The sequence below is a fragment of the Paroedura picta genome, chromosome 4 (assembly GCF_049243985.1).
Source record: "Paroedura picta isolate Pp20150507F chromosome 4, Ppicta_v3.0, whole genome shotgun sequence".
NCBI lineage: Eukaryota > Metazoa > Chordata > Lepidosauria > Squamata > Gekkonidae > Paroedura > Paroedura picta.
The window spans coordinates 142626403-142737862 of NC_135372.1; the positions used below are offsets into that span (position 1 = coordinate 142626403).

The 111460-nt window shown below is 50.7% G+C and overlaps 2 protein-coding genes across 3 annotated transcripts; one reads left to right on the forward strand and one right to left on the reverse strand.

Moving 5' to 3' along the window:
* Window positions 1-523: 523 nt before the first annotated feature.
* LOC143836550 (signal-regulatory protein beta-1-like) lies at window positions 524-25091 on the forward strand. Of its 2 annotated transcripts, none has more exons than XM_077335975.1 (5): window positions 524-676; window positions 3699-4040; window positions 6686-7000; window positions 9463-9804; window positions 24176-25091. In XM_077335975.1, exons 1-5 carry the CDS (start codon window positions 601-603, stop codon window positions 24337-24339), a joined length of 1239 nt encoding a protein of 412 aa, XP_077192090.1. In that variant the 5' UTR covers window positions 524-600; the 3' UTR covers window positions 24340-25091. The 2 variants fall into 2 exon arrangements, with proteins under 2 accessions (XP_077192090.1, XP_077192091.1); XM_077335976.1 differs by lacking the exon at window positions 24176-25091 and adding an exon at window positions 18529-19193.
* A 26790-nt stretch (window positions 25092-51881) lies between these two features.
* On the reverse strand, window positions 51882-89137 carry CSNK2A1 (casein kinase 2 alpha 1). Its single transcript, XM_077335977.1, is given in 14 exon segments — window positions 51882-53375; window positions 54431-54517; window positions 55812-55960; window positions 57138-57238; window positions 58424-58525; window positions 59347-59457; window positions 60034-60117; window positions 60742-60801; window positions 61714-61764; window positions 62793-62831; window positions 62833-62895; window positions 67028-67139; window positions 71298-71513; window positions 88989-89137. Coding segments are annotated over 13 exon segments (1176 nt in total). The 5' UTR covers window positions 71399-71513; window positions 88989-89137; the 3' UTR covers window positions 51882-53259.
* Between the last annotated feature and the right edge of the window lie 22323 nt (window positions 89138-111460).

Here is a 111460-nt window from a genome sequence, read left to right on the forward strand (position 1 = left end):
TGGTCTCCAAACCCCTCACCAGCTTTGCTGCCCTCCTCTGGACATGCTCCAGTTTGTCTGCATCCCTCTTCAACTGGGGTGGACTTCAGGGTCCAATCCTGATCTTTCTGCCCTGTGAAAAGAAAATGCAATTTTGACTTTTGGCTTTCCCAGATTGTCTTCTTTAGTTGTGACATTCTAGCAATGGACCAGAGGGTGAATTTTTTGTTCCACGCAGGCCACGTCCGTGTGCCTAACCAAACACTGACGTTCTCTGTGCTTGGGGTTCGATGTCTCATGCCCTCAAAATCCTTCCTTTTGGCCTGCAATGAATTGACAGGCCTCTAGGACACATACAGAGTGCAGTCCCAAATTTTGGGATACTTGTACGCTTGCTCCACCATCCCCAGGGATTTTGCATCCCACGGTAACCGGCCTCCTAAGGCTACCCCGGAATCTCCTTCTGCTCAGGGAAGAAGCAGAGGAAACCTCAAAGCAGACCACTTCTGCATAGTCACAGCCGGAAGACACAACCGTCTCAAGATAATCGCTTCTTCCTTCAGGAACCCGAAAAGTGATGTTGCAAGAAACAGCACAGAAGGTCTCTTGCCAGCCTCCCGGATGCCTCCCTCAAGTCTCTCCTCCGAGCTGCCGCTTTCGTTCTCTCTGCTGCTGCTCCTGCTCTTACAAATTCTCGGTGAGTGTTTGAAATTATCCCTTTCCCAGGGCTCAGATTTCCAGCCGCAGTAAAGTCCAGGGCGGAATAAATATCAGGATAGAAATAGATTTGCACTGCCCGGCTTATTTAAGCATGAAAACCAGGAGGTGTAGATAGTGCCCAACTGTTTTATTCTGTCTAGGTCTCCCCACCCCAGGTGCCCCAGACTTCTCCCACCTGCTCTGGGGGATACTGCCCCACCCGAACCTGCACACGGGGCACAGAAGCACCCCAATTCACCTCTGGCAGATGAAGGGCCCTGGAGGGCCACTGATGGTGTTGAGGGTGGTCCAACCAAGATCCATCCCCAAGTGATCAGAGAGGGAGTTCCTGGAAGATGCATCCATCTGAGGAAGAGGGGCAAAAGGTCTCTAGAGCAGGGGTAGTCAACCTGTGGTCCTCCAGATGTTCATGGACTACAATTCCCATGAGCCCCTGCCAGGGGCTCATGGGAATTGTAGTCCATGAACATCTGGAGGACCACAGGTTGACAACCCCTGCTCTAGAGGACAAAAACAACCCCTCAATGGAGCTGGCAGGGAGAGCAGGATGGCGGAAGTGCCTTATATCATGCACTTAGTTATAGCTGTAACTTGCTTCTCTGCGTTCCTGGGCTGATTCTGCACTTACTTTGCAGAATTCACAAAAACCACGAAGTTGCACAGTTACTGATGGTGATTTTTCAAATATCAACGTTTATATCTACTGCTGGATATTGCAGGGGAAAGATAGGGTCACTATGAATCAATCATGCATGTCGCAGAGGGAAAATTTAAAGCTCCCCAAATCAAAATGGAAATCGAATTCAGTGTAGATGGCAGGGATTTAGTCGATCTGGGAGTGGAGAAAAAGCCCTGTGCAGACTACACCCTGCTGGCTCTTTTTGGTCTGCCCTGACATCATCCCCCCATTTTGGTGAGAGCCAGTTTGGTGTAGTGGATAGGAGTGGGGACTTCTAATCTGGCATGCCAAGTTCGATTCTGCGCTCCCCCACATGCATCCAGCTGGGTGACCTTGGGCTCAACACAGCACTGTTAAAACTGTTCTGACTGGGCAGTGATATCAGGGCTCTCTCAACCTCACCACCTCACAGGGTGTCTGTTGTGGGGAGAGGAAAGAGAAGGTGAATGGAAGCGTCTTGGAGATTCCTTCGGGTAGAGAAAAGCAGCATATAACCAACTCTTCTTCTTCTTCTTCATTTGTCTTGCAAATGCTATTTGTCCTTGATTAGGCCCCTGTTTACTTTCACAGCAAATTGTTTCGTCTTTCATATCCCCAGGACAACCCCACTAAAAAATGGATCTCGGGGGGGTGGGCATGGGGCGGGTGGAGGCTGATATAAGCCTGGTCTTGTCTTTGTGTGCCAGTCTTGGCAATGCATTGATCTGGTTTGCTTGCATTTATCCATGAAATCAAATTTTGCACCAAGTCATGTTACGCTATCGTGGCCATCTGCAGAAATCTCACACGGACCCCAAGCTCCCATGACCATCCCAGGCCCCAACAACCTCAGAGCCAGGGAGGATGAGGCCATGGATATATGGCAGGTGACCAGAAGACCTGTTTGGTGCCATCACAACATCCCCTTTAAGAGGGAGTGGGAGCATGAGGGTGGAAGCATGGGTGTCAGCTGGGTATAAAAGGACAGATAGAGGGAGTGCTCAGGGCTGGATGCAAGGAAACCAGATGACTGACGGAGGAGAGACAGAGACAGACAGAGACAGAGAGAGACAGAGATAGAGGAGGATGAGGAGGAGCAGTAAGTGGAGGAGAAGGAGAAGAAGAAGAAGAAGAGTCGGTTCTTGTTGTTGTTGTTATGTGCGAAGTCGTGTCTGACCCATAGCGACCCCATGGACAATGATCCTCCAGGCCTTCCTGTCCTCTACCACAGAGGACAGTGGGTTGGGGACCGGCTGGGGACTGGCAGGGCATTGGGCCGCGCCCGCAGGGACCGCGTGGGCCACGCCCACGAGCCGCGCCCGGCTGGGCCTGCGGATCGGGCCGCGCCCGCGGGCAAGCTTGCGGCCTGGGAAGTTTTTTACTACGGGGGGGGGGCGGGGAGAGGGAGCCGCGGCCCGGCGCCATGGCCTTTGCGGCCCGGCACCGGGCCGCAGCCCGCAGGTTGGGGACCACTGCTCTACCATTCCCCGGAGTCCATTTAAGTTTGCACCTACTGCTTCAGTGACTCCATCCAGCCACCTCATTCTCTGTCATCCCCTTCTTCTTTTGACCTCGATCGCTCCCAGCATTAGGCTCTTCTCCAGGGAGTCCTTCCTTCTCATGAGGTGGCCAAAGTATTTGAGTTTCATCTTCAGGATCTGGCCTTCTAAAGAACAGTCAGGGCTGATCTCCTCTAGGACTGACCGGTTTGTTCGCCTTGCAGTCCAAGGGACTCGCAAGAGTCTTCTCCAGCACCAGAGTTCAAAAGCCTCAATTCTTTGACGTTCGGCCTTCCTTATGGTCCAACTCTCTCAGCCATACATTGCAACTGGGAATACCATAGCCTTGACTAAACACACTTTTGTTGGCAGGGTGATGTCTCTGCTTTTTAGGATGCTGTCTAGATTTGCCACAGCTTTCCTCCCCAGGAGCAAGCGTCTTTTCATTTCTTTGCTGCAGTCCCCATCTGCAGTGATCTTGGAGCCCAGGAAAATAAAATCTGTCACTATCTCCATTTCTTCCCCATCTATTTGCCATATAAGGTCGGTTCTTATATGCCGCTTTTCCATACCTGAAGGAGACTCAAAGCAGCTTACAGTGAATGGCTGTGAATGGCATTGAAAAGCTGGAGGCCCTGGGTAGCCTGCTGAAGGGGCAGGGGTGCAGACAGTGGACGCTACACCCTTAAAGGGACCCCATCACTTCCTGATGGTCCCAGAGATGGAAGAGGGACCTTCCACAGCTCTGGAAAATAATGGTCTCTGCTGAGAAAGTCCAGCAGCGGCGAAGAGAAAGCAGAGGAGGAAGAGAACAGAAGCCCATAATATTCCTTGTCTTGCAGGTGCCAGAGCCCAGGAGCTGACAGTGCTACAAACCCGGGGACCCTTGAAGCTGACCGAAGGAGAGACCCTCCATCTCAACTGCACGTTGACCGGTTTCGGCCCACCAGGAAGCGTCAGGTGGTACAAAGGTTCGGACCGAGTCCAGGCTCCTGTTTACAACGATAAAACACCACCTCCGCCCCGAGTGGAGAGGGTCGTTCCTCTTTCAGATACGGACTACAGCATCCGCATCCGCAGTATCCTACCCGAGGACGCCGGGACCTACTACTGTGTGAAGTACAAGGCGGGATCCCCCGAAAGAGAATATAAAGTGGGAAAGGGCACTGAAGTTTTGGTGACTGGTGAGTACAACCCAGACCCCACTTGGGACCAAATGCACACTGGGCAGATAACGGGTGTGCCCCTTCCCTCTTCAAGACTGGCCTTTGAGAAAACTGAACTCTTGACATGCCCCAGGGCCTTTGGGGTGCAGCCCTTTGCTTTAGCACTTAGGGCCTCTCCTCCGCCACATCCAGGGAGGGAGCTGCATCCGGTTTGTCCTGGGTCTGTGCGGGTGAGTTCCACGCTCTGTGCAAAGCTGGGCAGTGAAGGCCAGATGCTGATATGGTGATTAATTTACCGGCCTTGGGAGGGCATGGATCCAAGGGTCAAAGTCAAAGATGGAGAGAATTGTCCCCATGGGAGAATTCGTCCAGCAAGTTGTTTAAAAATGTCATTCATTACCATGAAAAGTTCGTTTCATGGTTCGGAAATGACTTAGCTCGGTTTTTGTTTGTTTGTTTGTTTGCAAGGAGGTCAGGTCTGGGAAGTTTATCTCCCTCCTTCCCCCCCCCTCAACTAATATTAATGTTCTTGACCAATTCCTGACCTTACTTGACCAATCCATTGAGCGAATCAAACAGCCTAGCCAGGCTCTGGCTCCTTTTGTCCCTGTGTGTCGTTCCGTGGAGAAAAGGCTGTTTTTCTGCTTGTGAAAAAGAAGGACGCCGTGCGTCATTGGCTGCCTTCAGGTCACAGAAATCGTCCTGGCCTTCTCCGCACGCTGATTCCAGCCTTGGGGTTGAACCTCTGTGTGGAGGTGACCCTCGCTCATTTGGGGGTGGGGCCGCAAAGGAGGCCAAATAAGAAGGACTCTTCTTTGCTGGATTATATTTCTGTCTGAGTCCACGTCTTCCCTTTCAATCTTTCCCCCCCCCCACAAAGCCCCTCCATCTTCTCCTGTTTCCTTCCTGTCCAGTCACACAAAGGAGGAAAATCCCAACCAATACAGTGAAATAGGCTTCATTAGTCGTCTTGTTGTGGGTGGGCCAGGCCAGGCCGATCTCACCCGATCTTAGAAGCTGAGCAGGGCCAGCCCTGGTTCTTCGTGGGTTGGGGGACCACCAAGGCACTCCAGGGTTGTCGTGCAGAGGCAGGCAATGGAAAACTTCCTCTGCTTGTCTCTTGCCTTGAACATACTGTGGGTGGCCAGAAGTCGCTTTGACCTGCTGACACTCCCCCTCCCCTCCAAATGCCTTGTTGTGGCTGTGCAATGGCTTGCATTGTGGTGTCCGTGGGTCAAGCTCCATAGAATCATAGAATCATAGAGTTGGAAGGGGCCATAGAGGCCATCTAGTCCAACCCCCTGCTCAACGCAGGATCAGCCCTAAGCATCCTAAAGCATCCAAGAAAAGTGTGTATCCAACCTTTGCTTGAAGACTGCAAGTGAGGGGGAGCTCACCACCTCCTTAGGCAGCCTATTCCACTGCTGAACTACTCTTGACTGTAAAAAAATTTTCCCTGATATCTAGCCTATATCGTTGTACTTGTAGTTTAAACCCATTACTGCGTGTCCTCTCCTCTGCAGCCAGCAGAAACAGCATCCTGCCCTCCTCCAAGTGACAACCTTTCAAATACTTAAAGAGGGCTATCATGTCCCCTCTCAACCTCCTTTTCTCCAGGCTGAACATTCCCAAGTCCCTCAACCTATCTTATAAGGGCTTGGTCCCTTGGCCCCAGATCATCTTCGTCGCTCTCCTCTGTACCCTTTCAATTTTATCGACGTCCTTCTTGAAGTGAGGCCTCCAGAACTGCACACAGTACTCCAGGTGTGGTCTGACCAGTGCCGTATACAATGGGACTATGACATCTTGTGATTTTGATGTGATGCCCCTGTTGATACAGCCCAAAATGGCATTTGCCTTTTTTACTGCTGCATCACACTGCCTGCTCATGTTTAGTTTACAATCCACAAGTACCCCAAGGTCTCGTTCACACACAGTGCTACCTAGAAGCATATCCCCCATCCAGTAGGCATGCTTTTCATTTTTCTGACCCAGATGCAGAACTTTACACTTATCCTTATTAAATTGCATCTTGTTCTCATTTGCCCATTTTTCCATTGTGTTCAGATCTCGTTGAACTCTGTCTCTATCTTCTGGAGTATTTGCCAGTCATTCCAATTTGGTGTCATCTGCAAACTTGATGAGTAGTCCCTCCACCCCCTCATCTAGATCATTAATAAATATGTTTAAAAGTACTGGGCCGAGCACTGAGCCCTGAGGTACCCCACTAGTCACCTCCCTCCAGTCTGATGAAACACCATTGACAACAATTCTTAGAGTGCGGTTCTCTAACCAATACCCTATCCACCTATCTGAAAATCCAGATTGCAGTCCTTCAATTTATGCATCAGAACATCATGGGGAACCTTGTCAAAGGCTTTGCTAAAATCCAAGTAAATGACATCAACCAAATTTCCCCGATCCAGCAAACCTGTCACTTGGTCAAAAAAGGAAACCAGGTTGGTCTGGCAGGACCTGTTGGAGACAAATCCATGCTGACTTCCTTGGATCACCAAATTGTCCTCCAGATGTTTGCAGATCGCTCCCTTTAATATCTGCTCCATTATCTTCCCCACAACAGAGGTCAGACTCACTGGTCTGTAGTCATCCTTCCTCCCTTTTTTGAAGCTCCCGTAAAACTCATTTCTCCCTTTCTTCCTCAGCCACCCCATCCCAGCCCTCTATCGGCGGCCCTCCAAGCAGAGTTGATCTGGGGACTTCAGTGACTTTCAACTGCACCTCGGATGGATTCTTCCCCCGAGACATCACGGTCACCTGGTTAAAGGATGGGAGGACCATCCGTGCCTCCCAGACCTTCACTCTGCCCCCAGGGAAGAGCACCTCGTACCAAGTGGTGAGCACCGTGGAGGTATCCCTCACAGAGAAGGATGTGAAGTCTGAGCTCACCTGCAAGATCCACCACAACACCTTGAACAGACCCCTGGAGCAGAGCTTCAAACTCGGGGACGCCCTTCGAGGTACGAGAACCGGCAGGTGGCTCAGCTGAGAATGGTGGAGAGCAGGGGAGGGGTCTCTCTGTCACGCCCTGCTCACCAACCTTGTGGGACATCCCATCTTATTCATTTTATTTATGTGATTTCTCACTGAGTCTACAGGGAGATCGCTGCAGCTTTAGGGAAAAGGATGAGGAGCAGTGGGTTCAAATTGTGGTAAAGGAGGCTCCACTGAAATATTAGAAAGCATATTCTGATGGGGAGGGCTGTTCGTTGCCTTTGAGGGCAGTAGTGTCTCCTTCACTGGAGGGTTTTAGGAGGCGATTGGAGGAACACCTGTCAGGAGGGTTGATTCAAGGAGGTAGCCATGTTGGTCTGAAGTAGCACAACAAAAATTGAGTCCAATAGCCCCTCTGAGAAGGTGGGGGGCTGGACTGGATGGCCGCTTGGGGTCTCTATCCAGCTCTGTATGATTCCAATTCAGTGCAATCAGACTGAAGAAATGAGGACAGGAGCTGTCATTTGAACCTAAGCATTGAATAGTTCAATGGCCAAAGGACCTTCTCCAGGTTTGCTGAGTGCCGAGATTCCTCGGCAAAGGTCTGATTGTGCCGTGTGGCAAAAGCAGGTCACAGCAGACTGGTGGTCCTTTTCTTGGTTGGGGGGGGGGAAGTGCTGTGGGAGGGGGGCCCAGTGTCGAAAGAAGTGGGGGGAGGTGGACTGGCCCCTCCTGGCCCTCCCCTTGCCGTGTCCTACCTATCCAATTCCTGCTCCCAGTCATCCTCTCCAGGAGTCCTTTAAGGATTTGTGGGACTAGCATAGAACAATTGCACTGGGAAAAGCCGGACTGGGGGTGGAAGGACCCCCAACAGTGGAAAGAGGTGTAATTCTGAGTGGCCTTAAGGAGAGAAAATGGCAGAAGGAGAGCGGCTACGGCCCTGATCCATGGGGGGGAAGGCACTATGTAGGGCCAAGGTAGTTGCCCCATGGAGCAGCGTGGCCAGGAAAGGTCCAGATGGCAGATGTCCCCTGCAATGTAAAAACTGAAGATATTGTAGAGGGAAAAATGGAACATGTAGCCCTGCCAGGTCTGTTGCCAGAGCTTTTAGCATGGCCTCAATAATATCAAGACCTACATGCATACTAAAGTCTCCACTGACCAGATGCATTTCAGCATTACCGCCTTTATCAGTGGTCAGGCATCAGATAAAACCAGCATACATAAAATATACAATAAATACAATAGTTGTTATAGCCACTTGGCTGCTTTACATAAAAACATATATTCAGGATGCTCTGGACCGATTCTGTGGACTAGAAAGCCTGATAAAAAAATCTGAGGCCACTAATATTTCAAAAAGAGGTCCTGGTCAAGGAAGGCACTTTTGGGGCCCAGTAAGTGTCTTGTAATCAGGGGCCAACCTTCATCCAGAGGATCTTTCACTTGGTTTTATTTGATGCCTGAACCTTGGTCAAGGCATTGGTACGCATGTATGTGCTGATTTTATTCCAGTGGAATCGGCTGCCTAAGGAGGTGGTAAGCTCCCCCTCACTGGTCGTCTTCAAGCAAAGGTTGGATACACACTTTTCTTGGATGCTTTAGGATGCTTAGGGCTGATCCTGCGTTGAGCAGGGGGTTGGACTAGATGGCCTGTATGGCCCCTTCCAACTCTATGATTCTATGATTTTATTGGGGCTATGCTAAAAGCCTTGGTTTTCAACTTGGTTAACAAATACTGGTACTATATTTTTTAAAATTGTGTTCCACCCTGTACAGGCTTAAGTTCATTCCCATTGCTGACCTTTGTAGGTTCTTGACTTTTGTTTGGGTCAGGGTAGTCTCTCCTTTCTGTTATGGACTGGTGCCAGGACCATGAGGACTTCCCACCACCACGCCCTGTCCCAGAAATGGCATGCAGGACGAAAAATAGCACATGAGAGTAGATTTGCCAACTCCGGGTTGGGAAATTCTTGGCGATTTAGGCATGGAGACCAAGGAGGGTGAGGTTTGGAGAAGGGCATAGACCAGTGTGGCATAGACCAGAACTCCTTAACCTTTATGAGTCTGTAGTAACTAATAAAATTCTGCCACTGGGTAATGGGCCCAACAACAAAATGGCTGCTACCCAAGGCGGAGCCAGTCACAAAATGGCTGCTACAGGAGGAGGAGCCAGCCTCAAAATGGCTGCTGCCAGAGTAACTTTTCTTTTAGGATGATTTAGGATGCTTAGGGCTGATCCTGCATAGAGCAGGGGGTTGGACTAGATGGCCTGTATGGTCCCTTCCAACTCTATGATTCTATGATTCCATGATTCTAACTTACCCCAAGGAAGCCCAAGGGCAGGGGGGGAAAATAAAACATTGATCTAAATTTTGATCCCCATGTTCCTCCATGGAGGTCTCCTCCTAAATGTTATCCTTTGAAGTCTCCCCAAACAGAAGTTTCATTTTCTTGACGCTAGTGTTCTCTGATTCCCTTCCCCCAGTCACCCCCAAGATCTCGATGGAGCCCAGCCACCTTGTCAACGCCCTCGTGAACCAGTTGGTGACGATCACCTGCAGTGCAAAAGGCTTTTATCCCAACAACACCAGTCTGGTGTGGTGGGAGAATGGCAGTGAGACGGGTCCCGGAGCCCCTGAGCCCGTGACTCAGGAATGGGACGGGACATTCTCCCTGAAGAGCACCCTGGAGGTGAATGCGACAGAGCCGAGGAACCACTCCGTGTTTACCTGCTACGCCGTGCACAATTCCCTGACTTCGAATCATGTCTACCTGATACTGAAAGTCTTCAGAGAAGGAAAGGTGGACAACTTCTCACCTAATAAAGGTCAGTTCATCCAATTATTCATCGGCCATCATGCTCCTTCTTCTGTTTCTGGTGGATGTCCTGAAACGATAGACCCTGGGGTTGTGCGATTCAGGCTCGGAAACGGCCAAATCGATCGAATCAATAGCAATTCGATCGATTTGGGCATCAAAACGGTCCGAATCGATGACCGCAGGGTTTCCCGCTGTTCGAGTCTAACCGATTCAGCGTTTCGGAAGCTGACTTGGCAAGCCAGAGGCAGCCTTAGGTCCCCCCAGTCTCCCACTGCCTCCTGCTGCTTCCTTTTTCAAGGGTAAAGGGGGGGGGGAGTGAGTGGCCAATTGCACAAGGCCGGCCTTTTGCTTAACCTCAGGCATTGTGCAATTGCGTTTCCATTTGCATGCAGCAGGAGCAAACAAAATAAAAACAGGAATTGCAAACAGGAAAAAAAGGTAAGCGGAGGGGGGATGGAGAGGCTAGGAAGTAAGTTTACTTCTCGGTAAATTTCTCCTGGCCACTCAGAGAAGTTTTCTAATTTCTTAAGCTCTTGCTTTGTGTGGCCATGAGGCCAGGATGCAGCTGCCTGGATTGTTTGCTCTTGCTGATTTTTTTTTTGGGGGGGGGTTGAGTTTGGGGGGGGGTTGCTAGGTCAGGGCATAGGACCTTGCGGGGCCTGTTTGGTTTGTTGCACTTGCCAGTTGCCACCTTTGGGATTAGGTCAATTCCCTGGGTGAAAAGAGAAAAGGCAAGCTGCTTTGAGACATCTCTGGGTTGTGAAAAGCAAGGGGCTTTACACACACCTTCAAAATCGCACAATGGTTGCCAATTCAAAACGCTATTGATTTGCCGTTATGCACAACGTCGTTGACAATCTGCCACACACCTGAAACCGATCCGCAAAAAGCGCTTCCTTGTAGCGCTTTCAGGGAAATCCCCAAAAGTGGATTCACCCTCCGGAAAGCGCTACACTCCTGCAACCAATCTGCAACACTAGCGAAAAAGACCTGTGCGTTAACATTGTTGCGGTTTCTACAACGTCCCTCCCCCTGGCTCTCTCCTCTGATCTTCCGGCGAAGCGATCGCCATTTTTTTTTCTCCGAGCGAGCGGGGATAAACGCACCAGCGAGCCTCTTTCTGTTTAGAGGCTTCCCCGGCTTCAGTCCCTCCCCTGAGTCACTAAGCACAAACAACAGAAAAGCCCGTTTGCTGATGTATTTTCCCTTCATTTTTTACACTGTTTTCGGCCGAAAATCGGGCCCGTGAGAGGGGGGGGGGTTTCACTCGGAGGGAGCGTGGCAACGATGAAATGACAGCTCAAACACACCGGGCAGCTGGATGGGTCTCTCCGTTGCAACGAATCAACACAGATTCGTTGCAATGGGTCTGTTTTTTTTTTTTTTTAACTTTCTTAAAGGGAAAGGGGCTGTTTGGGAGCATGCTAACGGCTGCCCATTGGCTGCTTGACTGCCAGGGGCGGGACGAGCTTGGCAATAGTGCTTCCTTTCTAGCGATTTTTGCCGAGACCGGAAGCCTGTGGGAAACGCTACAAAACGCAACTGGATTCCACTACAAAGGCAGGTATGCATAACGACGAATTCCACTATTTTAAATGGCGATTTTTCATTCAGCAACCAATTTGCTACAAAGATCCCGGTGCGGAAACCCCCCAAGTCTTCCTCTTATAAGGCAGCTGGATGGGAGAGCCAGTGATGACTACAGCATGGAGCACCCAGGTTACCCTGAGCTCCCCCATTTGCTCTCTGAGGCATCCCTGCACCACTAGTATACCTAGTGGTGCAAGGATCTTCCCCCTCAGACCTTTGCAGGACCCCCCCTCTTCTCTCCAGGTGAGCTCTGAGTGGACCTCAGTGGTTCTCCGGTTCTCACCTGGAGGCTGTCAACCAAGCAGTGATTAGGCTGCCAGCCACAGCTGTCCCCTGCAGCTCTGGCATGCAGTATCCCTTTCCCCCAGGGGAGGTGATGGGAATTGGGGGGGGGGGACGACGACTGCTTTCTGAGTGAAGATGAGCAGCAATTCCTGTCTATTCCCACCATCTCCTGGCTGGAGAGTGGCACCTGCATGCCAGACCTGGGAGAGATAGTCTGTTCCTGCTTCCCTGCATTTCCTAGGGCAGGGGTAGTCAAACTGTGGCCCTCCAGATGTCCATGGAATACAATTCCCAGGAGCCCCTGCCAGCGAATGCTGGCAGGGGCTCTTGGGAATTGTAGTCCATGGACATCTGGAGGGCCGCAGTTTGACTACCCCTGACCTAGGGTCTGGGGGGGGTGGTGCAAGTCACACCCCTCAAACGTCTAGGGGAGCTCAGGGATCCTAGGTCCGATCCTAGGGGCTCCCAAAGAAGGTGCCTAAATTGACTTCAATGATGGTAGGGGGCGGGAAACAATTTCAGGTTAATTAACCAAGAAGTTGGAAATTAACCTGCTGAAATTGTTCTTTCCCCACCACTGAGTTCAATGCTGAATGGTGGCTCGCTCTTTGGGAGCCCCTAGGATCGGACCCCTTGGTCCAATCTTCTTGAAACGTGCAGGGGAGTCAGCGAAGACCCTCCCTGAGCTCCCCTAGAAGTTTGAGGGGTGTGACTTACACCCCCTCCCCACAAGCTCCTGGGAAAGGCAGGGGCAGGGTTTCCAATGCAAGCCAATGGCCCAGAATCGATTCTATCCATCCAAATCGATGCGGGTGAACCAAATCGAATTGAATCGATAGAAACCGAACACAAATCAGTCCGGATCTGGTTCATTTGAACCCGAAATGGTCCAAATCAGGGCCACCTTGCACAACCCTAATAGGGGTCCCCAGCCTTTTTGAGCCTGCAAGCACAGTGGCAATTCTGACAAGTCCTAGAGAGTGCGCCAACAAAATGGCTGCTGCAGGAGACAGAGCCAGCCACAAAATGGCCGCCGCAGCTTCACTTCAGTAATGAAGATCAGATCTTCCTGTCATGAGGTCTGCCTGGCCCATGCCAGCTTGGACGTTTCTCCCGTCCTGGACTTGGACTGACCTTACAGGGGCCTCTTGCAGCAGCCCTCCCTCTTTGCTTGACTCTTCAGAGAGCCTCTGTGGTCTCTTAGCTGGGTTCCCCTTGGGTTTGCATCACCGTCCTGCTGCAGATCTCGCACCCGGGTGTGAGAGAGGCGACCGGTCTCCTATTTTGGCACCCTATTAGATCAAAAAGAGCCTCTTGTGGCGCAGAGTGGTAAGGCAGCATTCATGCAGTCTGAAGCTCTGCCCATGAGGCTGGGAGTTCGATCCCAGCAGCCGGCTCAAGGTTGACTCAGCCTTCCATCCTTCCGAGGTCGGTCAAATGAGTACCCAGCTTGCTTGCTGGGGGGTAAACGGTCATGACTGGGGAAGGCACTGGCAAACCACCTGTCAGGATTGTAGAATCTCTGTCATAAATTAGCCTGAGTTCCTCCATGTCAGTTATACTGCTTGATTGGGCCTGGCGCCTGCTTGCCCTGGCCTTGTAGTTTGTAAGCTATAAAGTAGAGTAGTGATGTTATGTTAACCTTTATCTTGTTGTGGGCTCACAGGGTTGTTGTCACCTCTCTCAAGGCTGGGAGAATGGAATCCTGTTGTTTTAACACACATGTCTTTTCTCTCCTACCCCCCTCCTTGGGAACTGTCAAGTTTTGGGCGGGAGAAATGTATTGATAAGCTGGGGCAAATCTGGCCTCTGGTCAGATTTGACTTTCAGTCCAATGCGTATAGTGCTAATCAATAAAACTCTTTTCTTTTGAATAAGTTTTGTTGTGAGTTTCCTGTGCGTTTGACATCAAGTCAAATCTCACAACTCCTTTCACCTGCAAAAATGCAGGGCGAGGGACATACTTTTTCTGAGCAGGGAGAGGGCCTGGATTGGGACCTTTCCCAGGGCGACGGCGCTGGTGCAGGGCCGTACAGCTCGGGCATGCTGAGGGCAGTCTCGGGGACAACCCCGGGGCCCGAGGAATTTTTGGAACGACACGTCACCCAGCGTAGGCGATTGTCGAAGTACGACCGCCCTACTGGGGACGAATTGTGGCCGGAGCACCTGGCACTGCCTAGCTACGGACTGGAGCCTGTGGGTGAGACGCAGGACTTGCAGTACAAGCTGGACAGGGTGACCAACTGGCTGCAGGACCTTTCGGGTCGGCTGGATCCGGAGGAGAAACGCCGGACACAACGCCTGTTGAAGGAAGTGCTCGGTGGTGGTGCGCACGATACCAGCGGGCGCAGAGCGAGCGGTGGGCTTGCCCTGCGGGAGCACGGCATGGCGGATACGCAAGCAGCAGCGGATGCTGAAGCGGTAGCCAGGGCCAGAGCGCAGCTGGAGATCGAGGCGGAGGCGGCGGCTCGAGCGAGAGCGCAGAGAGAAAGGGAAAACGAAGACGAGGAGCGAGAGGACGCGGGCGGCGCTGGCGGCGACGGAGCCGGAGGCGACGGCGCGGACGGAGACGATGAAGCAGCGGCGGCGGCAGCAGCGGCGGCGGCGGACGTTGCGGGAGCCGAGGCGGCAGCAGCAGCAGCGGCACGAGAAGCAGCGGCGGCGGCCGCGCGGGCAGCAGAGGCGGCGAGGGTGGCAGATCGAGCGAGAGCGGCGGCGGGAAGAGGACGAGGCATCGGCCGTGGTGCAAGACCCCTGGTCCCAGCTCCGGCGCCAGCGGATTGGGGCCCAGGGCGCCTACCTCCCCACCTCCGTGGAGTGGAGATGCGGAGCACCTATAAATTCAAGGCTAAGTTTTCGGGGAACCCCGCAGATTTTCCTACGTTCCTGGTGCATCTCCAGGCCTACATGATGGACATGGGTTTTACTTTCCATGACGACGCCGAGCGGGTGCGCTTTGTGGGGGAAGCCCTAGAAGGCAAGGCTGCCAAATGGTTCGTGGACTTGTACCGTTACCATCCCCAAGCCATCCGTAACTACAACCACTTCCTGCGGGCCATGCGCCAGATGTACGTGGAGCCGTTCGAACGGGAGACGGCAGAGAAGAAACTCAGAGCTCACCGGCAAGGAAAATTGTCAGTGGTTGAGTATGCCAGGGAATTTAAGGAGCTGGCGTCTTCGGTGCCGGACTGGACCGAACCCCAACGCGTACTGGCGTTTGTGGGGGGCCTCAATCCCACTCTGGCTGACAAATGCCTCCTTTTGGAAGACCCGCTTACAGTCGACGGGTGGGTCCAATTGGCTGGAGAGATGGAAAATCGGTTGGAGCGGGCCTCGATGGTTCAGGTCCTGGCGGGTAAAACTGTGGCGAAGACTTCCACCCCGGCGAAAGTCAAGCCCCGAGCGAAGCTGGAGCCGACTGAGCGCACCCGGCGCATGGCGAAAGGGCTGTGCTTGGGCTGCGGCCAAGCGGGGCATTTTCTCGCACAATGCCCGTCAAAAGCGGGATCGACCCCGAGAGCCGCGAGCAGCCCCCCACTGAAAGCTCAGCCCGCCAAGAAAGCCGCTCCGAAGAAGGTTGCCAAGTCTCTTCTGGTGCCAGTGGCTGCCGTACCGGCAGTGGACGACTCGGAGGAAAGTAGCGGGCTGGAGGATGAGGACCAAGCTGAGGCGCAGTCGGGAAACGAGGACGGTCTGCTGTAAAGGCGCCCCGCCAGCAGGCCGCCAACAGGGGCAAACGCGCGGTGAGTGATTCCCCCTTGCTGCTCTTACCTGCCAATCTCTCCAACCCCAAGTCGGGGAAAACAGTGGGTGTCCGATGTATCGTGGACTCGGGGTGCACCCAATCATTAGTGAGCCCGGCGCTGGCCGAGACTTTGGGGGTGGGAAAGGTGCCACTGAGAGAACCCTTGCCAATCACCCAATTAGATGGGAAATGTGCCCCCGGAGGGGAAGCCACGGCAAAAACGCGCCCAATGGACTTGGACATAAAAAAACATTGGGAGCAAATCCAACCTTTGGTAGCCCCTCACTCTGCCTTCCCTTGCGTGTCGGGACTGGATTGGCTGAAGGAACATGACCCCCTAGTGAAATGGAAAGAAGGGACTGTGGAATTCACCTCTCCCGCTTGCGAGCAGCACGCTCGGCCGCGGAGCCCCCCGAGTTCGGGGGTTGTGGCCGCATTGGGATCCGGGGGGGCAGCGTTTCCTCCCGAGTATCGGGACTTTGCTGATGTGTTCGCGGAGGTGGAGTGCAACCAACTTCCCCCCCATCGTAAAACTGACTGTGCAATTGAATTGAAGAAGGGGGAACCCCTCCCCAAAGCCAAGCTTTACTCCATGAGCCCGCGGGAAATGGCGGAGCTCATGGAATTTTTGGATAAAAACTTGGCGAGGGGCTTTATTAGACCGGCCACATCGTCCTTGGCGGCCCCGGTCCTCTTTGTGAAAAAGAAAGACGGTTCACTGCGCTTGTGCACCGACTACCGGGGTTTGAACGCAGTCTCCACATGCAACGCCTACCCGCTCCCCCTGATAAAGGACTTATTGGGCCACTTGGGGAAGGCGCGAATCTTCACGAAACTGGATTTAAGGGAGGCCTATTACCGGGTCCGAATAAAGAAGGGACACGAATATTTGACAGCCTTTAACACTCCCCTGGGGCAGTTTGAGTACACTGTAATGCCGTTCGGCCTCGCCGGCGCTCCGGGCGTGTTCATGAATATGATTAATGAAATTATGCATGATTTATTGTACCAAGGGGTGTTGGTTTATATTGATGATATTCTTGTGTATTCAGAAAATGTTGAGAGTCATGCTAACCTGGTCCGTGAGGTGCTCCGCCGCTTGCGGGAGCACCAGTTGTTTGCCAAACTGTCAAAATGCGAGTTCCACCAAGATGCGGTGGAGTTTCTGGGCTTCCGGGTCTCCCAGGCTGGGATTGAAATGGACCCGGGCAAAGTGCGGGACCTGTTGGCGTGGGAACCCCCCCGTACTAGGAGGCAATTACAAAGTTTCTTGGGGTTCGCTAATTTTTATAGAACCTTTATCCCCAATTTTGCCAAAGTGGCGTTGCCTCTTACTGATTTGTTAAAAACCAAACAAGGGGGAAAGACAGCTAACCGTCCGGGGGCGCCTCTCCATTGGACTCCCCCATGCCAGGACGCGTTTGACAGACTGAAATTGTTGTTTACGTCCGAACCGGTGCTGGCCCATGCTGACCCAACTAGGCAATTCACGGTGCAAGTAGATTCCTCGGACGTGGCAATGGGGGCCGTGATCCTCCAAGAGGGGGAGGATGGGAAATTGCACCCGCTGGCCTATCTTTCAAAGAAATTTTCTGGGGCGGAACGTAACTGGGCCATTTGGGAGAAGGAAGCGGCTGCAGTCAAATTGGCTCTTTCCACTTGGAGGCATTGGTTAGAGGGGTCCGCAGTGCCATTTGTGGTCTGGACGGATCATAAAAACCTCCAGGCGCTCAAGCAGCCCCGCTCGCTTTCGGCAAAACAGATGAGATGGGCGGAGTTTTTTGCTCGTTTTAACTTCTCCCTTAAACATCTACCCGGCAAAATGAACTTTCTGGCAGACGCCCTGTCGCGCCTGCCCCAGTACAACAGCAAACGAGACCCATTGGTGGATACAGTTTTTACCCCCGCCCAACTGGGGATGGCCGCGGTGACGCGCAGCCACACGAAGTCTGTAACGCCCATTCCAGGGGGTTGGGTCCAGAAGGAGTTGCCACAGGACTCGGAATTTTACTCCCTCCGCCCCGATCTGACTGAGAAGGGGGGGCTCTTTTTCAAAGGCGAGAGGCTTTTTGTCCCGGCTGCGGCCAGGGGAGAGGTTTTAAAACTTTGTCACGATGCGAAAACAGCTGGACATTTTGGGTTTGTGAAAACTCTGCACCTGGTCAGGAGACAGTATTGGTGGCCCTCTCTGCGCAAGGATGTGGAGAACTATGTGCAGGGGTGCCCCATTTGTGTCGCCTCAAAACCTGCTGGGGGAAAGAAAAAAGGGCTGTTGCAGCCCCAGCCCACCCCCTCTCGGCCTTGGACGGATGTCACTATGGATTTTATTACGGACTTACCTCCCAGTCAAGGGAAAACCGTCATTTGGGTGGTAGTGGACGCTTTTTCAAAACAGGCTCATTTTATCCCGTGCACGGCCTTGCCTACTGCAGCCAAATTGGCTTCAATGTTTATAAACCACGTGGTACGTCTGCACGGGATCCCGACACGTGTTCTGACGGATCGAGGCCCCCAGTTCGTTGCCAAGTTCTGGCGGGAGCTCCTGAAGTTGTTAGGCATAGAACAAGCCCTCACCTCAGGCTATCACCCCGAGTCTAATGGCCAGACCGAGAGAGTCAACCAGATCTTGGAGCAATACTTACGCTGCTTTATCAATCATCAGCAAGATGACTGGGTTTCCTTATTGCCACTCGCTGAATTTGCCTATAACAATGGGGCCCACGCCTCAACGGGGGTATCCCCCTTCAAGGTGGTGTATGGGACTGATTTAGTGGCAGCACCCACTTGGGAACTTAGCTCCACCGAAGCCCCTGACATTAATAAGTGGGCTGCAACCATCAGTGCAGGGTGGCCGGAGATAGTTGCCAGCCTCAAAGGGGCGAAACAGGCCTATAAAGCCCAGGCAGATAAAAAACGGGTACCTGCACCAGAATGGAAAGTGGGAGATCTGGCCTATTTGTCCACAAAGAATTTGCGGTGTCAACAAAAATCCAAGAAGCTTGGCCCAAAATATGTGGGCCCATTTAAAGTGGTTAAACTAATAAATGCTGTAACTGTGGAACTTGCTTTGCCAAAGACTTATAGGAATGTGCATCCGGTTTTTCATTCCAGCCTGCTGCGGAGAGCTCCCGTCCCGGATGAATGGCACCCTCCTCCAGCTACGCCTGTGCCGATATACATCGACAAAGACACCCACTATGAAGTTAACCAAATTTTAGGCTCTCGTATGCATAAGGGTCGCCTCCAGTATTTGGTCGATTGGAAAGATTTTCCCTCTGGGGACAAGGAGTGGGTTGAGGCTGGGAATGTGAAGGCGCCCCGCCTTCTCCGGGCTTTCCATCGAGCATTCCCTGATTGTCCTCGCCCGGTAGATGCCGGCTAGGTGGGGGAGTGAGTTAGTTTTAATGCGGAGGGATGTCAGGATTGTAGAATCTCTGTCATAAATTAGCCTGAGTTCCTCCATGTCAGTTATACTGCTTGATTGGGCCTGGCGCCTGCTTGCCCTGGCCTTGTAGTTTGTAAGCTATAAAGTAGAGTAGTGATGTTATGTTAACCTTTATCTTGTTGTGGGCTCACAGGGTTGTTGTCACCTCTCTCAAGGCTGGGAGAATGGAATCCTGTTGTTTTAACACACATGTCTTTTCTCTCCTACCCCCCTCCTTGGGAACTGTCAAGTTTTGGGCGGGAGAAATGTATTGATAAGCTGGGGCAAATCTGGCCTCTGGTCAGATTTGACTTTCAGTCCAATGCGTATAGTGCTAATCAATAAAACTCTTTTCTTTTGAATAAGTTTTGTTGTGAGTTTCCTGTGCGTCTGACACCACCCCGTATTGAGTCTGCCATGAAAACGCTGGAGGGCGTCACCCCAAGGGTCAGACAGGACTCGGTGCTTGCACAGGGGATACCTTTACCTTTACCTTTATTAGATCAAATGTTGTTGCTGTGGGAAGGTGGGCTTCCCGCCTGCATTTGGGCTAAGGGGGGTGCAGTGTCCAAAGGTACAGCCAGCCAGGTTCTCCTTTGTCCCTTGTCTTTGACGAGGCCTGTCTGCTGGCGCTGGGTGTTTTTGGAACTGGGCTCCAGGGTCGTGACACCTTGCGGGTGCCAAAGCAACATTAAAAAATAAAAATCTTCACAGCCAACCAAAAGCCTTTCTGGGCACCAGCCCTACCTGGCCACACCTGTTGGGCATCTCATGAGAATCTGGGAAGCCCTCATGAGCCTCTGCAGTCTCACAAGAGAAAGGGGAATGAGGGCTGCTTGCTCCAGCAGAGCCGTGTAAATGGAAAGCCCAGGATTTCGGAAAGGCCAGGGCAGGGGGAGGGGATTGGCCAGGCGTGGCCAAACTTTGGCTCTCCAGACGTCCATGGACTACAATTCCCATGAGCCCCTGCCAGCAGAGGCTCATGGGGATTTTAACCCGTGGCTATCTGGAGAGCCACAGTTTGGCCACGCCTGGCATGAGCAATTTTGTCTTGTCCCTCAAATCGGGTTCCCGGGGCCACTGCCTCCCCGTCCCTCATGACAGAGGCCACTCTGCTTCTGCAGATTTGAAAGCGTGCCTCATTCCTTCGGGCCGTTCTCGGGGATGCCGCGCAGTTCTTTCCCCTGCCCCCTTCTGCAGTGCATTATGGGGATGGATTTCTAGCTCAGGCTCTGATCCCGAAAGGCCCTTGACGGAAAGGGAGGCTGAGCTGAGCCCGTAGAAAAAGACTGGGGCAGGGACCGGCACTCCCGGTGCATGTCGAGAATACCTTTGCTGGGCGAAATTTTGACGGCAGGGCAAGCTGTCGAAATAGACATGTCACCGTTTAACACAATCAGGCCAAAGGCTCCCGCTTTCACCCCTGACGTCTCCAGCTAAAAGATCAGGCAGGAGGGGATGGGAAGGGCCTCTGACTGAGTCCCTGGAGAGCCAAGGAGAGAGGTCGTGTGGCTCAGTGGAAGAGCGTCTGCTTGGGGTGCAGAAAGTCCCTGGCTTAATTCCCGATGTCTCCAGGTAAAAGGACTCGGTGATGGGGAAAATCTCTGACGGAGACCCTCAAAAGCCATGGAGAGAGGCTGTGGCCCAGTGGAAGGGCACTCGCTTAGCATGCAGAAGGTCCCAGGTTCAATCCCCAGCCATCTTGATATCATGTAGTTGTTCTAAATATGTTTTAATGGGTTATTTTAGGGGATTTTATTGTATTTTATCAATTTTGTAAACTGCTGTGAGACATTTGGGAGCGGTGATATATATAAATATAAATAAAAAATTAAAAAATGAATGAATGAATGAATGAATGAATGAATGAATGAATGAATGAATGAATGAATGAATGAATGAATGAATGAATGAAATCTCCAGTTAAGAGGATCGGGTAGGAGGTGATGGGAAAGACCTCCCTCTGACATGCTGGAGAGTCACCGGCAGACAATACTGACCTTGATTGACCTTGGTCTCCTTCAATATGAAGGTCGTTTCATGCCTCCGTGGGTGCATCCTTGAACCTATTCCTTAGAGCATTTCTGGACATTTCATTCCCGGCAAGGAAAGTCATGAAAGATTCCAGAAATCAAATAGGAGATTTGGAAACAGCCAAAGATGCAGCCTTGGTAGATGCTTTGAACGGGCGCTCCTCGTATTCTGGCATCCCACAGAAAGATATTGGAAACTGTTTAGGGAACGTCAAAGAAAAGGCACGATCGTGTGCATTTCTGAGCAGGCTTTGTGCGGCAATTATTTTTCTTTCCGTGTGTTTTCTTGGTAAAGCAGGGAGCGCGCACGCTCTCTCAGGGTGCCAGAAGTAGTAGATTTGTATATCGGGGTCTTCTATAAGATTGTGTTTTTCCTGTAAACAATCCTTATTCACTATCTGCTGCGAAACTGCGGGGGGGTATCGATGGTCCGTTTGTGGCTGGGGAATGTTCACTTCTTTTGTTTGGCTCCTGTACTGAAATCGTGCAATTAAACGCAACTTCCATAAAGGATCTGGATATTAAGTCTATTAAAAAGACACAGACGCATTTCAGACGGTACCATATGGGAAGCCTACAGATTGTTACGTGCCTTTGCTCTTTCAAAAGTCGATATTCTGGCTCCATGAAAGAGAATATCCCTATGAGCCAATTTTTGAGGAATCGTTAAGATCATGCGGAAGTGACAGGTCCAAAAAGAGAAGCAATAAAATTAGGTTGATGGGGGGGGGGCGGGGGGGGGTTGCACAGATCTCTGACTGGTGTCCCTGCCTGCCCCAAGCATATGCGAGAGCCCAGCAGGTTCTTACTCTGAGATTTTCACTTCCAGACACAGATCATAAGTAATAACACAGGAAAGTAATATGTCTTTACAGGTTTGCCATCTGCAGGTATAAAGTTCCATATCCTTTAGTAAAAACCTTGTGACCAACTTTATGAAATTTAAGCATACTGGGAAGATATACCGGTTCATATTTCTTAAACATTTATCAGATCATATATAGTCATGTTGACCCACCCTCCCGTCCCAAAATGGCCAATGATAGGCCTGGAGAGGGTGGGAAGGGGAGGAGCCTTGGGTGGGCGTGGCCACAGCTCTGCTTCCCAACCCTATTCTGCACATTCCCACCACTTCTGTGGTTTCTCGCAGTCTGAAGGACGTTTCAGGGGTTTCCCAAGGGTAGGAAAGCTGGAAAAGGCTGCATTAGATAGGTGACAGATAAATAAGCAGATCAGAGAGAGAGAGAAAGGCTGGCAGGCAGGTGAGTAGTAAGTAGATAAACGGACACAGACAGACGGACGGGCAGACAGGTAAACACATATTTGCACATTCAAGGAGGGGAAAATCCCATTTGTATGGGATGCTCAACATACTATCCATGAAGTGCCTGCAAACCACAAGGGCCTGCCCTGCAACAACCCTGGGGGCTCATACATGGGCCCAACATAGCTAAAGAAGAACCTCCCCAACCACTCAGGGAATATTCGGAGGCCCTCCATTTGGTGCCCCCAGCTTCTGAGATTAGGCAGGAGGCAACCCAGAAGAGGGCCTTCTCAGTGCTGGCCCCAAAACTCTGAAGCCCTCTCTCTTGGGGGATCCGTCTGTCCTCTTCTGCCAGTGAAGGCACAGGCTTTGGTTTCCTCTGGCTTCCCCTCAGTGTTTCCCTCCTTCCTGCCCAAAGTTTTAATTGTTGTTTCCACATCTTCGTATGCATTCCAGCTCTGGTTTTAATGATATGCTCCTGGCTGGTTGGTTTTAATTGTTTAAAAATGTGGTTGTGTTCTGGACGTTCGATTTGGTGGCCTTGAGGCCAGAAAGGCAGGGTAGAAATTTCATACAAATAAATAAACAGATTGTCTCTCCTACTCATACCAACTGTAGCTCTTTGGGGGTCATGAAAAGCTCCAGTTCCCCCCAAGGAGACACCACTCCATCCCAGCTGAGGCTGGGGCATTCTGGGCAATTTTGCCACATTTAGGTTTGCCATCTCCCAGTTGGGGGCCATGGATTCCCCGGTTCAGATCCCCTCTCTCCACCCCTGTTTCAGGGTTACCCAAAACCGGGAGAAATTGTCCCCTCCTAAAAACAGGAAAGAAGCCAGAAATAACGTGATATGTCTATGTTGCCCAGAATATTTATTATTTATGATTAAGGGGAATTGTGGAGCTTTATTGTATTTTATTCTTTTATCCTTATAAACCGCCTTGGCCCAGTCGGGAACGGCGGTATATAAATCCAATAAATAAATAAGTAATATGTGATGTAGGCATGCCAGCGATGGGAGCGGCACTCTGGTTTGGGGCAAAACTCTATGGTAAGGAGCTAATGCTACCATAGAGGTTTTGCCCCCAAACCAGGGCATCGCCCCCGATGTCCCTGATATGCTTACGTCACCTCCTCGCTCATGGTACGTACATCGCCCCTCCACAAAGCCCCTCCATCTTCTCCTGTTTCTCTTCTGTCCAGTCTTTCTCCCACCAAGAAGATCCTTCACTCTTGTCTATCTCTGTGGTATCCAGAGGGGGAGTCATCCGATGGAGTTGTCACTTTAACCGCTCGCAGAAGACTGTGTGACAGGAGCGCATTTCTAAAAAAAAACCCGGGGAAAATGCACTCTTGGATCTCCGGGGGGCGGGGGGAATGGACTGACTCCGCGGGGGAGCCTGAATGTCAGGGAAACGGTGCAGAGGGGGAGAGCGAGGCAAAATGCATCCATCAGATGCAGAATTTTTAAACAACAGTGAAATGGACTTCCAAACCACAGGAAAGCCCAGGGCATAATCAGCCCAGGGGAGTTGATCTCTGTAGTCTGGAAATCTGTTCCACATAATATATTTCTGGTAAGGGCTTGGAGGAGGAGCTGGCCTCAGCCACTCAGCGCTTAATACCCACTCAGGGTGGTTGTCCCACCTCTGAGTGCCTCCTCTTCCAACTGACTTGCCTGTCTACCCGGCGGCCAGCCAATCGCCTTCCGTCCCCCACTCCTGACAATCCCCTCCTCCTTCCACTTCCTTCCGAGGCTCGGAGGCTGCAGGTCCCTGCCACGTGAGAGCTGCCCTTGCCGGTGAGTTCCCTAACAGCCTCCTGCAGCCTTTCCAGGTCCTGGGGGGAGGCTCTCCACAGAGTTCTTCCTCTCCACCCCCGAAATCTAGCGCCCGGTGTATTCCTGAAGCCACTAGGCTTGGCCCCTAGTGAGACTATAATTCCTGGAGATCTGTATCCCCCAGCCAGAGAGGATGGCAAACTTACAGAGACGTATTTCTTGCATCCAATTGCTTATCTTTGTCCTTCTCCTTGCAGGTCAGGGGCTGTTTTCCAAACCAGAGCTGTGGATTATATTTGTCCTGAACAAGACATCGGTTTTCCTTTTCCTTTCAATCGTTTTGTGGAGGAAAATGTCCAGACAGGGAGAATCCAGGAAGCAGGAGAGCCCTATCATGCTGCAGTCTACACATCAAAAATAATATCCCAAATCAGTGCTGTGAGACAGTTGGGTTCTCTTAATTTCGGAGTCCCCAACGTGGCATCCATGGGTAAGATGGCGCCCACCAACCCATTTTCTGGCATCCACTTTAGAAAGCAGATTGTTGTTGTTTTTGTTAGGTGCGAAGTCGTGTCCGACCCATTGCAACCCCATGGACAATGACCCTCCAGGCCTTCCTGTCCTCTACCATTCCCCGGAGTCCATTTAAGTTTGCACCTACTGCTTCAGTGACTCCATCCAGCCACCTCATTCTCTGTTGTCCCCTTCTTCTTTTGCCCTCGATCGCTCCCAGCATTAGGCTCTTCTCCAGGGAGTCCTTCCTTCTCATGAGGTGGCCAAAGTATTTGAGCTTCATCTTCAGGATCTGGCCTTCTAAGGAGCAGAAAGCAGACAGGGCTAGGTAAACAGGGCTTCCAATTGGTTGTACGGATGAAAGGAATCTTTTAACAAAGAATTTCTGCCTGAAATTTTAAAGGGTTACTGCTAGTTATATGTAATCTCAGTCTTTGACGTTTTGTGGCTGGCTCCGCCTCCTCCAGTAGCCATTTTGGGGTAGCGCCCACCATGTAGTATGCAGCAGGGCTTTTTCTGTGGTGGCTCCTTGCTTCTTGAGGGTCACCAGGGACTAGTTTACCCTGCTTTAGGCACCAGGCCAAAGATGCACCTTTTCACGCAGGCTTTTAATCTGGGGCATTTTCTTATGAGCTCTTTAAATGGTCTGCTTTTGTTTTACAAATAAACATCGTGCTCTTCATCTCCAATCGCTTGTTATTAACTATCGCAGTGTGGATGAACTATAAACTTTCAGCAGGACTCAGAAGAGGAAGCAGGGAAATATCCTACATCAGCAAATAAATAAGCAAACACATGTTCACTAAAAGCTCTTTCTTCAGCCCGTTTTTCAATAACTTGGTTGAGGAAAGGTGCTTGTTTGAGTTGATTCCATCAGAAGGAGAGATCATGGGCCATGAACTGTGCTTCTGTGATTTTTGCTTTATTTACAAGTATATCATACTTGTAAGGGGAAGGGGACTGGGCCTGACTGCTTGGTAAACTGAGGCACCAGATATTGAGGATGTTTTTATTTTTACAGTAAGGAAATCTTTCATTCCAGACTTCTCACTCTGGTCTTTATGGCCTGGAACCGTCAGTCATACTTTACTGGGTCAGCCAAGCAGCTGTGGGCTTTACCCTTCCTCTATTCCCCATCTTTAGATGTATAACTGCAGCATAAATGATCTGCTGAAAAGCTTGAATTAAGGACATGACAAGAGCCCTGCTGGATCAGATCAATGGTCCGTGGAGTCCAGCATCTTGTCTCATGCGGTGGTCAACTTGAGAGCCAGCAACAGGGCATAGATGTTGATTTAAAACCTTCCTACGATTAAAAAAAACAACAAACATGCTGGATCATGCCAGTGGTCTATCTAGCCAAGCATTCTGTCTTGCCCAGGGGTCAGCCAGTTCCTATGGAGGGCTAGCACCAGGGCAGAGAGGCCGAGGCCTTCCTAAGAACATCAGGAGAGCCCTGCTGGATCAGACCAGGAGTCCATCTAGTCCAGCCTCCTGTCTCACACAGTGGCCAACTGGTTCCTCTGGAGGGTCAACAACACAGCATAAAGACCAAGACCTTCCTAAGAACTTCAGAAGAACCCTGCTGGATCAGGCAAGTAGTCAAACTTGACCAACCTTCTGTTTCACATGTAGGTCAATCAGTTCCTCTGGAGGGCCAGCAACAGGGCTTAGAAGCCGAGGTCTTCTTAAGAACCTCAGAAGAGCCCTGCTGGATCAAACCAGTGGTCCATCTAGTCCAGCCTCCTGTCTCACACAGGGGCCAGCCGATACCTCTGGAGGGCCAACAACAGGGCAGAGAGGCTGAGGCCTTCCTAAGAACATCAGAAGAGTCCTGCTGGATCAGACCAATGAGGGTCCATCATCTCCAGGGGAACCAGGCCCCACTTGTGCCTTCGGCCCCATCCCCATTGAAAATTGGCTCCCAAAGTGCCCTTTAATCCTTCTGCAGGCCTCCTTTTCATCCATGACAACTCCCACGCCAAGCACACGTCCCAGAAACAAGAAGGCTGACGTGAGCACTGGCATTACCAGAGTGGATGTGATCCAGTCCTTCACATCCAAGCGCAAGAGGAAGAAAAGAGCTGCATTTGACACAAGGCCCCCGCCTGGCCAAGGAAAGCCCTCGTTCCCCACCCTCCGTTTTTGTCTGCCAAAATCCCAAAGTCTTCCCAAGCAGCCGCTGATTTCTTCTGTCACACGGGCCAGCTCTCGTTCGGTATCAGTCCCTGCCATCTCAAATAACTCTGAAGGACCCTCTTGGGGGAGGGGAGATTTCAACTCGCAGTCCTGAGAGTGCTTTGTCAGACTGCAACCTTGCACCAACGGGCGATTAATTTTTCACTTAAAGCCTTTGCTTATCAGTTCGAACCTCTGGCCTCCCATCTGGGATGTGTACCTCCTAATTCCGTTGATTTATTAGGAAGCTCAGCCCTGACTTTTCTACAACATTCCCTCCCTTTCCCTCTTCCCTCTTCCCTCTGAGAGCCAGTTTGGTGTAGTGGTTAGGAGTGCGGACTTCTAATCTGGCATGCCGGGTTCGATTCTGCACTCCCCCACATGCAGCCAGCTGGGTGACCTTGGGCTCGTCATGGCACTGATAAAACTGTTCTGACCGAGCAGTGATATCAGGGCTCTCTCAGCCTCACCCACCCCACAGGGTGTCTGTTGTGGGGAGAGGAATGGGAAGGCGACTGTAAGCCGCTTTGAGCCTCCTTCGGGTAGGGAAAAGCGGCATATAAGAACCAACTCTTCTTCTTCTTCTTCTTCCCCCCATGATGAGATTAACTTTGGAAAGATTTGTGTTGGAATTCACAAGTTCAGGTGGGCTGCTGTGAAGGCCAGAAGCAGCAGAACACCTTGAAGGCCAACAAAGATTTATTTAAGGCAGGTGCGGTCGAACGGCGGCTTTCCAGATGTCCATGGACTACAAGTACCATGAGGTCCTGCCAGCATGGTGCCAGCAGGAGCGCATGGTCTAGAATCATAGAAGCACAGAGTTGGAAGGGACCTCCTGGGTCATTGAGTCATCTGGCACAATGCAGGAACTCACAGCTGCCTGCCAATAGTTGTAGTCCATGAACATCTGGAGAACCACGGTTTGGCCACCCCTGATTTGAGGTGTAAGCTTTCATGTGCAAGCACACTTTGTCCCCAGGTATCTGAAGAAGCGTGCATGCCCACATCTGTGGCGTGCTCACTCATAGCCTGAATAAATCCTTGGGAGTTTCTATAGTCCCCCAGGTGTAATTCCAGGAGATCTCCAGGTCCCACCTGAAATTCATGTTATATTTTTCAAGGTATGTAACCTCTTTCTCTATGTCAGGCTTTCACAACCAGGGTTACATGAAACCCTGGGGTTTCTTGATGGCCCTGGAAGGGTGTTAATTAATTCAGTATGTGTGTGTGTGTGTGTGTGTGTGTGTGTCACACTGCCTGCTCATGTTTAGTTTATGATCCACAAGTACCCCAAGGTCTCGTTCACACACAGTGCTACCTAGAAGCGTATCCCCCATCCAGTAGGCATGCTTTTCATTTTTCTGACCCAGATGCAGAACCATGCATGGTCATGATGACCCACCCACCCCCTCCCAAAATGGCCAAGGATGGGCCTGGAGACGGTGGGAAGGGGAGGGGCCCCAGGTGGGCATGGACACAGCTCTGCTTCTCAGCCATATTCTGCCTGGTCGTGCCACTCCTGGGGTTTCTCGAAGCCTGTCGAATATTTCAGGGGTTTCTCAACGTTAAAAAAGTTGAGAACGGCTGCTCTATGTGTTGACCTTAACCTGCTGAAGTATTTTGTGTAACTGTAATAGAATGATTCTTTAGATGTCAGACCGGCCGTTCTTTCGGGAAAGCTGTTCTAATCAGCGTAAAAGGATTGAAAGTAGATTAATTGGGTTTCCTGTTGGAGAAGACGAGACACATTATAACTTTCAGTAAATTGAGTTTATTTTTCAATTTAGACCTGTCACTGAAGAAAATTATTATGTGGAAGCATGGGGGAACTGGAGAATGCTCTGGCAGGTCTTCCATCTGTATAGAAAGTGGGAAAGGAAAAGATCTTCTTATAGTGCATTCATTCTTTCATTCATTCTTTCATTCATTCTTTCATTCATTCATTCATTCATTCATTCATTCACACCCTGCACTTCTCAGGGTGGCTTACAGAAAGGTTTAACATAACATAACAAAATTAAGAGCCAGCTTGGAGTTATGTTTAAGAGTGGTAGCTTCTAATATGGTGAGCCGGGTTTGATTTCCCGCTCCTCCACATGCAGCCCCCAGGGTGACCTTTGGGCCAGTCACAGTCCTGTTAGAGCTTCTGTCTCAGAGCAGTCCTCACAGGATATCTGTTGACTGGAGAGGGAAGGGAAGGTGATTGTAAGCCGCTTTCAGGCAGTAAAAAGCAGGGCATAAAAGCCAACTGTTCTTCTAAATTTTAATATTGGCTTTAAAATTCTAAAGCTAAGAATTAAACTCAAATAATTAACCCCACTAATTCAAACACCTACAGTTTATGAGGAGGTTATTGGACTGGGGATGGGGGCTATCTATCTATCTATCTATCTATCTATCTATCTATCTATCTATCTATCTATCTATCTATCTATCTATCTATCTATCTATCTATCTATCTATCTATCTATCTATCTATCTATCTATCTATCTATCTATCTATCATGTGATTCATATCTTGCCATGACCAATTGGAATGGGAGTCACAAAGCCCTCAATAAAAACCCAATAACCCCCATTTAATGGACATTCCAAATACAATAAACACGATAAAAAAAAACATAGCAAACGAAGCGATAAAACAAGTCAACCCCCCCCCTCCCCAGCAATCTAATAACCCAGTATAGGGGAGGGCGAGGGAGGCCCTAGCTCAGGGGTAGTCAAACTGCGGCCCTCCAGATATCCATGGACTACAATTCCCAGGAGCCCCTGCCAGCGAACGCTGGCAGGGGCTCCTGGGAATTGTAGTCCATGGACATCTGGAGGGCCGCAGTTTGACTACCCCTGCCCTAGCTGCTAACACTAGCCCTAGGGATGGGGGGGGGGCACGATCTTCCTCACTGCCCTATGGACTTCACGAGTTGCCCTGGACTTTCAAGCAGAGAGGCCAGCATAGTCTTGGTGTTATTTCTACCCCTCGACCTCAGGCCTGGCGGAACAGCTCTGTCTGGCAGGCCCTGCGGAACTGGCTGAGGCTTCCGCCTGGCTGGGGCAATGCCAGGACTGAAAAGGCCCTGACCCTGGTTGAGGCCAACTTCACCTCTTTGCCTGGAGAGCCATTGTCACAACGGGAAATCTCCATTCTCCAGCCACCATCTGGAGGCTGGCAACTGTAGGAATTGCGACCCTATTGAGAAAGTGTGATGCCCCTCTGAGCTTCAATGAACAGCTTGGCATTTAAGATCCCTTTTTGTTTTGCCTGTTAGAAAGCGGGATGGATGGGAAATGGGAATTCATCTGTCTCAGGTTGCTTTGCTGGGGTTTTTTTGTAGCAAACAATTCCCCCCCACCCCCCTCCCCGTTCAAACAGAGACATCATACCTGAACTTGAGGAAGCGTCTCATAGACGGGAGCTCATCTGAAGCGACGAATTGAAAGCCAGACGCCGGGAGAACAGAATCGCTGCATGAATCACGCAGGGCAGGGTCGTGAATTGCAAGCCTGAAATCATATTATCATGTAAATTGCAGAGAGCGACAAACAGAACGGCTTTATAAAAGCAGGCAAATAGAAAAAAACGACAAGGTTTTATTATGAAATAATTTAGCATAACCGAACCCCCCCCCCAAAAAAACCCCCTAAACTCTCCTATTTAGTTGCTTGAGAAGCATCAAACAAAGAAAGTTGAGGAGTTGGAGGAATACACCAAAAGTCCTAAAAGCTTCTTTGCAGTCCTCAAGGAGAACTTTGAATTTCTCGTCTTGGTTGTTCTGGACAGAAAAGACTCACTTTGAACTCTTGTCTCTCCTGGGTACGATTTGGTTTCTTCCCTGCTGCCTTCTATTTCCTTCCTGCCACATTCCTCCTCCGAAAGACACGCATTTGCATAATGGTTTGCGCATCAATTCATCACAAGTATATTTTATGAGCGTACGATCCATTTAAAAAAAAAAACGCAAAAGTTACATCATCCAGCTTCTGAATTACATCTCATACGAAAAAAACTGCCACGGCTGTACGTGAAGAAAGCAAATCTGCAATCCAAGAGTGAAATGCCAAGTTATCACAACTGGGGGCAAAAAAAATTGAAGAGATTAAAGAGGAAATATTTGTTCCTCTCTGGAGAGAAGTCATTTTTTATTTCCAGAGGAGGGCAGAAATTGAATTTGTACACCTGCTTGGAGTTTTCTTGCAAGAGAAGTCCTCGCCTAATTAAAATGCAACGGGGGAACATAACAGAGCTTGCCTTGGTTGGAATCCATGCAAATAAGATTCTATAGCCATACTTTAGAAAAGAACTTATACATACAGGAGGGAACAGATTTTTCAGAGTCTGTTTGTGGGAAATGATATGAGTCATGCTGTTTCCGAAACAGATGACTAGACTCTCGTAACAGGCTTAGAACTATACCATAAAATGGGCCCGAGATATTCTTTTACGGAGGGGGGAATAAATCCAGAAATAGAGTAGCAATTTCCTTCCTAATTTCAGTGAAAACAGTTTAAAGGTAATGCCTGGGTAATATATCAGCCCAAACAATCTGGATTTGTTGTGTGTTTTGAAAGAGCTCCCACCGTGTTTCTGGAAATGTAGAAAACAAAGTGCTGTCTTTGGTTATTACGATTATATATCCCCTTCATATTTAGGGTTAGCTAGGGAATTCCTAGAGTTTTGAGGGGGCAGATTGGGGAGGGAAGGATTTGTGGAAATGAGGAAACTCGATTCTGCGCTCCCCCACATGCAGCCAGCTGGGTGACCTTGGGCTCGCCATGGCACTGATAAAGCTGTTCTGACTGACCAGTGATATCTGGGCTCTCTCAGCCTCACCCACCTCACAGGGTGTCTGTTGTGGGGAGAGGAAAGGGAAGGCGACTGGAAGCCGCTTTAAGCCTCCTTCGGGTAGGGAAAAGCGGCATATAAGAACCAACTCTTCTTCTTCTGGTTCTTTAGATGCCGCTTTTCTCGCCCTGAAGGAGTCTCAAAGCGGCTTCCAGTCGCCTTCCCTTTCCTCTCCCCACAACAGACACCCTGTGAGGTGGGTGAGGCTGAGAGAGCCCTGAGATTACTGAAGAAGAAGAGTTGGTTCTTATCTGCCGCTTTTCTCTACCCGACGGAGTCTCAAAGCGGCTTCCAGTCGCCTTCCCTTTCCTCTCCCCACAACAGACACCCTGTGAGGGAGGAGAGGCTGAGAGAGCGCTGATATCACTGCCTGGTCATAACAGTTTTCTTCAAAGCAGCCATCTTCTCCAGGGCAAGTGATCTTGGTCACCTGGAGAGCAATTATAATTCCGGGAGATTTCCAGGCCCCACCAGGAGGTTAGCAAACCTTTCCTTATTGGCATTCGCGTTTTACCCTTCCGTGCGGAAATGGTCTGACCTTCCCAAACAACTTCTTCCACCGCCATGCAGAAAAACCTTAAACAGAGACAGCATGCCCAGTGCAGCTCAAGACTCGCCTTGGACTGCCTTCCTAACGCCGAAAATCATTTCGGTGTCTTTTCTTAGATTTTGGATTTCTTTTTCCGTCCATGAGGAGAAGCACCAAAACAAAAGAGAAGTGAATGGACAGTGTTAATCTGACGTGTTATTCTTCTGCCAGGTCAGCTGGTGGCAGCAGAGGACACCAAAAAGGTCTCCTGACTGACAGCTGCCCATCAGGGTCCCACAGAGCAGTGGTAGTCAACCTGTGGTCCTCCAGATGTCCATGGACTACAATTCCCATGAGCCCCTGCCAGCACGAGCTGGCAGGGGCTCATGGGAATTGTAGTCCATGGGCATCTGGAGGACCACAGGTTGACTACCACTGCCGCAGGGGATTATTCCAGATTTTTTTTCACAGGGAAGCTGTGCAGGACCTCCCGTCCCCTCCCACCTCTTCTCCACTCAAAGAGGAGCCCCCCCCTTTCTATGCTGTTTAGACTTTAGTTCCCTTCCTGTGTTTATTTTTTTAACAAGCAACGCAAATTCTCAGGAAACTCCGCATGGTTTCAGGTTGCCAGCTCTGGGGAGGAAAATTCCTGGAGATTTGGGGCTAGAGCTTGAGGAGGGCGGAGTCAGGGGAGGGGCGGGACCTCGATAAAGGTATGACACCCCAGGGTCCATCCTCTTCAGCAACCACATTCCCCAGGGGGACAGACCTCTGTCATCTGGAGATCTGTGGCAATTCCATGAAATTGCCAGGTTGCCTTGCTTGTAACAACTTCGTTCCTTTGCCCGGTCTCCTCCCCACAGTCACACATGCCACAAAATTATATTCGCTGCCTGCTACAACAAACGCTGCCCAACTCTTGGGTACAGGGCTCACAGGGAAATTCAAGCAACTTTGGAAATTTGAGCATAGGTCAACGTGGCCCACCAAAGACGTCAATTTGCTTCCAAATGACTTTTTAGAGGCTGAGATGCTTAAAATTCACCGGCAGACGTTGGCCGTTCCTTCTGGCCTCCTCTCCTTTGCAATGGATCTCACAAGTTCCAAAAACCCCCAGAGGGAGGGCTGGCTGGCTGGCTTTGGCATTTCCCATCGGGCAATGAAGCAAAGGCACTTAGATTCATAAAATCATAGAGTGGGAAGGGAGATTCGGTGGGGGTGCAACATGAGGGGGGTACAATTTGTAGATGGGAGGTTTCATTCCACCTTCCAAAGCAGCTATTTTCTCCCAGGGATCTGATCACCATCAGCCAGAGATCCATTATAATCCCAGGAGATCTCCAGTCAGCACCTGGAGTTTGGCAACCCCAGCTGCTGCACCTGTGAAGCTTTCCAATGAGTTTTGTTTGGGAGCTAGATGGAATCCACTTGCTGGATGTAGCACACAAGCGCATTTGCATGCCCGACACAACCGAATCCTTCCAGATGGCCCTTGGTCAACCGCGTAATCCCGTCTTTGTTTGGGTTCACCCCCCCTCCAAACAATGCCAATTAAGACGGAGACGTCCCAAATCTGGCGCAGCTTCTCTCTAAAGGAGCTTGGAACAAAAAGAAGCAAAGGATTTGGGAACCGGAAGGCCTGCGTGAAAGCAGACAGCGTGCGGGTCCAAAGCGTGAAACCCGCCTGTCACGCGAATCACAGACAACGGCTCCCAGAAGGGAGATCTGACGTCGAGGCGACTGGCAGAATAGAAAAATTGTCATCCCTGTAATGGAGCAATTTAGGACGATACAAAAGGAGCCGACGGAAAAATCGTCGAACCAGAATTCTTTTGAGGATTGGAGACACTCAGCAAGAATAGTCCAGGTAGATTTCCACTAGTGCTGGTTTCAAACTACCCCCGACCCCACCCCCAAATAAAAGACCCTGTTAGAGCCGGCTTGCTGACATGGTTAAGAGCATCGGCCTCTAACCTGGAGAGCCAAGTTTGATTCCCCCCGCTCCTCCACATGCAGCCAGCTGGATGACCTTGGGCTAGTCATGGTCATGTTAGAAGCTGTTCTCAAAGAGCAGTTCTGTCAGAGCTCTCTCAGCCCCTTCTACCTCGCAAGATGTCTCGTGTGGGGAGAGGAAGGGAAAGGGATCGCAAGCCGCTTGGAGACGCTTTCGGGTAGAGAAACGCAGGGTACGAAAACCCAACTCTTCTTTTAGATGAGAACCTTGCGAAACGTTGCAAATTAAGAACGCTCCCAGTTTGCAGACCTTCCACAAACTGATTCACGAAGGCTTTCCTACATGCGGAATAGGCCTGCACTGTACACAAGGGATTCAGGGGTGCAGCCGTGTTGCTCTGAAGCAACAGGACAAAGTCTGAGTCCAGGGGCACCTTGAAGACCAACCAATTGTGGCCGCACAAGTCTTCCAGAAACATTGACCCAGTCTTTGCCAGCCAGCCAGCCAGCCTGGAGAAAAGGAGGTTGAGAGGGGACATGATAGCCCTCTTTAAGTATTTGAAAGGGTGTCACTTGGAGGAGGGCAGGATGCTGTTTCTGCTGGCTGCAGAGGAGAGGACACGCAGTAATGGGTTTAAACTTCAAGTACAACGATATAGGCTAGATATCAGGAAAAAGTTTTTCACAGTCAGAGTAGTTCAGCAGTGGAATAGGCTGCCTAAGGAGGTGGTGAGCTCCCCCTCACTGGCAGTCTTCAAGCAAAGGTTGGATGCACACTTTTCTTGGATGCTTTAGGATGCTTGAGGCTGATCCTGCGTTGAGCAGGGGGTTGGACTAGATGGCCTCTGTGGCCCCTTCCAACTCTATGATTCTATGATTCTAAGGATCACTAAAGTAGGATTGGCTTAGTAAGGCCTGTGAATGGCAGCAAATTAGGACACAGATTATAAAAGAGTTAACAAACAGCTGGGAGAACTCCTAAAGAATAAGAGTTCGGTATCTTTTTATTATTATTTTTTTCAATTTTTATTTCCCGCCACACCCGAGACTGGCTCGTGACGGGGGACAATCTTCTACAATCCCATTAAAATCAAAAGGGACATAAAAATTGCAATACATAGATCAACGGACATGGCGGTATAAATCCACTACATCCCTCACCGCCATAAGCATCATCCAATAGGGAAGAGGCAAGAGGGGAGCCATAAGCCCACCATAGGTAACCCAGGCATAACGCTGCTCAGCCTCAGATCTTCTACTCAGACCCTGGCCTCAACCATAGGCCTGGCGGAAGAGCTCCGTTTTGCAGGCCCTGCAGAACGCAGAAAGCTCCCGCAAGGCCTGCAGCTCTTCTGGGAAGCTCATTCCACCAGGTCGGTGCCAGGACCGAAAAGGCCCTGGCCCTAGTAGAGCCCAGGCAAGCTTCCCTGGGGCCGGGAACGACCGATAAATTAGTATCCATAGAGCGCGAAACTCTGCGGGAGACACAGGACGACAGACAGTCCCTCAGATATGTAGGTTCCAGACTACGAAGGGCCTTGAAGTTCAAACCCAAAACCTTGAACCGGATCGGGGCTGCAACCAGTAGCCAATGCCTCAGGACAGGCTGGATATGGGCCCTCCAAGATGTTCCAGTGAGGACCTGGCAGACGCATTCTGCACCAGATCTTAAAGACTCAGATAGTTTCCGCCAGCACGGTCTCACCGCACTGAATTCTGGATGCCGCCCCCACATTTGCGCCTGGCGTGCTACATTTTTGGCTTTCTCCAGCGCCATCCATTCATAGCTCTCAGTTTGCACTTCTCTTGGGAGATTGGGGGGGGGGGTCCCACTTCCTGCCTTGCTTTCCTTCTCTTTTCTTTTTTTGGATCTGAGCATGCGCAGTAATGCAATCGCGTCCTAATATGATCAAAACAGGGAAATGCCCCCCTCTCCTCCCCCCCCCAGTTATTCTTGCCTTTTGTCCTCATTGCCATCTTTATGGGGGAAAACATAAGATGCATTGTTTTTTTTTAACGTGTAGGATTAGAAGTGAATCTTGAAATGCAAATAGTAAGGACAAGGCAGCTCCAGGCGAAAACGTGGCAAGAATGTTCCCTGCCCCGTGCAGGAGAAGAGAAAGATGCCCTCAGGCGTGAGGGAAATTAAATCTTTGGGTGTACAGTACATGTAACAGTTAAAACGGACAAAAGTTAAATTATTTATTGCTCGGTGGTTGAGCCCTACTAATTACTGGAATAGCAACCCGCTCCTCTGTAGTCCTGATTGTATCTGGGAATTACATTTCTGTCTGTAACTTTTGCATCTCCCAGTTCTCAAGAACTGTCCCCTTCATTTGAGGAAGCAGGTTTAGACTCCTGAAGGAAGAAGAAGAGTTGGTTTTGAGGCCTCTCTTTTCAGTACCCAAAGGAGTCTCAAAGCGGCTTCCAATCGCCTTCCTCTCCCCACAACAGGAACCCTGTGAGGGAGGTGGGGCTGTGAGAGCTCTGAGAGAACTTGGAGAGCTCTGAGAGAACCTATGAAGATAGGTTGAGGGACTTGGACAGGTCACCCAGCAGGCCTCATGTGTCTCAAAGCTGACCTACCCAGTGATTTGTCATTGTTATTGTTCTGCTAAAGTACTGTTCTGGCTTGTCATGTTACGATTGTTATATATCACATTGTTATAATATTCTACTATGCAACCAGTCTACGATGTTTTATGCAAACCGCCCTCAGCCGTATGGAAGGGCGGCATAAAAATTGGATGGATGGATGGATGGATGGAGCAGTTTCCAATCTGCCCTTCCACTCCCCACAACCAGCACCCTGTGAGGTAGGAGGGGCTGAGAGAGCTCTGAAAGAACTGTGCTGACCCAAGGTCACCCAGCTTGCTGCAGGTGGAAGAGGGCGGAATTCAACTGGCTTCTCTACATGAGAGGCCACCGTACTTAACCATGACACCAGGCTGTAGCTCACGCCCCGTACCGCAAATCTTGTTGGCATCTAGATTGTTCCTGGACTCACGCCTAGCTAATCTATTGCAGGAAAACACAAATAACCTTCCCAAAGTACCCCCAACCCAGGGGGTTCATCCATTCCGAATTTCTGCCAAGGAGGAGAAAGCCTCTGTATAACCGAAGCATAATTCATCTGTGCAACATTTTAGACCAGGGGTAGTCAAACTGCGGCCCTCCAGATGTCCATGGACCACAATTCCCAGAAGCCCCTGCCAGCGAATGCTGGGAATTGTAGTCCATGGACATCTGGAGGGCCGCAGTTTGACTACCCCTGTTTTAAACCACTTAGATACTTATTTGCAGAGAGGGATGGAAGGGAACGTATTGCAAATGGCCGTTTATTCAGCGTGGCGCACACAAGGCACACACTGTTGACACCTTCCCTCTCCAAAACCCAACCCTCCTAGGGCCCATCCCCAAATCTTCGAGAATTTCCCAAACCAGAGCCGGAAACCGAAAAGCTCACCCCAAGAGGGAAGTTAAAAACCAGCACGACAGCTTTTGGAGAATTAAGGCAGAAGGGAGACGTGCAGTTTGTTTCCTGATCCACCACGGACGAAGGGAGCTTTGGCCCATGAACACCACTACCCAAAAGCACTTCCCCACTGCAGCACATGACGCATAGCCACGACACTTGGGGGGGTGGAAGTTTTCCCACTTCCTCTTGAATGTGGCTAAGAAGGTGGAAGAAGATTTGGGGATCCGACTTCAGAAGAAGAAGAAGAGTTGGTTCTTAGATGCCGCCTTTCTCTACCCAAAGGAGTCTCAAAGTGGCTTACAGTCGCCTTCCCTTTCCTCTCCCCACAACAGACACCCTGTGAGGGAGGTGGGGCTGAGAGAGCCCTAAGATTACTGAAGAAGAAGAAGAGTTGGTTCTTATATGCCGCTTTTCTCTACCCGAAGGAGTCTCAAAGCGGCTTACAGTCGCCTTCCCTTTCCTCTCCCCACAACAGACGCCCTGTGAGGTGGGTGAGGCTGAGAGAGTCCTGAGATTACTGAAGAAGAAGAAGAAGAGTTGGTTCTTATATGCCTCGTTTCTTTACGTGAAGGAGTCTCAAAGCGGCTTACAGTCGCCTTTCCTTTCCTCTCTTTCCTCTCCCCACAACAGACACCCTGTGAGGGAGGTGGGGCTGAGAGAGCCCTGAGATTACTGAAGAAGAAGAAGAGTTGGTTCTTATATGCCGCTTTTCTCTACCCGAAGGAGTCTCAAAGCGGCTTACAGTCGCCTTCCCTTTCCTCTCCCCACAACAGACACCCTGTGAGGTGGGTGAGGCTGAGAGAGTCCTGAGATTACTGAAGAAGAAGAAGAAGAGTTGGTTCTTATATGCCTTGTTTCTTTACGTGAAGGAGTCTCAAAGCGGCTTACAGTCGCCTTCCCTTTCCTCTCCCCACAACAGACACCCTGTGAGGTGGGTGAGGCTGAGAGAGCCCTGAGATTCCTGCTCTGTCAGAACTGCTTTATCAGTGCCGTGGCAAGTCCAAGTTCACCCAGATTGTTGCATGTGGGGGAGGAGCAGGGAATCAAACCCAGCTTGCCAGATTAGAAGTCCGCCCTCCTAGCCACTACACCAAGCTGGCTCTCAGACCCAGGGCAGTCCCTGAAAAAGAAGAAGAAATGTTGAACTCTTGACTTATTGCAGAAATTCAGTATTGGCTACATCCAGGCTAGAAGTAAAGAAGTTTTGGCCTCAGGCAGGAAGAGCCGGGCAAAAAGAACAGAGAAATCTTCTCTCTCCCCCCCAGATGGCTCCATCAAACTCCTTCTCTGGTCTGCCTTGCCTCTTCCTGCTGTTTTCCATTCCCTTGGCCGGTAAGTGGGGAGTGCAGAAATTAGCCCTGTGGGAGAACACAGCCATGGACCTGCAGCACGGAACCTCTCTTAAAGAGGAGTCTTTCGGCGATATTCGCCTGTCTTTTCAGGTCTGCAACAAAGGGAGCAACTGAACTTCCTTTTTTTCTCAAAAGGAATGCGGCAAACTTCAGAAATCTGGTGCACAGATGGTTACAAAGAGATTTGGTTAATAGGGGTGGGGTTGGCCCAGGTATAGATACTCTGAGCATGTTGGTAAAAACGGGCATGGACAAGGACACGATCCAACGGATCTGTAATTGGTTGGTTGATAGAGCCCAACGGGTGCTCCTCGATGGTTCGTTTTCATCTTGGAGGGAGCTGACCAGCCGTAGCACAGGATTCAGTGCTGGGGGGGGGGGAGCTTTTATTAATGATTTAGACGAGGCAATAGAGCAGTGGTTCTCAACCTGGGGGTCGGGACCCCTTTGGGGCTCGAACGAGCCTTTCACGGGGGTCGCGGAAGGGTGAGAGGCTTGGCGAAGGGGGGGGGCTCTCCTCTTGCAGCTGCCTGCAGTCGGCCACCAGCCATTACCGTTTTACCCCCCAGCAAACTGGGTACCTCTTGTGGCGCAGAGTGGTAAGGCAGCCGTCTGAAAGCTTTGCCCATGAGGCTGGGAGTTCAATCCCAGCAGCCGGCTCAAGGTCGACTCAGCCTTCCACCCTTCTGAGGTCGGTAAAATGAGTACCCAGCTTGCTTGCTGGGGGGTAAACGGTAATGACTGGGGAAGGCACTGGCAAACCACCCCGTATAGAGTCTGCCATGAAAACGCTAGAGGGCGTCACCCCAAGGGTCAGACATGACTCGGTGCTTGCACAGGGGATACCTTTACCTTAAAACTAGGCACTCACTTTGCCCGCAGCTAATACCCCAGGGTAAATGATTCCAATTACAGGAGACCAACATCTCTATATCTATATATTTGCCAGCCTCCCTAGCAGTTCAGGGCGGGGAGCCAAGATTGTGATATGACACCTAAGAAGGCCAGTGTGATATCGGGCTGCGTTGCCCGGAGCATAGGAACTAGAGCACGGGAAATTATAACCCCACACTATCCTTCATTGGTTAGATCTCATTTGGAAAATTGGAAGGTCCTTCCTTTGACGGTCGTAGGAGGAGACTGGATGAGCCCCTGTCAGGAGCAGGGGATTTTTAACTCCCTGAGAAGGTGTGGGGGCTGGACTGGATGGCCCTCTAAGGCCTCTTCCAGCTCTGTGTGTGATTCCGATTCTGCACAGAGAACAAACGCTCAATAGGGACAGCCAGGAGGAGATCCCTGGGAATTACACCTCATCTCCAGACTAACGTTCCCCTGGAGAATATGGCTGCTTTGGAGGGTGGTCTCTATAGCTATGGATTTGACTGGGGTCCCTTCCCACCCAGCCCCAGCTCCACACCCCCAAAGTCTCCTGATATTCCCCAACTCAGAGCTGGCTACCCTGTGCTCGAGTGAGCTGACCCAGCTCTCGGGTGCCTTTCCTTCCAGGGAGCCTGGTGCAGCAGCCGCGTGGCCCGATCCACGTGCAAAGAGGAGGGGTTCTGACTCTGTGTTGCACAGTCCCAGATGTCGTTCAGTCAGGACCTGTGAAGTGGTTCAAGGGAGAAGGAGCCAGTCGCAAGCTCATCTATCCGAATGACGCACAACAAGGCAGAACAACAAGGAAAGAGAAATACTCCAACACGGACTTTACCATCTTCCTCCATAATGTCACTCCTGAGGATGCCGGGACCTATTATTGTGTGAAGCAAACACCAGGAGAGGGACAAGACCTGCTAAGTGGAGCTGGGACGGAGGTGATTGTGTGCAGTGAGTGGAAAGTATTCAAAATGTTGCTCTTGTCGTAGCCATGGCTTCTCCCCGATTATCTCTGTGAACCTCCTGGGGTTCCCCAGTCTTTTTCCAGTCTTTCTCCAACCGGCTTTACTCCAGGTTAATGGCCCAAGGTCACCCAGCTGGCTGCACGTGGAGGGGGAGTGGGGAATCAACCCCAGTCCTCCAAATGGCACCCCACTGACTCAAAGAGGGTTCGAGAAAGTCTCCTTCTTTCTCCTTGGTGCTCGTAGCTCAAGGAATACCTTCAGATGGATGTGCTGGTTTTTCATCTCTCCGATGAATGTTCGTGAAGGAGGAGGGGGCAGGATTCCCAGCTCCAGGCGATTTGGGGAGGGGGAGCCTGGGGAGGGCAGGGACGCCATGGAGTCCCCCCTCCAAAGCAGCCATTTTTCTCCAGGGGAACTCATCTCTGCAGCCTGGTGATGAATTGTAATTCCGAGGGATGTCCCAGGCCCTACCAGTTGGCTGGCATCCCAAGGTCTTTAACCAATCATCTCAGCCATCCATCCAACTTGGCTTGACCCTGTAAGGCAGCCTTTCTCAACTTTTTTTTACCGCTGAAAAACCATTGAAACGTTCTCCAAGCTTTGTGAAACCCCAGAAGTGGCACGATCAGGCAGAATAGGGTTGGGAAGCAGAGCTGTGGCCACACCCACCCAAGGCCCCTCTCCTTTCCACCCCCTCTACGACCATCATTGGCCATCTGGGGAGGGAGAGGTGGGTCAACATGATTCTGTATGGTCATACCATCCGCATTTGGGAAACCCTTCCAGGGCCGTTAAGAAACCCCAGGATTTCACAAAACCCTGGTTGAGAAAGTCTGCTGTAAGGAATAAACCCTAAACTTTCAAGATCCCAGCTCCTTGCCTCCCTTCCTTACTAGTTTCCATCAGAAATTAGCCTCACGCTGAACATGGTTTGGAGCCCCGGAATAAAAAAGAGATTTCCTGAGTAAAGAGACTCACCATCCCGCTTTGCCTCTCTTTCCTTCTTGGCAGCCTTTCTCATCAGAGCCCCCCGTCTTCCTGGCTTGTACCTTTTGGTTGTGGCGGTGACCCCAAGGATATTCCTTCCATGATGGAAGCCCCTTTGTGGCAGCCATTTTGTGGCTGGCTCCGCCTACAGCCGCCGCCATTTTGTGGTAGTGCTCAGCACACTGGGTCAAAGTTCCAAAGGTGCCCGCAAGGGCAAAAGGTTTAGGAGATGTGGTTTGTGAGATGGACGGACAGACGGATGGGCAGACAGACTGATGGATTGATGGACAGATGGACAGATGGGTGGGCGGATGGATATATCTATTGATTTATCGCATGTAGGCTGTGGGTTCCAGATGAAACTTTATTGTTTGAGGCCAGTTTTTTATCAGCACACAACAGGTACTCCTCTGGCTTCAGGTAAGTGGGGGGGTGCTCCAAGAGAATGCCGTCCTCCCCCACCGACAACACAGAGGCACCTGACAACCCTACCTTCAGAGGCAGTTTGCCATGGCCTGCCTCTGCCTCATGCCCCCTAGCTTTCCTTGGAGGAACTGCCACCCCAATCCATGGAGGTCTCCCATCCAAATGCTAGTCATGGTCAGGCTTGCCTGGGCTATCCAGATTTGATAAATCAGTAGATGGATATAATTAACTGGTTTGTTTACTCTTTTCCTCACAGAGCTCTCTGCCACTGTTATTTGGGTTCCCCTTCTGATGAACAAGTTGGTCGTTTTTTTCCTCCTGTGCCTTTTCCTGAGAAAAGAACATCAAAAGATGACTGCAGGACGCCTACCTGTGAGTCAACATGAAAGCACTATCCCAAGACCTGGCGGGGGGGGGGTATGTGTGCTGCGGCAGCAACCCCCTCCCCTTGTAGGAGCCAACAGGAGAGAGATCTATTGGGGCTTTCAGACTTGACTGGGTCCTGCAACCCTCTTGACAATTAGAGCTGCAGATTAACGGAGCGTTTTGAAAACAGTTATTACTTACTTTTGTGGATGAGGCACAAATCCAGATGCACAGTGCTTTGAGGTTTAAAAGAGGGAATAATCTTTACTGTGAAAGATTTTTTTACAGAAATAGATCATATTCATCTCCTGCTGCCGCCTTACTGAAGCAGAGTACAGAAGGTTTAAGAGTAGTTGCAAAGAAAACACATTGCAAGCCTCTATGGCCAGCTCAAGCAGACTACATGTCTACACATCCGCAGAAAGCCTTAATGCAGGACACTGCTTGCTTCAGAACACACACACCAATCTGCTCTTCATGAAGACAGAGAAAGTGGACGGGAGCCCACCTTAAACAAAGGAATCCCCAGGACATGTGCTTGGGGTTTTTCCATTGCAATCCCACCTGTGACCACTTGAAGCCACTACTGAGCACACAGGTAAAGCTCAGCCGCTTAAACAGCTTCACAACAGGCCTTCTAGGCTGACTTCACGCACTTTCTTGCTGGTTTGCAGTTCCAACAAGAGTTAGCAGAGTCCTTTTATATATTATCGTTAATTTGTAAAACTCATTTATGAATCTTCAGAAATGCAACAGGGGTCAGCTCCCTGTCCGAGCAACGATAAAGCCTAGCCATTCAAGTCTTGTTAACTATGCCGTTTTATTTTCACACCGAGCAACTAGCAACAACTGATATCAATCTTTAATATGACAAGTACTAATGATATCTTTCCCATTCAGGCTAGAGAAGGAAGTCCGAGCTGAAGAGCCAACCAAGTGGAACCCTTACAGGAGACAACCACAAATATAATTGAGACGTTTCAGAACTGCTGAGTGTGTGTTCAGGGCAGTCAAGCTGCTTCTGGTTTACGGTGATCCTGTGAACAGTGGACCTCCAGACCAGCCTGTCATTAAAAGCTTTGCTCATGTTTTGCAAACTGATGACTACAGCCTCTTAAATCAACTTTCCTCCTGTTGGGTCTCCTCCTTTTCCGGCTACCTTAGACTTTTCTAGCAGTTATAGTCTTTTTCTCCGTCAGGTATTGTCTTCGAATAAAGTGAGCAAAGTATGATCCCCTCAGTTAAGTCATTTTAGCTATTCAGAGAGTTTGGGCTTGATTTGATCTCTAACCCGCTGAGTTGTCCTTTGAATGGTCTACGGCAGGGGTGGCCAAACTGTGGCTCTCCATATGTCCATGGACTACAATTCCCATGAGCCCCTGCCAGCATGGAGCTCATCTGGAGAGCCACAGATTGGTTACTCATGGGGGTAATCTGCATGGGGCTTTTTACCTTCTCCCAGTTCAAACGAATCCCTCCCGTCCACACTGAATTTGATTTCCATTTTCATTTTGGGCACTTTGAAATTTCCCCCTGCAACATGCATGATTGATACGAAATGATCCTACCTTTCCCCCACGATATCCAGAAGTGGATATAACCCTCAATATTTGAAAACTCGGCATCAGGAAGTGTGCAGATTTCTGCTGTTTGCGAATTAACTCCCTTCTCCATGCCTTGTAGCAAAGGAGTCTTCCCTGATTGGCCAGGGCATCAGTTCAAAGACTTCCTGGTTCCCGGTTGCAAGGCTTGTCTTAAAGTGACTGCGCTCCAGACACCCTAATTTCTCTCAGCAGAGATTTGCCTCTTGCTATTTCCCTCTCCTCTGCTGTCTCCAATCCTCATCTCCCCTCACCCCGTCGTTCAAGAAAAGAGACTCCTGCTGTGCTTGGCTCCCCTCCCCACTCTGAACTTTCCCAATCAATTGCAGAACACTTTGTTTCAATGGGGGGGGGGGGGATAGCGGAAGACCTGAGTTCAAATTGATTTGAATTCAGCAGGATCCAAACTCTCCTCCAATACCACATTTCCAAGGAACCCCCATTCTTCCTGTCCGCTCTCTTCACTGTCCAAATTTCACACCAAACATAGTAACAGGGAGTACTATGGCATGCATCGACTTGATCTTTGTCGCCAGCAACACATCCTAACCCTTAGGGGTCTTTTCTAGCTCGTTCATGGCCAGAATCTTCTCAGAATGAGCAGACTTGAAAATACGGTTTCCACCGGACTGAAGAACAACTGCGTCTTCTCGAGAATCAGAGAAATCTGAATCCCCAGTCATATGAAGAGGGGTTGGTGGTTGTGTTTTGGTGCTCTGCGAGAACAGCTTCAAGAGAACAGTGACTGGCCCCAGGTCACCCAGCTGGATGCACGTGGAGGAGGAGTGGGGAATCACACCCAGTTCTCTATATTAGAGGTTGCCACTCTTAACCATGACACCAGGTGGCTCTCAAGGCATTGTACGCTGTTCCCCCCAAATCTCCAGGAATTTCCAGATCTGGATGTGGCAACTCTACCCCCCATCCTGTCGGGAATCAGTGGGGTCCTACCAACCCTACAATCATAGAATCATACAGTTGGAAGGGGCCATACAGGCCATCTAGTCCAACCCCCTGCTCAATGCAGGATCAGCCCTAAGCATCCTAAAGCAGGATCAGCCCAAAGCATCACCTGTCAACCCCCCACCATCCGCTGGAGGCTGTGGGAGGGGGGACTTACAACTTAATCAGCATTGGAAGATACGGCATAGAGGCAACCAGTGTGCACGGACATGCATTTTTGATATTTGGAAACCTTTTACAGACGCTGGTTTGTAGGCTGGCTGTCATCACCGCGGCTTTTTAAAAAATGCTTTCTGTTTGGGGGTAATTAAAATTTAACCATTTTTAACATTTTTTTTTAAAAAAAGGATTTGACTAGCCTGCATTTTACTGCATGTGAATTCTGCAGAATGACTTGAAAGGTTAATTGGATATTGTTTCAACGGCTGTCGCGTCCCGAATACCTGGAAGGGAGATGAAAACAGCCTTTATTTAACATTAAAAGATTCTAGCCTTGTTAGTGAACTCTTCTATACACACAGGCCTTTGAAACAGGCATCTCTTGCTTATTTTCCCCCTTTTCTCTCAGTTTCTTCTATACCTTTCGCAATGACCTATTTTCTGCAGCTTTCAACTTGCCTTCTGTTTGAAACATCCTATGGACAATTCTGGCTTTGCCCTCAATCTGTTCTGAAATCAGCTTCTTTTCACCTAAACTCCCTTTAAGACCTCAGCAGAAGACCCGAATGTCCGTTCCCCATCAATGTCATCTGTATCCATTTCTTTTTTTAAAAGAGCCTGAATAAACTATCTGCCACGTTACTCAGTTTTAAACAGTCTGACCCAGCAAGCTAATAATTTAGAAGATTTTGTGCCTCGCTGTTGACTACCCAAAGGAGTCTCAAACTGGCTTACAGTCACCTTCCCTTTCCTCTCCCCACAACAAACACCCTGTGGGGTGGGTGAGGCTGGAGAGCCCTGATATCAGTGCTCAGAACAGTTTTATCAGTGCCGTGGTGAGCTCAAGGTCACCCAGCTGGCTGCATGTGGGGGAGTAAGGAATCAAACCCAGCATGCCAGATTAGATGTCTGCACTCCTTAACCTCTACACCAAGCTGACCAAGACATGGGGGTGTTCCTGGAGATCGAGGCCAAGGGCTGCCAGCTCGGAGCTGGAACATACCTGGTGGGCGGGATGTGGGCTGGGCGGGGACATCAGTGGAGTATGATGCTACTTATCTGATTTTTATACCGCCCTCCCATACGGCTCAGGGTGGTTAGCATAAAACATCGCAGTCAGTCTTAAGCCAAGGCCTGGTGGAGGAGCTCCCTTTTGCAGGCCCTGTGGAATTGTGAGATTTCAGGAGTTCAGCCTCCCAAGCTGGCATTTTCTCCCTGGGAACTGATCTCTTGTTGCCTGGAAATGAGCTGTAATTTCAGGGGAACCCCAAGTCCCACCTGGGGCTTGGCATCCCACAAACAAGATGCAATCTGCTATACCAGTCCCCAGCCAGACAAATGCATCCAAAAGGAACAGGGGAAAACAAGCGGGGAATTCCAGTTTCCAGCTCCTGCCTAGAACAGAAGGCCCAAAAGTGAGTGGGCACCAAGGAAGCCACAGATCCAGGGCTGGGAGGCGATTTTGGTTTGCTGAGTAAAAATTGCAAGCTAGGAAGGAGAAGAAAAAGCCAGCGCCTCACTGCCCTCTGCTGACCATGCTGGCACCTGTCAAGCAGAAAGCATTTAACAGCGTGCTGCTCTTTTTCTGGGTTGAGGGTAGAAAGTCCCTCTGGCCCGGTCAGTGTGTGGCTTCATCACACCACAGGGCTTTTCCACACGCTCAGTTCTCTCCTGATTTCCCTGGCAGTCAATTGGCACAATCTTTAGTCACAGCACTTACGCATGTCTGTGCTGCATTTCCGCCCTTGTGGAACCCGTTCGCTTCCTTCTGCGTGCACCTTCAGCAATGAGGGCTTCCAAGGGAGGAGGCTGGGATTGGGGGTGCGACCATGGGTGAAAAGACAGAGGCAGGGTTGGTTGGGGGGGGCAGAGCGCTTTAAAAAATTCTTCATGGTATTAGCTACCTCTATGCATCAAGGCGTGGGGCGGTCTGCAACATACATATTTCTATAATAGCGTTAAAATCAGAATATAAATATATAATAAATAATAGTACAAGCTGAATTCCCAGTGCTCCATCTCAATACACCTGGGTATCATGGGAGGGTCCTGGGGGGGAACGGCATAGTTTGCATACATCAGCTGTATGCCAGGTGGAAGAGGGCCATTTTGCAAGCCCCAGGGAGCTTTGATATAGAAGAGTTAGTTCTTAGATGCTGCTTTTCTCTACCCGAAGGAGTCTCAGAGCGGCTTATAGTCGCCTTCCCTTTCCTCTCCCCACAACAGACCCCCTGTGAGGGAGGGGAGGCTGAGAGAGCCCTGAGATTACTGAAGGAGAAGAAGAAGGGTTGGTTCTTGTATGCCACTTTTCTCTACCCAAAGGAGTCTCAGAGCGGCTTCCATTCGCCTTCCCTTTCCTCTCCCCACAACAGACACCCTGTGAGGGAGGTGAGGCTGAGAGAGCCCAGATATTACTGGAGAAGAAGAAGAGTTGGTTCTTGTATGCCACTTTTCTCTACCCAAAGGAGTCTCAAAGCGGCTTCCAATCACCTTCCCTTTCCTCTCCCCACAACAGACACCCTGTGAGGGGGGGGAGGCTGAGAGAGCCCTGAGATTACTGGAGAAGAAGAGTTGGTTCTTATATGCCGCTTTTCTCTCCCCGAAGGAGTCTCAAAGCGGCTTACAGTCGCCTTCCCTTTCCTCTCCCCACAACAGACACCCTGTGAGGGAGGTGAGGCTGAGAGAGCCCAAATATTACTGGAGAAGAAGAAGAGTTGGTTCTTGTATGCCACTTTTCTCTACCCAAAGGAGTCTCAAAGCGGCTTCCAATCACCTTCCCTTTCCTCTCCCCACAACAGACACCCTGTGAGGGGGGGGAGGCTGAGAGAGCCCTGAGATTACTGGAGAAGAAGAGTTGGTTCTTATATGCCGCTTTTCTCTCCCCGAAGGAGTCTCAAAGCGGCTTACAGTCGCCTTCCCTTTCCTCTCCCCACAACAGACACCCTGTGAGGGAGGTGAGGCTGAGAGAGCCCAAATATTACTGGAGAAGAAGAAGAGTTGGTTCTTGTATGCCACTTTTCTCTACCCAAAGGAGTCTCAAAGCGACTTCCAATCACCTTCCCTTTCCTCTCCCCACAACAGACCCCCTGTGAGGGAGGGGAGGCTGAGAGAGCCCTGAGATTACTGGAGAAGAAGAAGAGTTGGTTCTTATATGCCGCTTTTCTCTACCCGAAGGAGGCTCAAAGAGGCTTACAATCGCCTTCCCTTCCTCTCCCCACAACAGACACCCTGTGAGGGGGGGAGGCTGAGAGAACCCTGAGATTACTGAAGAAGAAGAGTTGGTTCTTATATGCCGCTTTTCTCTACCTGAAGGAGGCTCAAAGCGGCTTACAGTCGCCTTCTCTTTCCTCTCCCCACAACAGACACCCCTGTGGGGTGGGTGAGGCTGAGAGAGCCCTGATAGCACTGCTCGGTCAGAATAGTTTTATCAGTGCCGTGGCGAGCCCAAGGTCACCCAGCTGGATGCATGTGGGGGAGCGCAGAATCGAACCCGGCATGCCAGATTAGAAGTCCGCACTCCTAACCACTACACCAAACCGGCTCTCACCAAACTAGTTCCATCATGGCCCACATCTCTGCAGGTACCCGACCCGAATTTTAGCAGAGGCACCTAATTTTACCACAAAAGCCTGGTAGAGCTTCATGTTGTGGTTAAAAGCAGCGGCTTCTAATTCAGCAAGCTGGATTTGACTTCCCGCTCCTCCACATGCAGCCAGCTGGGTGACCTTGGGCTAGCCACAACCCAGTTAGCTGTTCTCTCAGAGCTCTCTCAGAGGACCTACCTCATAGGGTAGTTTCTGATTTGGCGAATTGAGTTTGATTCCCCGCTCCTCCACATGCAACCAGCTGGGTGACCTTGAGCTTGTCTGACAGGTCTATCTCAGCCTCACCTACCTCATAGGGTTTGTGTTGTGGGGAGAGGAATGGGGATTGTAAGGCTCTTTGAGACTCCTTCTGGTAAAGCAGCATATAAAAACCGACTCTTCTTCTTGGTCATCTGACTGTATCACATTTATTTGCTATAGAATAAATGCTCTTCTTTTTGTACTCAGTTTGGCTTGCCCGGACAATCTTGATCCCGTCAGATCTCAGTAGCAGGATCAGCACTTGGATGGGTGACCTCCAAGGAATTCTAGAGTCACATACGGGGGTCAGAGAATGTTAAACCACCTCTGAACATCTCGTCTAGCAGCCAAGCAGTCTTGGGATCACCTGGCTATGTTACACACAGGGCATATAATACATAAATATAATCCGGACACTGTCCAGATAAAACTGTCAAAGCTATTAGTAATGTTCCAAGACAGCCAGACTACCATGCCCCCTTGTACATCCATGCACATGCTTCTTCCACAGCTTTCTTAGATGGAGTGCCTGTGATTGAGATATCCAGAGCAGCTACTGGGTTGTTGGCAGACCCTTCTGTATATCACTACATTTTGTATATCTGTATATCACTACATTTTGGATCTGCAGGCAGGACGTGAGGTGTACGTGGGCGTGCCAGTTCTCCATTCAACATTCAAGTGCAGAGAGCACAACTCACTACCTGGTGAGCAGCTTGCTACAATCCCCATGTAAGGCTGCACAAAAGATCGCTGATGAAAACTTGCACTCACCTGCAACTATTGTTCATCAAGTTTCTTCTGTGCAAGCATACATACCCTCCCTCCTGCCCAGCTGCATATTTTGTTTTGGAAGCCTCAAGGCATTGAGAGTTATGGGGGTGCTTCTGTGAGGGAGCACGTTAGCCCCTAGGTGTCAATAAACTTCTGGCTCTGGTGCACAGCACCCCCTGGAGTCTCATAGCTGTCAAGTCCTCTCCGACGGCAGGCCTACTCACTCACAGTCCCCCATGTATGCCTGCAAAGAAGATACTCGATGAACAGCGGTCACCGGTAAGCACAACTTTGTTTTCACACTGTCAATAAGCAAGGCAACAGCAATTAAAAACAGGAAAACCCAAGAATCTGTTGCAATTGGGCAGCCACTAGGAATGGAACTCAGCCCGATGAAAATATACGGGGTGAAATCTTGAGTTTTTTAATAACCCAGGCGAAAACGTACCACTGGACTCCAACTTCGTTGTGCACAAAAAGGCTTATGCCCAGAATAAAAATGTGTTGGTCATATGGGTGTCATCAGACTCAAACTTTTGTTCTCGTGTGTGTGAAATCTTATCCAGGATAAAAGATATTCTCAAAGGTGCCACTGGACTCAAGATTTCATTCTGCTCATTCAGACCTACAGAGCGACCCACCCCAAATAAATAGTAATAAATTCTACAAGTGTCAGAGCTGCAGAACTGCCCACTACCACAAGAAGTGTTACCGAATGATAGACGTTTGCACAAAATCCAACCTGACCTCCTTTGGAACGCTACCGACTGACCAGGGAACGGACCGTAGCTTTGTTTCAATTATTTTATTTAAAAAAATTAAAGACCTCCATGGCACCACCTCTTCCCAGCACAGTTAAGGGTTAGTTTGCTTCTTTAAAAAAAACAAAAAAAAAATCAATAACAATACAATGACAACCAATAAATTCAAAAGGAAAAGAACCCAACCTTTAAAATTCCAAACCCCGCCCCTCAACAAAAATCACTTCAAACAAGAGTTAAAAAAAATTAAAAAATAACTTTTTAAAAGTTGCCAACGGGTCTATAGATTGGCGTTTTCATTTCCTCTCCCCTGCGATCTAGCACGATGCAGAAAAAAAAAAAAACAGGAAGTGCTGAGACATTTTTTTAAAAAAACAAGTTTTCGGATACAAGGTATACAGATGAGGTAATTTACAACACAGACGTTGTTAATAATCTGCCAATTCCTCAGGCCGTTCTCGGGATAGCTGGCCCGCTTGGGGCCAGATACCTTTCCACTCTCGTCCCTGCGCTTTCAAAGTTTAATGACTGCTTGGGATGCATGCTGCTTGCGGGTTTCTCCCTATTTGGCTTTCCCTTGATGCTGTGGGGGCTTTGGAAGGCTTCCCCGTAAGCCTGGCTCGCCAAATCCCGAGGCGTCGGGGGGAACAAAGCGGAATTGGTCACCTTCTTGAAGGATCCGGTGTATGCTCCACGCTAGCGCTACTACGAGGGCAAGAAATAGCCCAAACGAGGGCAAGAATGCATTGTGACCACCCAACCACTAGGCGTCTCCACCAGTGAGCAGATCTGCAACGGCGTGGATTCACGAGTTTGCGGTATTCTTTTCTAGTGGAAGGGGGCAGGGAGGCCGCGGGTCCCTTTCGGGATTCCCGCCTCCTCGTTTTGTGACGCCTTCCTTCTCACTCCGTACCCGAGCAGAAAGGCGTGAGCAAAAGGGTAAGGGATACATGAATGACCAAGCCCCTGCTAAGAAAAGCCCCAGCTGCCTAGAGACTTGAGTGGTGATTATTCCCAAGACCGAGTTCCCGGAGAGATCTGCCTCTCGCGGCAGACGTCTTGAAGAAAAGGAGGCGCTTCCCGTCTCCCTGCCGGGGGGCTTGAACTCCCTGAACGGCCCGGCGCAAGGAACTATGGGGATGGGGTGGGGGAGAGCGCGCTTTCAGTGCTTAGCCCCTGCCCATCTCAACAGCCCAGGGCAGCAGAGGTGTGAAAAGAAACGGTACACTGAAAGGCATCCCCCTCCCCTTTTTTTGCTACTCTCGTGAGCTCCTCCGTGTAAAGAAGGGCTTCCTCGCCTCGCTTGGCGACTATAACCCACCTTTATCAGGTGCACCAGAAAGAGACCGCGGCCCGGAGAGAAGCTTGGCGCAATCAACTTAAACCTAACCCCTTCATAAATTAAAAAAAGAAAGAAAGAGTTTATTTACACAGCAAGGAATTCCAACATGGGATCGATCGGCGGAGGAAGGAACAAAGTCAACTATGTACACGTGGGGTAAGCAGATGGGTCTCCACAGTTAGTATCTCCGGCAGCTCTATCGTCTCCCCCCTGCCCCGTTCCCCCCCTCCCCCCCCAGAGTCACAGACTGCTCACTTCTTTCCTTCCCTGTCTATTTACAAGAGGGTGAACCGTGTTTTTAAAAAACACAGGATCCAGCAGACGAGGGTGTCTCTTATCACATGGCACGTGGAGGAGGGAGGGAGGAAGGCTGGCCAAAGTCCCCCGATCAGTTTGCATGGTCTTAGTTCGGGCAGAAACAGATTGCCAGGAGGTTACATTTCTTTTCAGTGACGTGTTCCTTTCCGGAATCCCTGGCCAAGGGAATTCAGTGGCCTCTGGATTCGAAGGGGGCGAGGAGCCATTTATTGGAATTTATACCCTTCCCTTGCGCCAGAAACACCTTCCGTGGAGGTAGTGGTCGGCCTTCTCGCTATACGCATCCATCACCTGAAGACTTTGGATTTACACCACATGCAGGGGGAGGAAGGGGGGATGGGGACGACAGATTTAATTGGCGATCCAAGTGGCCCACGGGGTGGGGAGGGGAGGGGGGCTGGGAGACACGATTTTCTCAGCAAGGAATTCCCAACGGGCTGGCCTGTCTACTCTTTTTCCTACCAGTGGCATCTCCTCCCAACGCGTCCATCGGCTCCAATGACAATGGCAGAATGTAAAGGCATTAACATGGGTAAGGAATTTAGGACTTGCCTCCCGCCTTCTGACCCTGCTGCCTAGATCTGGCATCCCCCATCCTCCCCAAAGCAGGGAGAAAGAAGCACGAGGACTTCTTCCCCACCCCTAGCCCTCCCCTCCCCTCCCCAATGGGCAAGGCCCGGAGGAAGAGAAGAGTCAGAAAGAAGGGAGCCCGGAGGTGGCGTAGAGGGCATGGAGGGCGGGGGGGGGGGGGGGCTGCTGCTGCTGCTTCATCTCTGGTCACACAGGATGCGATGAGCAGAACGAGGAAAAAAATCGTCCACAAAGCATTCCCTCTGTGGGTTCTCTCAGGGATTCCCCTGAGTTACAAAAAAGTTCAAGTAAAAAAAGAAGAAGAAAAAAAAAAAAACGGCCTATAATCTTTTCTTTTTTTTTTTTATGACTGAACTACTATCAATCCACAAGCAACTGTTCAGACATTGTCCCTCCGAAGCATTCCGTTCCCCCTCCCCCCGTCCCCCCTCCCCCCAGCACTGGGTGTGAGCGGCCGCTGTCCGGGGGAAGGGGGGGGAGCCGGGTCCTCCGGCCGGGCGTCTGGGAGGCAGGGTGGCGGTCATCTACTGCTGAGCTCCCGCGGCTGCTGGGACGGGCATCCCCAGGGCGTTGGCAGCAGAGATCACGGGCGAGCCGGCCAGAGGCCCGAGAGGCGAAGACGTTGGCACTGAAGAAATCCCTGCAGGAGCAAAAGAGAAGGGGGAGGAAAAGGTTTAGGGAAGGGGGGCAGCTGGCCCTGTTCTCTGCGGGCAGGGGTGGCCCTGGTTAGACCTCAGACGGGAGACCACCAAGGGAGGCCAAGGTTGCTATGATGAAGAGGAAAGCAGGTCCTTTCCAAGGCAATTGGTACAATAAATTTTATATATCAATAATTTTTTAAGGACCAACCAAAACGGTTTCTAGATATACTCCGTTTTCACAATTTTTCTTCAGTGGTTGATTCCTTATATTCTTATCAAACAATTTTCATATATATAGATAGGCCACCAGCTCTGTAAAGTATGTCAGTCAAAAAACATTCCCCTGACATTCCCCACAATACTTTACATTCCCCACAATACTTTACAGAGCTGGTGGCCTATCTTCTATATATATGAAAATTGTTTGATAAGATTATAAGGAATCAACCACTGAAGAAAAATTGTGGAAAACGGAGTACATCTAGAAACCGTTTTGGTTGGTCCTTAAAAAATTATTGATATATAAAATTTATTGTACCAATTGCCTTGGAAAGGATCTGCTTTTCTCTGTATATGTTTTGAACCTTTCTTCCTTTTTCGTATTGCTAGGATGAAGAGGCAAGCAGTAGCAAACGGCCTGGGTTTGTCTGCCCTCACCTGGACGGCCCAGGTTAGCCTGGTCTCACCTGATCTTGAAAGTTCAGGAAGGTGGGCGTGCCAAGCGGATGCTCTACCCCCAAGCCACCTGATTTTGTGCAGCGCGAAAGAGCGGGGCTGAATGTGCAAACCAGGTTTCAAAAAAAGGCACTGAGTAGATTGACAGCCGGACGTTCACGCACGTGCACGGACGCAAGGGCATCGCTATGATGCTCTGTCGCTCAAACTGGGCGTGTGCGAACCAACCCTTGGGCGGCTGCATGCCAAGACGTGAAAGCTGCCTCCTGCTGAATCGGGGCCCTGGTTCCTCAGCCGCTCAGGCAGGCCGTGGCTCTGCAGATGTCGCACATCATCTTCTACCCAGCCCGAAGGGGGGAGCGACCAGCTGCCCACTCACCTGACAACATGCTGGCGCTGCTGACTGGGGTGCTGCTTCCGGGCATGCTGGCGGAGCTCATCCGGGCCTGGTCCTTCACTATGGGATCTGCAAAACACAGCATCCCCCCAACCTCAGGTTAGGGCAGGCGTATCAGTGCTCCAAAACACAAGAAGGAGATGGATGTTATGGCTACATGACAAAGCTAGATAGCTCATCTTAACAGTTTTATTTATTTGTTTGTTTATTTATTATTCAACCAGGATTATTATTATTATTATTATTTGATTTATTCCCCACCACTCCCTTGCGGCTCGTGGCGGGTCATGGTGTCTTAAAACCCCGTTAAAACCCCATTAAAAAGACATAAAAATACCCCCAACATGGCGGAAAAATAAGTAAAAAACCCAACTCCCACCCCCACTATGGAGAAGGAGGTCCCGACGATGTACGCTTCAAGACCACGGGCGGGGAGGGGGGAGGTTAGATTTATCATGCCAACCCCAGCCTCAACCATAGACCTGGCGGAAGAGCTCCGTTTTACAGGCCCTGCAGAACGTTGAAAGATCCCGCAGGGCCCGCATTTAGATGCGTAGGCGTTCCAACGGAGGATTGAATTAAAATAATTAGCGGGCCTTGCGGGCCCTTTAAAACATGGAGAAAGGGGATTGGTTGCCTGCCTTGATTGACAGGTGGAAGAGAGTCGGTGTAACGTGCATTGCTCTCTTCCGCCACTTCAAGCAGGGCTTGTGGAGGGGGAAAAGCACAAAACAGTGGCGTAACACTATATTTTTAGATGTGCAGAAATGCCCTCAGTCATCCCAATGCACTGCTGGATCTTTGGCAGCAGAAAACTACAAAATCAGCCTCGGCCTTAGTGAAAAAGCCCCTTCCTCAAACCGCCTTCCAGTCCTGCTGCTGTCAGGGCCACACGAACTGTTGTTCATCATCATGCTTTAGGATGCTCTGGGCTGATCCTGCGTTGAGCAGGGGGTTGGACTAGATGGCCTGTATGGCCCCTTCCCACTCTATGATTCTATGATGGTTAAAAACCTGCAGTATGCAATAATAAATCACAAAATACCATCATGGCTGCTTGCATTCCGTCAGGTTTTCCAAAAAAGGATGCCAGTGAGGTGGGTCTTCTCGGGGGTGGCACCAAAGCTCTGGAACGCTCTCCCCAGGGAGAGTCACCTGCCCCCCCCCTTCTGCTGCCATCTTCGCCAGCATCTTTCGTTTGGCAGGACCTCAGAGATACCTCCTTCCTGACCAGTACTTTTAATTGCTCTTTTTAAATGGCTTGATATGCATTTTAAGTCTCTCTTAATAACGTGTGCTTAAAGCAGGGTTGATTTTAATGGGATTCAAGCAGAAAGCCGGGCCCGCGGGGAGGCAGACTCACAAAAATAAGGGTGCTCCATGGCTTCTCTTGCCGTAAGCCGGGACTGGTGATCGTATCGCAGCAATTTGTCTAGGAAGTCCAGGGCCTCCGGGCTGACCAAGTGCTGGTTCTCGCTGTGAACAAAGCGTTCCCATCGCTTGCGAGAGTGCCTGAGAGAGAGGGAGGAAGGGTGACTGAACAAACAGGAACAGGTCTGTAAAGTCAACATCATGTGCAGAAAGGGAGGGAGGGGGGGAGGGAGAGTAAGAGAGAGAGAGAGAGAGAGAGAGAGAGAGAAGAAAGAAGAGAAAGAGAGAAAGAGAGAAAGAGAGAAAGAGAGAAAGAGAGAAAGAAAGAAAGAAAGAAAGAAAGAAAGAAAGAAAGAAAGAAAGAAAGAAAGAAAGAAAGAAAGAAAGAAAGAAAGAAAGAAAGAAAGAAAGAAAGAAAGAAAGAAAGAAAGAAAGAAAGAAAGAAAGAAAGAAAGAAAGAAAGAAGCTCTAAACCCATTACTGCGTGTCCTCTCCTCTGCAGCCAACGGAAACTGCATCCTGCCCTCCTCCAAGTGACAACCTTTCAAATACTTAAAGAGGGCTATCATGTCCCCTCTCAACCTCCTTTTCTCCAGGCTGAACATTCCCAAGTCCCTCAACCTATCTTCATAGGGCTTGGTCCCTTGGCCCCAGATCATCTTCGTCGCTCTCCTCTGTACCCTTTCAGTTTTATCTACGTCCTTCTTGAAGTGAGGCCTCCAGAACTGCACACAGTACTCCAGGTGTGGTCTGTCCAACACCGTATACAATGGGACTATGACATCTTGTCAAAAGCTTGTATATATTCAAGATATATACAAGCTTTTGTGTGAGAGCACTGTTCTTCGGAGGTCAACACACTGTGTGCAGGCACACAAAAGCTTATATTTTGAATACAACTTTACTGGCCTTAAAATGTCACTGGACTCAAACTTTTCCCCTTTGCAAGGTAAGTTAGGCTGAGTCTCAGCAACTGGTCGACATTGTCCACTAAGTTTTCTGGTCAGGCAAGCAGCTGCTGAGGAGAAAGGAAAGCTGCATCAGGCAACGCAGGAATGGACATCCCAGGATACAAGGCGGAACTGCAGTGCCCATCCTTCCCACTACAGCAGGGGTAGTCAACCTGTAGTCCTCCAGATGTTCATGGACTAAAATTCCCATGAGCCCCTGCCAGCAAACGCTGGCAGGGGCTCATGGGAATTGTAGTCCATGGACATCTGGAGGACCACAGGTTGACTACCCCTGCACTATAGCACGCCGACTTGGATTAACCTCAAGAGCACCACACCATTTCAAGTCGGACCTGGCCCCAGCTCACCTGCCCAAGATATCGTTGAAACGGGGGTCAAGTTCTATGTTGTATTTGTCGATGTAGTCGTACAGGTCTTCCGTCCCCAGCACCTTCGCTATTCTCACCAGCTGTGAACAGACAACATGTGAAACGGCAATACACCAGCTGGCCAGGATTCTCCCAACTGGGGAGCCTGAAGTCTGAGAGGTGGAGCAGATAAAGGTTAGATTGGTGGGTGGGCAAGACTGGAGAAAAAGGGAGAGGCTGTGGTGGAGAGGGGTGGGTGGGCATCAGTTTAATCTAGCTGAATCTTTGGGCCAGATTCTGCTGGTTTGGAATTTGGTGGGATATTCAAATGCCACCCAGATGCTTCCCAGGCTGCAGAGAGCCTGTGAAGTGCAGGGGAAGAGCCACCAAACAGCTGATCCTGAGAGATCAGCTGTTTGGTGGCTCTTTAAATGCCTCCTCCCCGATCCTACCCCATCTCCGCAGCCTCGGAGGGGTCCGCAAAGAGACATTTAAAGACCCTAGCAAACAGGTGATTCTCAGAATCAGCTGTTTGGTGACTCTGGAGACTTTTAAAGGGACATGGGTCCCTTTAAATGCCTCCAAAGCCATCAAACAGCTGATCCCCAGAGATCAGATGACTGGTCACTATTTCAGCTGAACTGGTTCAAGATTTCTGAATCTGAAAAGTATCACCCCCCCCCCCAAATGCACATCCCTAACATATATTTAGGGTGGCAAATGTACAATGTACCTTCTATCACAGTCCAAAGAAAGTCAATCTCAAATGCAGTACAGACCCAATCATGTATAATGGGTATGCATCATTTTGTAAACAAATTCCAACATTGTATGTAGAACATTTGAATTATTAGGCCTTCACATTTTGATTTCTTAGCCTTTGGGGCCTTAATCTATGCAATGTCAGTTCATACATAAGACGCACTGACAGATTCAAATCCAGGACGACCACAGAGACCCACAAAATGTATGGGTAGGAGCTTTTTACGTCCACACTCTTTCTTTCCAGACTGGAGGCATAACCGCCAATATGGCTTCCACAGTCAAAGACGTCCCTTTAAAATGCTGCACTTTAAGAGGTGAGGTCTACACGTGGCATGGAATCCACACTGACACATTTGCGCAGGCGATCCGCCAGCTCAGCGGACCAAGCGGATGCCGTGCGTGGTCGAACCGACCCTCCAGGTGCGTTCGTTTGGTCCTTCGTCCCTGGCAAAAGCAGGCGGTGAGATGAACGTACAGGACTGGGGTGGGGACAGGGTACTGGGCCTGCTGGGAGCGCTCACCTGATCATAATTGTCGTGCCCGTGGAAGAAGGGCTCCTTCCTGAAGATCATGCTGGCCAGCATGCACCCCAAGCTCCACATATCCAGACTGTAATCGTACATCTAGGGGGGGAAAGCAAAAGTCACTGCGGCTCATCAGCAGACGCTAGAGAAGAAAAAACAGCTGGTTTTTCTCAGAGGCATGCCTGCCGCCTGGGGAAACCTTTCCCCAAGGGGAATAGGCAGGAGCGGTTTACCCAAGGGGAAAGCACGCCAGAGGGAAACGTTTTCTAAAGCGGCACAAATTTTCCTGCCACAGAATAGTATGGAGGTCATTGTGTGCATAATGGGAAGATTTCTATGGCAGATGTAAGGGAAACGTAACCCAAAATCTGGAACTGGCTTTCTACGTCCCTCGAGATGAGATGGCAGAGGTCGTTACCACGCCACCGATAAGCCAAGGGCCACTGGGACCCCCATGTACAAAAACCTCATGTCCAAATGCTTCCACAATTTCATACTTCGTCATCACTGGTGCTATCAGTTTGTCAATTAAATTCACCGATTCCAACAGTCAGAGATAAATTTGGGGACCAGCAAAATCATCTGGCTAGCTTTGTGCATTTCTTAAAACGTTCTGCGCTTTAAGTTCTATTTAAATCACCAGCAAAGTCCGGAAAAATACAGCTGTTCTCGCATACAACAATCTTGCCCTGTTCGTTAAAGGCTTTTGTGTTGACCTCTGAGATCACTTTGGTCATTTGGATCTCGCGGTCCTTCTGCTGCACACTAGATGACTCTCCGACTGACTTTGGAGAACATAATCATATTGGAATGGGAGCCTGGAGGAGTCTTGGTTTACAGACTGGGAGGCACTGGCCTTTAAGCCGAGGCTTCTGCCGAACCTCAGCTTCCACGTGACGCGGAGACTGGACCACACTTACTTGATAATCTACGAGAAGCTCAGGGCCTTTGAAGTATCTGGAAGCGACGCGAACGTTGTACTCTTGGCCAGGATGGTAGAATTCCGCCAAACCCCAGTCTATTAGCCGCAGCTAAAAGCAGAAGACAGAACGTAAGAACGGAGAAAGAGTCCTGCTGATTCTTGTCTCACCTGGTGGCCAATCAGTTCCTCTGGAGGGCCAAGAACAGGGCCGAGAGACTGGGGCCTTCAGAAGAACATCAGAAGAGCCACACTGGATCAGACCAAGGGCTCATCTATTTAATCTAGCATCCCATCTCACCCTGTGGCCAACCAGTTCCTCTGGATGGCCAACAACAGCATAGAGCAGGGGTAGTCAAACTGCGGCCCTCCAGATGTCCATGGACTACAATTCCCAGGAGCCCCCTGCCAGCATTTGCTGGCAGGGGGCTCCTGGGAATTGTAGTCCATGGACATCTGGAGGGCCGCAGTTTGACTACCCCTGGCATAGAGGCTGTGAGTTTGGTGTCTCTAGCATACTGGGAGGGTGGTTTCGTCCACTGTGTCACGAGCCTCACTGATCCTTTCAACGCCTAAAAGTTTGTGAGGGTCCGTGAGCCAGTTGGGAAGGGCGGGCTATAAAAATGAAATTGCTGCTGTCATTAGCATGGCTCATGAACCGGGACTACCGAGGCACCTCGCCTCTTACCTTTCTGTGCTCGTGGTCAATCATGACGTTGTGGGGTTTCACATCTCTGTGCATGATCCCCATACTGTGACAATAGTCCAGGGCCTGCAGAAGAGAACAGACACACCCCCGGGGGGCATTCGCTGGAGAAGAGGCATTCCTTCTTGCTTAGAAATCTCAGACTGCTAGTACACACCCTTATTAGATGAACTTACAGCCTCCGATTTGAAAGGGATTGTAGGTTAATACTGGTTGCGTCAGTATTCCCTCTGAAGCTCACAGGCAAAAACCTGTCCCACCAGGCCTGTCCCTTCCGCTTCCCACAATGGAGCCCCTGTGAGGTAGGTATTGGCAGTGAGCTCTAGCAGAATTGCTATGTGAGAACAGCTCTCAGAGAACTGTGACTGGGCCAAGGTTACTTAGCTGGCTGCATGTAGCTCAGATTAGAGTCTACTAGACTTTCCCCCTACACCACGCTGGCACTCAAGAAAAAGAAGAGGCTTTAAAAAATATATCCTGCTTTTCACTACCTCAACACCTTTCCCTTCCTCTTCCCACAACGGGCCCCCTGTGAGGGAGGTGGCGTGGAGAGAGCTAGGGTCAGGGAGACTCAGGTCGCAGAAGGCCATTTGAAGACCATGGGCCACAGTCCCTCTCTCCGAGCCTAACCTACGTATTGTGACGCAAAATAAATAAAACGCACAATGCGAGCAGCAAATTAAGACTCACCTTCAAAATTTCATACATGTAGAACCGAATGTCGTAGTCTGTTAACGTTTGGTACAATTGCTGCAGGAGGGAAGCAGAACACAATTGGGGTAAAGTCATAAGAGAACCTAAGTTGGACCATCCCAATGGCCCTTCCAGTCCAACACTCCGTGTCACACAGTGGCCAAAACCCATGAGCCATCAGGAGGTCCGCCAACGAGGCCAGAACTCCAGAAGCCCTCCCACTGTAAGAACATTAGAGAAGCCATGCTGGATCAAGCTAATAGTGATACAGACCCAGGTACCATCAGGAGACACACTAGCAGGGCCAAAACTCCAGAAGCCCCCCCGCTGCAGCCCCACAAGCACCACAAATATAGAGTACCACTGGACCAGACAGAGTGCTCCATCTTTAACTTGTGGGCAGTCGCCAGTGATGGACCTCTGCCCTTAGCCTCCTCTGTGAGAAGAGGAGCGCGCTGGGAATCTAAAAATGGCATTTTAAAACTTGCTAGCTCTCCTCTGCGACAGGCCTGCGAATGCTCTCCAGTCTCATGTTCTAGTCTAGTGTTGCTTAAAAAAACATAAGTGCTGCTGGGAGAGGCCATGAGAGCTGCCAGGACAGGGAGCAATCACGACCATGGGGATGGGACAATTCAAAAATGTGCCTCTGGACTTGACCAAGATCTTTCCCCACACTTTGGAGCTAAGCCACAGAAACCTTGGGATGCATGCAAATATACCCTGATGCTGTGTGGAGGCTAGAAAGAAAAACTCTGTTTCCCAACAATGTTGAACCCGGAGCAGCGAATACATACAAGGAAATCTCCCTGCTTCCACCACCTGCTACTTCACAGCTACTTCCTGCTCCATTCTCCCCACCACCACCAGCTTCATCCCCCCCCCCCACCCCGTTTCCCCACCCTCTAGCCACACACATGCATAAAGCAACAGAAAATTCAGAGCTTTCCCCTGGTGGTTCCCAAACTGTACCTTGAAGTCTGTATTGTTTACATGTTCAAAAACCAAGGCCGGAGTTCGCGACTAGAAAAAAGGAAGGAAGAAAAGGTCAGCTCGGCACTGCGGCGTTTAATGCACTGTTTGCAGAACCAATGTACAATGTACACCTCTCCTTGTTTATGATCCTCCCTCAAGGGTCATCAATCTTTGATCCTCCACTCTCATCTAACTTTTCTTCTGGCAGAATGGCATGAATGTCAAAGAAGTCGAGAAGCTGGGTGGCTCAGCTACACTGATCTCATCAGTTCTTGGAAGATAAGCAGGGTCGGCCTGAGTTAGAATTTGGATGGGAGACCCCCCAAGGAAGTCCAGACTTGCTAAGCAGAGGCAGGCAAGGGGAAGCCACCTCTGTTCCCTTCCCAATCCAAGATGACCCTGGACAGCGTGACCTTGTTAGATCTCACAAGCTAAGGAAGATTGGCTGTTGTTAGTACGTGGATGGTATTATGATCTGGGATTTTTAGGAAAGCCCCAATTTTGGGGTCCAATAGAAGAAAAATACCAGTTAAAAAAGAAGCCAGCCCAACCGTGGGGCTAACTTGGCTACTCCTGTTGCGCAATTTAAGCTGCCTCTGCCAGAGGAGAATCATAGAACCATAGAGTTGGAAGGGGCCACACAGGCCATCTAGTCCAACCCCCTGCTCAACGCAGGATCAGCCCTAAGCATCCTAAAGCATCCAAGAAAAGTGTGTATCCAACCTTTGCTTGAAGGCTGCCAGTGAGGGGGAGCTCACCACCCTCCTTAGGCAGCCTATTCTACTGCTGAACGACTCTGACTGTGAAAAACTTTTTCCTGATATCTAGCCTATATTGTTGTACTTGAAGTTTAAACCCATTACTGCGCGTCCTCTCTTCTGCAGCCAACAGAAACAGCATCCTGCCCTCCTCCAAGGGACAACCTTTCAAATTCTTAAAGAGGGTTCATAAAAGGAGGGTCCATTTCAAGATCACAGATCACAGTTCTAGAAAATGTATGCAATTCGTCAAAACTGAATGGGACGTCTCCCCACATCTGAACAATTCCCCAGGTCAGCCCCACGACCCCCACTCACCACCGGGTCTTTCACTATGTCGGCCAGGGTGATAATGTTTGGACCCGCCTCGCAAGTTCTCCAAGATTTTGATTTCGCGCTTGATTTTCTTCTTTTTCACAGGGCTGGCAAAGGGAAAGGGGGCAGGTTACAGACAGCGACATTCCGACTTCGACTCGAAACCACTTGAGTCGAACAATGTAGATTATGGCTTTGGCTGGTTGCCACTGACTTTTAAAACTGTTTTTAGGGGGATTATGGGGTTACTGGTGCCATTCTGAATTTTAAATTGTTGCAAGGGGGCATTTTTTGGCTCAAAGGTGAGTTAAGAACATGAGGAATCACGGCACATGGCCAGCTCCACCTCAGAATCTAGCATCCAGGTTTTCCTAGAGTCACAGAATCCTAGAGTGGGAAGGGCCATGCAGGCCATCAAGTCCCACCCCCTGCTCAGGGCAGGATCAGCCTCAAGCATCCAGGAAAAGGATCTGTTCAGCCTCTGCTTGAAGACGGCCTGTGAGGGGGAGCTCCCCACCTCCTTATGCAGCCCAACCCACTGCTGAACTACTCTGTGAGATTTTTTTCCTGATCTCTAGCCGATATCTTTCTACACGTAGTTTAAAGCCCATTCCTGCGGGTCCCCTCCTCTGCTGCCCACAGGAAACCTTTCCCTGCCCTCCTCTTCCGGAAAGGCACCTGTCTAGCACTTGGGGCTAGCAGTCAGCCAGCTCTTCCTCCAACCACTCTGGTCTAGCAGCCTCCAAAATGTAACTTGACACTCACAAACGTGCTGTGTGGGAAAATGCTCTTTGCACCATGAGGGGTTCTAGCTCAGTGGCAGAGCACCTGCCTGGCAAGCAGAAGGGCTCCTGTTCAATCCTGGAATCTAGAGTAAAAAAAAGACCAGGTGACATGAAAGGCCTCAGCCTCAGACCCTGGAGAGTCACTGCCACTCTGAGTAGACAATATTGACCTGGATGAACTCGCGGTCAGGATTAGCACAAAGCTGCTTCTTGTCTTGTGTTCATTTTGGTGGAGGGATGTGGCTCAGCGGAAGAGCATCTGATTGGCACGCAGGAGCTCCAGGTTCAACCCCCTGGCATCTCCAGCTCAAAGGAGCTGGCAGTAAGTGATGGGAAAGAACTCAGCCTGACCCTGGAGGGCCCATAACAGGGCAGAAAGGCCAGGTTCTTCATAAGACCATCAGAAGAGCCCTGAATGAATGGAGGGTCCATTCAGTCCAGCGTCCAGCATCCTGTCTCATACAGGGGCCAACCAGTTCCTCTGGAGGGCCAACTACAGGACAGAGAGGCCGAGGCCTTCCTAAGAACTGCTGGGTCAGACCAGGGGTCCATCTAGTCCAGCATCCCATCTCACCAGTGGCCAACCAGTTCCCCTGCAGGTCCAACAAAAGGGAATAGAGGCCCAGGCCTTCATAAGATCTGATCAGTGACCCATCTAGTCCACCATGCTGTCTCAAACAGAGGCCAGCAGGGCATAGAGGCCTACCTCTGGATCCTGGGATTGCCTCCTAGCTCTGGGATTCAGAGGGTTTGAACAAAGAGGTTCCCTCAACCACCATGGCTAGTAGCCACTGACAGACGTCTCTTCCACGAACCTGTCCAATCCTCTTTTAATGCTCTTTATTCCCTTTGGCCATCATGACATCCTCTGGCAGCCAACTCTAAATATCAATCTCTCTCTGTGTAAATTAGGATTCTCTTCTGTCTGCTCTCGACCCGCTGCCCACCAGCTTCACTGGCTGCTCTCAAAGTCTGGTATTTGGGGAGAAGGAGCAATGCTTCCCGTCAGCTCTGTCGACATGGGGCCAATCGAGATTGTCGCAAACGTACACAGAGGCCCTGACTGACGGCAGCTGCTGTGTCCAGAGTGGGGAAGGGGGGGGGGAATAGGTTACACCACCTGCCACTCCATCTGTCTTCGTACGGATAGGACTGGACGTTGATGAAGTCGGAAGCTGCTCCCCCCCACCCTGAGCCCCTCTCATTTGTCATAATCGAGTTTGCTTGGACACCCGCATACGACCGCCCTGCCCCAATTCCGCACGCAGCCTGGTGATCAGATGTGCCGATGTCGCTCCAGATGGTCTCTGAGAAAAACAGCAACCTGCCCGTTCACCCCGCTGGCTTTTAACGTTTAGCTCAGACTTTTTCAACCAGGGTTTTGTGAACTCCTGGGATTTCTTGACGGCCCTGGAAGGGCTTCCCAAATGAGGGGGGGAGATAATCAATTTTTAATATGTTCTTCAAATTTGTTAAACACTAATTTGGTGATATGACCTTATACGGTCATGCCGGCCTGCCCCCCCACCCCTCCTGAAATTATGGGGAAGGGGCCTCGTCTGGGCATGTACACAGCTCTGCTTCCCAAACCTATTCTGCATGATCGTGCCATTTGGGGGGTTTCTCGAAGCCTGAAGGATGTTTCAGGGGTTTCTCAACAGTGAAAAAGTCGAGAAGGGCTGTCTTGTTACTGATCCATGTGATCGGCGTTCCACCTTCCCACCTTCCCCGCCTGGACTCAAATCGGATTACAGAGAGGGCCGCGATGCAATCGACAAGGGGAGCTGCTCGGCCAAATAACGCAATGGGGAAAAGGGTTGCGGGACCAACCAGAAATCTAAAAGCGGAACTGGAGCGAAGTGTAAGAATTGACACGACATTCAAGAAACCAAAAATGGTAAATTACTATACTACTTAAAGCAAGCTGTACATAGTGGTGTAGGCCACGGTCCCTGATAATTCGTCCAAGTAATTTTGTGGCTAATTGCGTGCAGCGCAACCGTATGGCCAGCGCAGGAAAGCCCTCTTAGATAGTTCAAGTGGGTTGCCCTGTTGGTCTGACTCTGATTTTGTTTCAAATAGTTCGGTTCTGCATCGTTAAACCAGGTGAATTGGAGCCTTCCTTACCTCCTCAAGCAAGCCATTCTGTAAGCCAACCACAGAGAAGGCATGCCGGTTTTGCCCCATTTTCAACGAAGAAGAAGACGAAGAGTTGTTTCTTATATGCTGCTTTTCCCTACCCGAAGGAGGCTCAAAGCGGCTTACAGTCGCCTTCCCTTTCCTCTCCCCACAACTGACACCCTGTGAGGGAGGGGAGGCTGAGAGAGCCCTGAGATTACTGATGAAGAAGAAGAGTTGGTTCTTAGATGCCGCTTTTCTCTACCCAAAGGACAAAGCAGCTTCCATTTGCCTTCCCATTCCTCTCCCCACAACAGACACCCTGTGAGATGGGTGAGGCTGAGAGAGCGCTGATATCACTGCTCGGTCAGAACAGTTTTATTAGAGCTGTGGTGAGCCCAAGGTCACCCAGCTGGTTGCATGTGGGGGAGTGCAGAATCGAACCCGGCATGCCAGATTAGAAGTCTGCACTCCTAACCACGACACCAAACTGGCTCTCTTTGTGCATATCAGTCAACCACATTTCTTTTGGCAATCCCACAATGCTCCTCTCCTTGGCCCATCCAGTCCAGTGTCCTGTCTCACACAGTGGCCAACCAGTTCGTCTGGAGGGCCGGCTTACAAGAGGGCAGAGAGGCCGAGGCCTTCAGAAGATCTGACTAATGTCCATCTAGTCTCCAGCATCCTGCCAACCTGCTTCTCTGGAGGGCCAGCAACAGGGCATAGAGACAGAGGCCGTCCCCTGGTGTTGCTTCCTGGCTTTGGGATTCAGATTAGTGCCTCGGAATGGGGAGGTTCCCCCTCGTCCACAATGGCTAGTAGCCACTGATAGGCTTTCCCCTCCATAAATCTATTAAATCCCCTTTTAAAGCTGTTTACTCCTGTGGCCATCACTCCATCCTCTGGACGCACATTCCACACTTGAATCAGCCTCTGTGTAAAGCAGCCTTTCCTTTTGTCCTTCCTAAAATCTAGTGCCCATCAGCATCACTGGATGCCCATGAATTCTAGCATTTTGAGACCCAGGTTCGAATCTCTCTTCGTTCCATGGAAGCTCACCGGGTGACACACTCAGTCGCACACTCTCAACCTAACCCGCCTCGCAGGGCTGTTGTCGAAATAAAACACAGGAAAGAAAAACGACGCAAGCCGCCGTGGGTTCCCACTGGAGAGAAAGGTGGAATATACTTAAAAGAAAATTAACCAGAAATTTGCACACCGGCTCTTGCACAATCCCCCACCATTTTTGGTTTTTCCGATTTGCTTCTCACTGCTCTGAAGCAACGGACGTTTCCCCCCCCCCTCTTCTGGGGCTCCAGGGGACTGCGGGCTCACCTTCAAGATTTTAACGACTACTTTTTCGTTATTCGTGATGTTGATGGCTTCGAAGACTTCGCTGTACTTGCCGCGGCCCAGCTTACGGACTAGTTGGTAATCGTCTTGATTTCTGCAAAGGCCAAGTCAAGAGAGGGCATTACGCTGGGCAAGAGAACACACACACACACACACACACAAGTTATGCACCAAGAGAGCCCGAACGAGACGCCAAAAATGACACATTTCGGAATGGATCCTGCGTCTTTTCTGCTGACAGAATAAAGTATAAAGCCTAACCCCATAATACAGCTGAGGGGCAGGCATGTATAGCGCTGATATAAAGGTTTCACAGCAGACCGGTAGACCATCTGTTCAGCATCCTGTCACATACAATAGCCAGCCAGTTCCTCTGGATGGCCAACAGAAGGGCACAGAGACCAAGGCCTTCCCTTCATGTTGCCCCGGGGCCCTGAGGTTCAGGGGAGGATTGCCTTCTGAATGGGGAGGTTCCCATTAGTCATTGGGGTTAATAGATCCTGGTAGGCCATGAATCTATCGCATCCTCTTTTAAAGCCACTTATTCCAGAGGCAAGCATGACATCCTCTGGCAGCAAATCACATAATCTGTCATCCCTCTGTGTAAAGTGGTATTTCCCTTTATCCGTCGTGAACCTACTGCCCATCAGTGTCAATGAATGCTTGTGATTGCTTGCACTTTGGGAGAGGGAGAAAAGGTTCTCTTTGGCAACACCCCAGGCGTAATTCAATAAACCCCTCTCATGCCTCTTCCCACCCCCCCCCCCACCCAACCCCCTTCATTGTCATTTATCTAAACTCTACAGCCTTTCTTCATGGGGCACCATCCCTCTCATCGTCTTGATTCGGCTCTTTGGCTCGAGTAAGAGCCACTCCGATTGGTCAAGAGGGAAGGGAGCGCCACCGTCAGGGGAACAGAGGGGCGAGGCCCAGCCCGCTAACCGGCCAAGTAGTCGTCCTGAATCAACAATGTAAATTAATAACTTATGAATAATACAAGAAATTACACACAGCGATATTTGGACCCACATTTATTAACACTGATGATTGGCACTCATTAGCATGGACGTGTTTTGTATAGTAGCCTAATAAGCTTGTTGGCACATTTTTGCGAGTTAAAAAAGCAAATCAGAAACATCTTCAAGCTGACTGTTCGTATTTAGGGGGGGGGGGAACAGGAGAGATGCATCTCCCAAGAACCCACATTATGGCAGACCATGGGATGGACAAAGCCAGACATGCATGGGAGTATTACCGACGAAAAATATACACAGACAGTCTGGTATAGTGGTTAGGAGTGCAGACTTCTAATCTGGTGAGCCGGGTTTGATTCCCCACACCCCATATGCAGCCAGCTGGGTGACCTTGGGCTCTCCACGGCACTGATAAAGCTATTCTGAGCAAACAGGAATCTCAGGGCTCTCTCAGCCTCCCCTCCCTCACAGGGTGTCTGTTGTGGGGAGAGGAAAGGGAAGGCGACTGTAAGCCGCTTTGAGACTCCCTTGGGTAGAGAAAAGCGGCATCTAAGAACCAGCTCTTATTCTTCTTCAGTAATATCAGGGCTCTCTCAGCCTCACCCACCTCACAGGGTGTCTGTTGAGGGGAGAGGAAAGGGAAGGCGAGTGTAAGCCGCTTTGAGACTCCTTCGGGTAGAGAAAAGCAGCATATAAGAACCAACTCTTCTTCTTCTTCTTCTACATGTGACCTATCGAGAAGTGACTATGGCACCCACCCAATAATCAAAATATTCAAATCATCAACAGCTTTTTTAAAAAGCCATTAAAATAACCCTTGGCGTAAACCAGCCCTTGGGCTAGAGAAGCAGACCATAAAACAAAGTTTAAAGGATGGAGTCCCTTGGCTAAAAGCCTGGATAAAAACATTTTGCTCTGAGGTCGATGATGCAGGAAGGGAAGATGCCAGACCAGCCACAAAAGGAACGGTACTCCAAAAGATATCACAAATATAATAGAAAACAGAACACAGAGAGGGGACTGTGGTTCAGTGGAAGAGCTTCTGCTTGGTGTGCAGGTCCAATCCCCGGCATCTCCAGCTAAAAGGATCAAGCAATAGGTGAGCGAAAGACCTCTGCCTGAGACCCTATTAAATGGGACTCTGAAATTTTACACCCCAACAGACCTCTCATTTTGGACCTTTTCACAGAGAAGCACATTGCAAGATTTCCCAATCCCCCGGGGGAGGAATGAGAAATATTTGCTGGTTGAGGATTCTGCCAATAAGAATACCTTGAAGGACCAAAACCAGCCATGACAGATTAAAGAAGTTTTTTACCCCAATGTTGAAATTTGGGGTGTGGGGGATAGAAATTGTTATTTATGTGAGAGACTTCGAATTCTAAATAAGTCAACTCATTGAATTAAAGTTTCTTTATTAGAAAATGCAAGGATCTACTTCAAAGGCATAGTCAGGACTGGTTCACAAAGCATTGTTGTTGTTGTTAGGTGCGAAGTCGTGTCCGACCCATCGCGACCCCCTGGACAATGATCCTCCAGGCCTTCCTGTCCTCTACCATTCCCTGGAGTCCATTTAAGCTTGCACCGACTGCTTCAGTGACTCCATCCAGCCACCTCATTCTCTGTCGTCCCCTTCTTCTTTGGCCCTCAGTCGCTCCCAGCATTAGGCTCACAATGCATAGGGTGAGCAATACAGAGGGCTCCCCCCTTCCCTTGGGAACTCGAACCAGGCACCGTTCAAAGGAGCCAAAACACAGAGATTCCAAATGAAAATGCTCAGTGTAAGCAGAAATGATTGGTGAACTTTTTGATTGTAGCAGCCAGAGGGACAATTGCCACTAGCTGGAAAAACGCAGACAATATTTCATTAGATAACTGGCGGAAAAAAATAAGACAGTTTATGATTTTGGTAAAATGAACAAATAACATTAAAGTAATTCAAGGGGAGAAAAAAGAACGAAGCTTTCAATACAATTTGGAGTAATCTGGCAAATCACCTAAGGACATTTTCAGACTGTGAACTAATTTTCAGTATGTGAACTAATATTGTAACTTGAGACTTGAATTGTGATTAGCAGATGAATTGTAATATATGATATGGGCATTGTTTACAGCACGGGTAGTCAAACTGCGGCCCTCCAGATGTCCATGGACTACAATTCCCATGAGCCCCTGCCAGCAAATGCTGGCAGGGGCTCATGGGAATTGTAGTCCATGGACATCTGGAGGGCCGCAGTTTGACTACCCCTGGTTTACAGGAATCAAAAGATTGATGAAGCTTCAGAGTTGGGTTTGGGTTTTGTTTTGGTTGGGGATTGTCTGTTGACTGTGTGCAATTTCATAAACAATATTAAAAAAAGCAGAGATAACCATTTGGGCTTCAAGGAACAAAAAGGTGTGGGAAACTACAGAAGGGGAAGGGAGGAATGTGTGGGGAGGCTGACGTGCATAAAATACAATGGCAGGAAATCAACCTTGGGGTGTCAAGCTAAAGCATCTGGGTTACATCAAGGCACAGAAGCCAGGCTAGCTGAACACTTTAATAAACACCAGAGCAGAATAATGGCAGAAATACATGGGGACATTAGAGCCTCTTGTGGCGCAGAGTGGTAAGGCAGCAGACATGCAGTCTGAAGCTTTGCCCATGAGGCTGGGAGTTCATTTCCAGCAGCCGGCTCAAGGTTGACTCAGCCTTCCATCCTTCCGAGGTTCGTAAAATGAGTACCCAGCTTGCTGGGGAGTAAAATGGCAATGATTGGGGAAGGCACTGGCAAACCACCCCGTATTGAGTCTGCCATGAAAACGCTAGAGGGCATCACCCCAAGGGTCAGACATGACCCCGTGCTTGCACAGGGGATACCTTTACCTTTACATGGGGACACTATACAATTGTGTGCATCTGTATACTGACCTCACATGAAGATCAGTACGCTAAGTCTGACCTTCCTGGCATTGCCCGTGTCCTTACTGAGATGTTTCGCGTGTGCCAAAGAGGTATTCCTTTATGGTTTTTAAAGATTTTAGAGCTCTAAGAATAAATTGTTTCCATTTTTTTGCATTTGGTTTCATCCCGAACCTTTGTGGCTCTCGCCCGTTTTCCAGGTTGGGTTTTTGTTCCTCTCAATGTTATTTGCTCAATCACTGCAAGATAACTTCATGTGTAACACAATCAAACGGGGTGTGCACATCTTACACACACCACCCAGCGGGAGGCAACTGGGCGTGCTCAAAACCCAACGCAGCCCCTGCCTGGCCACTCAAAGCATGCGGTCACTTACCCCCATTCGACCACGTGTGATTCGTAATCCCAGTATTCGCGGGGTCTGTGCGTGTTTACGTCTGTGTAAACTCTGGCCCGGCTTGGCACGGGTCCCGACATGTCGGACAGGTTGGCAGGCCTGAGGATCCGACTTCGGGGTGGCTTCCGACGTCAACGCGCAACACGGGAGGTGAGGCGGGCGGGCGGGCCTCGGAGAGAAGGCGGGAATTCCCAGCTGCAAACCACAAAGAGACGCGGGAAAGGTTAGAAGACAAACCTTCCGCCAATCTGCTAAAGGCGGCAGTGAAAGGAACGGATGAAGAAAGATGGCAGGGCCGTTGTTTTAACCCAGAAATGTTTTAACCCGTAACAGGCAAGAACAGGATTGTGGCGAGGCACTTCCCCAGAAGCTAATCCAGTCCAAACGCCTCTTGGTGTCAGACCTTTCACATATTATTATTCTATTGTTATTATTAAAATTTATTTCCCGCCACTCTCAAGAACAGCTCCTGGCAGGTTACAAATTATCCCCACTAAAACCCCAACAAAACAGTACAGGGACTTTAAAGGTGGACAATAAACCCAAAAAACAGAGCAAAAACATAGAATCATAGAGCTGGAAAGGACCTCTGGGGTGATCAAGTGCAACCCCCTGTACCATACAGGACACTCACCGTCCTATTGTTCATCCACTGTCGCCTGCCACCCCCTTGAGCCTTCACAGAATCAGCCTCTCCGTCAGATGGCTATCCAGCCTGTTTAAAAATTCCCAAAGGAGAACCCACCACCTCCCGAGGAAGCCTGTCCCACTGAGAAACTGCTCTGACTGTTTAGATGGAATTTCCTTTGCATTAATTTCATCCCATTGGTTCTGGTCCGTCCCTCTGGGGCAAGAGAGAACAACTCTGCTCCATCCTCTACATGGCAGCCTTTTAAATACTTGACGATGGTTATCAGATCCCCTCCTTTCCAGGCTGAACAATACAAGGCGGTAGTATTCAATTCTCCGATCCCCCCAAACACATATCTGAATAAGGGAGTAGGAAGGGGTGGCCAACGAAGACACATGGCCCAACACTCCTTAGCACTGGGGTTCCTCGCGCCGCAGCGCTGGCTGTCTTGGCCTGGAACGGCTGCTTCAGGGGCCGAAGCGCACCACCCTAGTTCACACCCCTCCTCCTGTGTCTCCAGACATGGGTCAATGGTTGGAAAGGATACAAACGAGGCCATATCTCAAGCCCCTTCTCTTCAATACCTTTTCTCCTACCTCCATACCACCCGTAGCCCCCAATAACTGGGTTCCTCGACCCGTCCCTGGGCCCCCTTTGTGCCTGTTCTCTCCCACCCGTCCTAGACTATCCTTACTCAAATCTGTCTAATCATCTATCCCCAGCAAGTTTATTACTAAAACGTATATCAGTGTCCCTATAAAGCACCCTCCTTCCTTAACCTGCCTTCTCCTTCACCAGCCCATGTGTGTAGAGAGTAATTCCCAGATCTTCTCTCCAAGTGGGAACTCTTAGGGATTCCTCTCCACCATGGGGTCGCTGATGGCAGAGGGTAACAGTAGAGCAGGGGTAGTCAACCTGTGGTCCTCCAGATGTCCATGGACTACAATTCCCATGAGCCCCTGCCAGCGTTTGCTGGCAGGGGCTCATGGGAATTGTAGTCCATGGACATCTGGAGGACCACAGGTTGACTACCCCTGCAGTAGAGAATCCCTTCTTTATTAAGAAAAAGTCTGCCTAGGCCAGCAGTCTGTTTGAAGAAAGTTGACCTAATTCTCTGCTTTAGAAAGATTTTTTCAAAGTTCAACAGCTGCAGCACCGGCCGGCCGCCAGATGGTGCTGGTGGTAACAGGAGAGGTGGAGATATCTGACAGCTCGATCGCTGAGCGTTTCGTTTTTAAAATATATTTAAAAAATAATTAACTCCCACCCATTTGTGAAACCTTCAAGGGCCGTGGAGAAACCCCAGGGTTTCACAAAACGCTGGTGGAGAAAGCCTGATGTAATGTATAGGAGAGAACGTTGGACTCTACCTGGAAGAGCCGAGTTCAAATCCCTCTCTGCATCGCTTGGCCCCGGACAAAATATTTTTTCCCCAGCCTAACCTATTCACCAGTGTGTTGAGAGTACAAGGGAGGGGGAGCCGAAATACAGGTTGGATCCTAAGGATCTGTTGGCTCCCACACCCTGGGCATAAGTCACCTTTCACTGACGCAACAGGTGCAAAAACCAAAATTTGCACTGAAGACACACCACCAGCAAACTGGGCAGGCAGGATCCAACCCCATCTATGCCAGCCCTTGAGGGAAGGATGGGATAAAAATGCAATAAATGTCAGCCCTGAGGAGCCCATGGATCTCCTGCACTCTCTTCTCGTCACCAGCCCTCCCACCTTGGCCAATCCTGCAAAAGCTTATCATTGCTGGATCTGGTGCACACCTTCCAAAATACCTAAGGACAAGGGGAAAAAATTAAATGATAGAGTTTATAGTGTTTCAATTACAGAGAGAAGCTGCTGCTCAGTGCAAGATTAACTGCCTGGCATGCAGATGGCCCCAGGTTCAATCCCTGGCATGTCCAATTAAAAGGACCCGGACGTAGGTGACAGGATACTCCTCTGACCGAGACCCTGGAAAGCTGCTGCCAGTCTGAGTAGACAATACTGAAGAACCAATGGCTTGATTCAGTATAAGGCAGCTTCAGGAGATTATGCACCCCAGGTTCAATCCCTGGCATCTCCAGTTAAAAGCATAAGGTAGAAGGTGTTATGAAAGGCACAACTCTGGAGAGCAGCTGCCAGTCTGAGCAGACAATGTCAACCTTAAGGGTCCCAAGGCTTAATCAGTAGAAGGCAGCTTCATGAGTTCATGTGTGTTCAAAGCAGTCTGCTAAAGGAAATGTGAATTTAATGCCCACAAGGCAAAGCCAAGCTGCTGTTTACAAAAATTCCTAATTATAAAATGTGTTTCATAGAATCAGAGTGGGAAGGAGCCAGCCAGGACAGCTAGTCCCACACCCTGCTCAGTGCAGGATCAGCATCCAGGAGAAGGATCTGTCCAGCCGCTGCTTGAAGACGGCCAGTGAGGGGAAGCTCCCCACCTCCTTAGGCAACCCCTTCCCCTGCTGAACTAGACTCCTAGAATCCTAGAGTGGGAAGGGGCCATGGAGGCCATCTAGTCCACCCCCTGCTCAGTGCAGGATCAGCCTCAAGCATCCAGGAGAAGGATCTGTCCAGCCGCTGCTTGAAGACGGCCAGTGCGAGGAAGCTCCCCACCTCCTTAGGCAGCCCATCCCACTGCTGGACTACTTTTCCCCCTGATGTCAAGCCAATATCATTCTACGTGTATTTTAAACCCATTCCTGCGCATCCTCTCCTCTGCTGCCAACAGGAACCTTTCCCTGCCCTCCTCCAAGTGACAACCTTCCAAATACTTCAAGAGGGCTATCATGTCCCCTCCCAACTTCATGTTCTCCAGGCTGAACATCCCCAAGTCCCTCAGCCTTTCCACACAGGGCTTGGTCCCCAGGCCCTGGATCATCCTCATCACTCTCCTCTGCGCCTTCTCCATGCTGTCCACGTCCCTTTTGTACTACTAACATTAATGGTATCTCGAGTGAAATGGGAAACCTGACTTCATTCAGCCATTTCTCCCCTTGATTTAAAATTGATCCATCCAACCTGGGTCAGAGGCCGGCTGTGAATCGCCAAAACACAGCAGCGGGTCTTCCTGGGTATCGCAGCAAGTCGAATTCAAAGTCAAGCCGGCAAGACACCGTTTCAAGCCCAGAAAAACCATTTTGCGAAACACAAAGCACAAAAAAGAAGAAGAAGAAGAAAGAAAACCAGCACAATGCATCTAATTTCAGGCACTGCCCGCAGCCTTTCCCGTTTCATTTTTAAAAAAATCTAATCTAAAAGGAATAATTCCGCATGCCTTGCCGTACGAATTTTCCACTCCGTCGCAAGGGGTGACGCTACTTCGGCATAACGACAGACCTCAGACCTCCCCACCAGCTTCCCCCCAAAGGGCTCAGGAGAAGCAACACAAAAGCAGTTTTGATAATCAACTCGTGTTTCCTTCTCGCTCAAACACACAATGGAGCAGTTTGCAAACAAACGCAAAAGGGAAACTGCTCTTTTCTGTCCGCGGAAGGGAGTTTCAGAAAGATTTTTTTTAATAATAAACCTACCAAAAGTTTAATTCAAATCTTCCATCCCTCTACTAACTGACAGGACAGTCTGACCTCATCAGATTTCGGACCCAAGCAGGGACGGCCCTCCCCCAAGTCAGCTGTGACTTGACAGATGTTTCCACCATCCGTCCCACATAATATATTTCTGGAAAGGCCTTGGAGGAGGAGGAGCTTGTCTCACAGCTTAAGTGCCACTCAGGGTGGCTGTCCAACCCCTGCATGACATCCGGGTGAGGGCAGACAAACCACGGTTTGCCATAGACTTGCCTCTGCATAGCGACCCAGGACTTCCAACATCATCATTTTTATTATTTAGACTTATTACCCGCTGCGATCGGTCAAGCTGTCTCCCATGGTGGTCTCCCAGTCAAAAACTAACCAGGGCCGATGCTGCTTAGCTTCTGAGATCCGAAGGGATGGGTCTAGCCCGGACGTAGAGAACCCTTTATGTAGGTCAGGCATAAGCAAACGCTGCAGAACGCAAGATCAGCCCACATCTAATGAATTGGGCCACGTAAGAATCTGTGTGTATACTCTGACCTCTCATCTCAACTCTCTTAATGCCACCACAAACTCTGCAATTGCCCATTGGCTTGGAGATGCATCACAAGAGCCGAAAACAGGGGTCGTCAAACTGGGGCCCTCCAGATGTCCATGGACTACAATTCCCATGAGCCCATGGGAATTGTAGTCCATGGACATCTGGAGGGCCCCAGTTTGACTACCCCTGGCCTAAAGCATGACTCTACAGGGAAGAAGGGAGAAAGCAAAGACCAGAATGTAAACAAAAAGTGTTATGTTCCGGGAGAAAATGACGGTCAACGTTGTCTCCTTTCGTTTGTGAGTTTAATGCTTTCCAGAAACATGTAATTTACCTTTTTTTAAAAAAAAACCAAAAAATCCTGTAAATCCTGCGCCATCTTCAGGGGAATGACTGTCCCTCTAATTGCCTGGAAAATTCAGCTAAGCTTTTTTTTTTTTTTTTTTAAGGCAGGCAATTCACCCTTGAATGCTTAATTTTAATTCTTTTTGCATGACTCTAAGCCGATCCCAAGAGTGGGAAACTAGAGTTGAAGACATATTTTGAATTCGTAGTCACCCACATTAAGGCTTGAGTCACCGGACAACCAAGAATGTGAAACTCTTCAGCCCATAAAAACCAGGGGTGGGCAAACTGTGGCCCTCCAGATGTCCATGGACTACAATGCCCATGAGCCCCTGCCACCTGAATTTAAGTTTTAATGCACGGCTAGGTAAGTTCCTAACAGTCTGAGCAACGCAAAGCAAGGCACTGATTAGTGGTCATTTTGACCAGTGTAACCACTGTCACGGCAAGTAAAAAAATACGGGAGTTCAAAATGTACAAGTTATCACTTAACGGCACAGTCAAAAATTATCCAAGAAGTGTGCCGATAAATAATAATAAAAGAAATAATATCAAGCAAAAAAAGCATTTAAATTTTTTAAAAATTTTAAACGATTTTTAAAAAGAGTTAAAAACAGAGCTTTAACTCACTGCAACAGGCTTCCTCGGGAGGTGGTGAGTTCACCTTCTTTGGAAGCTTTTAAGCAGAGGGTTAGGGGTAGTCAAACTGCGGCCCTCCAGATGTCCATGGACTACAATTCCCATGAGCCACTGCTGGCAGGAGCTCATGGGAATTGTAGTCCATGGACATCTGGAGGGCCGCAGTTTGACTACCCCTGGGCTAGATAGCAACCTCACAATATTGCTGAATTTGTGAAGTTAGGCACATTGCAAATGTGTCACTGCTTCAGTGAAACACCAATCGCCACTTGGGGTTCTGGAAGCGAACTTCTTCCAGGCCAGACTGTCTGGCTTTGGGGGAAGGGGGGGGATCATCTGGGCACGGAATTGGGGTCTCGGTGGGTGGGCAGGTAGTTGTGAATTTCAAACATAGTGCGAGGGGCTGGACTAGATCAGCGATTCTCAACCTGGGGGTACTGACCCCCAGGGGGCTTGATCCCCCCCCTTTCAGGGGGATTGCCGAGGCCGCCAGTGGCAATCTCAGCAACCCAAAGGGTTGAGAACCGCTGCAGTAACCCCTGTGACCCCCGCCACCATGGGAGGGTTGAGAATCGCTGGACTAGAATCATAGAACCATAGAGTTGGAAGGGGCCATGCAGACCATCTAGTCCAACCCCCTGCTCAATGCAGGATCTAGATCAGGGGTAGTCAAACTGCGGCCCTCCAGATGTCCGTGGACTACAATTCCCACGAGCCCCTGCCAGCGAACGCTGATCTAGATCTAGATGATGCTGGACGTCCCTTCCAACTCTACGATTCTCATCACAAACCAGAAGGCGATAGAAACCAAGCAACTGGGGTTTTTTAAAACCCTCTACGTATTCCCACTGAGAAAGGGCAATTCTAACCACCCAGGTTCACGGAGCAGCTTTCTGAATCGGTCCCCGAATAAGCGGATGCAGAAGCGAAGCTGCGTCATCTCTCCACCTCCTGGGGTAGCGCAAAGGGCATCCTTCCGGCAGAGATGTGAACCGGCTTGCCTCATCTCCACGGGGCATTTCGCACTCACCCTGATTTTCACACCTGCTGAGAGCCCAGCAGGCGTCGTTTTTGGTGATTAAATGCCAGAACGACGAACTTTGCGCAAAAGAAGCAAAATCGAAGCAGAGTCTCCAGTTTTGTACAACTCCATCATTTGAGGATCTCTGCTAATGAACTTGTATTAGTATGAACAGCCTCTGAATGAAGGTGGCGGTGATCTAAGGGGGGTGGGCAGGCCAGAGTTCCCATAAGCTGGGCCTTGGCTCAGTGGTAGAACATCTGCCTCGTCTGCAGAAGGTCCCTGGTTCAATCCCGGCATCTCCGGCTGAAAGGACCAAAGTGGTGGGTGACACGAAGACCTCCACCCAAGACCCTGGAGAGGGCTGCCTGCCTGAGTAGGTAATTGATGGACCACACTGTTCACTGCAGAGCTTCCCAGTTGTTTGCCAACATCTTTCTCCAAACCCTGCATGACTCTAGGGCAGGGGTAGTCAAACTGCGGCCCTCCAGATGTCCATGGACTACAATTCCCAGGAGCCCCCTGCCAGCATTTGCTGGCAGGGGGCTCCTGGGAATTGTAGTCCATGGACATCTGGAGGGCCGCAGTTTGACTACCCCTGCTCTAGGGACTACCAGGCTGGCGGTGCAGAGACAGGTAACGGCAAGCCACCTCTCTTGCCTTTAAAACCCCGTGAGGGAGGCCACAAGCAGGATGCATCTTCATGGCAATTTCCGCCACCACGCAAAGAGGGTTCACTCTGCCTCCGAAAGGTTGAAGCGGGCTTAAAAGAGAAAACTTAAAGGACCACATTAATGAAGACACGTTAAGCTGACTTACGCTGAGTCAGGTCCCTGGTCCATCGAGATCTGTTTGCTCAGGCTGGCAGCCGCTCTCTGGGATCTTGGCCAGAGGCCTTTCACATCACCTAAGACTTGATCCTTTTACCTGGAGGGTAAATGATTGAACCTGGGGCCTTCTGCATGCAAAGAGGTTTCACTTAAACCCTCCCCACACAACTCTCCCCAGTTTAAGGCTGAGGTTTTTCACATCACCTGCTTCCTGATTCTTTTTAACTGGAGAGGCCGGGGATTGAACCTGGGACCTTCCGCATGTAAGAACAGAGGTCCTTTCCCTGACCCACAGCACTTCCCCCCTTTCTCTCAATGAGACCTGAGACCCCTTGGGGTATTACCATTCCGTTGCACTTCCAAAGGGCTCAAGCCTCACTTTCTATCATGAAAGTGAAAGGGATACAGACCTTGGTGAAATCAGCAGCCTAACAGCAAAACAGAAATGCTTCCAGGCTGGACACATTGTGGTCAAAAGGGTGGTGAAGAGATAATGTGAGAAACAGAGAAACTGAGAAACTTTGCATGGTTTTTATGGCTTGGGCAGACAAGTGGGGAGGGATAGACAGATATAATTATAATAATTTTTATAAATTAATGTAGTGAGAACTTCCAACACTTCCAACCGTTTTAATGCCTGATGCCAACGCGGACTCTATTTGGGCGGAAAGGCAGAATTAAAATGTTCTAACTAACTAACATGGTCCAGACTTACACATGGTGTGATTGCTCGTTACCACTCTCTGAACCTGGCTGACATCCTTTCGATATCTGAACGACGGATTCTAATTGCAAGTGGAAAAATGTCCTGATTCAAATTTTCCCAGAAACCCCGTATCGCTGCCCTGGAAACCACATTCGAATGGCTGAAACCTCCGTGACAGGGCAAATGTTTTGCATGCAGAAGGTCAACCCATTCAAACAGGAAATTCCAGCTTCGGCCGGAGATACCGAAAAGCCGCTGCTGGATATTGCGCTGGGTGATCGGCCGATTCGGTACAGAGCAGCTTCCAAGGTACAGAACAAGAAAATAACTCCCCGTCCTGTGCATTCTTATCTGAGACCCTCTACATCAGGGGTAGTCAACCTGTGGTCCTCCAGATGTCCATGGACTACAATTCCCATGAGCCCCTGCCAGCTTTCGCTGGCAGGGGCTCATGGGAATTGTAGTCCATGGACATCTGGAGGACCACAGGTTGACTACCCCTGCTCTAGGGCAGGCTTTCTCAACCAGAGTTTCTTGAGGGACCAGGAAGAGTTTCCTGAATGGGTGGAAGTTCATTTTTAATATATTCTTAAAACTTGTTAAACATTTATCAGGTGATGTGGCCATATATGGTCTTGACCTCCTAGAAGAAGAAGAGGTAGGTCTTATATACTGCTTTTCTCTACCCGAAGGAGACTCCAAGTGGCTTCCGATCGCTTGGCCTTACAAATTAAAATTTGGCCTCACTGCTTAGAATGGAATGAAGTTTGAGTCCAGAGGGGCCTTTAAGACCCACAAAGTTTTATTCAAGTTATAAGCTTTTGTGTGCGTGAATGAATCATAGAATCATAGAATCATAGAGTTGGAAGGGGCCATACAGGCCATCTAGTCCAACCCCCTGCTCAACGCAGGATCAGCCCTAAGCATCCTAAAGCATTGGTGAAGGGTTCCACTGGTTTAACAGGCCTCTCTGGCTTTAATAAGAGAGCCCCTCCATAAACCGAGGAAGCTGCCTTATACTGAATCACATTGGGAGTTGGCAGAGGCCCGTATTGTCTACTCCAGTGGTTCTCATCCTGGGGGTCGGGACACATTTCGGGGTCGAACGACCCTTTCACAGGGGTTGCAGCAGTGAAAGCAGCTTGGGGGGGCATCCACACAACAGCCTTGCGGGGTAGATCGAGAGAGAGCCTTCGTCTGTCTGGAGCAGCGGAAAAGAGCGAGATCGGCATGGTGGGACAAGAGGCAGGACTGAACTGAGAAACCCCTGAAGAAATCTAATTTATATACAATCATGAGCATTGGATCTTCATGCCATTGGTCAGTTTTGGTTTAATTTCTGTGAAAGAACCCTTGCATAGTTTTATGGTTGGGGGTCACCACAACAGGAGGAACTGCATTAAAGGGTTGCGGCATTAGGAAGGTGGAGAACCACGGGTCTACTCACACTGGTGTCGGCTCCCCAAGGACTCTGTCACTTCACTTACTGCCTGGCCCTGTTTTAACTAGGGACGCCGAGGAATGGACCTGGGACCTTCCTCTGAAAACCCTTATGGGTTTGCGCCCTTCCAGAGGGAAACTGTGGGATGCAGAGACACAGGCTAGCTTCAGAAAAGCCTGTGATATCTGGAAACCAAAAAGGGGTCTTTCTGGAGTTGGTCAGCTGTGACTCAACAGCACTTCTGGCCACTGTCACCTTGGCATCTGGCTATCAACAGCAGCCCAATGCAAACCAAGGTTGGGCCCAAGAGGCCATTTCTGTACGGGGATACGGCTTGGGGGAAGCATTTCCCAACAGGCAGGCATCCCCCGGGAAGCAAAATCATACTTCTTTAGGGCCGCTGCTAAGACACTGGAAGGATTCTCTGTGTATGACAATGGATAAAAGACAGGGAACTTCCCTTAGGCTAGTGCAGCCTTTTCCCAACTATTTTTACCATTGAGAAACCCCTGAAACATTCTCCAGGCTCCAAGAAACACCAGAAGTGGCACAATTGTACAGAATGGGGTTTGGTAGCACAGCTGTGGGCCCCTCCCCTTCCCACCCCCTCCAGGCACCTCATTGGCCATTTTCGGACCGGGGGGGGGGAGGTTAGCATGACTATATTATTTATCATTATTTATTCATTATTAATTATTTTTTATTTATTATATTTATATAAAGAGCCTCTTGTGGCGCAGGGGGGTGGTAAAGCAGCCGACATGTTGCCTGAAGTTCTGAGCATGAGGCTGAGAGTTTTATCCGAGCAGCCAGCTCAAGGTTGACTCAGCCTTCCATCCTTCCGAGGTGGGTAAAATGAGTATCCACCTTGCTGGGGGGTAAACGGTAATGACTGGGGAAGGCACTGGCAAACCACCCCGTATTGAGTCTGCCATGAAAACGCTGGAGGGCGTCACCCCAAGGGTCAGACATGACTCCGTGCTTGCACAGGGGATACCTTTACTTTTATATTTATATGCCGCCCTCTCCGGAGACTCAGGGCAGTTTACATAAAATGTAGAAAACAATACAAGACACAATCCATAACAATCCATATATGGTCATATCTTTAAACAGCCCGTGGCGCCACGGGCGCCACGGACTAAATAATTCGTTAAGCCCCCTTGAGGTGGGCTTTGTCCGTGATGAGGAAGGGTCCGGGTTGGACCCTTCCTCACGACAGACAATCGGAGGGACCAATCGGCAGGCGTGAAGCGCCTGCCGATTGGTCCCTCCAATTCCCAGCCTGAGCAACTGCGAGCCGCGCGCAGTGCGGCTCGCAGTTGCTCCTGGCCTGATGCGGCGAGAGGCGCAAAGCGCCTCTCGCCGCGTCAGCCCGCCGCCCGAGGGAGCCCCCAGCAGTCGCGCGAAGCGCGGCTTCCGGGGGTTCCCTGCCTGGCGGACTGACGCGTCGAGAGGCACGAAGCACCTCTTGCCGCGTCAGCCCGCCGCCCGACGGAGACTGCCTGCCTGCTGCCCAATGAAGCCTGCTGCCGCCGCCACCGACGACGACGCCGACCAGCCCGCCGCCGGCGCCGGTGAGTCCTAGCGCCCGCTGCATTTAGCTGCAGCGGGCTTGATTACTTGTCTCCTGATAAAATGTTTTTTTTAAAAATTACATTAGGGGAAATTAATTAACTCCCATTTGGGAAACCCTTCCAGGGCTGTCCAGAAACCCCCGGGTTTCACCAAACCCTGGGTTAGTGAGAAAAAATAAGGAACGGGTCACATGCTGCAGAAACCAGGTGAAAAAACTGGCTCGCTCACATTTTTCTCAAAATGCTTCCCCAAGTAAAGACACCCTGTAATTAAAAAAAATGTATTTTAAATGGCACATTTGGGGGGAGGGGAGGGGTTCTACCCTAGCGTTCCGGGTGCCGGGTTAGTTTTCTGCTCACGGAGGACAGATGGCACAGGGCGGCTCTGAAACGTGTCTTTGCACTTACGCATATTTCATAATTCATCCAGGTTTTAAATGTTGTTTTAATGTCTGAAACGTTTTTACAAAACGTTTCCAAACACCCAGAAACAAGTTCGTGTGCAGGCTTTAGGATGCTTAGGGCCGATCCTGCATTGAGCAGGGGGTGGGACTAGATGGCCTGTATGGCCCCTTCCAACTCTATGATTCTATGGTTCTACTATATGCTGCGTGCTCAAATACCAATGAAGTTGTAAGGAGCCACCATTCTTGAAGTAGGTATTTTTCTTTCTCCAGTGATATCATACAAGTTTTTAGCTGTTCTGAGGACACAGAGGGTCCACTTTTATTAGACACTGGTTACTGGACACTTTCCTTTTCTCTCCCCACAACAGGCACCCTGCGAGGGAGGTGAGGCTGAGAGAGCCCTGAGATTACTGAAGAAGAAGAAGAGTTGGTTCTTAGATGCCGCTTTTCTCTACCCGAAGGAGTCTCAAAGCAGCTTACAGTTGCCTTCTCTTTTCCTCTCCCCACAACAGACACCCTGTGAGGTGGGTGAGGCTGAGAGAGCCCTGAGATTACTGAAGAAGAAGAAGAGTTGGTTCTTAGATGCCGCTTTTCTCTACCCGAAGGAGTCTCAAAACAGCTTACAGTTGCCTTCTCTTTTCCTCTCCCAACAACAGACACCCTGTGAGGTGGGTGAGGCTGAGAGAGCCCTGAGATTATTGCTCCATTGGAACAGTTTTATCAGTGCTGTGGTGAGCTCACATGTGACTGCATATAGAGGAGCGGGGAACCCAGGCCATCAGATTAGAAGTCCGCGCTCCTAACCACACCAAACTGGCTCCAGATTTTTGATTGTCTTGAATTATGATAATATCTTAGGCCACCAACCGGGTCATACTGCATCATTAAATGTGTGCATATATTTTATCTGACCACTGATGAAGACCCCCTTGGGTTGAAACAAGTTTGGCCTACGGCCTTCCATTGGAACTGGACGTCCAACATTGCAGATTCTGATTCTTCAATTTTAATGTTACGTTTAATCTTCTTAATGTATCAGTATCTACATTTTTATTCTGCGGCTCAACCTTGGGGTTCCCTTCCTGTTTTCCGTCACACGGCAGCCACCCAGTTCCTCATTTCTAGGAAAGGCGATTTTTATTACAGTCCCTAGATATCGGTGTTTTTGCAACCTCACCTGCTGTGCTTTGCCTTGCCCTCCCATAAAGAGGAAGGAAGAACTAGGAGATGGATCGTTTTACGCAGCGGAGCCAAAGATAAGGGAAAGGCATCTCTGTCCACACAAACTGCAGCAGAAGGGGGGGAAAGAGAGTGGGGGAAAAAACATTTCAGTTTGCTCAACACTGGAATAATATTTGCAGGCACCCAATGTCAACTTTTGAAGCATTCCACCTGGGGAGCACGGGGAAAAGAGAGAATGAGTGATTTCTCGTTTCCCAGCTGGGATTGGTCTTACCCCCGGGAACAGCTTTACAGATGCTGTTAAGGCTCTCTCCCCCACCCACGACACACAACTACATGAGCTCGGCTATGCAGAGGAATTATCCCCCAGTCCTGAGAGAGGTATTCTCATAAACACCTGCATGGAGGAGAGAGTTCATATAAAGAAGCATCTTCCAACACAGTAGAAAGGGAAGGAGACCACTCCTTAAGACAGTGGTTCTCAACCTGGGGATCGGGACCCCTTTGGGGGGCCGAATGACCCTTTCACAGGGCATGCAGCAGGGCAAGCAGCTTGATCGGGGGCGCCACCCACACAACAGCCTTGCGGGGTAGATCAAGATAGAGCATTTGTCTGTTTGGAGCAGCGGAAAAGAGCGAGATCGGCATGGTGGGACAAGAGGCAGAGCAGAAATTAAAAACCCTGAGAAAAAAAACAATTTCTATACAATCATGAACAATGGTCAGTTGGTCAGTTTTGGTTTAATTTCTGTGAAGGAACACTTGCATGATTTTATAGTTGGGGGTCACCACAACAGGATGGACTGTATTAAAGGGTCACGGCATTAGGAAGGTTGAGAACCACTACCTTAAGAGATCACAGAATCGTAGAGTTGGAAGGAGTCCCGAAGGCCATCTAGTCTAACCCCCTGCTCAATTTGAGAGCCAGCGTGGTGGCAAATTCTAATCTAGAGAACTGAGTTCGATCCCCCCTTCCTCCTCCATGTGCAGCCAGCTTGGGGACCTTGGGCCAATTCTCTGAGAGCTGTTCTCACAAAGCTGTTCTCTTAGAGTTCTCTCACAGCCCCAGCTACCTCACAGGATGTCTGTTGAAGAAGAAGAGTTGGTTCTTATATGCCGCTTTTCCCTACCCGAAGGAGGCTCAAAGCGGCTTCCAGCCACCTTCCCATTCCTCTCCCCACAACAGACACCTTGTGGGATGGGTGAGCCCGGACATCACTGCTGTGACTAGCCCAAGGTCACCCAGCTGGCTGCATGTGGGGGAGCGCAGAATCAAACCCGGCATGCCAGATTAGAAGTCCGCACTCCTAACCACTACACCAAACTGGCTCCCTGTTGAGAGCAGAGGAAGGAAAAGGGATTGTCAGCCACTTTGAGGCTCCTTCAGGTGTGAAAAGCAGGGCAGAAAAAGGGATTTCACCCAACAGCTAAGGCTCTCCAGAAGTCCGTGGACTACAATTCCATGGGTTCACTTTGACACCTGGAGAGCCACAGGTTGGCCGTCCCTGAACTACACCAAGCTGGCTCTGCACAAAACGACTACAGTTGGTCAACAAGACCTGCAAGAGAATCCACCATGGAACCGACTGGGAAAAACCCATCTCTCTTGGTCAAGAAATACTTGTATCAAGAACACCTGTATCTATCTTATTTATTCATCATATGGCAAGTGCGTAAAGTAGCCAGGAGATTGTCCATCTGCTAGTCAAGAGATTTTGGGAGGTAGTTTGCCATTGCCTGACCCCACCTCACGACCCTGGTACTGCCTGAAGGTCACTCTTCAAGGTGCTAGCCAGGGTCAACCCAGCTTAGCTTCCAACGGCCCGACAGGATCAGGCTTGCCTGAGGTATCCAGGTTGGGTCAGACTCCCTACAGAGACAAAATAACCACCACTAGCCCAAGTGGCAGGGCTGTCTCCTACACTTCATGCCCTGCAAGTACCCAGAGGCCGTGCAGGGAAACAATGATGGCCAGTGTGGCATTACAACGAGGATCTGGGAAATACAGGTGACCCTGGGCAAGACATGTTCCTCCAGCCTAGCCTACCACCCAGGGGTGTTGTGGGGAAAAGATGGAGGAGAGCAGAAGGGACTGCGTCCTCCTGGTCGGCCAATATGAGAGTCAGGATGTTGGACCTGATGGATCACTGGTTTCATTTGATGTTCTTCTGATGTTCTTCTGAAGGCCTCAGCCTTTGTGTCCTGTTGTTGGCCCTGCAGAACTGGTTGACCACTGAGGCTGGACTAGATGGACCACTGATCTGACCCACCAGGGCTCTTCTTATATTCTTCTAAAGGCCTTGGCTTCTATGCACTGTTGCTGGCTCTCCAGAGCAACTGGTTGGCCCCTGTGTGAGACAGAAGGCTGGACTAGATGGACCCCTGGTCTGATCCAGCAGGGCTCTCTTGATGCTCTTATGAAGGCCTCAATGCCCTCCAGAGACAAGATGCTGGACCACATGGACCACAGGCCTGATCCAGCAGGGCTCTTCTGATGTTCTTAGGAAGGCCTCAACCTCTCTGCCCTGTTGTTGGCCTGGGCTCTCCAGGTTGGTTTGGACCACCTACAGCTCTCAACTATAAGAATGGAGCCTCTGAGTACGAGCCCACCTTTCACCTCCCGCCCTGCAAGTTCCCAGAGATCATGCATGGAAACAATGACAGGCAGCGTGATGTGGTGGACTGAACGTCAGACTAAGATTTTGGAGACACAGGTTCGAATCCCTGTTCTGCCACAGAAAGCCTGCTGAGTGACCTTGTCCCAATCACGCACTTCCGGCCTAGCCTACCTCCCAAGGTTGTTTGTTCCGTAAGATTTAGTAGAATGTCTGCTTCCTTAGGCCCCCCACTGAGGGGGAAGGCAGGAGCATAAAGGAAGCAGATAAATAACTGCAAGGTCTTGGCCTGACCCAACAGAACCGCCCACAAATCCCCCTTTCTCCAAACATTGGAAGAGTGCTTGAACTCGAAAGCTCACGCCTTGAATAAATCTTTGTTGGTCTTAAAGGTGCCCCTGGACTCTGGTTTTATAAGGGAAACACAGTTGCAGACGAGTAAACCACCCCAAATATGCTACTTCCAATGGATCAGGCTTCCGCAACTCCAGCGGAAGGGTAACATACATTTAAATCCAGATTAAAACATGACACTACAACTAACATTCAAATACAACAACGTATAAAGGTCCTTCAGCGCTCACCCCAAAGCACAGCAAGGTCCATCTTCCTTCCAAAGAACAGCAATAAGATTTTTCCAGCACGCAAAAACATCCCATGTCAAGGGCATCCATGGGCCACTAAAATCACCCAGCATCTTCCCCTTTGCCCCTCCCACGGGCAGCCAAACTGTGGCTCTCCAGATGTCCATGGACTACAATTCCCATGAGCCCGGGCAGCATGTGCAGGCAGGGGCTCATGGGAATAGTAGTCCATGGGCATCTGGAGAGCCACAGTTTGGCCACCCTTGCAACAGACTTTCCACTTTCCATTTGACAAGCATGCTATCAGAACCCCCCCCCCCACAAAAAAAAATACTGCCTTTCTTTCCACATGGCACAGTTATAGCCAAGCCCGGTACAACTAGAGTAAAAGCCACTTCAATACATTGGGTGGGGGTGGGGAAGAAAATCCAGAGATGGGAGGGAAGGAAGGCACCAGACTGGGGGACCTTGCTTCCTCCTGGGACATTCCCCTCCCCATTACCATCACCAAATCCTTCCTGGCCACTGGCAGGGGATGGGGTGAGTGGGCTCCCAGGAAGGGAAACTCCTGGAAATTTGGGGTACCGTGCCACAGAGTCCACCCTCCAAATCAGGGGTAGTCAAACCGCGGCCCTCCAGATGTCCATGGACTACAATTCCCATGAGCCCCTGCCAGCGAACGCTCCAAAGCATCCATTTCCTCCACTGGAACTGTAATAAATGCAATAAATAAATCAATCTCTGTGGTCCGGAGATGAGCTGGAATTCCGCACCTGGAGGCTGGCATCCCATACCCTGCAAGATAATGTGAAATCGCCTCTCCCGCCCAGCCCAACCCGGAGGCTGGCATTCTCAAACCTGAATGGGGCACAACGGCATACAACCCCTCCCCAAGACATCCGTCCCCAGTAGTCTGGAGAGGAGTCTGGAGAGGAGCTGCTATAGCAAGGGATCCCCAGCCCCCACCTGGAGGCTGGCATCCCAAAACCTTCACGGGGTCCAAGATCACAGAGTCCCTTATCCTCCAGGCCAACTGACCCTTGCAGTCTGGAGAGGAGTCGCAATTCCTGGCGATCCCCAGGCCCTGCATGCAGCCTGGCATCCCTGGACCTCAGTTGGGCTCCCAGGCCATGCAGCCCCCCTCCCCCCCATTCCAGAGCATCCCCTTCTCCAGGCCTTGGTGGTCCGCAGAGGAGCTGTCATCCTGGCATCTCCCCAGGTCCCACCTGGAGGCTGGCATCCCCACCCCACCCTTCACTTAAGGAGGACAGGGAAGCACCGACCCTCCACTAAGCCCCCAGCCCGGGAGGGAAGCGGGAGACGGCGGGGCAGCCTTGGGCGTGGACGTGCAGACCCCCCCCTCCCATCCCACCAGAGACCACCCCCCACCCGCCCCCCCCTGCAAGGCAGGGAATAGGATCCACCGTGCAGCAGCCTGCAGAAGAGGCGAGCCCCCCTTCCCTTTGGAGGGAGAGGGTCAGAAGCCCCCCCCCCCAATAAGAAGGGGCGCCCCCTCCCCTCTCCTCCCCTCCCCCACCAGGCCCCCTCCCTCTCCCCCTCCCCCTCCTCCCCCCGCCCGGGTTCATGGCCCCCCGGGGTCCCCCCCCCCGGCGCGGTTACCTGAGGCCGCCGCAGTCCCGGCGCCCGCCTGCCTTCCGCCTCCCTCCCGCACCGGCCTCACACAGACAATATGGCGGAGGCACAAGGCTCGGCCGCCAGCCGCAGGGACCAGAGCGAGGCTGGCCGGAAGCGGAAGCGGCGTGCGCCGGCCGCTCTCTCCTCCACGCCGCGACTCTATGGTTCGGTTCCCTTCGCCCGGGAGGGAGGCGGGCTTCCAGCCGTGCCGGGAGGGGTTGGTGCGCGTGCGTGGCCGGCGTGGGCTTCTGGGAGGGGTAGTTCGCGGCGGCAGGGCGGCGATGGGAGGCTGGGTTGCCAACCTCCAGGGGGGTGAGGCGGTGTTAGGAGGAATGGGCATTCGTTTCGTTCGTCATCATAACTGCAGCGCCAGTCAAGGGTGGCTCTCCAGATGGCCATGGACTACAATTCCCATGAGCCCCTGCCAACGGCAGGGGCTCATGGGAATTGTAGTCCATGGCCATCTGGAGGGCCACCCTTTTTAGTCAAGAGGTAGAGACAGTCTCCAAACTGTGCATAGCATGTTTGCAAATGGACAATCATCTCTTCAGTGTTTCTGCTACAAAACCTTCGTTGGACCCACTGCAACAAGCCGGCTGAGTCCCCCACTTGCACGTTGCATTTCTGGGGAAGGGCACTGACCGGGCTGCTGCAGACCAATGTGTAGCATTCCTGGAGGAAGTACCAGTTCTGGATCCAGTCCAACTTCCAGCCTGGCCGTGGGGTGGAGACGCCTCTGGTCGCTCTGACAGACGATCCCCAGAGACAGCTGGACCAAGGCGGGTCCCCGCAGCTTGTGTTACTCAATCTTCTTGCAGCATTTGGTGTGGTAGATCCTGAGCTTCCTGCTCACCGCCTCATCCGCGTGGGGATAGAGAGGACAACCCACCAGTACCAACCTCAACTCCAGTGTGAGTTAACACAGGGTGTGATTCTCTTCCCGACATCATTCATCATCTTTATGCGCCCTCTTGCTCAGCTGGTCTGGAGCTTCGAGCTAGGGTGCCATCAACGTGCGGATGACACCCAGCTCTATCTCCTGATGGATGATCATAAGGGTGCCCCACCAAGTTCATTCATCCGGAGCCTGGAAGCTGTGATGGAGTGGCCGAAATCAAGCCTCAACCAGGGCCGGAGCTTTCTCCATCCTGACCCCCACCTAGTGGAATGAGCTTCCAGAGGAGATCAGGGCCCTGATGGAACTCAAACAGTTCCGCAGGGCCTGCAGAAGGGAGCTCCTCCACCAGGCATTTGGTTGAGATCAACTAGTACCACTGCTTCCAATCGGACCCCCTCAGCCTACAACTGTTGTAGGACTACAAAGTTGTAGTCCTACAAATCCGCCCAACCCACCGGGCCATCAGTAAGCATTGATTTATTGTTCTCCCCAATGTTCTATTGTTCAGAATGTTATAGTTATTGTTGTATTATTATAAACGGAGTTATTTGTATTGCTCCTGTTTGGTGTAAACCACCCTGAGCCTTTGGGGAGGGTGGTATATAAATATAATAAAATAAATAAATAAGCCATCTGAAGCTGAACCCTTTGAAGAAAGAGGACCTGTGGCTGGGGGGGGGGGGGGAGCCGATGGCGTGCGGATTACAACTGCACAGCCAGGGACCCGGGTGTGATCTTCGACATCTCCTTAACCGTGGAGGCTCAAGTGATTGAGAGTAGCACAGCTGACGTTTTCCCATCTCCACCAAGCTAACCTACCAGCCCCCTATTTGGCCCCGGAGCACCTGGCTACACATCCATGTGATAGTCACTTCTGGGCTTGATTACTGTACTCACTTCATGTGGGCCTTCCCTTACCCTGTGAGGTAGATGGGACTGAGAGAGCTCTGAGAGAACCGGGACTGGCCCAAGCTGGCAGCATGTGGAGGAGGAATGGGGAATCAATCCCGGATCTCCAGATTGAAGGCTGCCACTCCTAACCGCTGCACCGAGCCAGCTCTCAGAGATACGCAGGGAAGGTGTGCCTCTTTAGAGCAACCCTGCATTCCCTTGGTGGCTTCCCACCGAAAGACTAACAAGGGCGAACACTGTTGAGCGTGAGAAATGAGGTTCCAAAAAAGGTTTGTTTTGCCCTCTTCTTGGGCGTGGCAGAGATCGAATGCTGTCAGCAGAACCAAAGGCGGAGGACTCCTGGGGGGAGTCGCCCGATTCCTTTGGGCATGTAAAAGACAGGCCGTTCCCGCCCCATCTGCAATTATCCTTCTCTGCCCATGTGGACTGGCATACGGCTTTCGGCACCCAGATGCCAACCCCGATGCCAGTTTTCAGCACCTTTCAAGCAGGTAGTTGACCGATGAAGTTGCCCTCTGCTGAGTCAGTCTTGTCTGCTCAGGCTGGCAGCAGGTTCTCCAGGAGCAGCTCTTGCCCACAATCACTAGCTGCTCCTTTTGACTGGGGATGCCGGGGGCCTTCTGCATGCCAAGCAGAGGCTCTGCCACTGAGCCGCAGCCCCTCCCCTCAAGCAGAAGACAAACAGAGGAAGCTGCCTTTAGTGAATGACACCATTGGTCCGTCAAGGTCAGTATCTTCTACTCAGGCAGGCAGCCGGTCCCCAGGATCTCTGGCAGAGAAAGGTCTTTCATGTCATCTACTGCCTGTAATTGCCCGGGATTGAACCTGGGACCTTCTGCATGCTAAGCAGAGGCTCCACCGCTGAGGTGCAGCCCCTCCCCAGAGCTCCCCAGAGTCCTGGTTAAGGTCTTCCACATTGCTCAGAATCATAGAATCATAGAGTTGGAAGTCATAGAATCATAGAATCATAGAGTTGGAAGGGGCCATACGGGCCATCTAGTCCAACCCCCTGCTCAACGCAGGATCAGCCCTAAGCATCCTAAAGTCGCCTCCGGGGTCATCTAGACCAGGGGTAGTCAACCTGTGCTCCTCCAGATGCCCATGGACTACAATTCCCATCAGTCCATGCATTTTCTGGCAGGGGCTCATGGGAATTGTAGTCCGTTGGCATCTGGAGGACCACAGGTTGACTACCCCTGATCTAGACCAACCCCATGCAAAAAGCAGGAAATTCACAAGTACCTGCCCACCCACAGTTAGCCCAATTTCATGGCCAGATGACCCCCCCCCCCCAAAAAAAAAAAACCACAGAATACCTGGCCAGTTTGGCCTGGAAGAAATTTGCCTCCTGATCTCAAAGTGGCAATTGAAATGTCAGTGGCATGTAAGAAAGGGCCACAAGAGCCAAGCACTGACACATTCCTTCTGCCCACCCACTCTCAATCTGCGTAAGGACATGGCTCCTTTGCACGTACCAGGGACCCCCTGCAGGCCATCGGATTGGATGCTTTGCCCCAAAGCTTTTTCTGAACATTAATAAATAAATAAATGGCAGGCTGTTTTTGGTACCCTGTTTTTTGCTACCTGAAGAAGTCTCAAGTCAAGTGGCTTATGGTTGTCTACACCAGGGGTAGTCAAACTACGGCCCTCCAGATGTCCATGGACTACAATTCCCAGGAGCCCCTGCCAGCATTTGCTGGCAGGGGCTCCTGGGAATTGTAGTCCATGGACATCTGGAGGGCCGCAGTTTGACTACCCCTGGTCTACACCCTCTGAGGGAGGTGGGGCTGAAAGAGCTCTGAGAGAACTGGTCTTGGCCCAAGGTCACCCAAGCTGGCTGCATGTGGAGGAGGAGTGGAGAATCAAACCCCAGGCTCCAGATTAGAGGCCGCCACTCTTAACCGCAACCCCACACTGGCTCTTAAAACACTTGGGAGCACCTGTAAATATACACCAGGATTATGTCATGTCTGAGTAAGCCCCAAGAGGCAGGTTTTTGAAGCGAATAAAGGAAGCCAGCCCATGAGGTCATGGCCCAGCTGAGATCTGAACGGGGAGGTTCCATCGCCTTGTATTTTCTAGCATCGCCCCCATCTTTCCATATAGGCCATCCAGCGTCCCTGGTTCATTACTCATCGCTAGCACTTCCAGAGCAGACAGATTTCTGGAATCAGCCCCATGTTCTGCACACCACCCACGAAGACGCCTTCTACCACATCGCAGCACCAGCCCATCAAGGTCAGTATTTGTCTGCTCGGACCGGCTGGCGGTCTCAGGCAGAGATTGTCGGCCCTTTTAGCTGGAGGTGCCGGGGATTGAACCGGGGACCTTCCGCATGCCAGGCAGAGGCTCTGCCACTGAGCCGCGACTCCTCCCAGGAAGTTCCACTCGCATGAAGTTGAACATGTATGAAGCTGCCTTGTACTGAAGTCTTCCAATTGTCTATCGAGGTGGGAAGAGGCAGTAAAGGAGAAAAAAGCAGCCGTGGACTGTGTCAACTGAGGCATTTATTGATTGATTGATTGATTTGATTTGATTTCTATCACGTCGAAATTGCAAGACGTCCTAGTCCCGCTGTATGCCGCATGGATCAGGCCCCACCTGGAGTCCTGGGTGCAACTCTGGAGTCCTCGCTTCGACCGTTTACGCCAGGGGTAGTCAAACTGCGGCCCTCCAGATGCCCATGGACTACAATTCCCAGGAGCTCCTGCCAGCGAATGCTGGGAACACCCTGGGAACTTCAGTGCCCCAGCTCCCATGCAGGAGCACAAATTGGGGGTGGCTGAGGTGCACCAGGCCAAATGCTCCCCCGTGTGGGTTCAGGAAGAGGTGGGGCCACCTGCCACGACTAAAACTCCAGTCTGCAGCCGAGTGTGAAACCTCCAGTGCATAAACGGTCTTCCAAAAGGAGGGGAACAAAATGGAGAGGGGGCAGAGGAGAGTGGTGAGGGTAATTCAGGGCCTGGGGACCAAGCCCTGGGAGGAAAGGTTGAGGGACTTGGGGATGTTCAGCCTGGAGAAGAGGAAGTGGAGAGGGGACAGGAGGGTTCTCTTGAAGTATCTGAAAGGTGGTCACTTGGAGGAGGGCAGGGAAAGGTTCCTGTGGGCAGCAGAGGAGAGGACTCACGGGAATGGATTTAAACTCCGTGTAGAATGATATCGGCTAGGTATCAGGACAAAACTTTTCACAGTCTGAGTAGTTCAGCAGTAGAATAGGCTGCCTAAGGAGGTGGTGAGCCTGTAGGACCCCTTCCAAATCTATGATTCTCTGTTTGTAAGGTCAGTGTTGTCTAATCAGACTGAGATCCCATCCCCTCCTGCCTGGTCCTGTTAGGTGGAGATGCCGGGGATTGAACATGGGACCTTCTGCATGCCAAGCAGACGCTCTGCTACTGAGCCACAGCTCCTCCCTGTCCTGCTCCTCTGTAACAGCCTAGCCTGTTAATTTCTCTCCCACGCCCTTGAAGCCCGAGGTGCAAAATCTGCCTTGTTAGAGTGACCAGCCATCTGATAAGTCAAGGCACACCTGGCAAGGGCTAGTTCTGAATCACCTCTAGAGTAGGGCCAAAAGCAGGGGTAGTCAAACTGCGGCCCTCCAGATGTCCGTGGACTACAATTCCCAAGAGCCCCTGCCAGCATTCGCTGGCAGGGGCTCCTGGGAATTGTAGTCCACGGACATCTGGAGGGCCGCAGTTTGACTACCCCTGGCCAAAAGGATCATGCATCATCATTTTTTAATTATGAGACCAAAACTGGGATGGCTGGGCTGGAGAGGAGCTATCTCACACGATCCTGCAAGGTTAGGATGCCAACCTCCTAGGTGGGACCTGGAATTCCATCTCATCTCCAAGCTACAGAGGTCAGTTCCCCTGGGGGAAATGGCTGCTTGGGAGGGGGGGCACTGTGGCATTGCCCCCCCCACCCTCTCCAGTCTCCACCTCCAGATCTCCAGGGGCTTCCCAACCTCGATCTGGCAACTCAACGCGTTTCCCCCGGCTGTGAATAGGTGCCCCCTATGCAAGGGGTCTCAAGCAGATTTCTGAGGAGGCAGCCTATGCATGTTTGGATCGTATTTATTTAATTCACTTAGCACATTTCTTAACTGCCTTCAAGTGGCTTTATGATGCAGATTAAACAATAGTTATTAAAATACACACACACAATTTAAAACCTTAGGAAGGCTTGCCAATGGATAAAAATTAAATTTGTCATAGAATCATAGAGTTGGAAGGGGCCTCCGGGGTCATCTAGTCCAACGCCCTGCACCATGCAGGAACTCTCAACTACCTGCCCACCCACAGTAACCCCAATTTCATACCCAAGCAATCTCCAGAATCCAGCCTGGCCTGGAGGAAATTTACCTATCATCCCACGGTAAAGGTAAAGGTAAAGGTAAAGGTAAAGGTATCCCCTGTGCAAGCACCGGGTCATGTCTGACCTTTGGGGTGACGCCCTCCAGCGTTTTCTTGGCAGACTCAATACAGGGTGGTTTGCCAGTGCCTTCCCCAGTCATGACCGTTTACCCCCCAGCAAGCTGGGTACTCATTTTACCCACCTCGGAAGGATGGAAGGCTGAGTCAACCTTGAGCTGACTGCTGGGATTGAACTCCCAGCCTCATGGGCAAAGCTTTCAGGCGGCTGCCTTACCACTCTGCGCCACAAGAGGCTCTTGTATCATCCCACGGTGGCAATCAGCAATTCCCTGGGTAAGCAAGGAAGGGTCACAAGAGACCAACACTAGCACATCCCTTCCTGCCCACCCAGTCACATTCTGCCTAAGCTCATAAAATCAGCATTTCTGTCAGATGACTCTCCAGCCTCTGCTTAAAAACTTCCAAAAGAGGAGAACCCACCACCTCCCGAGGAAGCCTGTTCCACTGAGAAACCGCTCTAACTGTCAGGAACTTCTTCCAGATGTGTAGCCAAGAATTCTTTAGAATTAATTTCAACCCATTAGTTCTGGTCCGACCCTCTGGGGCAACCAGAAACAATTCTGCTCCATCTTCTCTAGGACAGACCTTCAAGTATTTGAAGATGGTTATCAGATCCCCTCTCTGCCGTCTCCTCTCCAGGCTAAACAGACCAAGCTCCCCCAACCTTTCCTCCTACGTCTTGGTCTCCAAACCCCTCACCATCTTTGTTGCCCTCCTCTGGACACGCTCCAGTTTGTCTACATCTTTCTTCAGTTGTGGTGCTCAAATCTTAACACAGGACTCCAAGTGAGGTCTTACCAGAGTGGAGTAAAGTGGTAACATCACCTTGGGCAATATGGACACGATACTTCTTTTAATACAGCCCCAAATACCATTAATATTAAGGTTGTTCTTTAATCGTGGGGCTGACACCACAAAAGGTTTTGCATGCCCTCCTGTTTTGCATGCCCTCCTGACCGCCACAGGGACGACATTAATAATCTTTCCCCTCGTCCCACAGTGTCCACAGTGAGGACAAGAAATCCTCCCAAAGGGTGCTGAAGGGGGGAAGTGTGTTATGGCAACAGAGTGAATTTTTCCCTTTCTCCAGTAACCCACTGACACCACGCCTTAGCAAGGAGTTGCCCCCTGCGAGGGTCAGGACTCCCAGTTTGCCTTCCACATTCAGAGGCCTGGCCTCCGTGGGTCTCCCACTGCCTGGCCACTGTGGGGACCGTGTACTTCCTCAGGTGCCCCTGGAGGAACAGCCGCTTGCTCATGGAGTGCCTTCCCCCCAAGAGCAGGCCTGTTCTGCCCCACAGGGAAAGAGTTGAGGTGCCCTTCACCTGCCATGGTGGTCTCTCCTTTTAGTCTGGCCAAAGAATAATCAGGGAACCAACCACAGGAGAGCTTTTGTCCAGGCTGGAGTGGACACGAGGAGTTGCAAGGGATCGCCACTAGGGTGCGCCTCAGCTCCTCCTGCAGCATCACCCATGTGCTTAACCAAGGCAGAAGAGAAAGGCATGAGCAGCCCCAACTAGTACGTCGTCTTCTTCTTCTTCTTCTTCTTCTTCTTCTTCTTCTTCTTCTTCTTCTTCTTCTTCTTCTTCTTCTTCTTCTTCTTCCACCCACTCTTGGCAGACACAGGAAATGCTGTCTCTTTCTGTTTCTGCACAACCTGCAATGCAGTACCATAGAATCAGAGTTGGAAATGACGCTAGAGGCCATCTAGTCCCACCCCCTGCTCAGTGCAGGATCAGCCTCAAGCACCCAGGAGATCTGTCCAGATGCTGCTGGAAGACAGCCAGAGAGGGGGAGCTCCCCACCTCCTGAGGCAGCCCATCCCACTGCTGAACTGCTCTTCCTTGGCCCCTGTGTGAGACAGGAGGCTGGACTGGATGGACCCCTGGTCTGATCCAGCAGGGCTCTTCTGATGTTCTTATGAAGGCCTCGGCCTCTCTGCCCTGTTGCTGGCCCTCCAGAGGAACTGGCTGGCCCCTGTGTGAGACAGGAGGGTGGACTGGATGGACCGTTGGTCTGATCCAGCAGGGCTCTTCTTAGGTTCTTAGGAAGGTCTTGGCCTCTCTGCCCTGTTGTTGGACCTCCAGAGGAACTGACTGGCCACTGTGGGAGAAGAAGAAGGAGGAGAAGAAGAAGAAGAGGAGGAGGAAGGCTTGTTTTCTGTAACCTGCTTTTCACTACACCAAGGGACTCTCAAAGCGGCTTCCAATTGCCTCCCCTTTCTGTGACGGTGACATTTGGGGTGGGGGTGCCCTCAGCATGAGGCTGCCGGCTCAGAAACACCTCGAGATTTGGTGCGTTCAGCTTAGAGTTCATCCTCCGAAACTGTTGTTTTCTCCAGAGGAATTGGTCCTTATCATTTGGAGGTCAATTGGCCTCCCCTCCCTCACAGGGTGTCTGTTGTGGGGAGAGGAAAGGGAAGGTGACTGTAAGCTGCTTCAAGACTCCTTCGGGTAGAGAAAAGTGGCATATAAGAACCAACTCTTCTTCTCCTTCAGTAATCTCAGGGCTCTCTCAGCCTCCCCTCCCTCACAGGGTGTCTGTTGTGGGGAGAGGAAAGGGAAGGAGATTGGAAGCCGCTTTGAGGTTCCTTCAGGTAGAGAAAAGCGGCATCTAAGAACCAACTCTTCTTCTCCTTCAGTAATCTCAGGGCTCTCTCAGCCTCCCCTCCCTCACAGGGTGTCTGTTGTGGGGAGAGGAAAGGGAAGGAGATTGGAAGCCGCTTTGAGGTTCCTTCAGGTAGAGAAAAGCGGCATCTAAGAACCAACTCTTCTTCTTCTTCAGTAATCTCAGGGCTCTCTCAGCCTCCCCTCCCTCACAGGGTGTCTGTTGTGGGGAGAGGAAAGGGAAGGAGATTGGAAGCCGCTTTGAGGTTCCTTCAGGTAGAGAAAAGCGGCATATAAGAACCAACTCTTCTTCTTCTTCAGTAATCTCAGGGCTCTCTCAGCCTCCCCTCCCTCCCAGGGTGTCTGTTGTGGGGAGAGGAAAGGGAAGGCGATTGGAAGCCGCTTTGAGACTCCTTCGGGTAGAGAAAAGCGGCATATAAGAACCAACTCTTCTTCTCCTTCAGTAATCTCAGGGCTCTCTCAGCCTCCCCTCCCTCACAGGGTGTCTGTTGTGGGGAGAGGAAAGGGAAGGAGATTGGAAGCCGCTTTGAGGTTCCTTCAGGTAGAGAAAAGCGGCATCTAAGAACCAACTCTTCTTCTTCTTCAGTAATCTCAGGGCTCTCTCAGCCTCCCCTCCCTCACAGGGTGTCTGTTGTGGGGAGAGGAAAGGGAAGGCGATTGGAAGCCGCTTTGAGACTCCTTCGGGTAGAGAAAAGCGGCATATAAGAACCAACTCTTCTTCTCCTTCAGTAATCTCAGGGCTCTCTCAGCCTCCCCTCCCTCACAGGGTGTCTGTTGTGGGGAGAGGAAAGGGAAGGAGATTGGAAGCCGCTTTGAGGTTCCTTCAGGTAGAGAAAAGCGGCATCTAAGAACCAACTCTTCTTCTTCTTCAGTAATCTCAGGGCTCTCTCAGCCTCCCCTCCCTCACAGGGTGTCTGTTGTGGGGAGAGGAAAGGGAAGGCGATTGGAAGCCGCTTTGAGACTCCTTCGGGTAGAGAAAAGCGGCATATAAGAACCAACTCTTCTTCTCCTTCAGTAATCTCAGGGCTCTCTCAGCCTCCCCTCCCTCACAGGGTGTCTGTTGTGGGGAGAGGAAAGGGAAGGAGATTGGAAGCCGCTTTGAGGTTCCTTCAGGTAGAGAAAAGCGGCATCTAAGAACCAACTCTTCTTCTTCTTCAGTAATCTCAGGGCTCTCTCAGCCTCCCCTCCCTCACAGGGTGTCTGTTGTGGGGAGAGGAAAGGGAAGGCGATTGGAAGCCGCTTTGAGACTCCTTCGGGTAGAGAAAAGCGGCATATAAGAACCAACTCTTCTTCTCCTTCAGTAATCTCAGGGCTCTCTCAGCCTCCCCTCCCTCACAGGGTGTCTGTTGTGGGGAGAGGAAAGGGAAGGAGATTGGAAGCCGCTTTGAGGTTCCTTCAGGTAGAGAAAAGCGGCATCTAAGAACCAACTCTTCTTCTTCTTCAGTAATCTCAGGGCTCTCTCAGCCTCCCCTCCCTCACAGGGTGTCTGTTGTGGGGAGAGGAAAGGGAAGGAGATTGGAAGCTGCTTTGAGGTTCCTTCAGGTAGAGAAAAGCGGCATCTAAGAACCAACTCTTCTTCTTCTTCAGTAATCTCAGGGCTCTCTCAGCCTCCCCTCCCTCACAGGGTGTCTGTTGTGGGGAGAGGAAAGGGAAGGCGATTGGAAGCCGCTTTGAGACTCCTTCGGGTAGAGAAAAGCGGCATATAAGAACCAACTCTTCTTCTCCTTCAGTAATCTCAGGGCTCTCTCAGCCTCCCCTCCCTCACAGGGTGTCTGTTGTGGGGAGAGGAAAGGGAAGGAGATTGGAAGCCGCTTTGAGGTTCCTTCAGGTAGAGAAAAGCGGCATCTAAGAACCAACTCTTCTTCTTCTTCAGTAATCTCAGGGCTCTCTCAGCCTCCCCTCCCTCACAGGGTGTCTGTTGTGGGGAGAGGAAAGGGAAGGAGATTGGAAGCTGCTTTGAGGTTCCTTCAGGTAGAGAAAAGCGGCATCTAAGAACCAACTCTTCTTCTTCTTCAGTAATCTCAGGGCTCTCTCAGCCTCCCCTCCCTCACAGGGTGTCTGTTGTGGGGAGAGGAAAGGGAAGGAGATTGGAAGCCGCTTTGAGGTTCCTTCAGGTAGAGAAAAGCGGCATCTAAGAACCAACTCTTCTTCTCCTTCAGTAATCTCAGGGCTCTCTCAGCCTCCCCTCCCTCACAGGGTGTCTGTTGTGGGGAGAGGAAAGGGAAGGAGATTGGAAGCCGCTTTGAGGTTCCTTCAGGTAGAGAAAAGCGGCATCTAAGAACCAACTCTTCTTCTTCTTCAGTAATCTCAGGGCTCTCTCAGCCTCCCCTCCCTCACAGGGTGTCTGTTGTGGGGAGAGGAAAGGGAAGGCGATTGGAAGCCGCTTTGAGACTCCTTCGGGTAGAGAAAAGCGGCATATAAGAACCAACTCTTCTTCTCCTTCAGTAATCTCAGGGCTCTCTCAGCCTCCCCTCCCTCACAGGGTGTCTGTTGTGGGGAGAGGAAGAGAAGGTGAATGGAAGCCGTTTTGAGACTCCTTTGAGTAGAGAAAAGCGGCATCTAAGAACCAACTCTTCTTCTTCTTCAGTAATCTCAGGGCTCTCTCAGCCTCCCCTCCCTCACAGGGTGTCTGTTGTGGGGAGAGGAAAGGGAAGGTGAATAGAAGTCGCTTTGAGACTCCTTCGGGTAGAGAAAAGCGGCTGTATTACGATGGGCCACTAATCTGGGCAGACATCGGCATGCATGTATGCATTGAATTTATTAAGGCGACGCTATAAGCCTTGGGTTTTTAACGTTACTAAACATTAGCACTGAATTTAAAAATTGTGCTCTACCCTACATAGACTTAAACCCGTTTCCCTTGTGTTGACCTTTTGAGGTTCTTGACTTAGTCCTAACTCGACCCAGGTGTCCTTGGAAGAACGGAACCGAAAGAACAGCCGAAAGTTAGGATCAGGTCAAACGGGAGTCCAAAATTCCACCGGGTCTTGGACGGGCCCTGCGGAAAAGCTGAGATCCGCTTGCATTTCACCTTGTTTTCCAGTCTAGGCATGAACCTCACCCACCCAACTGACGGCAGCTTTCCTGGCCCCGGCCTGGACTCTCCCGGGGTCACTGGCATTGGGTTAAGGAGCAGACAATCTCTTGGCAAGCCAGGCCGGTCCCTCTCTCTCTCTCACTCTCAATTCGATTTTCCTTGCATTGTACGGCTCCAAGTCATCGAGGAAATCTTTGGGGCCTTTCTGTTGCCGGGTGGTCACTGTTGGGGAAACCCAGCCCCCTTCCCCCCATTGTCAGAGTGCTGGCCGTATCCTCGGACTAAAAATAGCCTTGCTATCAAGTGATTGTTCGGACACCTAGACCGGAGTGTTGACGTGGGCCGAGGCCAGAGAAGCAGGTGGGGTCCCAAAGGAAGCCCCCGGGGAATAGCGCTCATCAAAGGCCGAGCCGGCCCTGGGAATCCTGCCCCCTGGATGATGTTCTTAGACCTGGTTCAGGAGGGCCAGCCCCAAAGGGACCCCTTCACAGCCCCCTTTTCTCCCAGGACCGTTACGGCTGGTTTAGGGCTGATCCTGCGTTGAGCAGGGGGTGGGACTAGATGGCCTGCATGGCCCCTTCCCACTCTGGGATTCTAGGAGTCTAGTTCAGCAGGGGAATGGGCTGCCTAAGGAGGTGGGGAGCTCCCCCTCACTGGCCGTCTTCAAGCAACGGCTGGACAGATCCTTCTCCTGAATGCTTGAGGCTGATCCTGCACTGAGCAGGGGGAGGGACTAGATGGCCTGCATGGCCCCTTCCCACTCTAGGATTCTAGGATTCTAGTTCAGCAGTGGAAGGGGCTGCCTAAGGAGGTGGGGAGCTCCCCCTCACTGGTGGTCTTCAAGCAGCGGCTGGACAGATCCTTCTCCTGGATGCTTGAGGCTGATCCTGCACTGAGCAGGGGGTGGGACTGGATGGCCTGCATGGCCCCTTCCCACTCTGGGATTCTAGGAGTCTAGTTCAGCAGGGGAATGGGCTGCCTAAGGAGGTGGGGAGCTCCCCCTCACTGGCCGTCTTCAAGCAACGGCTGGACAGATCCGTATCCTGCATGCTGGAGGCTGATCCTGCACTGAGCAGGGGGTAAGACTAGATGTCCTCATGGCCCCTTCCCACTCTGGGATTCTAGGAGTCTAGTTCAGCAGGGGAATGGGCTGCCTAAGGAGGTGGGGAGCTCCCCCTCACTGGCCGTCTTCAAGCAGTGGCTGGACAGATCCTTCTCCTGGATGCTTGAGGCTGATCCTGCACTGAGCAGGGGGTGGGACTGGATGTCCCCTTCCAACTCTATGATTCTATGATTGGTTCATTCATTAATTTTTACGCCGCCTCTCCGCCCCGTCAGGATCCACGAGGCGGAAAACAAGAAGCATTGAAACGTTTAAACCAACTTTTTTCCCCGACCTTTTGACCGTGGAGGAGCCCCCAAAATAATTTTCAGGGGTCAGGACCTGTAGTTGGCCATGCCTCTCTGTCATCCTCTAGCCTTCTTTCACTCCCTCCTTCCGCCTTTATTACGACTCTCGTGGCTTAGAATCATAGAATCATAGAATCCTAGAGTGGGAAGGGGCCATAGAGGCCATCTAGTCCAACCCCCTGCTCAACGCAGGATCAGCCCTAAGCATCCTAAAGCATCCTAAAGGCAGCTTCAACGCATGAAGGCTGGAAAAAAGAGCAGGAGCTGAAAAGAGAGTCCATCACTCCATACCACACCACACCCAACTCCCCATCTTTCATTTTTACACCCACGGCCCATCCACCAACCTCTCTGGGGAGAGGTGGCCAGTTCCGTAGCTTGTGGCTAAATCCATTAAGGTGGGAGGGGAAAGACCACGGAGCCCCTCCGGAGATCCCGCAGACCCCCTGGCTGGGAATCCCTGGTTTAAACAGTGAAAAATACAGTTAACACTGTTTATTCACTTTATTTATTTTTTAATTTATACTCCGCCTCTCTTGACAATGTCACCTCAAGGCGGCTTACAGAATAAAACAATAAAACAGCAAACCCCATAAAATCCCAGCGGGTGTACCGTTGTTACTTGCACAGCGCAAAAAACAGCACTAGTTGCACCCTGCTAAGGCCCTGGGAATCCTTAAACCAGGGTGTAAACTGCACGGAGCTTTTATTCCAACCCCAGATCGATTCAGTCAGTCCCTGCCCTCTACACAGAATGCAATTTCTGTTTGGATCTGGGGTGATTTAAATTTTCCTTCTGCAGCAAGAAGGATTGATCTGGAGTGACCCTACCTTTATTGTGCGATATCTTAGACTGCTTTTAATGCTCAATATCCAGACTGGGAAAGAAAGCTCCATGGTAGAGAACCTCTGATAGGCTACACCTGGTCGTGTGACACGCTTGCCTTAAAGGAGAAGCCCCTAATTTCTCTCAACTTCTGTTGGTCCTGGATTTTTCCTCCCTCCTCTGCCTTTTTCGATCCTCTCCCCCACCCCTCCAAGAAAAGAAAGAGGCTCCCTGCCTGGCTCCTCTCCCCCCCCCCTTCAAGAAAAGAAAGGAAGAGGCTTGCCTCCCCCCCACCTTCTGAACTACCCTAACCACGTGCAGAAGACTTTCCTGTTTCAATGGGGGGGGGGGGGAGAAGAAGATCCGAGTTCAAAGCGATCTGAATTCAACAGGATTAACAATGGAATAAAGAAGGTAAGTGCAGACTCTGCCCAGGTCTGCCCCTGCCATAGATTTAGTTACTCTTTAAAGCTCTTCAAAACTTTTGTTCTTTTCTACAGCTCACTTCTTAAGCAGTGACTCACGGAAGCCGATAACCTGCCACATATTTTGTCATTCTTTAAGGTATCCTACCAGAGTCTTGCTCTTTGGCATCTGAGGAAATGAGCCATGACGCATGAAAGCCCTTCCCCTGCCACAGATGTTGTCAGTCTGTAGAATCTTAGAATCCTAGAGTTGGAAGGGACCTCCTGGGTCATCTAGTCCAACCCCCTGCACTGTGCAGGACACTCACAGCCCTCTCGTTCACCCACTGTCACCTGCCACCCCTTGAGCCTTCACAGAATCAGCCTCTCCGTCAGATGGATCTCCAGCCTCTGTTTAAACATCTCCAAAGATGGAGAACTCACCACCTCCCGAGGAAGCCTGTTCCACTGAGAAACTGCTCTCACTGTGGAAGTTTAAATGGAATTTCTTCTGCATTAATTTCATCTCACTAGTTCTAGTCCATCCCTTTGGGGCAAGAGAGAACAACTCTGCTCAATCCTCTATATAGAATCATAGAGTTGGAAGGGACCTCCTGGGTCATCTAGTCCAACCCCCTGCCCTATGCATAACACTCTCAACCCTCTCGCTCGTCCACTGTCACCTGCCACCCCCTTGAACCTTCACCAAATCAGCTTTAGGTTGCTCCTGGCCTCCTGCTCTTTTCTGCTGCTGCAAACAGACTAGCCCATCTTGATCTATTTCCCAGGTCGCTGTCAGGGTATGGTGGGGCACAGGTCACCCAGGGAGCTTTCGTGGCTGAGTGCGGACTCAAACACAGATCTTCTAGAATGTAGACTGAAAACCTAGCCACTGCCCCAAATGGCTTCTCTGTGCCCCTCATCCCTTTATAGCCACTTAATACCCCAATGATCAGACATGACTCAGTGCTTGCACAGAGGATACCTTTACCTTTACCTTAATACATTTTATATTTTAAATATAGAGAGATATAAACAGTTCTCAGGACTTTCTGTTCTTCCAAGCCGAATGGGGGAGAGCAGCTTATTGTCTGCTATATATAAATTGGGCTAATTGCACACGTTCAAAGTAATATTCAGCCACCTCCCACTGCAAGTCGTTTAATAATCACGTTTATTTTTAGACCCCTAAAACAAGCAGTCCCTGCTATGTTTTGCAGGACAGCTTTGAGGGGAGTGGCACTGATACAATGTGGCACTAAGGATTGCAAAGTGGCAAAAAGAATTCAAAGAAGAACAGAACAGCAGGATCAGGGCTGTGACACGCCCACGGTCACCCAGCTGGCTACATGTGGAGGTAAGGGGAATCAAACCCTGCTCGCCAGATTAGAGGCCATGACACCATGCTGATTCAGATAACATAATCCTGGGGCATTATACCCCACTGAATTCCCTCCCCAAGGCCCCACCCTCCTAGACACCAATCCACAAATCTCCAGGAATTTCCCTTGAGTTGGCAACCCTCCCTCCCAGTCACCAGTACATCTGGAACCATCCCACTACCTTAGTTTCCTTCCTTCCTTCCTTCCTTCCTTCCTTCCTTCCTTCCTTCCTTCCTTCCTTCCTTCCTTCCTTCCTTCCTTCCTTCCTTCCTTCATTTCCTACCTTTCAAAGCAGCTTACATTCTCCTCACAACAACCCTGTGAGGTAGGTTAGGTCAAGAGGATGGGATAGGCCCAAGGTTCTCCCATGAGCTTCCACAACTGAGATTCAAACGGGGTCTCTCAGATCCCCGCCTCCTGCGAGGCAGGTTAGGCTGAGAGCATGAGATGGATCCAAAGTCCCCTAGTGAGAGAGGGGATTTGAACCTGTGTTTCCATTTGGCCACGTCTGCATCGGGGGGGGGGGGGGAGGCATATGCCCCGCTGGGAAGCCCTGGGACATTTGAAGGGGGCCACAGACTGGAAAGTGTGAGAAGGGGAGTCCAAAGGCTTTATAGGAGGGCTGGTAACTGGAGAAATACCCTTTTTTCATGTACGCCATCATATATTGATAGAAAGTTCGACCTGCGTCAAGGGAAGAAGAAGAAGAGTTGGTTTTAATACCCCGCTTTTCGCTTTCCGAAGAGGCCTCAAAGCGGCTGACAAGCACCTTCCTTTCCTATTAGCTATTTCACCCTTATCTTAGGCCTTTTGTAGCCTCGATTATTAGTCAAGCGGCCAGCCGTAACCGGAAAAGTGCTCCTAAAAGTGCAAGGGCCAAAAAACATTTTTTTACGGGTTGAGAATGGGTGGTCTAAAGCAGGGGTAGTCAACCTGTGGTCCTCCAGATGTCCATGGACTACAATTCCCATGAGCCCCTGCCAGCAAATGCTGGCAGGGGCTCATGGGAATTGTAGTCCATGGACATTTGGAGGACCACAGGTTGACTGCCCCATGTTCTTCCCTCCAAGCCCATGCTTCTCTTGGCTGGCCAACTGGGAAGGGAGGAGGGTGGAACCCCATAGGGATCAGGCCCCTGGACGCTGGGGTGGGTGCCTTTCTTCCTTGGTTCGGCAGGCAGGCGTTGGCTGTTTTCAAGAGCTGGCGTCCAGGTGACCTTCCAACGGAGGGCCAAGCTGCCCCCAGGGACTTCCCTGGACCGCTCTGCCGAGGAACTGGGCCAGCCAGCGCTGGGATGGCCTCCCCGTCCTGCCCCTCTCCACGGCTGCTAATTGACCAAGTGCTAAATACGAACTGTACAACTTCCCCTCCTTAGGGCTGGTTTACGCAGGCAGCCCCCGGCAGGGCATTGTCCTATTGTTTTCGGAGGGAAGCTCCGGCTGGAAATTAACCTGCTGTTCACCCCAGCGGTCCGTTTCACACCCTGTCCCTCCTGGGGACCCAGAGGAGGAGTGGGCTGGGAGGAGGAGGCCCGGAGCCCAGGGGGAGGGGAGAGGCAGCGGAAAAACAGCCAGTAAAGGCCAGGAGCAGGGGGGGGCTGGTTGCATTTCGGGCATTCTCTCCCCCTCTCCCCACCGTTGGATCTGAATGCACGCCTAGCATCAACTCCCGGCTGGAGATTTGGGGGACGAACACTGAGACACAGGAGAAGAGCTGCTTTCCACTACCCAAAAGCATAATAGCCTTTCCGTGCCTCTCTGATGCCCAGTGAGGTTGGTGGGTGTCAGGATCAGTGCCTGCTCTCTGCCATGAATCGTCCATGAACAGGGGTTAATCCATCTTGCCTGTAGAGAGCAGAGCGGGGCAGGGAGAGCTCTTGGAGAACTGCTCTGTGAGAACAGCTCTAAGAGAACTGGGACTGGCCCAACGTCATCCAGCTGGCTGCAGGTGGAGGAGGCGTGGGGAATCAAACCTGGTTCTTTGGATAAGAGGCCACTGCTTTATACTGAATAAAACAAACCATCAGTCCAATAGTCCAATAAAACATCGAAGCATAACCAACCCCCCCAAAATTCCTGGCTTCACAGTCCATCTCGACCCAATGACTCAGGATAGGTACTTGGAGGAAGGACCCAACAAAAATCTTCCTAGCCCTGGGCTCAACCAAACGGCTGGCGGAAGACCTCCATTTTGCAGGCCCTGTGGAAGTGAGTTCGTTCCAGCAGGTTCCTCACCTCTTCCAGGAGCTCCTTCGACCTGGAAAGGGCCAGGACTGAGAAGGCCAGGCACACCTCAAGTAGAGAGCGGAGATCCCTCACATCTGCTGGGCCCAAGCCACAAATGGCCTGAAAGGTTAAGACCAAAACCTTGAACCCGATCCTGAATTCCACTGGCAACCAATCCAGCTGCCTCAGCACAGGCGGGATGTGGACCCTCCAAGGCAGGGGTAGTCAAACTGCGGCCCTCCAGATGTCCATGGACTACAATTCCCAGGAGCCCCTGCCAGCATTCGCTGGCAGGGGCTCCTGGGAATTGTAGTCCATGGACATCTGGAGGGCCGCAGTTTGACTACCCCTGCTCCAAGGTGTTCTTGTGAGAAACCTAGCATCTGAAAGACCATCTAAATCGGAGGCAGGGGAGAAACCCTTGCCAGCACCAAAGGGTGTCTGCAGAAGTGACCTGTTAGTCCAGGAGCACCTTGAAGACACACCAAATTTGGGGGCAGGGGAGGAGCTTTGGGGAGGCCCTGCTCACTTCTTTGCTCCTGAACTCTGGTTCCTTTCTAGGACCGTGATGGTGTCACATTGGTGACGTGTGCTTAAATGCTTCCCCTCCCCTGTCCAGCGCTTTCTGCTAAGCGCAGGTCACAAGGGAGCCCCATTTAAAAGCCCAGGTTTGGTTAAGTGTAAGAGGATACCGCCTGAGTGAGGCTGCGGCAGGCAAGAATGACGAAGCAGAAATCCAGCTCCGTCCTTGGCTCTGGGCTGCTGAGCCGCAGGAAACTGGCCGGAAAGGAGGGTGCTACTCCTCAAGGTGATGGGAGGGATGTGCAGCAAACCAAAACTGCAACCAGCATGTCAGAGAAGGTCATTGACTTGCACTTTCCCCCCAACACACAGGTAGCTTTGGAAGAATGAATCTTGACCTGGATTGCCAAGGCTCTCCTGTTCTTGTCAGTTCTGGAAAGCTAAGCAGGGTCAGCCCTGGATTGTATTTGGATGGGAGACCTCCAATGCACACTGGGACAGTGACATGGAGGCGACTCAGCATGCCGGGACATTTGTGGGAGCGATACATCACTCTAAGTGTGTCTTGGGGAGTTCTCTCCTTGAATGGGGTGCCTCTTTTTGGCTTCACCTGGAAATTGCCCTCTGACCCCTCCTCTCTCCCTCTATTTGTCCTCTCCCTCCCTTCCCATGGCCTCCCACAGAGACACACATCTCTGCAGCTCCCTACTGTCGATACTGTGTGTATAGATGTTATACTGTGTGTACAGCTGTCGGCTCCTTGAAGGTGATGCCTCTTTTTGTCTTAACTTGGGAGCTGCTTTCTGTCCCCCTCCTCTCCCTTTGGCTTCACATGGCCTTCCCTGGAGATTCATGTCTCTGCAAGACTCTACTGTAGCTGCTGAGTGTATAGATGTTATACTCTTTGTCTTAACTGAGAGCTGCCCTCTGAGCCCTCCTCTCTTCCTCCTTTGTCCTTTTCCTCTCTCCACATGGCCTTCCCTGGAGACACAGGACTCTGCAGGACTCTACTGAAGCTACTGTACAGTAGCTACCCCCAAAGTGCGGGTAGGCAGGGGGCCCAGGTGGATATCTGAGGGGCAGCCTGGGCCTCAACCAAATGCCTGGAGGAAGAGTGATGTTTGGCAGGGCCTTCCGAACTTTGTGAGCTCCATAGGAGCCTGTGTTTCTGTCGGCAACACATTCCACCAGGTTGGAACCAGGACCAAAAAGGCCCTGCTTTGGTTGAGGCCTGGTGCATCCTGGGGTCGAGGATCCTCAGGTTAGAATTTGCTGACCACATAGCTCTTCGGGGGGCATATCCAGTGAGGTGGTCCCTCACGTATGCAGACCACAGAAGGTCCCAGATCACAGAAGGCCTCGTAAAAGGAACCCTTTGCCAGTGGACAAGTGGAGTGTGGGGAAAGAAACAGCAATCTCTCTGCGCCAGGCCTGGCCAGACTCATAGAATCCTAGAGTTGGAAGGGGCCATACAGGCCATCTAGTCCCACCCCCTGCTCAACGCAGGATCAGCCCTAAGCATCCAAAAGCATCCAAGAAAAGTGTGTATCCAACCTTTGCTTGAAGACTGGCAGTGAGGGGGAGCTCACCACCTCCTTAGGCAGCCTATTCCACTGCTGAACTACTCTGACTGTGAAAATTTTTTTCCTGATATCTAGCCTATATCGTTGTACTTGTAGTTTAAACCCATTATTGCGTGTCCTTTCCTCTGCGTGTCCTGTTCCTCCAATGGGAACAGCATCCTGCCCTCCTCCAAGTGACAACCTTTCAAATACTTAAAGAGGGCTATCATGTCCCCTCTCAACCTCCTTTTCTCCAGGCTGAACATTCCCAAGTCCCTCAACCTATCTTCATAGGGCTTGGTCCCTTGGCCCCAGATCATCCTCGTCGCTCTCCTCTGTACCCTTTCAATTTTATCTACGTCCTTCTTGAAGTGAGGCCTCCAGAACTGCACACAGTACTCCAGGTGTGGTCTGACCAGTGCCGTATACAATGGGACTATGACATCTCCTTCAACAACCGAAAAACAAGGAACGTGTCCAAGGCCATTTTCTTGTTCTAACAATGTATATTCAATTTTAATACAATTTTTAATATACATAAAGGATCAACCATAACGGTTTCTAGATAATTTCCATTTTCAATATCTTTTCTTCAGTGGCCGAGTCCTCCAATATAAGATTGTTGTAACAATAGTGAAAGTTAGTCCGTGTGGAAAAACCCTACAGTATTTCCTTCTATTAGTGTTTTAATAATATCAATAGGCCATCGGCTCAAATGAATGTTAGTCAAAGAGCATTCCCCCAACAGGTATCCCTTCCAAGACTTGGCAAGATTGGGCTAACCTGGGCCAACCAAGGCAGGGTGGGTGAACCAAGGTGATTCACCAATGCCTGCTTCTCCGTAGCAATCCTGGATTTTTGGGGTGGTCTCCCATCCAAGGATCAACCAGGGCCAACCCCGCCTGGCTCCTAAGAGCCGATGAGGCTGAGCTATCCTGGACCCTTTAAGCCCCTGCAATCTAGTAGAATTCTGATTCTTTGTCGAATGTGGTTGGCAAATAAATACAACTTCCCATGTAATGAATTCGAGGGGTAGGTAAATTATCTATTTGCCCTACAAGTTCCTTGGGAAAGAGCTGATCTATCATTCAGCGTTCCCATCCAGGCTCTCCTAGATCTTTGGGGTTAAACGTTTTTCGAGAGCTTGAAATATTTAGGAGGAGAGAGGGCTATAAAAAGAATGCTGAAAACACCATTGGAAATAAGAGAGAGAGAGAGAGAGAGAGAGAGAGAGAGAGAAGATGAAGCAGGAGAACGCAGCTGTGGTCCGAGTTCGAGTTCCCAGGTGATGTCAGGCTTGGAGTCCGGCCAGGCCTGGCCCCACGGAGACTGCCTTGATGGGTTCAGCACAGAGTGTTTTTCCTTCCTGAGACTTGGGGACACCTTCCTGTCTCAGAGAAAGCAGCCAAGAGCCGTTCCAAGCATTTCTGAGAGCAGCGAGGCAGAGGAGAGCGGGGAGGGCGGGGAGAGGAGGAGGAGAGGGGAAGCCGGACAGAACGTGGGTGCTTTGGAGAGAGCGCCCACTTTAGAGCGGCACAACTGCGCCGGAGCACCCACCCATCTGGGGGGCTAGGGCCGTGTTCGAAGGGTGCAGTTTATTGCACGCACGTTATTTGCCGCTCGCCTTTTACAGAAAGGTTTCCCAGAGTAAGTCGATGCAATCAGCTGGGTGGAACATCCAAGAAAATGCACTAGGGCAGGGGCGGGCAAACTGTGGCCCTCCAGATGCCCATGGACTACAATTCCCATGAGCCCCTGCCAGCTGGCAGGGGCTCATGGGAATTGTAGTCCATGGGCATCTGGAGGGCCACAGTTTGCCCGCCCCTGCCCTAGGGCATGAGCACAGCTCTGCTTCTCAACCGTGTTCTGGCCAATCGCGCCACTTCTGGGGTTTCTCGAAGCCTGAAGGATCTTTCAGGGGTTTCTCGACGGTAAAAAAGTGGAGAACGGCTGCTCTAGCACTTTGTTTCTTGATGGTTCCATCCAGTGGGTTGCATTGGTATCATCATCATCATCATCATCATCATCATCATCATCATTATTATTATTATTATTATTTCCTGCCGCTTCCGAAGCCGGCTCATGGCAGGTTACAATGTCCAATAAAACCCATTAAAACCCCCATTAAAAACATAAGATAACAGAACATGGTGGAAACCCCCCCCCCCGACCCATCCCCACTAAAGGAGGGACGAGGAAGGAGGTCAAGATTAATCATA

Coding starts and splice junctions, on each gene's coding strand:
- LOC143836550 (XM_077335975.1), top strand. CDS start 601: ATGCCTCCCTCAAGTCTCTCCTCCGAGCTGCCGCTTTCGTTCTCTCTG. Junction 4,041..6,685: donor CACTGAAGTTTTGGTGACTG/GTGAGTACAACC, acceptor TTTCTTCCTCAG/CCACCCCATCCCAGCCCTCT. Junction 9,805..24,175: donor CAACTTCTCACCTAATAAAG/GTCAGTTCATCC, acceptor TTCTCCTTGCAG/GTCAGGGGCTGTTTTCCAAA.